Source organism: Hylobates moloch, unplaced genomic scaffold (assembly GCF_009828535.3).
Source record: "Hylobates moloch isolate HMO894 unplaced genomic scaffold, HMol_V3 SCAFFOLD_4, whole genome shotgun sequence".
NCBI classification, from domain to species: domain Eukaryota; kingdom Metazoa; phylum Chordata; class Mammalia; order Primates; family Hylobatidae; genus Hylobates; species Hylobates moloch.
The window spans coordinates 53,544,856-53,689,034 of record NW_026652279.1 but is presented as its reverse complement, the minus strand read 5'-3'; the positions used below and the strand labels follow the sequence as shown (position 1 = coordinate 53,689,034).

At 38.3% G+C, this 144,179-nt stretch overlaps 1 protein-coding gene and 1 long non-coding RNA gene across 2 annotated transcripts; one reads left to right on the top strand and one right to left on the bottom strand.

Annotated features, from left to right (window-relative positions):
- Positions 1 to 23,265: 23,265 nt before the first annotated feature.
- LOC116466331 (uncharacterized) lies at positions 23,266 to 38,070 on the top strand. The gene is made up of 2 exons (XR_004247501.1): positions 23,266 to 23,344; positions 35,795 to 38,070. It is a non-coding gene; the product is annotated as an uncharacterized LOC116466331 (long non-coding RNA).
- A 25,122-nt stretch (positions 38,071 to 63,192) lies between these two features.
- IFT57 (intraflagellar transport 57) lies at positions 63,193 to 123,958 on the bottom strand. The gene is made up of 11 exons (XM_032150236.2): positions 123,642 to 123,958; positions 120,949 to 121,111; positions 120,067 to 120,185; positions 115,449 to 115,539; positions 108,160 to 108,228; positions 93,022 to 93,144; positions 68,973 to 69,044; positions 68,029 to 68,160; positions 66,622 to 66,684; positions 64,577 to 64,643; positions 63,193 to 63,569 (listed from the first exon to the last, which is right to left on the bottom strand). Exons 1-11 carry the CDS (start codon positions 123,851 to 123,853, stop codon positions 63,391 to 63,393), a joined length of 1,290 nt encoding a protein of 429 aa, XP_032006127.1. The 5' UTR covers positions 123,854 to 123,958; the 3' UTR covers positions 63,193 to 63,390.
- Positions 123,959 to 144,179: the final 20,221 nt, after the last annotated feature.

Genomic DNA, 144,179 nt, shown 5'->3' with positions numbered 1-144,179 from the left:
CATATCACAAGTGACAGCTTTTTTTCCATGGAAGTTAAGATGGTCTCAGTGTCCCTAATTGGCACCTGCATATCTGTGTGCATGCACACTCTGAGGGTGTCATACATGGCTGAACCCACCCTGCAGAGACAGAGTGGACAGCTGTCCATGGGCTGTGACTGGATTTTGCTTCAGGGACCTCTTGACAACTACCCCAGCTGGTCCAGGACAACTGCCTGCTGGAAATTCTCACAATCACTTATCTCTTTGGACTTAGGCATTGAAAGTTGTTTAAATGCAAATTATTTTCCACGAGGTACAGACATTATTATTCATTAATATCTGGGCTTTAATGAGTCTATCAACTTAGAAGAGAATGTGCCAGGATCCTCTTTTGGTAATGGAAGCCAAAAAGCCAAAAAGATGTGTTTTAATAATGACAGGTTGAAGAGGAAAGAGTAAGTTCTGAAATGTTATAGAAACTAAAGCCACAGACTTAAGGAATAGCCTGATGACACCGGTGATGTGGTAAGACATGAAATGAAAAAAGGGAAATGGGAAAGTGGAGGATAAAATGCCTTCATAAGTCCACATGTCATTTCTGCCTATGGCTCCTAGTGACTGTCCTAAGCACAACTGTTTGTGGAGACCCTTGCTGAGACACTGATACATTTTACCTCTGCTGTAGCATTATCGCTTCAAAGGATGTATTCATTTCTTAAACACCTGGAGCATGCCTATACACTGTGGGCATATCAGGAAAACAAAACAGGCAAAACCCTCTGCCCTCATGGAGCTTGCATTTTAGTGGTGAGATGGGGAGAGACAACAGACACAATAAATAAGGAAAATGTGGTATTAAATGGTGTTAGATGCTATGGAGAAAAGTAAAGCAGTGAGGGGGTGCTGTTTTAAATAAGGTGGTCAGAGAAAGCTCACTAGAAGATAGCATTTGAGTATAAAGTGAGTAAAGGGTAAGCAAGCCAGGCAGATGTCAATGTAGAGATCATTTCAGGCAGAGGGGAAGGCCCACTCAAGGCCCTGCAACAGGAGCATACCTGGCTTATACAGGAAGATCAGGGGATCGGGGAGTAGTCAGTGTGGCCAGCCCAAAGTGAGAAAGAGGAGAACAGCAGCAGATGAGATCAGAGAGATCGTGGGGCAGGGACGGGAACGGAGGTGGGGATGGGGAAGTTCAGTTCACACAGGGCCTTAGAAGACTTTAACGCTGAGTGAGTTTTGAGCAGGACAATAATATTATTCAACTTTCAATTTAAATAGGCTATCACAGGGGTTAGCAAACTTTTTCTGTAAAAGGGAAGAGATGGTAAATATTTTTTCAGGCCATGAGGTCTCTTGCAACTCTCTGACTCTGCCATTATAGCATGAAAGAGCCACAGACAAGATAAACTAATGAGCAGGGCTGTGTTCCAGTACAACTTTATTTACCAAAGCAGTTCATAGGACAGATTTTGCCCATGTTGACCCTTAGGCTATTGCAGTAATCTGGAGGAAAGATGGTGTTTTGGATCAGAATTGTAATAGTAGCGGAAGTAAGAAGGGGTCAGATACTGGCTATATTTTGAAGGTAGAGCCAGTAGGATTTGCTGTCAGACCAAATATTCCAAGATTTTTGGTCTGAGCAACTAGAGTCACACTATTGAAATGGGGAAAACCAAAAGGGGAGGTAGGTAGGAGGAGAGGTATAAGGAATCCATTTGGGACATGAAAATTTGAGATTCCTTTAGGATAAAGGAATTGGATTCAATGTTCCCTAACTCCCCTTCTAGCTCTAATATTCTATGACTCTGCAACTTTGAGAGAATGACGTCTACCCCAGTGGCTTCTGCTGTGATCGTGTTCTTCAGGGAGACCTTCCACACTGCATTACTCCATCCTTCCCAAATGCAATTGGTGATTATGTTGGCTAGAGATAAGTTGCTGGAAGGAAGAAATGCTGAAAGGGAGGCAACTGCCAGCTGAAACTAGCAGGGGGACTTGGAAGAGTGTCATAAACAGTATATGTGCCGGAGGAGGCTTTGAGGGCTGGAGGCAAGTTCCTGTGTATATTAGTTTCTGGGAGGTTACTAGTAATGGAGTGTTGTCAGTGGAGCAGGCTAATTTTTAACGTGTTTTCAGAGAAGAGCAATGCAACTTCTTAACCTTCACATTTACTCCATGGTCAAAATGGCCACACTTCCATTGTGCTCACCCTCTGTAGAGATGCCCTGGAGCCCCTCGTGGATTCCAATGGCCTCTATATGCCTGCGGGACACAGCTGTGGTCTTTGTCACTAGCTTCCACAGGCAATTTCCTCTGTCTTCTCTCTCATTTCTCATCACTGGGAGATATGTCTTCTGTCTGCCCAAATTCTTTCTACCCAAAATGTGGCTGTGTGCCAGTGGGATTGTTTGCTCTATGGAGAGCCGGCAAACCACTTTGGGAGTGAGCTGATAGCAATATATTTAAAATATGAGCATTTATCAGAAGCAGCAGATGGAGGCAGCAGAGTGGAGCTCCCAGAACTGAGGGCAGGGAGTGTTTCATTCAAGTGTAAAGGCGCACCATCTAGACTCAGCTGGCACCAGCTCATGAAACCAGTGAAGAGAAGGAGGGAAAAAAAAGGCCACCTTTGTGCTAGGTTCGGAAGGTCACAGCGTTCCCTGACCTTGAGTCCTCAGTGCCTCAAAGACAGCATTCACTCTATGACTGGAAAAAACAAAAACCTTCCCGGTTGCTCTCTTTGATATTTTTTACTTCCTTAAAACCTAGTAAATAGAATAAAAATTCTGAAGCTCAGAACAAATGGAAATATAGCCCATTTCATTTATGTATGCATGCATTAATTCCTTCGACAAATGTTTGTTACATGGCTCAGACATGGCAGAATGTATGGAATACTTTGGGGCAGAGAACAACGAGGCAGAGAGATAATGTTGTAATTATTAAAGATTAAACATGTTGAAAGTATTTTAATTTTAATTTTTTATCACTATCTCCTAACCCACCCCTAAAAATAAAAAATATATTCACAGCCTCTTTTACTATTTGAACTAAAAGAAGTATATGTTTTAGTGGTAAATTTCCTCAGGGTACAAGTAACAAACCCGTTGCATTAGTGGGAAAACGACAACAATATTAATTTCAAATCACCAGTTTGAGAAGAGTACCATGATGGTAGCATCCATTTGGAAAGGTCAGTTTTAACAGCTGATGGGTGTCCAGTATGACGGGTGTCCTTATAAGAAGAGGACAGACAGAGATGAGGAAAAAATGTCATGTGAAGACAGAGGAATAGAGTGATGCATCTACAAGCCAAGGAATACCTGAGATCACCAAAAGCTGAGAGAGGCATAGAACCACAGCTTCTTCCCTAGAGCCTTCAGAGGGAACGTGGCCCTGCCAGTACCTTGATTTCAGACTTCTGGCCTCCACAACTGCGAGACAACAAATTTCTCTCTTTTCAAGCCAGAGAGAGGGAGACTCTTGCTCTGCTAACAGCTGAGTACACTAAAAAGGACTGGGTTAGAACTACATTTAGGGGAGCTGAGAGAGCACCACAGAAGGAAAGAACCAGGAAATCACCAGGGATGGAGAGGGAAACGGTGTCACTCTCAGTTGACTTCTTTTCTTCCACCGAGGCTTGAAGGAAGCTTTAGAGTGTATCAGGCTGTCTTAGTTCATTTGTGTTGCTATAAAGGAATACCCAAGGCTGGGTAAATTTTAAAGAAAGGAATTTTATTTGGTTCATCGTTCTGCAGGCTGTATAAGAAGCATGGTGCCAGCATCTGCTTCTGGTGAAGGCTTCAAGCCACTTGCACTCATGGCGGAAGGTAAAGGGGAGCTGATGTGTGCAGAGATCACATGGCAAAAGGGAGGAAGCAAGAGGGAGGATGCAAGAGAGAGGGGAGGGAGATACCAGGCTCTTTTTAACAACCAGCTCTCTCAGGAACTAATAGCAAGAGCTCATTTACCCCTCCTCTCCTCGGAAGGCCATTCATCTATTCATCAGGAATGAGCCCCCATGACCCAAGTAATTACCAGTAGGCCCCACGTCCAACATTGGGGATCAGATTTCAACATGAGGTTTAGAGGGTCGAATATCCAAACTATAGTACAGGCAGACCAATATTCTCAGTAGGAAAGGCATTGGCCTCTCGAGGAGTTTGGAAATTTTAGCGGTCATTACTGGTGATGCCATCACTGATGGCAGGACAACTCTGGCATTTGGTGGATGAAGGCCAGATATGCTAGATGTCCTGCTGTGCTATGGTTTAATCTTATACAACAAAGAATCATCCTGCACCCAGCATGATGTTTGAATGTCTCGCAAGATATCCATGTAGGTGAAAATGTGGTTATAATTACCTGAACCTAAAACCTAACTCATGTCACATATACACACAAAGCATACTTTACACAATTTTAATGAAAGCTGCATTTTCCAGAAATATGAATGCCTTATGAATCAAAGGAATATTTTGTTTGGCTATCTTTGGAACTTTGCCAAAAGAGGTTCACCATCTCAGAAAATCACATCACTGACTATCTCATTGCTCATGTATTTGTGTGCCCAATGTAATACACCTGAATCAGTCTTGTATCTGTCAATCCCCAGTGATCCTAAGCAAACATCTCATTACTTTGTTATGTCTTTGAGTATAGTTGTACCAACACATTTAAATAGAGAAGTAGGGAGGGAGAGCAGTAGGACAAATACCTAATGCATGCGGGGCTTAAAACCTAGATGAGGGGTTGATGGGTGCAGCAAACAACCATGGCACATATATAGCTATGTAACAAACCTGCACGTTCTGCACATGTATCCCAGAACTTAAAGTATAGTTAAAACTAAATAGAGAAATAGATATTTTATTTCATATTACTTGTCTTTTTAAATATTATAGTGAAAGCATGATATTGAATTTTTTAAATTATGAGTATAGATAGTACATGTTATCCATAACATTTTTTCCAAGATTGTAAAGGGCAGGTTAATGTTATTTAATATATGCCAAGGGGAACAATGGGTCTATAAGGATGAGAACCAGTGAGATGGGCAAAGTAGGAAGGAAGAACATTTTAGGCGGCACTTTAAAACCTTAACATGTACATGAATCACGAGGGGATCTTGTTCAAATGTGGCTACTGCTTCAGTGGTTCTGGGGTGAGGCCTGAGAGTCTGCATTTTCAACAAGCCCCCAGGTGACGTTGATGCTGCTGGCCCATGGGTCACATTTTCAGCAGCAAAGTTCTAGACAGAGGGGATTGAAGGTGTAAAGGTTTGAAGGTTTGGAAGAGTTTTTCTGGGAAACGGTCAGTGACTTGGTATAATCAGAGCACAAAATGCAAAGCATTACATGGTGGTTGATGAGACAGTCAAGGGAGGCAGGGTCAGAGCACGCAGGACCTGATTCCTGTGTTTGGGCTTCATTTTGTAGACAATGGAGGATCCTGAAATGATTATAAGCAGAGTTCTATAATTTAGATCTCTCTGCCACCATGTGGGATGGCTCTGCTGGACACAGGGAGTCCAGTGAAGATGCTTTTCCCATTATGTTGCCAAGAAGTAATAAGGACCTGAACTGAGGAAGCCACAGTAAGAAAGGAAGGAAGAAGACAAGCTTGTTTTTCTAGAGTCAGATTTCCTGAGCCTTGGTGATTGATTGAGTGTGAACTGTGAAGAGGAGGGAGGTCAAGGATGACTTGTAAGATCGTGACTTGTGCTCTGGGTGTATAATGATGCCATTGGCCAGCACAGGGAGCACAGAAGGAGATGCAAGCTGGGGAGACAAAGTTCGGGGAGACTGGCTTTCAGACACATGACTTTGAGATCCTGTCTTATCAAAAACCAGAAAGATATCTGTTTGAACTTTGATGTTAAGACTTTTATTAAAAGTGTATTGATTTCATTATAACAGGCATCACTCATATAGGTGTGTTCATTTGCCAGGCTTCTGTGGATTTCTGAGAGAGTGGAGGAGGAGCATGTACAATCACCACAAGCTCCATGGCTGACCAGCACAGGCATTAGGGTGAGAAGAAAAGGGGCAGTACTAACTTTTACGTACGTTAAGTATTTACTTGGGGAAGCCGAGGCGGGCGGATCACCTGAGGTCAGGAATTCCAAACTAGCTTGGCCAACATGGTGAAACCGTGTGTCTACTAAAAATACAAAAATTAGCTGAGTGTGGTGGCTCATGCCTGTAATCCCAGCTACTTGGACGGCTGAGGCAGGAGAATTGCTTGAACCTGGAAGGTGGAGTTTGCAGTGAGCTGAGATTGCGCCACTGCACTCCAGCCTGGGTGACAGAGCAAGACTCCGTCTCAAAAAAAAGAAAGAAAGAAAAATACATTAAGTACATAATCACATAATCAGCTGGTGTCAGAAAGTAGGAGACACAGTTGGAATAAATTTCCTGCTTCCCAGGGTTGGTCTGTCTTTCTATCTCTGTTTTTTTGTCTGTCTTACTCACACAACACACACCCCACCTACACTGCTATCTTTACTATACCACTGATTCACAGATGTTTGCAGGGCGGTGAGTTTGAGGTGGTCTTATGAGACGATAGGCCTGGTGTCCCCATTTCGTGTACTTAACCATGTCAAACTCCACCAACACCATGCTGCTAGTCTTCAGTGAGTGCTAGGGGCCAGGTCTTTGTCCATAATCATGAACAACATAGCTCTAGGAAGACATTTTATAAATAAGGAAATGGAAGCTTATAGAGACCAGATAATTTGCCTCAGGTCACAGAGAGAGAAGAAAAGGTGAATCTAGCCTGATCCCATTTCTTTTCTCACTGAGGCTACAATTCATTTCCTCTAACCTCTCCCAGTCCTACCGAAGTAAAGCTGTCTCTCAAACACAGCATGCCGGTTCACATCTCTGCACCTCAGAGTACTTCTGCTTGGAATCCTCCTCTCTGATATTTAACTGTCAAAGCCCTACCTACTAATCTGTCAAAATCCTACCCAGTGATCACCACATCTGTGAAGACTCTTCTAAGCCTCCTGACTTGATGCCCAGTACATATATCCCATCTTGCACGTATCATGCTGCATTGTAACTGTGTGTTTACAAGTCCCTTTCTCTCTCGAGGCTGTGGGCTCCATCGTTGTGTCTGGTCCAATAAAGACTTTTGAAGTGAACTGGTGTGCATAGTCATTAGCGGGTTCTCTGTAAATTTCATAGATTGTAATAATGCCTGGAAAGTATAAGCCAGTTTCTAAAGAAAGTAGATGTTAGCAATGGACAAAAAAAGTGGCTTGGAAAATCATAATCTTTTAACACATTATTTTTACATACACAACTTTTTATTAAAAATGGGTTTCACAATGGATTCTCTTCTTCCTCCCTCCTGTCATCCCTCACCAGTAACATTAGGCTTAATTATTTAAAATAATTTATTGGGAGTCAATATTTAATTTAAAGTCTAATTCTTATTGGGATTTTAATAAATAACATTTAATAACTACCAATGACACTTCAGCATATAAGAACGCTTAATTCTTAACATTATTAATTTTTAAATAGAATCTAATGGAAACAATTACTCCACATGGAAGTGTACACCTTGACCAAGTTTGAATTCTAGGTCTTAGCCTTGGTTCTCTTTGTATTGCTCATGCCTGCTGCTTTCTCTCTCTCGTTTCCTATTCTTGAGTGGGTTCTATGTGAAAGAAGATGGACTTCCTTCAGGCCTACAATAAAGTGAAGTGACACTGACTTAAGAAAAACAAAATATCATTTATTCTTATACACAAGAAGATATAAAATTTCTACAAATGAGCAGATTTGGGTTTGAACATTAAACTCCATCATTCACATGCTGCATTGTTCTGTAGCGTATGTTTAATTTTATCATAAATTATCAAGTACTTTAAAAAACATGTAAAATCCTGTTTTCTGACTTTTATAATTCAGATAACATTCTGGAATGGGACACACACACACACACCCACTTATATCTCCCTAAAACCACTGCATTAGTTAAGATCTTCAGGGAACAGTCACCCAGATAACCTAAAGTAATATAAGTTTATTGTAAGATCATATGTCTCAAACCGAGGTAGCCATATCTCAAGGGATTACATGGCATTAGTCAAAAATTATGGGAAGTAAATGAAACAAAAAATATGCCATATCTCTCTAAATTATCCATTTAAAATGATTACAACATTTTTAATAAAAAATAATACCAATCTCTCAAGGAGGAAAATGTAGATGGAATTTTGAAGATGAAAACAACATAAGACGGCGAAGAAATGCTAAGCTCGTGATAAGCCTCTCGGGCTATGCCCCAGACTGCTAGTAGTACTAGCACCTTCTTTTCTTTCGTTTAGCAGAAAAGTCAGAAAAGTGTTGTATAAGATTCACATAGAAATAAGGACAATAACAAGAACTACACAAGAGTTGATATTGGAGACTGGAATGCTACTCAAAGAACAGAATTCCCCCAAACATCCAAGATGACCCCTAGCAACTAAATTATCTTGACATCACCTCAGCAGTAGAGTGCCGTTAGGTAACTCCGGCAAGGGTATACATATAGTCTGCTTCAACAGTCCTTATTCGCACCAACCAACTATTCCTGCCCTTTATTTATCTTTTGGTTACAGCTTCCTTACAGCTTTTGCCCACTTCTAATTTCAATATACCCAGTGGCTTTTCACAACATCTACAGTTGACTTTCTCTCTGGGTATCTTCTGCTCCTGCTCCATCTTCCAAATGCTCAAACTAATTTGTGCATTAAATGTAAAAAAAAAAAATCACCCAAAGAGGGCATATCATTCCTTCAATTAATCACCATCATCCCCATTTTGACACAGATTTTATGCCATCCTGTCCATATCGCACTGGCCAGTCTACATGTTGTTTGCCTTTGAGTTCACTTCCCACTTTTGGTAAGGCTGGCTGTTGTTCTGTAGCAGGGTAATACAGGCTAAGAATTGAGATATATCAACTTAAGGATTCACTGTGGTCAGGTTTCCTCTGCAGAAGACCATGGAAGTGTGTCATGGGCATTCTGACTCTAACCTTCTTCAAAATAGCCCCACTAACAGATGTCAGCAACTGATTCCTTTGGAAGGATAAACAAATGGTATAACCAGATAAGGCTTTGAAGGCTTTGCAATGAACCCCAAATTATAACTAGTTACACAGAAATTTAAAGAATGGAATCTCTGTTTGGATAGATGTCCTATATAATGCAGGTATCCTTTCTTATTTATTTTCCTTTCCTTTTTTTTAAGTTTTGTATTTCAGCTACAATGGTTTCAGCTAAACATGCTTCTTAGTTCCCATTCCACCATTACTACTGGTTCATCACCTCCTTAGTCCTTTAGTGCTACTGTAACAAAATATCAGTGGCTAGGTAATTTATAAAGAACAGAATTTTATTTCTCTCAGATCTGGAGGCTGGGAGTCCAGGATACAGATGCCAGCAGGTTTGGTATCTGGTAAGAACCTTTACTCTGTTTCCAAGACGGTGCCTGTTGCTTTATCCTCTGGAGGGGGGTAATACAGTGTCCTCACATGGTGGAAGGGATGGGAGGGCAAAAGGGTGCTTCCTCCAACCTTGAGGTCTAAAGGGCCTAATGCTAATACCATTTTTTAAGATGAAGCCCTCCTGACTTAACTACCTCTTAAAGGCTACACTTCTTAATACTGTTGCATTGGTGGGGGGAGGGGGCGAAAACATTTAAGCCCTAGCACCTCTGTTGATTGGTTGATTGATTGGAATCCTTTTCACAGTCTCTGATACAGATTTTAACCTACTGCTGGAACTTACTAACTCATAAGGGTGACAGCCTATTTCGTATATTGAACTTGCTAATTCTTAGGTAATTTTTTCATACATTAAACCAAAAATAACTTTCCCTTAACTTTGCCCTAATGTCCTCAGTTCTTTCTTACAGAACCATATAGAAAATGTCTATTTCTTCCCCCAACACAATAGCCTTTCAACCCTATAAGGTTGGCTATTAATATAGCTGAGTTTTCACTTTTCTATGTGAAACAGTCTGTTCTTTCATTAATTCTTCATATGATGTGGGTTTAAGGCACTTTACTACCTAGTCACTTTCCTTTGGACACACTCTAGTTTGATAATGTGTTTTTAAAATATATATATATATTTAAATATTTAAAAATAGATATGCTCTGCCATTGCAGAACATGATGGGTACAACCTTGCCCCTCCTTTCTCTAGTTTTGGTTTTTATTAATGCATCCTAAAATTTGTATCAGTCTTTTTTGGAAATAATATCACATTTTTGACTCTCATTGAACTTTAAATCTTTTTCAAGTGAACTGCTGTCAAGTCAAAGCTTTCCTACCTTGTATTTAAGTAGTTGATTCTTTGAACTTAGATGCAGAACTTAACATTTAACCCTATTAAATTGTATGTTGTTAATTTCATTCCATCCTTCTCCTTTTCCAAGGTCTTTTTCAAATTTGATTCTTTAATATTGTCTATCAGCTTTACCTCCAACTTTCAGTCATCTACAAACTTGATAGGCAAAGTTTTTATTGAAATTCACCCAATTCACTGATTAAAATGTTTACAGTTTCAGAATAGAAGACAAAGAATCACTTTTATTAGTGGTTCTAAAATTTTAGTGTGCAAAATAATAACCTAGGATATTTGCTAAACATGCAGATCCCCAAGTTCCATTTCCAGAAATTTTGATTTAATAAGTCTGGGATGTGATTCCAGGAATGTGCATTTTTAACTAGCACCACATTTGATTCTGATGCTTTTTGTCCTAGGCCATGCCTTTAGACATATCTTCAAAATTTTCCTTTTGGTCTAAATTGACATTAACATGTTCATTAATTTTAATAGGGTGCTGTTTTTTAGTACAGTGTTGGACACATGATTAATACTGAATGAATCACTGAACAAAATAAAGAATGAAGGGTGGAAGCAGTGCTCAGCTAATAATTCAGCTATATTTCTTCATTTTAGTCACAAAGCCAATGTGATCAGCTTTTTCAAATGCTTTGTTGTAATTGAATTATATTATGTCTTTGATGTTCCCCACCGAGGGGAAAAAGAAAGATGTATTTTGCATGACCTTTTCTTAATGAACATATGTTGTCTCTTAGTGATCATTGCTTTCCTTTCTAAGTGCTCACAAATCATGTATTTAACTCTTCTGTCTAGAATTTCATTGAAAATTAAAAGGTGTGTTATATTTAAACCTGGAAATCTCCCGTTACCAGGTCTTGCTTTACTTTTAAGAAATTAGGGCATAGGTGTAATGTTTTACTTATTTGCTATGCTTTAGGCCATGTTAGTTGTCTTTTATGTCTTAATATGTTTGCAGATAAATAAGAACTCAAGTTCTGGACACTTTGACAAAAAGAAATGTCTTACTTTTTCCTAGAATTCATATTTACAAAAACTTTCAAAATCTACAGGAAGACTCAAATAATATTACAATGTTCTTAATCTAGAGCAACAATTGTTAGCATTTTGCTATTTTTTTTTTTTATATCTAGCAAGATATATAGCTAGCTAGATTTTCCCTTCCCCACCTCCTGAACCAATTGGCTCTCATGTTATTTAGTTTCCTTCAGTCTAGAACAATTTCTCTGCACTGCTTTCTGCCTTTCAGAATGGATGCCTGAATTATCTGATTATACTTCTTGGTTTTCTCTGTTTATTTAGTTGAGTTTTGGCTTTTGAGCCATGTAAAGTTTTATATGTTCAAAAAATAAAATTAGAGAGGATTAAAAATAGCAAATTTTAAAATTGTTCCTAAAGGGGAACTAGAGTGGCACATCACAGTGTTCATCATCAATTTTAGGGAAGCCAGAGAAGGCCGATCCCAAGTACAGAAGAGAGGGAAGGAAGGCTGGGCGGAAGAATACTAGACCGCTGTGAAGGTTCAGGAACATTCAGCAAGGTCATCGGGGATTTCTCCAGATAAAAAGCAGCGATCAGATCAGTGCCCTGCTCCCAGCAAGGGGCCTGCCTCAGTATCCCCGCTGGCTCTGTTATCAGCTGGGAGCATCCAGGGCAAGGTGCGGCCTACGCGGTGCAATGCGCATGGATTTCAGATCTCAGCCCCGGGGCTGTGGGAGTTAACTTGAGGTGACTCTCAGGGTTGCCAAGTCAAAGCCCAGCCCCTTTCGCGGGGTGGCTGGGTGATTGACTGCAGGGGTATCAAGGACCCATCTCTAGCCCCAAGTCAGGAAAGATGTGGTGGTCCCCACTGAGGTTCTGTCAAGATTTCACCGCAGCTCGACCTTTTGCTCTGCTCTGCTCAATCCTGCTTCCTTCCCTTTGCTGCCCCTGGGGCTGATTTTAAGTGCACCCCCTTATAAGCCGCCTGCGTGCCCATCGGCAAGCACTGCTCCCAGCTCTTATTACCCTGTTAGCACATATGCAATCCTCACAACGCTGAGGTGGGTGCTGTTAGAATCTTCATTTTATGCATGACGAAACTAAGGAACAGAGACTGGCTAAGTGGCTGCCCAAAGGAATTCATGCGCCTGGGAGGTAGCGAAGGCTTGCCTCAAACATAGACATGCTGACTCCCTGCCGCCCCCTTATCTGCCACTCACTGCTCTTCTCTGTGACATAGAGATTCCTGTTAGCATACCCAGTATCGTAGTCCTATTATATTTCCCAGATGCTTTCCTAAGCAGAAATGTAGAAAAACTTCCTGGAGATTTAGCGTAGGAGGAGATTTGACCTGATTGTGTGAAGGCAGTTCCAACCTGAATCTATTCATCCACAGGGCTTTAGCTCCAACCTGGAGAACTAGCTTCACCCGGTAAGCTGCATTCCCTAGCACTCAGTTTTCCTCTGGCAACGTGATGCATGTGCCACTCCCATTCTGCAAAAGGAAAGACTATGTACAGCACAAATACCGAAATGGGAGATAAATACTCTCCTCTTCCCTAAGATAAGAGATAGTTCTTGTTTCCTGACCTATTTGACTGCACGTTCAGAGCTTGCATAACGCAGCTAAACTAGCCTATTTAGCATTTATGCAATCTGCTCTGTTTTCTATAAGCTCTTTAAGATATGACTTTAAAAAATCTTCATGACTGCAAGGTCACGATAGCCATTTCTATAGGGAGACTGAGGAATGATCAAGACTATGGTTGCAGTTTAGGGTGGGGAAATGTTTCCACTCCGATGAGCTTCTCAGGCGTTGGAAGGATGATCAATTGTCCCAGTTTTCCTTGGGGCTGATAGGTTTCCCAGGACATGGGACTCTTCCTGCCTGAAACCGGGAGAGTCACAGGTAAACTGCGACAATTAGTCATCCTACAATGGACACTTTATGGCCTAGCATTGGTATGTTACAGAAATATCTGCCCCTCTACTGTAACTAGTTTGCATTATTTCAAAAAAATACCGATTTTTTAAATTAATCTAGGAAATTCCCTATAGAAACTATGGAGATAAAGAAGAAACTGAAAACCATAAACCATTCAGTAGCTCATTATGCAGAGGTCACTGTTTAAATCTTTCAACATCTTCTGTGTTTTTCTTTACGTGTGTGTGTGTGTGTACATATATATTTTATACATCTAAAATTGTGCAGTAAGAACAATTCTGTATGCTGATTTTCACTTAGTATAAACATTTTCCCATGTCAATAACTATTTTTTGAAAACACCATTACTATTGATTGCATAATTTCCATCGAGGATGTACTACACTTTATTTAACTATTCTCTTATTGTTCAGCATTTAAACTAATTTTTGCTGTTAACGATAATTTTACTGTGAACATCTTTGGGTTTCTAATGATTTCTTTTGGAGTGGCTTCTAGGACCTTACTGGATGAAAAGTTATGGGCTTAGTTAAAGCTGCTGAATCCTATTTCTAAAATGCTTCTGGAAAAGGTGGTAAGTCAGCAGTGTTAATGCCCCCTCCACTGAACTGCCAACACTGAGAATTTTTTCAATCTTCACTAATCTTATAGATTTTCTTAAAAAAAGTTATACTAGACAATCTTCATTTCTTTGTTTACTAATGAAGTCCAAACCTCTTTCATATCGTTCTCATTTGAATCTTCCTGGGAAATTGTTTGTGCGTATATTTTTCCAGATTATTTATTGAGCTTTAATATCTTCCTTCTCAATTTATATTAACTCTTTACAAACTAACTACAATGAATCTTTTTAGGTCATAATTGTTTCAAATACTTTTTTGACTCACTGTTTGACAGATGTCTTAAAATACCCTAAAAACATTTAGATGTTTATGATCTTTAAGCAGTATTTTAAGCCCTGCCCTCATATACACACGCACTTGGTGAAGGTTTATGCTTTCCTTTAAAAGTCTCTTTTTTATTTCATTTTTAGCCCATCTGTGGTGACTTAAAATTATTTGGTAATATTTGAAAAGAATTGTGTAACGCATATGTAATCATAAAGAGGAAAGGTGAAACAAAATTACATGAATCCACTACCCAACTTAAGGACTAGAACATACCTAGTTCATACACTAGAACATATACCCTGTGATCCTCCCCAATCTCAGATCCCTAACTTTCCCAGTATGGAATTATCATCCTGCTTTTGCCTTTGTTATTTGATTGCTTTTAAAAAACTAGTTTTATTATATGTATGTTTGTGCCCCTAAGCGTATGTTTAGTTTTAATATTTTTGAGCTTTACAAAACTAGATTCTTCTTTTATCTCTTCATCTCAGTCTTGCTTTTTTACAGTAAGTACTATGTATGTTTATCCATATTTTATAAGAAGATGTAGTTCATTCATTTTCAGCACTGGATAATATTTTATTTCTTTTTTTTTTTTTTTTTTTTTTTTTTTGAGACGGAGTCTCACTGTCTTCCAGGCTGGAGTGCAGTGGCGCGATCTCTGCTCACTGCAAGCTCCACCTCCCGGGTTCACGCCATTCTCCTGCCTCAGCCTCCCGAGTAGCTGGGACTACAGGCGCCCGCCAACACGCCCAGCTAATTTTTTGTATTTTTAGTAGAGACAGGGTTTCACCGTGTTAGCCAGGATGGTCTCGATCTCCTGACCTCGTGATCCACCTGCCTCGGCCTCCCAAAGTGCTGGGATTACAGGCGTGAGCCACCGCGCCCGGCCTGATAATATTTTATTTCATTTCTCATCTATATGTAGGTATGTATTCATGGTGCATATATACAAGTATTTCTTCTAGAGAAATAATATATTATATTATATTCTTATTACATATATTATGTGGGAGTGGGATTGCTGGGTTGAAGTGGATGTACATGTTCAATTTTACAAGCCATTGCTAAACTGTTTTCCTGAATGGCTGTACTAATTACATTCCCAACTGTAGAATATAAGATTCCTGTTGCTTGACTTGCTTGCCAATACTTTGATATTTTCAAGTATTGAAATCTGGTAGCCATTTTTCACCCAGTAGAGTTGCACTCACTTTTAAGGCTTATTGGTGCAAGTTCTTAAAGACTGAAAAGGAGTTCTCAGAAACAAATCAAACCCATTTTTATTTGGGCTTCTGGTTTCTCCTCGGGGTCAGACACTTAACAAGCTGTTCATAATATGTCATGCTGGGCCTAATGTTCAGCCCTTAGAAGAAAAGGCCATATCAGCTGGGACAAGTGAACAGCAGACAGAGTTAGGAATTAGGAAGCTTGGGCTCTAACCTGTTTCTGTCACTGAAGCTTTGCAGGGCCCACGTATGAGTCGTGTCCCTGCTCCGCATCCTATCTGCTCACTAGCCATAACAGAACTGACCTTCCTCCCAGCCCCGTTGTGAGGGTGAAATCCTGTGTGGAGCACTTTGAAATCTTTGGATGAAAAGCACGACAGAAGTGCCAAGTATGATTGTTACCCGTGCCAGCCACACTAGAAGACAGCATAAAAATAGGAAGCAAAGAAAATTTCATTTTACAAAAGCTTCAGTGAGAAAATTGGCTGGTCAGAATGTCATTCCCTGGTTTTGGTTCACATACACGTTGTCTTTTATAAAATTAAAAGAAAAAATAATTGTACACATTTTTGTCTTTGCCAGGAAGATGCCCTTTGATCATCACCATCCCTGCGACGCCAGGTGAGTCCCTGATGCAGAAGGAAGATCGATACATGAGGAGACCGTGTGGAATCAGTTATTTGTAGTTGCTCCCCGATTTCTGTTTTTCATTGCAAGGAATCGAAGCTATAAAGTTTGAGGGGATGTTACAGGTTGAGGATTAGGGAGTGTCTAAACCTTGACATCGTCACAACATAGGATCCGAGACACCTCCAGCTAAAACAGAGACTGTGCTTTCAGAACTGGCCCCGCACCCAGCCTCTACTCCAGTGCTCTCAGGTCCTGTCCTTAACAGGAGAACATGAGAGCTGCAGATTAAAAAACCCAAGAGGGAACCTTCGCAACAACCTTTGTCATATTAGGAATCCCAAAATAAGGTGAGTCATGCCCGTTAGTGTGCACCTTCATCCTAAAAATGACTTAGCTGTAGTTTTAATAGCTTATGTCCATCTTGGTATAATGCTGTAAGTGAGTTGTGATGAGCTGTAATCACCTTTGCTTATAAATTTGATAGACTGTGGAAACAGTTCCAAACTACAGAAGAGACATTTCAAACTCTGAGCTTGCTGCCTGGTATGACATGCAGAGAATTTAGAATAGGAGTTTTGGATGCTGTTGCCACGTCTTTACAGCCTGTCTTTTATATTGGAGTTTTAAAAAGTCAAAACCCGACAGGGTGGTTTGGTTGCTGCACCCCACTGAGAAGTTGAGAAAGTAAAAGGTAAGGGGGTGTAGCCAAGGGCTTGTCAGGGGGACGTGAGTGACACGAGTCCACCCACAGCAACTGTTCCATGAAGTTATGAATCATATTGTACTCGACTTGTAATTTCCACCCAGGAAGGGAAAGCTACTGAGCACTATTGAAATGTTTTGTTCAGAAGTTTCTCAGAGGGAGGGTCTTCATAGTGTTTTATGGAATAATTTGCATTCTAATCGGCATAATTGAAATATTGCCATAGAATTTGCATGGTATGGCTCCAGTAGAAATACTTTCCATTAAGAAATAAATACTCCTTAGAGGGGAAAAATGTCCATCCACTGTAGTATCCAGTCACATGACAATCTCTATTTATTCCTCTTCGTAACCCCATGAGAAGGGTCATCCTCACTGGATTTTCAATTTCTTAACCGAAGAAGTTAGTTGAAAAGTGGAAATCAAACCTGCTGATAGTTTCTTTATCTGTCCACACCTAACAATGCGTTTGACTGATTCTGCTATTTAAATTGACAGATTATTTACACCTCTGTGAATTATGATGTTGCTGTGGTCTTTCTTTCCTTTACGTGTGTGTGTGTGTGTGTGTGTGTGTGGTTAGAACGTCTATAGTCAGGCTAAAATTCAGATCCCATCTTTATAATTCTTGTTTGTGTAATATGAATTTATCACAATGGCAGGATAGTGGATTATCATACAGCCTTCAAATATCACACTGATTAAGGCAGTGGAGAGCCATAGGGAGATGATGGCATGTTAAGTGAAAAAGAATAGGAAATTATATCTTTGCCATGTTTTCAAGTACTTAAATTGTGCATGTAGAAGCATGGGCTGAAAAAGAAATATGGAAAAAAGAAACAGATGGTTGGTTGAAATTATGGGATTATGAGAGTTCCCTCTCCACTTTTTATTCTTTTGTTTTCCATTAACACTCTTACAACATTGCTTGTGTAATAAACGTGATTGTAAAATTATTCAGCTGGGTGACTAACAATAGCCAAGATATGCAATCTGCTTAAGTGTCCATCAACAGATGAATGGATAAAGAACATGTGGTATATATACACAATGGAATATTATTCAGCCATAAAAAGAATTAAACCTGTCATTTCCAGTAACATGAATGAGCCTGGGGGGGCATTATGTTAAGTGAAATAAGCCAGGCACAGAAAGACAAATACCACATTATCTCACTCATATGTGGAATCCAGAAAGTAAAAGGTAAGGGGATGTAGCCATGGGCTTGTCAGGGGGACGTGAGTGACACGAGTCCACCCACAGCAACTGGAAGTTGCTGGAAATAGAGTAGACTAGTGGTTACCAGAGGCTGGGAAGGGTGGGGTGGGGAACAGGGAGAAGTTGGTGAAAGGGTACGAAGTTACACTTAGGCAGGAGGAAGTTAGATAGGAGCAAGATAGCAGTTGTGGTCTGGGCGTAGTGGCTCACACCTATAATCCTAGAACTTCAGGTGGCTGAGGTGGGCAGATGGCGTGAGCCCGGGAGTTTGAGACCAGCCTGGGCAACATAGCAAAACCCCATGTGTACAAAAATTTAAAAAATTAGCCAAGAATGGTGGCAAGTGCCTGTAGTCCCAACTACTCAGGTGGCTGAGGTGAGAGGATCACCCGAGCCTGGGAGGGTCCAGGCTGCAGTCAGCTGTGATCACACACTGTACTCCAGCCTGGGTGACAGGCTTAAACATTATTGAAACCCCATGTCAAAAAAATAAAAATGAAAAATAAGAATAGTTACAGTTAGATAAGTTCTAGTGTTCCATTGCACAGTAGGATGACTATCATTAATAAAAATTTATTGTGTTTTTCAAAGCAGCTAGAACAGAGGAATTTGAATGTTCTCAACACAAATGATAAATGTTTGAGATGATGGATATGCTAAATACACTTATTTGATCATTAAACATCGTATACAGGTATGGAAATCTCACATGCACCCCATATATATGTACAATTATTATGTATCAATTAAAAATAAAAGAATAAAATTATATTTCAAAAAAGTACTTGGTTACAAGAGAAGATCTATCATAAAACGAATAAAGTTTAATAAATAAAGGACCTGAGTTACAGGTCCTTTCCCTTGCAGGGCCCCTGTGAGAGCCTGGGTTGCTAAGAGTGATAGAGTTCCAGGTGGAGAGAGGAAGCCGGGTTACAATCAGGAAACATTTCTGTCAGCGTTTCGGGTAAATTGCTTAAAGGGATCTCAGAAGAAAAGGAACTAATTCTCCAGCACTCCTGTAATTTGTCATGATATAATTTCTCATTCTAAGTAAATATTCGCTTTCATGCCTAATTTTATATTTGCAATTTTGCATTCTTCTTCTTAAAGAGGGCTCCCATAATTGTATAAGCCTCATGCCTCACAAAACCTGAAGGTGCCTTTGGTGAGGAGGATCATCAGAACACCAGCAGAGTACCTTGAAGTGTGAAATCTAGCACTGGATTCCATCCCTGACTTTTCCTAAGAATCACTGTGAATGCTCTGGACAAATTGCTGCTGCGCTGGGTGCTCCCTGTGTCATCACACTTCCTAATTGTACTTCCGGGTCCTCTGAAGCTGTTCCCAGTGCTTAATCATAAGAAAAGCAGCTCCAAATACTAGTTCAGAAACTCAGGTAGAAAGAGACCTTAAAGGTCATGTCCAGCCACTCTTCTGATGCTTGAGTCTTCTCTTCAGGAGGCATCTGGGCCTGGGCTTGGACCCCTTGCCTCAGTCAACCCATTAGAAGGGTCTTTCCTTGTCTTGAGTCAAAACCAGTCCACTGCTACTGGCATTGCTCTATACTTCCAGGCTGTACAGAAGATGTCTAACCTCTCAGATGAGAATGGCAGAGGAAAGCAAGAAGAAACTTTAGTTGTTCCTCAACTTCCCAATTAGGCACACCATTAGGGGTTTTTAATATGGTGCTTGATTTAATCTTCTCATTAACTTTCTGATGTAAGTATTATTATTTTATTCTAGGGTTCCCAGATGTAGCAAATAAAAATAGAGGATATCCAGTTATATCTGAATTTCAGATCAAAACAAATGATTTTTAAATAAAACATACACTCCCAAAAGTGTGAAATTAATTTGTCCTTGGACAAGAGATACGGAAATGTCATGTATTGTACCTGGAAATCCTGTTATTATGCCCATTTTTGGAGCTGAGGAAACTAAAGGTAGGAGCCTAGGTAAGTAGTGGAGCTGGAATCTAAGCCCAGGTCCTTGATTTCAAAGCACCACCCCATGCCCCACAATATCATACACTGATTTAGTATCTGCCTCCTACCTACCCCCAAGAAAAATGTGAAATTAATTTGTCTTTAGAAAAGAGCTACCGAAGCTATAAAACAAAAGAAAACAAATGTATTCGCAGTGAAGAGAAGACAATCTCCAGGAAACTACTGCTTCGTTTATTTGACACTGGGCAGAACTTCTGGTGAGAAATCAGCAAGATCATAGCCTGGAGTGAACACTGGAGGCATGAGATGTCCTTGAGAAAGAGGCTAGAACAGAGGGCGGAACGCCTCTTCTATTAAAGCAGTTGTTTTCCAGGGTCTCTGGAAAGCTCCTTGCTTTGTCGTGGCAGTGGTGGGGAAGGGGAGGCTGGGACCCTAATGCATGACTTTCCACCTGGGTGTTACTGGCACCTGATGTCCTAATCATATTTCCCTGTCACCTCTCAGTGCTGATTTACTTTCTCCTCCCATTCTACATGCTGCAGAACTAATTGCCTGCCTAATTGCCAAAACTAATTGCTGTGACACTCATTGTTCATCTGCTCCTTTCTCTGGCTTGAGCTCAGGCAGGTGGCTCCCATGAAGGCAAGGGTGGAATTATTCCTGCTTTGGGGCCAGGATGCTTCTGAGTGATGGCCCAACAATTATCTTCCTCATGGAGGTGGACCAAGGAATCACCTTCCTCACTGAGCAGGGGACAATAATTCTTGGCAGGGGTTCCCCTTCTTCTGCTGTGAGATTTGGTAGCTTTGACAGGTTGTGAGTCAGTAAAATTGTACTTTTCAGGGAGTTCCTCTCTCCCATTTGGAGATTAGGATTTGATTTGTTGGTTAAGAAATTGACCCAGAGAGGTGAGACAGCTCCTTGCTGGCCACATAGCTCATTCATGATGAAGTTGAATCTGGGGCTCAGATATCCCAATTCACAGCCCAGAATGATTTCTACTGCACCACACCACAACTGTTACAGTTGCACTAATTACAGTTTTATATTTCCTTATAAACTTTTATCAAACCACTATCGAATGGTACGTCCTCATTGGTAGCAAGAATAATAAATATTTATTCAGTTGTTATGAATATTAAGCCACTTTTTTTCATGTAATCGTGAAAAAAGGCAACATGACAGAGATGCTCTCGGTATCCTTATTTTGTATCAGGGAAAATGGAGGCAGAGGGAGGTTAATAACTTGCCCAGGTCTGACGCCAGATCCCATCCTCTTACCCCCACAAGGCCATGTGCAGATTCCTCCTGACAGCTTCTGGATTCTGATACACGAAAGAACTTATGAAGATGACTTGAAGGTTGGAGCTGGAGCAACATGAAACTAATCAACCAGATTATGCAAATTATTATGTAAACTCCTATTATTGAGCCAGGATTCATGACAGCCCCTTTCTTCCAATGCTGCTGAGATAAAAGCAAATGGATTGCAACAGTAGCTTGGGATGAATTCAGGGAGCTTGGAAAGAATTCCTGGGATTTTCTGGGCAGTGGAAAAGACAGTGGGTTGGGAGTCAGGGACCTGAAGTTTAGTTCTGGATCTGGCACTAGGTAGCTGCATGGCCCCGGGAGGACCTATGTGCCTCAGTTTCTTCAACTGTGAAATGAGATAAGACTCCATGCTCTGGAAGACCCCTGCCATTGTAGGCATCTCGGATGGCATGTCCAAGATGGAAGCATACAATGGCAGAGGCTTGTAGTGACCTTCAGGACAGCTTTCCAGTAGCTGTAAATAAAAGTCTTATTGTTTGATTCTTGGTCTTTCCCCCCTCTCAGTGACAGGAAGAATAATAAAAGCAATGGCACTATTGTGTGAAATAAGTGTTTTCTCATCCAAAAGAAAACATGACATGTACAATAGAAAACCATTTGCAAGCTGAAAAAGTAATTAATTGTATAATTCACTGAACATGATAGGAAAAGTGAATTATGATAAAGGAGAAGGACTGAGAGTTAACAAATGAAAATTTTATTTGAAAGTTTAAAAATTTTTTTTTTTTTAAAAAGGAGAGCATTGAAAGGTGATTAATCTACAGAAAGAAAGAGCTGTTTCAAACACATTTAAAAAGGCACAATTAGAAGAATACCGGAAAAATACAAAGAAAAATTCAGTTTGATCTGAGAGGGGAAGAAAAAAGCTGTTTTCATGAAAAACAGATTTTGAAGTACTTTTGTCATCAGCTTCCTTTCAATTCTTCTGGTTAATTTCATGAAGGCTGTGAGACCTTTCAACTTCCAAATGTTTGCAGGAGGGAAGGGTGGTAAGGTGTGAGTCGAAAAACAATTAATTTTCAAGGTATGGGATTTTATAGTAGAGACTTCCTTAGCAGGATGGACCGTGACAGGGTATTAGTGATGGAGACCTTGGGAGGAGAGGGCAGAAGATACGGGTTTGAGGCCCTGATGTACTCCGCCTGCTGTGTGATCTTGGACAAGTTCTGACCCCTCTCAGGGGTTCAACATCTTCCTACCTACATGAAGTGATGGGATCAAACACCTCTGTGGCCCTCTCTAGTCTATATGTTTGCATTTCTAACTGTAGAGCATGATAAAAAAATAAATCAAAAGTCAGTGGTCTTTAGGTTACTAGTCAGGATGAAACTCAAAAAATCTATTTTTAAAATTATGAGTATTGGGTGTGGTGAAAATATTCATATTTGGGGTCAGAGAGTTTTTCTAATAGAATCAATTCTAGAGCATTCAGACTTGCTCTCACCCCAAAGAGGAAGTGAATGAAAGCTCTTCTTTCTCCTCTGCTGCTTTATTTGTTCATGGGAGTATGCAAATTTTTCTGGCAACACAGAAGACTGAACACAGGAAGCCTGAACCCCATGAAGCCATAAGGCTTAGCATGGGCGTGGCGGGTGATCAGCCCTTCATCTGTCATTCAGAACTCCATGCTGCAACACAGAAGGGGAAAAAAACCTTCTGCCCCCTGTTTCAACCTCAAGGGCAGAGAACATAGGCCGAGTTGCTGTTCTTGTCTCACAATCTGGAGGCCAGAAGTCTGAAATCAAGGTGTCGGCAGGGTTGGCTCCTTCTGGGAGCTGTGAGGGAAGTATCTGTTCCAGGCCTCTCTCCTTGGCTTACAGATGGCTGTTGATATGGTTTGGCTGTGTCCTCACCCAAATCCCATCTTGAATTGTAGTTCCCATAATCCCCACGTGTCATGGAAGGGACCCAGGGGGAGGTAATTGAATCATGGGGGCAGTTACCTTCACACTGTTCTCGTGAAAGTGAATGAGTTCTCAGGAGATCTGATGAGGGGACTTGCCCCATTTTACTCACTCAGTTCTCTTCCTGCCACCCCTTGAAGAAGGACGTGTTTTCTTCGCCTTCTGCCATGATTGTAAGTTTCCTGAGGCCTCCCCAGCCATGCTGAACTGTGAGTTAATTAAACCTCTTGCCTTTATAAATTACCCAGTCTTGGGTATGTCCTTATAGCAGCATGAGAATGGAAATACAGCCGTCTTCTCCATGTGTCTCTTTACATTGTCTTCCCTCTATAAGTGTCTGTTTCTGTTATAAGACACTAGTCTTATTGGATTAGGGACTCTAATGACCTCATTTAAATTTGATTACCTCGGTAAACACACTATCTCTAAATAAGGTCACATTCTGAAATATTCGGGGTTGGGACTCCAGTAATATCTTTCTGTGGGGAGACACACTTCAATCCACAACATACTACAAGAGAAGGGAGCTGCTTACCACTGTCCATTACCTGGAATCAGTTCAGACAACCATCATCTTCCTACATGCAAAGGAGAAAACAGTTCACCTGGGCATTTTTGCTATGGCAGGAGGAAACGTCAATATCAAACCATTGGAGAAGGTAGCTGAGTCATTCAGTTGTGGCAGCAACCGCCTTTCCTCCCCGCACCCCCTGGCTAGGCTGCTCCATGTTGGGAGGCAGTGTGTTCAGTACAGCCACAGTGAGCTAAGTGAGGGCTTCAGCTGCAGGCTGGAGTGACCCAGGGAGGAACTGCCGCCTATCAAACGGAAACACCTGCCACAGAAGGTTCACTGAAGCCTGAGAAAATAAAAGTCGAGGGCTCTGGGCTGTGCCACCACCAGTCTCCACCACTATTCTGGGGCAGAATGCACCTATTGGCTCACAATGCTGTGAAAGAAAACAAGAAAGTCGTGATGGTGAGCACTGCCCTGCAGAGAAAATGAGCCACTGGAGTAGTTCTGAGGCAGGAGCCAGAGGATCTGTGACTCAGAGGCAGTCAGGGAGTGGGACTGGGAGGGGCTGGACCCAGTGGTCTAGTGCCTCATCTCATTCCAGATACGTGACCTAAGATCTGTATGTGTGTGCCTATGCATGTGTGTGCCTATGTGTACATGTATATGTACATGTGGCAACATATATGTGCATGCATGTAAGTCAGTACGCATGCATGTGCACGTGGGGGGGGTGTGGGTGACTGGATAGAGGAAGCATGGGGAAAGGGAGGGAAAAGAGGGTTAAAACTGTGACAGGATAATAAGCATCTGAAATACTTAACTACAACAAAATGTTCTGAGGCTTTGTACAGCCGTATTTTCCAAACTGCAGGTTGTGGCTCAGCAGTCAGCTGGGAAATCAATTTACCCATGCAGAGATTCTTAACGTGGGGTCTGTGGACACTGCCCTCTCCCTACAAGAGGCCCAAGGATAGAATTGTATTTCAATATCATTGATTTCCTTTGTAAGCCTAACAGTTTCGCTTTGTGCATTTAAAAACACTCCAAGAAAGAATCCATAGGCTTCATCACATGGGGTAGAAATGGCACGTGCACACACACACGCATACACACACACACATACACACAGATACACACACACACACATACACACAAACACATACACACACACACACAAGGTTAAAAATCTCTAGGTCAAAACCAGCATTTTAAAAAGTTATTAGGATAACTAGATAATAAAGAAATTAAAAAATTTGAGCTATGCATGTAATGAGGGTACTGTTTTGTGAAACTTTTGTTTTAGATATACAAATACTTGTGTATATAAAATATACATATGTATATGTGTGTACATATTTATGCACACACATATTTATTTATTTATTTATTTTGTGATGGAGTCTCGTTCTGTCACCCAGGCTGGAGTGCAGTGGCATGATCTCAGCTCACTGCAACCTCTGTCTCCCGGGTTCAAGAGATTCTCCTGCCTCAGCCTCCTGAGTAGCTGGAACTACAGATGCGCCACCATGCCCAGCTAATTTTTGTATTTTTAGTAGAGACGGGGTTTCACCATGTTGGCCAGGATGGTCTCGATCTCCTGACCTCGTGATCTGCCCACCTCAGCCTCCCAAAGTGCTGGGATTACAGGCATGAGCCACCCTGCCTGGCCATTTATTTCTAACTGTAGAGCATAGGGCAAAAAATTGATAGCCAGTGTTCAATAGCCTACTGGACATTAGGGTAAAAGATTTTTTAAAAAACATTTAAAAAGTTATGAGTGAGGAATGCAGTGGGTCATTTGTGTTTTGGACTGGAGGGCTCTGCTATTAGGCAGACATTTGACTTTTCACTCGGTATAGCCACATTCCAGCCAGTCTCCCAGTGAATGGTGATAAGCTGGCCCTGACCATGCCTGTATGGCTACATCCCTCTCTGCCTTGTTGAGGCCTGAGTTAATTTGAAGTGTTGCAGAGACATGTGTTGATTCCTGTGGCTACAAGCCTCCTGGAAGTGTCAGAGGCAGAGGTATTATTTCCTGGGAGGGGTGTCTTCCTGTGTACCGCTGGTGAACCACTGGTATATGCCTGCCCAGAAGTTTGTTCTTTCACACCCAGAGGGCAACCTGAAGAAACAGAGATAGGGTCTCCCACAGAATGGGGCAGCAAAAGAAGTAAAGCAAAAGTGAAGAAAAGAGAAATAGGAGGCAGAGAGGGTCGAGATGTAGCAAGTGTTCAGGAAAAGGAGGGTCAGAGAGGAGAGAGAAGCAAACAGAAAAATCAAAGTGTATAAAGCAAGTGGCGGGACTCGCTGAGCTGTAGGTGTAGTAAGAAGCTATCACACCAGCCTGTTAGCTCCCTGCAGGATTCACAGCATCAAGGATGGTGAAACCGAAAGAAAGAAAGAAAAGGTAGTTCAGCAGGAAAGATCAACAAAGACAAATCCTGGGACGAATCCAAACTGCTATTAGAATCGAACCAAGCAAAGATATGACCACCTATGTTAGCAACCTGTTGCTTAGTTTATTTTAAATGAAACTCATCTTTACTTGATTTAGAAAATCTGAGATTCACTAGAGCAGGAACTTTGCCTTCCTCAGTTCCTAGATCAGTACCAGTTACATGATGAAGGCTTAATAAATATTTATAAAGGAATGTTAATTAATCAGCTGGTAATTGATATGTAAAATTGCTTGAAAGTATAAAATAATAGTGATAACTAAAAGTAATACAGTGCATAATAGTTTAGAAATCAACTTCATGGTTATCTCATTTAATCCTCACACAGTCCCATCAGGTATCACCATGATCATCCTCACCTTAAGAATAAGACACTAGTTTGAAGCCACTCTATGATTTGTACCTGGGATTTTAATCAATATTCTCTGATGCAAAAGCCAACCTAGCACTTTGCCTCTTTGGGTATGTTGTATATGCCCACTCATGATAAATGCTTTGTGTATTTAAGTAGGCATATCCATAGTAGGTATGGGTATCAGTTTGGATTCTCCAGGAAGCAGACACCATGATGGAATTAGGAGTGTATGAGGAGGAGGGGGTCACACCTGGGAAAGATAAGGGGAGACTGATCAAGGTGGGGCAATGTATTAGTCCATTTTCACACTGCTATAAAAAAATACCTGAGCCTGGGCAATTTATAAAGGAAAGAGTTTTAATTGATTCACATTTCCACATTGCTGGGGGAGCCTCATACTTAGCCTCATACTCATCATGGCAGCAGACAAAGAGAAACCAAGGACCTTCTTCATATAGTGGCAGGAGAGAGAAGAGCCAGTGAGTGAGGAAGTGCCACTCTTTTAAAATTATCAGATCTCATGAGAACTTCCTAACTACCATGAGAACAACTTGAGGGAAACCTTCCCCATTATCCAATCACTTCCCACTAGGTTCCTACCTTAACACCTGGGGATTGCAACTCAAGACGAGATTTGGGTAGGGGCACAAAGCTCAACCATACCAGACAGGGATGCTGATGTGCCACTTATGAAAGGAGAGGCAGAAGGAAGCAGGATGGAGCTGGGAGTGTCTCAGTCCATGATGTAGATCTGATAAAGTCTTAGCCAATACAATGGAAGTCCCATAGCAAAGACTGCCTGCAAAAGAGCCCCACACTGGATAGAAATGGCCTGGCCTGGCCATGAACCTCCATGCTCAGGCAATGTCTGGGTCTGCCTAGGATGTGCATGGCCTTGGCTTGGAAGTTAAGGTGGATTCTACAGGCAGTGTAGCTGGATGCTGTCAGCTAACTGCACATCTTGCAACCGGACAGCAAGTTATTCCTTGAAGGGAGAAGCAAGTGGTGCACCTCATGACTATATATGTTTACATTTTTAAAGACATGACATTTTAACACAATTCCCACTTAAATACTTTAGCTGGCTATTGTTTTCTTTACTATACCCTAACTTTCTAGTTAGTGAACTATAGCCAACATAGAGACCAAATGTCCCAGTTTGAAAATACTAAATTCCTACCTACAGGGTTGAGAGAAGAGGAGGGATTATGCTAGATTGAGGAATTAAAATTTGATACAGTGGATCAGGTCAACTGTTGCAAAAACACAGGTGCTGCCAGTCCATTTTTCACATCCCTGGCAGACCTGGCCGATTGATCACAGCACTCTTCCTTATGAGTTGTGTTGTCTGCCTCAAAATTGTCAACATTGTGATCCAGACAGCCATTCCCAATCTATCACCATTGGCGCCTAAGATGAAACCAATTTATCATCCCATCACTAGGTAATAGGGGAAAACACAGGTCTTGGAGCAGGTGTGTGTGCCCAAATGCTTGTGAGGGTGCTAATGAGAGTGTGAGATTGAGGGAGATGTGATGAAAATACACACTTGAAATTATTTATCAATTAGAAAGTTAGGTTTTAATTTTTTTATTAATAAATCTGTTTGAACCCAGAATACCTGTTTCCCAGAGGCAATATTACAAATAAGGATTATATACAAAAGTCAGCATCTAAATCCCTACCTATCTATATATAAGTATTAATGCATTTGCTTTTGGATCCTAACAATAAACTCAATGTTCATTGACCTTAACAAATAGGGTTTTATTCTTTCTCCCATAAAAAGAAATCTGTAGGTAGGCAACTGTCAGCATAGGTTCAGGGTTTTAGCAACAGATCTTTGTGATTCTCTTGCTACTTTCCTCGTAGTTACAGAATGGCTGTTGTTCCAGGCCTTGTCTTCAATATTATTTGGAGGTAGGGTGCCCCTATTCATCAGGAAATTTAAAACTCTCTAAGTAGTCTCCCCCAGAAGAATTCCATGTACATTTCATGGGCCAGACAGGATGACATGACTGTCCCTAGCTTCAAGAAAGATGGGCAAACCACAAATTTTATTTTCCAGCCCCTGTGCTTGGAGGCAGCAAGGGAGAAGGGGTTAGACATAGCTTTTAGGTAGCTTGCCAATAGTGAATGGTAGTTAGACCGAAAAGATAGCAGTACTAGTTTTCTAGAGGTTAAAATAATACTCGATGTTTTCAAGCATGAGCAGAAATATCCTGCATTCACTCCTCTACTACTCACTTCTGCTTTCTAATAAGAAGAATTTGATAAATATAATGAGCATCTCTGTATATTTGCCGGGTGAGTGTGGATTCTACATGTTTGTGCTTTAGCAAAATAAATTACTACTTTGAGTTTTAATAGACTTATGTCTTAAAATCCAGTCATTGGATAGATTTAAGGTGAAATGCTGTTGATACATTACTATTCACTGTAGGATTAACCAACCAATCCACCACAATTTAAATGAGAATTTAAAAATCAAATTAACAGTGAGTTATAATGAAAGGTAAGAATGGCAGAAACGGAAATCTCCAGCCCACTCATGATAACAACACTCAAAATGTATAGCCCATTTACTAAAAATTACAGAAGTTCCAAACTATCTCCATGTCTCTAAGTGAGTCACATGCCAGAATTAACAGTCCTTTGGTGCTATGTAATCTTCTTAGTATAGTACAGAATTAAGTCATTGGTAAACTGTAATAATGTGTTAATTTTAGATCATTATGCCATAATGTAGTAATCCTTAGTAAATACTTAGTAAGTTACTAGAAAGTAGCTCTTCATCATATGCAAAAAATAAAATTGAAGACATTGCATGTCATTGGCTTCCAAGAATTGGAGAAAGGAAATTTTAGAGTCAGTTTTTGGTTCATCTATAGGACAGTATGTTGGATCATATTGTAAAGAATTGTGATGCCTAGATGAGAGCACTAGTTTGAAATCAACAGCTGGATTTGAGTTTCCATTCCACCTCTGACTACTTAGGACAAGTCTCTTAAGCCCTGCATAGCCCAGTTTCCTCATTATTAGACTGGAAACTACTAACGCAGAAACGATTCTACTTACAATATGGTTGTAATTGAATCTGTTTGTTGGAAATTCCAAAGTGACTAAGCTTGCTGTCACAAATGCACTTCCAGGAATAGGAGCATGAATCAGTTTCTCAAAGCTTTAATAAAAGCTGGTCTTCTTGTTTATGCATGTTCAATGCCATGTCTGCCTAGGTGATAAAATAATGTTTGGTGCATAGAAGGCACTAAAAATATAGCTTTTGAATGATTGAAGGACATTTTCCCCCAAATTATTGTCATTTGTCATTTGTCTCTGCTGGAAGTCTGTGGGGGCAGATAACTGTTCTCCTTGGGGATCTCCCAAGTGTCCCGAGGAGGCTCTTAGGAGCCACAGCCTGCTCCTCGTCGCCTCACCCCTCATGTGGATGTGAACCAGACTGGAAGAGGCATCCCTTTGCCTTGAGGCAACAGTTTCAAGATCAGAGTCTCTTTGGCCAGCTCTTAAACTTCTCCCATGCTAGCCCTCCCTGGAATGAACAGGAGGCTCCTCTGCCCATCTAGTGTCAAGGTGCCGACTCAAGGAAAGGCATCCTTTGTCTTCCTCTTCCATTCTCTTGCTGATATTGTCCACCGGCAAAGGCACAGCACTTTTGTATGTTGCACGACTTGCTCTTTGCCCTTTATAGTCATTTCTACTGTTGAATAATTCATCCTATATTTGTGTGAAGAGTTCCTCTTTTTCTCATCACTTCTAGTTTTTAAAAATCTCTTCTGTTTCCATGGTAATTGTATATATCAACAAGGACTTTGAACACTCTCCATTTTCTTGGATTTATTGAACCTGATGTGGTTAATAATGCTCGGGAAAACTTCTCAAAAAAAGACTCTCACAAACACAGCAAAATGCATTGATGGTGAACAGCACAGTTTTTGAGTTCAAAAAGCAGCAGTATACATTCCATATCATCTACTGGTACCATGTAGTATGTTCTCACAGGAGAGCTTGAGATTTTATCTGTGAATATCCATAGGTTGAAAGTTGGTAAGCGAAAGAACATCTGTAACTAACCTACTTTTTTCTACAGGTTTGTTGTTGGGATAAAAGTTAAAGTGCTCTAGTGTACTGTAGCCTATAAAATGTTATCCTTTCTGTGACGCATACCCCATTTCCACAGTGCCATGTGGGGACACAAGGAACAGATCTTTGTCCACAGGAGAAGTGGAAAGAGTTGAATTTCCTCTTCACTCCAAACATGACTATGCATGCACATGCACACACACACACACACACACACACACACACACACACACACACACACAAACTCCTAAGAGCTGGAGGCAGGGATCCTGGCTCAGAGTTAGAGCTCTCACAACAGGAAGGATAGAGACAAAATTCCTAGTTGCTGATCACTTGCTAACTCTCTTCATTTTCAGAAGAAAACACCTCCTGGCATTTGCTTAATGGAAGGCACCTTTCTAGTCAGTCACTTGACAAGTGTTCTGAATTGAATTTTAAAAGGACAGAGGTTGAGATTAGGGTTAGGGATTTTTATTACATCTCAAAGTGCCTGTATAAATTACACAGTGGGGATTTTCAGTTGAAAGCTTTTCCAGTTAATAAACAGGAAACTCATGTATTGGCATTTTTGTAATGCTGTAAGAATGGGGAAGTGTAGGTTCTGGCACGTATTCATGTAAACAAAAAGTGAGTGACGAATTTTTACCTTGAGTTTTAGAATCACACTCTTATAAATAATTTACATACAAGGAGAGATCATAGAGATAACCTGTAGAAAAACAGAAAGATGAATTTTTTCCAGCTAAACTTGTCTTGGTGCAGAACTATCTTGGGCATATCAGATTTTATAAAGATACTTTTCCTCTTACATTTCACACTTCACTTTCACTATCCAGAAGCCAAGTGGAGGCATTTTCCCTGATGAGTGGGAGTTGTAAGGACTAGCTCAAGAGTAGAATAGGCTTAGGCAAAACTATAATGTAGGGGAAATCATTCATGTAACCTGAATCCTATTTTAGTGTCTTGAGCCTAAGCCCTATCTTAATCCCCAGAACCCCAAAGTTCTGCAGACAAAAAGTTCCCCAAAGAAGTGGCCTCCTGATCTTTAAACAGAGTCCTGGGATTAATCTTCCTTTTGCTGCCATCTAAAATTTAATAATTCTAATATTCGTTTCCTCGGGGCCTCAGCTTGTGGTAAAGCTAATGTATGCCAACATACCCAGAGTTCTTATGATCTAAAAGTGTTATTCTCCTGGGTAAGTGGTAAGTAGTTTGCATTTCAACAAGGATAAATAAATGCCTTGGTTCAAAAGAATGACAGGATATGATTGTTAAAAATATTGCTTCCTCCAGGAAGCTTCTGCCTCCCTCTATCCTCATGGATTAGAAGTTCCCAGGAAGGCTCCTAAGTAAAGTGTGCTTCTCCTGTCATGGTACTTGGCACCCGTCATTGACGACACTTGTTTAATAAGCTCTGTGGGTACAGCCCCATGTATATTCATATACATATACTGTTATATTAATTCCTACCACCCGGCTCCCTGATGAAACACTTGAAGGACATTAATAAATACTGTCTATTGAAGAATGAACAATGCTAACGGTTTCAGGAACTCTAGAAAGATAATAGAGTGAGGGAGAGAAAAGCAGTATTTGAAGGCCAGATGGCTTTCACTGATGCTTCCTACTTGGTTATTTTATAACTGACAAACCTCTGAAAGTGCCATTTAAAAGTAATAGTTTTCACAGGAAGGGGAACATCACACTCCGGGGACTGTTGTGGGGTGGGGGGAGGGGGGAGGGACAGCATTAGGAGATATACCTAATGCTAAATGACGAGCTAATGGGTGCAGGAAATCAACATGGCACATGGATACATATGTAACAAACCTGCACATTGTGCACATGTACCCTAAAATCTAAAGTATAAAAAAAAAAAAAGTAATAGTTTTCAGTATCGCTTTAAGTGCTTTAGAATCACACTCAGCATTGGATGTAAGTGGTTAAGGAAGGTAGCCTTGATCTGCTACTGCCATAGATACCTTTAATATACAGAAATTACACAGAAAGTGTCATGGCATTCTTGTTTTACCCAGTGAGGAAATCCACTGTTCAAATTGAAACCAATATGGAAATTACTCCTTCCATCAAAAGGAGCAGAGAACAAAAACAAAAACAAAATCTCCTCAGCTCCACAGTGATGACATAGAATGTTCAGATAAGAAAGAGAAAGAAGGCTTTGGGAAAACAAAAATAAGAAAGTATTTCAATGGCGTTCCAAGTGGCTAGAGTTTTGGCTCAATGTACTGGCAACACAGTGATAATGGCTCTTCTCAAAGTAAAGTGAACTTGGAGCAAGTGAATGAGGAAACACTGAAAATGGATGGGCTGAGAAAAATGCACCCTCTCAGAGCATGCAGTGAAGGCTCAGCTGAATTAATACAAGGAAAGGAAATTTTACCCCAGACTATAGATCACTCGTTTAACCTTTCTCATGGGAGTCTTCTTCAGTTGTTAGTGAGGGGGAATTGTAGATTTATATTAGACCTGCACTGTAATATAACACAGAGTTTAGCAATGCACTGTGGCTAAGACAACTATATAACCAATTGGATGAGTTCTTAATGATACCACACTCAGTTATTTTCAATTCTGCTTTTCTTTCGTTTTCCTGTTTTCCTTTTTTCCTTCTCATTTTCTCTCTCTCTTTCTATCATACTTCAAGTTAAAGAATCTCTTTATATGCTGCCATAGACAAATATATATGAACCAGGTAGACCAAGAAACTAGGTAGTACACAAAGTGGCCAAACCCAGTAAAAGCCTATAACTTCTACTTGTTTTACACATACACACACACCACACTCATTTAATTCCCTCAACACCTCTACTCTTTTTATAAAAATTTTGGCCGGGCGCAGTGGCTCATGCTTGTAATCCCAGCACTTTGGGAGGCCGAGGCGGGCGGATCACGAGGTCGACAGATCGAGACCACGGTGAAACCCCGTCTCTACTAAAAATACAAAAAAATTAGCTGGGCGTGGTGGTAAGCGCCTGTAGTCCCAGCTACTCGGAGAAGCTGAGGCAGGAGAATGGCGTGAAACCAGGAGGCGGAGCTTGCAGTGAGCCGAGATTGCACCACTGCACTCCAGCCTGGGGGACAGAGCGAGACTCCGTCTCAAAAAAAAAAAAAAAAAAAAAAAAAATTTATGCCTCCCCTTTTTTTGGATTAGTAAACAAATTCAGGTAGGCTCAGTCATTTGACCAATGACAAACAACTAGAATATGGAGCATGAATTTGAAGCATCAGAGTCTGTACCCTTTTCCCTGAATATCTTGGGAGATAATTGGTACAAAGTACATACAAATCAATATTGTCATTATTGTCTACTTAGATAACAATGCAGTGTCTTCATTCATAATGGATTGCGGTTCCCCACTCAGGAAGAGGACATTTTTTAAAAAACTACATGATACGGTGTAAGGAAGGGATCCAGTTTCAGCTTTCTACATATGGCTAGCCAGTTTTCCCAGCACCATTTATTAAATAGGGAATCCTTTTCCCATTGCTTGTTTTTGTCAGGTTTGTCAAAGATCAGATAGTTGTAGATATGCGGCATCATTTCTGAGGGCTACCATTTGACCCAGCCATCCCATTACTGGGTATATACCCAAAGGACTATAAATCATGCTGCTATAAAGACACATGCACACGTATGTTTATTGCGGCACTATTCACAATAGCAAAGACTTGGAACCAACCCAAATGTCCAACAATGATAGACTGGATTAAGAAAATGTGGCACATATACACCATGGAATACTATGCAGCCATAAAAAAACGATGAGTTCATGTCCTTTGTAGGGACATGGATGAAACTGGAAACCATCATTCTCAGTAAACTATCGCAAGGACAAAATACCAAACACCGCATGTTCTCACTCATAGGTAGGAATTGAACAATGAGAACTCATGGTCACAGGAAGGGGAACATCACACTCTGGTGACTGTTGTGGGGTGGGGGGAGGGGGGAGGGACAGCATTAGGAGATATACCTAATGCTAAATGACGAGTTAATGGGTGCAGCACACCAACATGGCACATGGATGCATATGTAACAAACCTGCACATTGTGCACATGTACCCTAAAACTTAAAGTATAATAATAAAAAAGAAAGAAAGAAAGAAAAAAAACTACATGATACAACTGAGCTTGGAAGCTATCCATGCATAAGTTTTAAAACCCAGCAGCTTCATGGTTTCCTCCTTCTGTTGGCCTGGCCAGTGGACACAGTGGTCACATTCCTGGCATGGAGATGTCATTCATGATAGGTGTTCTTGAATTGAAGCCTAAGACTCCAGGACTTTTGTGGGTTCCTCCAGAATCCTACACTCCTTATACACTCCCACAGGGTGCCTGCCCAGGTGAGTGGCATGCTTCATGGTATCCTTTCAGATTCTATCACTCCTACTTCTCCAACCCTGACTTTACAATATGACCTGGGGCAGGACTAGAATGTTGGTATATTTTAATTTGCTCCTATGCCAAATCACAGTGCTTGTATTTGCAACTCTGAGAATTGATGGGGACAATAAATAGATTTAGAATTCACATGTATGAGCACCATGAAGTACTTTGAACTTCACTAAATGGGGAAAATACAAGACACTACATTTAGAAATTGTTTAGGAGCAGCAAATGGAGAGAAGCAACATTTTTGCTTTAAAAAAAAACACATCACAACCCCTTGATTATGTGCAGCACACAATTTAACAGGTGTGTGATTTGTTCATTTATTCATAGACTCATGGACCAACCATTCCATCACAGCACTATTGTCAGTGAAGCAAAACACATTTACAACAAACTATATCATCTCCTCAGAGAGACTGAATTAGCCCATCTAAAAATCCTTTGCTTCCGATTGAAAAAGAGGGTTAATAATCATCAAAATGATGAACATAAATAAATTTTACCTCAGTAAAGTTCTTTCCATCTTTGGATTTCTGGGTCATCTCTAACCAGTGCTTGATATGAAAGGGGGAAAAATAAAACTTGTGTATTATTTTTAGTGGATAAATGGAATATAATTGTTTCTCCATGTGTATCTAGAATTATGGCCTTCTTGGGAAAAGTACTACAGCCCCTCTCTTCCCTGCTCACTCATCTTTTTTCTTGGGAGAAAGATGGTTTTTCTGATTGGTGAGACTGGGGAAAACTTGATACCCACTCTGCCAGATTTCTTTACCTGACAAAGTTAAGTGTTCATGAGTCATTTCTCTTTTTCCCTAGGTCTCTCAGACCCAAGTGTTACCAGTGAAGGGTTTCCAGGTTCTTGGTGCTTTGAACAAAGAATTGGACAAAACTCACAAAGCAAGAAAAGAATGAAGCAACAAAAGCAGAGATGTATTGGAAATGAAAACACACTCCACAGGGTGGGAGCGGGCCGAGCAAGCAGCTCAAGGGCCCAGTTACAGAACTTTCTGGGGTTTAAATACCCTTTAGAAGTTTCCATTGGTTACTTGGTGTACACCTTGTGTATATGAAGTAGTGGCCTGTGATCAGTCTGATTGGTTGGAAGGGACCAATCAGAATGCAAACGTCTGATTAGTTGTGGAAAGTGACCAGTTAGAGGCTGAAGTGAAGTTACAAAGGAATACTCCCATGCAAATGAAGACTTGGCCCACAACCAACCTGATTGGTTGTGAGAGGGGACCAATCAGAGGTACTTTCAGTTTTTCACCTGCAATGCAGAAAAAGGGTGGCAGGGGAGGGGTGCTGCGAAGGGAGTAGCCTCTGGTCCTTTTGTTACTTGGGCACTTGGGCGTGGAAAGTGGGAGTTTTCCTTTTGATTTAGTTCTAGGAAGTCAGCGTGAATTGGCCTTAGATTCCTTGCCTCCAGACCTTATTCTCCTGCCTCACAAGTGCTCCTAGGAGCTGTACATGCCTGTCTTTGTCCCCATGTGGTCAGCTCGTTACAGGTGGGTCCTGCCAGGTCTCTTGTTCTTGCCTCTCTACTTCAAGATGGCTAATAAGTCCTGGTCCAGTGAGTCCCCAGTGCAGACATAGAGCAGAAGGGAAGTAGGTCCAGTTGCATTTCCTGCAGTTTAATAAAGAACCCTGGCTCTCTGGCCCATTGTCTAAAGCTGATTTTGTGCTTGGAACGTGCAGTGTTATCCAATCCAGCTTTACCACTGCTAAAGCTGATACCACGCTTTGATCCTCTGCTTGCTCATTTTGCCAAGTTCTTAACTGCATGGAATTGGAAGGTGAGGGCTGGATGATTGATTTTTCACCCTGCCCCCAAACTCCAACAACAGAAACCAAGGGTTCCTGAAGAGAGAGGGGCAGGGCAGCAAGAGAGAGACTGAAAGGCGGGGGAGGCGGGGGCAGGACAGAATGTCTTTGAAGTGTGTGTTTGCCTAAGGTGTGTGTAGAAACATAGCTACTTTTCAGTTTCTGCCTGCCTTTAATCCATTACAATGTCCTAATTAAAAACATTTAAAAAGCTACATTGGAAAATGATTCCTGAGGCTAGAATGCTGTTGGCACAGTGAAAAAGATGCAATCAATAAGTACACAGACAATGTCAGCCCAGAGACCTTTCAGAACAACATGTCTACTCAGGGGAAAAAAAATTACAAGTCGCTTTAGCCTAGTTAAATGTTTTCCAACATCTTTGTTAAATTTCAGGTAATAATATTTCTTCCTTTGAACAAGCATTGTATGTTTGCCTTTGACTGAGAATGGCCTAGGCTAGAGACCATTTGGTATTCAACTTGTGACTATTTTAGTATGGGGCTGGACCCCAAAAATTCATGCTCAATGAAATGATTTTCACTTACTGAGATGAATTTACTTTTTGCTTCCTTCAGCAATTCATCAATCTAATGGGAGAAAGAGTAGCTATCATAATAATGAGAATAGACTTCTAGGAGCATGAGCCAATGTCAATACTTTATTTAATAATGCAAATTCTATTACTATATATTTGGTCTCAATCCAAATTTGCTTTAAATTGAGTTTTCTTGCCATTGCACACTCCTATCTCTCTGAACACACACACACCACACACACACACCACACACTTGTTTTATTGCATTTCATTTTATTGCACTTCTCAGAGAATGTGTTTTTTACAAATTGAAGATTTGTGGCAACTTTGCATCAAGCGAGACTATTGGCATCATTTTTCCAAGAGCATATGCTCACTTCCTGCCTCTGTGACAGCATTTTTTAGCAATAACATATTTTTAATGAAGGTGTGTACATTGTTTTTTAGACATAATGCTATTGCACACTTGACTAAAATACAGCCTAAGTATAATTTTTTATGCCATGGGAAACTAAAAAAGTGACTTACTTTATTGTAATATTTGCTTTATTACTTTGGTCTGGAACTGAACTCACAATATCTCTGAAGTATGCCTGTATAGCTTTTCATAACACAGATATCACATTTGACCAGATCCTATTGTTACTGAACAATGTTGATGATAACATTGATGATATCAATCACTATTACTGGTATCATTATCAACATATCAATAAACATTTTTAGAACATTTTGAAATTGTCAGCTGGGTTTTGGTTAAATACTTCTTGTCTGATATATTATAGCCCAAAACAATAACAGTAGCTGAAAATACCAGAGAAGATATACCTTTTAAAGTAACATATTGTCATAATGTATAAGTATCAAAATTTCATACTGTGGCATGACTGACATAAAGAACACTTTGTTGTTGTTGTTGTTTTGTTGTTTGTTTGTTTTGAGACGGAGTCTCGCTCTGTCACCAAGGCTAGAGTGCAGTGGCACAATCTTGGCTCACTGCAACCTTCACCTCCCTGGTTCAAGCAATTCCCCTGCCTCAGCCTCCCAAGTAGCTGGGATTACAGGCGCATGCCACCATGCCTGGCCAACTTTTTTGTATTTTTAGTAGCGATGGGGTTTCACCATGTTGGCCAGACTGGGCTCGAACTCCTGACCTCAGGCAATCCGCCCATTTTGGCCTCCCAAAGTGCTAGGATTACAGGTGTGAGGCACCATACCCAGTCACAGAACACTTTTAAACCATTGAACTGATAAAGGGGCTATAAAACTCTCATATTTCATTCTTTTTTTTTTTTTTTTTTTTGAGACAGGGTCTTGCTCTGTCACCCAGGCTGGAGTGCAGTGTCGCAATCTCAGCTCACTGCAACCTCCGTATTCCAGGTTCAAGCAATACTTGTGCCTCAGCCTCCTGAGTAGCTGGGATTACAGGTGTATGCCACCAAGCCCAGCTAATTTTTGTACTTTTAGTAGAGACAGGGTTTTGCCATGTTGGCCAGGCTGGTCTCGAACTCCCGACCTCAGGAATCTGCCCCCCTTGGCCTCCTAAAGTGCTGGGATTTCAGGCATGAGTGACTGCACCTGGCCTATTTCATTCTTTATATGCAGAAAACTCTAAATACTTCTAGGGTAGGTGGTTCTGAGAAGTAGGAATCTATGTATTTGAGAATATTATGGAATCTTCTGGTTTCTCCAATCCTGTCCACCTATCTTCATTAGGATGTCCTGGGCATCTCATGTGTCGGCAGTGCCGTTGACCCTTGAACAACATGGGTTTCAACTGCCCTGGTCCACTTATACATGGATTTTCTTTTGCCTCTGCTATTCCTGCAAAACTAACCCCCTCCTCTTCCGCCTACTCAACATGAAGATGATGAGAATGAAGACCTTGATGACTGATCCACTTCCATTTAATGAATAATAACTATACTTGTTATAATTTTCTTAATAACATTTTCTTTTTCCTAGCTTACTTCATTGTAAGAACACAGTATATAATACATATGATATACAGAATATGTGTTAACTGACTGTTAATGTTATTGGCAAGGCTTTGGGCCATCAGTGGGGTATTAGTAGTTAAGTTCTTGAGGATCAAAAGTTATACTTGGATTTTCAACTGCATGAGGGGTTGGTGCCCCTAACCTCCACATTGTTCAAGGGTCAACTGTAATTTCCCAGCTCCCGTTTCTCTGGTTTCTGACCTGCTACTGACCTGTTTCCAGCTTGGCTTTATAGTCTCCTACTTCATATCCCCTTTTATTCCTTGAACCAGGCCTTTGACTTTGGGCTGCCTTCAAGAATGCTTGGCTCCTTCCCTCCTGGCTACACATACACATTGTTAGGAGGGATAAGCACCCTAGCAGGCTCTAGATGCAGCTGCTGTCCTAGTTTCTCTTGTGGCTGGATTTGGGACAGCAGGGATTCAGACCATAATGTGGTTGTTCCTCATCCTTCTTTACCTAACTATTAAGCATTGGATTTCTTCAAGGCTTAGTCCTAGGGAAGCCTACTTACTAACCCCGTATGCTCTCTGAAAGAAGAAAAATCCACATTTATTGAGTAGCTAAATGAGTGGTTACTAAATACTGAGAACTATGCTAAAAGTTTTAAATGCAACAAGCCATTTTAATACTCCCAACAGCATTATAAGCTAGGGAATACTATATTCTTTGTTTTTAAATATATGGGAAATTCAGAGAATTTGAGTAATTTCTTTATGGTTGCACAGCTAGGAAGTAGCAGAGCTGGGCTGCAAACTGAGGTGGCTTCATTCCAGGACTCCTGCTCTGAACCACTACCCTATATTGGCGTTGGTTTCTGTGGAAATCTTTAAGTTATCTCATCCACACTTTTGAGCTCAATCGCCATCAAAGCACTGATGACTCCCAAACTTCAGTTGCCTGCTCAACATCTCCATTTGAATGTCTCAAAAACACTTCAAAGTAACCACATTGAAAAGTGAACTCAGGTACCCCAACCTCTTCAAACCCAATCTTCTTACATGTTTTCTTCATCAGTGAAGGAAATCATCTTCCATTAGTGGTGTGAGCCAGATACCTCGGTGTCATCATTGGCTCATCACTCTCCTTCAATTCTGTACCCAACCCATTATTAAGTCCAGTGATTAACACCTCTGAAATATGTTTCAAAGCAGTCCTCTTCTCTCTGTCTTCACAGCAACCACCTTTGTCCAAGACACATTATCTTTCATCCAACCTAGTGGATAACACTGTGCTAGTTAGGGTTCTTCAGAAAAACAGGAACAATAGGCTATACAGACAGTCCTTGACTTTGGGTGGTTCAACTTAAGATTTTTTCACCTCACAGTGGCGTGAAACTGTCTCAGTTTTGACATCATATAGTACAGTATTCAATAAATGACATGAGATGTACAACACCTTATTATAAAACAGGCTTTTTGTGGCTGGGCGTGGTGGCTTATGCCTGTAATCCCAGCACTTTGGGAGGCCGAGGCGGGCAGATCACAAGGTCAGGAGATTGAGACCATCCTGGCTAACACGGTGAAACCCGTCTCTACTAAAAATACCAAAAATTAGCCAGGCGTGGTGGCGGGCACCTGTAGTCCCAGCTACTCAGGAGGCTGAAGCAGGAGAATGGCGTGAACCCAGGAGGCAGAGGATGCAGTGAGCCGAGACCATGCCATTGCACTCCAGCCTGGGCAACAGTGCGAGACTCCGTCTCAAAAAAAAAAGCAAAAAAACACAGGCTTTCTGTCTGATGTAGCCTACAGCCTCAACTGTAGGCTAATGTAAATGTTCTGAGCATGTTTAAGGTAGCCTGGGCTAAGCTATGATGTTTGAGAGGCTATGTGTATCAAATGCATTTTCAACTTCTAATATTTTCAATTTACAAAGGTTTATGGGAACATGACCTCATCATAACCTGAGGATCCTCTCTATATATAGATGTATAAAAAGATTTATGAGGGATTGGCTCATGTGATTGTGGAGGCTAAGTCCCACAGTCTGAAATCTGCAAGCTGGAGGCCCAAGTCAGCTGGTGGCCAAAAGGCCAACGGTTTAAGTCCCAGTCTGAATCTGAAGGCCCAATAACTGGGAGCACCAATTTATAAGGACAGGAAAAGATGGATATTACAACTCAAGCAGAGAGAGTGAATTTGTTTTTTCTCTGCCTTTTTGTTCTAATGGGGATCTCAAAAAATTAGATGATGCCCACCTGTGTTGGTGAGCTGATCTTCTTTATTCAATCTACCCACTTAAATGATCTTTTCTTTTGTAAATACCCTCAAAGATACATCAAGAAATAATGTTTTCCCAGCTATCTGGACAGCTTTTAGCTGAGACAAAGTGACACATAAAATTAACCATCACAATCTCTGGCTGGTCTCCTCCTATACAGCCTTGTTCCTCTTCATCTGCTCTTTACACATAGTCTAAGTGATCTTTTCAAGATGCAAATCTGACTATATCAACTCCTGCTTCAACCCTTTAATGATTCTCATTGTTCTTAGAGCACAACCTGCTTAGCATGAGACCTTGCAAAGTCTGGCCTCTGCCTGGAGCTCCAAACCCATCCAAATCTGTTCTCCCTTGCTCTGCGCTCAGGCACAGTTGCCTTCTGTCATTTGGACCTGTTCAAACCACTGCGGAACCTTTGCATATGCTATTGCCCCCACTGTTTGAAAGGCTCTCTACCCGTAAGTCAGGTTAACTTTCACTCATTCTTCAGTTTTTAGATCATATATCAATTCTTTATGGACATCTTTCCTGGCCGCCTCCCACAACAGGTTAGGTTTTCCTGTCATATACCCTCACAACACCATGAACCTCACTGTCATAAAACTTAGTACAGTTTATAATTATGCTTTTATTTATGTGATTATGCAATGGCTATCTTCTCCAATGGAATATAAACCCCATATGGGCAGGGACCAGGTCAATGTCAGCTGAGCAGTATATACCCTGTAGGCATTGGATAAATATTCATTGACTGAATTACTTTAAAAACACAACAAAGTTAATTTAATTTTTTTGAGACAGGGTCTCACTCTGTCACCCACACTCAAGTGCAGTGACATGATCATAGCTCACTGCAACCTTGAACTCCTGGGCTCAAGCAATCCTTCCACCTCCACCTCCCGAATAGCTGGGACTACAGGCATGCCCTACCATGCCAGGCTAATTTTTTTTTAAATTTATTTTTTGTAGATAACAGCGTCTCACTATGTTGCGCAGGCTGGACTCAAACTCCTGGCCTCAACTGATCTTCCTGCCTCAGCCTCCCAAAGTGCTGGGATTACAGGAGTGAGTCACTGTGCCTGGCAGTTAATTTTTAATATAACAGATTAAAGGGTAAAAACTAAATCTATGGTGAATGATAGATCGTATACTAAATTTTAAGTCAATTAAAGTGTTTCTCCATTCTTCTATTGTGAACTTCTTAACATACTCTGAATATCTCATTGTATAATCCTTTTAATTTTGTCAGTGGCATGTGACAGGACATGATCTGGTCTTTCCCGTCCCTGGGTCCTGAGACTTGTCCCTACTCTGATGTGTGGAGGGAGAGCAGGCTGCCCCGGGACACTGGCTGGCTGCCCGCTTTACATCACACTCAGGACACTTCTCTGCATCTCCACCTTCTGGGGTTCCCAGCTTCCTGCCTTGATGTCAGAACCTACTTGATTGGGGCAACTCCTCAAACTCTCTCTTTTTTTTTTTTTTAATTTTGTGTTCCTATAGGTTCAGCAGAAGTTGGGAGTTGGGGATTGGTGGGGGCAAAGGGATGGTGGTGCTAATACCGATGGCTGGGCTAATTCTTGGGTCCTGGCAGTAGGAGAATTTGTGAAGCTCTGACCTGAAATCCAAACTGTCTGGAAGAAAGGACAGGAAATGATGGGATTTGCATAGAAGAATGAGATGCTGGTAGGAATCACTATTTTCAGTGTGTTTCGGGGGAAATGATTAAGTGCCAGGCCTACGAACTCTCATACTCTGAGACTAGCCCAGAAATCTGCATCTTAATATGCAGCCCAAGTAATTCTGAGGCATTTGGTCCCTGTATTGCAGTTTGAAAAAATACTGGCATTCAGAAACCTTTTGCTGGGCGTGGTGGCTCACACTGGTAATCCCAGCATTCTGGGAGGCTGAGGCAGGTGGATAGCTTGAGCCCAGGAGTTTGAGACCAGCCTGGGCAACATGGTGAAACCCTGTCTCTATGAGAAATACAAAAAATTTAGCCAGGTGTGGTGGTGTGCACCTGCAATCTCAGCAACTCGCCACAGCACTCCAGCCTGGATGAAGAGCGAGACCTTGTCTCAAAAAAAGAAAAAAAAAAGAGAGCTACCTTTTATTCAAAACAACATTAACCCTTATTCTTAAAACAATAAAGCCCTACTATATTCTCATTTCTAATGACTTGCTTGGAACAACATACACAGATGCCATCACAGGGGCTGATCCACAGGTCCCTTCCATTACAGTATCATTACAGTACAGTAATGGGTAGCAATGTATTTTTGTGCTAAGAAGCATACAGGAGCAATTACCTGTTTTTCTTTGTGTGAGTCTCAAGAACACCTGTAGACTAACACCTGGTGTTCTCTGTAACAGGTGTATGCTAGAGATAGCAATGGTAAAAGAATCATAGGATGTTAGCCTACATTATAATTTGCAGCCTGTCTCTTCTGCCAAGTGGGTCAGTTGAGATGGAGATCACAATTTGAGCAGACGTGTATTAATGATTAAGGGAAGCATAACAATTTAAGAGTATAAGAATATGGAAGTAACGGGAAAGGCAATTTTCAACAGTCCAGGAAATTCGTTTTCTTCCTTTCCCTCTGTAAGTCTTCATCCCCTGCTCTACTTATCCACAAGGCTTTAGCTCCTCCCAAAGACTTTCTGAAGGAGATGAAAATAAGAAAGTTGTTTGAACAAAGGAAAGCAGTTGCATAAATGATGGAGACACATCAGAGTTGGAAGGACCTCAGATAATCTGGTTCAAACTCTGCATTATATGATGAGGAAATGAAGGCCCAGGGATATTATGTGACTGAGCCAGAAGATAGGCAGCATTATCTTTTATTCTGTTTGGAGTCCAGGTGTCAGATGTACTTCATTATTCTTTCCACAGTACCACAACACATTAACTTAAAGAGCTCTAGGTAAGGGAAATGGTCAATGATATTCTCTGTACTACGATGGAAGTTGTATAACAACAGACACCTTGCCTATCTGGCTCGCCACTGTCACCTTAGCATTTAAAATAGTGCTATGCACACTTTTAGTGCTTAATAAGTCTTAAGAAGGCCTGTGCAGCTTCCACGTTTGTGCTTCTGAGAAACTTGAACTGCTTGTAAGTTCTCTGATGGAGAGTCCATGTAGAGACCACATGGAGAGGTGCACTGAGCTGAATAGTGTCCCTCCAAAATTCATGCTCACCCAGAACCTATGAATGTGACCTTATTTGAAAACAGGGTCTTTACTTATATAATCAAGTTAAAATGAAAGCATACTGGTTTAGATAAAACCTAAATCCAGTGGCTGGTGTCCTTATGAGCAGGCTATCTGAAGACACAGACACACAGAGAGAAGGCCATGTGATGACAGCAACAGAGATTGGAGTAATATAGCTGCGAGCCAGGAACATCAAGGATTGTCAACAACCACCTAAAAAGAGCCAAGTGGGGATTCCTCTCTAGAATCTTCAGAAGTAGCATGGCCCTTCTGATACCTTGACTTTAGACTCCTAGCCCCCAGAACTGTGAGAGAACAAATATCTGTTGTTTTAAGTCACCCATTTTGCGGCATTTTGCTATGGCAACCCTAGGAAACTAATCCAAGGGAAGAAGGGATGAAGACTAGCTATCCCAGCATTCTGGTTAACCTTTCAGTTGACTCTAGCACCAGCTGCTGTCTGACTACGACCATATGTGCTTGATAAGTCTTGATATGTGAGACCTCATAGAGGCAAACTGAACTCTCAAGGACTGAGGGAATTCCAGTATGCAGAACTTTCAAGGGGGCCTCAGATACATGAGTGTGCTGGCATGAGACATCTTAGACATTCCAGCCTGGAGAGCCCCCAGATGACTGCAGTCACAGCTATCATCATGTGAAACAGAAGAACCACTCCGCTGAGCCAAGCCGACCCACCAATTGTGATGTCAATTATTGTGAGAAATAATTAAAAAGTTGTTTTGATCACTATACTTCACAGTTGTTTATCACACAGCAATAGATTACCAAGCCATCTGGTCTCTCCAGAAGCAGGCTCTGAGATAAGGAAGGGATTTGTTAGGACCTGTCCTCAAGGAAAACCAGAAGCATCATGGAGTACTGGGACAATAAAGTGAAGCAAACCAAGCAAGTGTGTTATCAAGCAAAGTTCTGGGGAGGGTAAGTTTGATTTAATCCTGCAGGGAGTTTTGTAGACAGTGTAAGTCATAACTCAGCATTACCCAATCAGGTCAAAGGCACTAGAGTACCTAAACTCCTTTAACTGCCAGTCATTGGTTAAGGGCTGTGTCAGGGATACAAAAACTCACAGTCACTTCAGAGAAGTGTATCCCTGGGGAAGAGTCCCCATGACCCACTCACTGGGGGAGTAGACACAGGGGCATTTGGCAGCCTAAGGGAAGTCCTCTGACAAGGAGATGCAGATGCCAGTCTTTGGGAGTGAAGGCACAACCAGAGGCAGTCTGTGTGACAACAGTAAGCTTGGGTGACCAATTTGTTCTGGTGTCCCTAGGACTGTCCGTGTTTAAAATGGAAAGTTCTGCATCCTGGAACTTCCCTCAGTCCTGAGCAAACTGAACAGTTAGCCACTCTAGAAATGGATCCCAGGGGTCACGGGCAGAGCCTGATAGTATCTTCTACAGCGAATGCATGAATATCTCCAAACTAGAGTAAGTGGGGACCACAGGATCCTCCAGAGGCGGGCCTGTAAGAGGCCAAGGATGTGGGAGTTTAACAAGCAGGCAATAACTCTTTTAATGATAAGAGCCTGTGATCTGTGACAGGGATAAGCAGTTTCACACTGTGTCAAATACTGCAGCAGAGCTAAGGATGATGTGAGTGGGGAAATGTCTTTTTAGTTTGGCAATTAGAGGCATGGGTGAGAAAAGAGGCATGTTGGTGCTACTAGGAGCTGGGCTGGAATAGGAAGCTCAACAATGGACACATGGACACAGCATCATCCTCAGACAAGCATATAAAGGGAGCCAGAGCTGGGCTGAAAACTGGGGCTAGAGGAAGGATGGGGGACAGGAAGAGGTGAATTTATTGTTAGGATTTTGAAACAATTTTCTGTGCTTCAAAAGTATCATTTTTGGATGTTTTCTGAGAGAAAGGAGTTCATGGATAAAAATGTAAGTAAAAGGTAGTCCTGGGGTAGTGAGGCTGGCGGCTTTTGCAGAAGGAAGAAATAGAGTCCTAGTCACCCGAATTACAAACAAAGATGGTTTCATCTACATTAAAGTTTATGTAACTAACAGGATGGAAATTATGAATTTGTTAGCAGGAATCAGAACTCTTCTGTGAGAGAAGACAAAGGTAACAGGGAGATGTCATTAAGGTTTATAGGTGTATTAGTCAGGGTTCTCTTAAAGGGACAGAACTAAATAGGATATATATATTTATTTCATATCCCTGGCACAGCCCTTTATATATCTATATGTAAAGGGGAGTTTATTAAGTATTAACTGACATGATCACAAGGTCCTACAATAGACTGTCTGCAAGCTGAGAAGCAAGGAGAACCAGTCTGAGTCCCAAAACTGAAGAACTTGGAGTCCAATGTTCGAGGGCAGGAAGCATCCAGCACAGGAGAAAGATGTAGGCTGGGAGGCTAGCCCAGTCTCACCTCTTCACGTTTTTCTGCCTGCTTTATATTCTCTGGTGACTGATTAGATGGTGCCCACCCAGTTAAGGGTGTATCTGCCTTCCCCAGCCTACTGACTCAAATGTTAATCTCTTTTGGTCAACACCCTCACAGACACACCCAGGATTAATAATACTTTGTATCCCTCAATCCAATCAAACTGACACTCAGTATTAACCATCACAATAGGTTAATGGATGGTTCAAGGACAACAAACACGAATTTGTTCATTTAACCTCAGAATATTAGATGAAAGGGGTGTTTTGAAATTAAGAAAAAAATTTCTATAAGATAAACAAAAAGAATACCATTTTATTTAAATTCCACAAGTAAATATATGGAAAAGGCTATGCTAACAAGGCATAACACTTAAGGTAAACGATAAAGAGGTTCAAGACAGGTTTGGATAAATTAGTGAGTGCAGATCAGTACCAGATTAACAAAGAAAGGTGCTTAATCTTTACCTGTTAATGAGAACAGATGGACACAGGGAGGGGAACATCACATACTGGGGCCTGTTGGAGGGTGGTGGGCTAGGAGAGGGATAGCATTAGGAGAAATACCTAATGTAAATGATGGGTTGATGGGTGCAGCAAACCACCATAACACTTGTATACCTATATAACAAACCTGCATGTTCTGCACATGTATCTCTGAACTTAAAGTATACTTAAAAAATTTTTTAAAAATTACCTGTTAATTTTTTCATTTGTATTTTATTTAGTTTAAATATTTAAGAAACATAAAAGTCTACACAGTGGCAACCTGCTGTCTCATATTTGTCCCACATCTGCACAGTCCCTGCCTCCCCAAATAGAAATGACTGATATGGGTTTCTTGTGTATTGTTTCAAAGATTTTTAAACATGCATATAAAACCAAATAGAATAACCTTTTTGAAGACAGGACGTTAGAACAGTTTTCTCCACTGCCATATCCCTGGTAGTTAGAATGGTCCCTGAGACACAGAAGGTATTCAGTAAATATATGTCAAATGGTTAAAAATATTTAACCCCACAATTTTAAACAATTAGTATCATCTGACATAGTTTGGATGTGTGTCCCTGCCTGAATCTCATATTCAAATGTAACCTCCAATGTTGGAAGTGGATAAGGTGGGAGGTGATTGGATCATGGGGGTGGATCTGTAATGAATGGTTTAGCACCATCCTCCTTGGTACTGTCCTCCTGAGAGTGAGTGAGATCTAGTAATTTAAAACTGTGTAGCACCCCTCTGTCCCTCTGCCCCCTTGCTCCTGCTTTTGCTGTGTGATGCACCTGCTCTCATTTTGCCTTCTACCATAATTGGAAGCTTTCTTAGGCCTCCTCAGAAGCAGATGCCGCTATGCTTCCTCTACAGCCTGCAGAACCATGAGCCTCTTTTCTTTATAAATTACCCAGTTTCAGGTATTTCTTTGTAGCAATGTTAGAACAGACTAATACAGCATCCTATACACACTTGAGTGTGTGCATCTTGCTTTATTTACTTACCATTATATCCTTGAGATTGTTCTTTATTGATACACAATTTTATTTATTCTTTTTTTTTAGAGCTGAGTTATATTCCATTGTATATGTACCACAGCTTATTCCACCAGTTCCTTATTCAGGGCTGCTTAGTCCATTGCCAGGTTTTTTTTGCTATTACAAACATCACTGCAATGAATTTTCTTGTGTGATTTTTGTATCTGTAGGATACATTTTCAGAAGTGCAACACTAGTTTTTAGAAGTCATGCTATCCCACAAATGTCTCAGATAATGGTGACAGAATTCTTGATCAAATGGACCACTGATCTACCCAGTATGACACTGCCTATGTCCTGTCAGTGGTTATTGGGATTGCTAATGCCAGGTGTCTTTGGCCTGCTTTTTTAAAAATGCAGAGAAATTTTGCAGAATGAGAAATAGTGAGAAGCGATGGAAGCAGTGAAATTGACACACGGATACTCACGGTGATGCTGAATGATCAGAGCAGAATCAAAACTAAAATCCCAGCTCTTGTGTGGCCATGGCTTGGATCTCTAAGCTGGCTGTTTTAACTGTGAGGTTTAGGTTTTAATTGCCATAGTATAATGATACATATCTGTGTTTTAGATATTTTTCTAAGAACATTTGAGTACCTAGGCCTATGCATAATGGCCTCTTTGCCAATCTCCCTTTATCACGGCCTTTCATTTTCATCTAGCCTTAGGGCTTTGATCTTATTACTTTTGGTCAGACTCTGATACTGGGGACATCAGGCTGAAATGACAGCACCCCACGTGGTTTATCTCAGCGTTTTTCCTTACAGGGGAGGGCAAAGCCGAATCAGACATGGGCGACGGTGCTAAAAGCAAACAGTCTCCGATTCCTGAACCCAGACACACAGGGCTCTGCTTCTTCTCACTGCCTATTTCCATCTGAAACGTGAAGCTAATGATACATGCCCCACACCCTTTGAGATTGTGGTGGTGAATATTAATTAGATGAGCTTCAAAATGCAGTTTGAGCCTTCAGGCCTGAGGTCCTTGATAAAAATTGGGTTATAGAATTAGTGAGATAAAGGAGCACATTCAAACCATGACCATTTTTCATTAAAGACTACCTTGACAACTGCTTTAAGCCTCTAACTCCAATACAATAGCTAGGAACTTTCACTACAGTGCAAATGTATTTGTAATAATCTGCTTTATCTTCTTATGTTATTAAGCTTATCTAATTAATAATCCAGGGTCTGGATTATTCAGAACTGCTACTGATGGTCTCATTTCAGGAAGACAGTAGGGAGTGGTGAGGACTGAGGTACAATGGAGAGTAGTGTTCTGCTTGATCTGATTGTCACAGGTGGAAATGCAGGCTTTGCATTGTAGCATCTTTTGTTTTTTAGGATATCTTCAATCTGGATTTTTATGTGAAAGTCTTTTTTGAATGTTGGTGTGTGTATACACATACTCATACCTTTACAACCACAGATCATGACATGGGGCAAACTGGAGTGGTCTCCTTGGGGACCCTTGGGTCCTCTGGTTGTTGGTGGGGAGAGGGTGGTACCCGGCCAGGAGTGGGAGATGTGATTTTAGCTGAACACTGCAGCAACATGATCCTGAGTTCCTACTTCCCCTGCTGTCCTGGAGCTCAGCCCGACTTCCAGGGTGGAAGCAGAGAGGCTTCTGGGCCAAGATGTAAAAATGTGTCACCTTCCTAGGGACTGGCAGCTGAGGAACACTGCTTTAGAACTGTTTTAGATTTCGCATTTGGTGTGTCCGATATCACAGGTCCTCTTGGCCATAGGGAGCTAACATGTGGATAATGGAATTATGCTTTGGAAGCCACGTGAGTGTCTAAGATAAACTATATGAGCTGTATTACAGGAAAGGTGCGTCCATGCAGCAGAACTAATGGTGACTCCAGTAATCATAAACACCAGCTACTTCTGATAAGGGGGAGGGTAACAGGCCAATGAATACCACCTTTGCACTTGTAAAATGCAGTGCTGGGGTGTAATAGATAAGCAACAGACATCTTACCACATGATTCTGGGGAACTGGCTTGCTCCAGGATTGGAAGGATAAGCAGTATTAAATGATTCATTATCTTGCTTATTTCCACTTCCTGGAATGTCCCAAATGGTAGGCAATGGGCAGGAAAGTGTTGGCCAGGGCACAGACTACAACTATGAATTTGGAGAAGGTACTTCTGCTCAGCTGATTATTTCAATTTTCTCACCCATAAAAGGGTACAGCCAAGGAGCACCTTCTCAATACACTGTGAAAGCTGATTTGAAAACCAAAGGCTTGATTCTTTTTTTTCTCTCACTGTTAAGCCTGTATGTAGAAATGAGTCACACCCAGTTTAATCAGACTTGTTTCTGTTTTGATGATAAGATCAAAGGACTAATAGACGAAGGCACGTTAACCCCCGGGAAGGGGAGAGTGGGCAGTGATGCTGGGGTGGTGAGAATTAATACACATTTGAGCACCAAATAGGTGCAGTTACCTACATTATCCCATTGAATTCTCACAACTTCCCCACGAGGGAGGCATCATTACCTTCATTTTCCAGAGAGGGCAGTTTTCTTTTTGCAGGTTTGTTCCAATTACAAATCAAAACTAAAAATAAATGGGATACACAGGAAATGAGGGAAGAAGAGAGAGGAAACGTTGGAAGCTACATTCTTCTCTGTTGCCTTTAACTTCTCTGATGAATCTTCCTTAGTTTCCTTCCTCTGATCAGTCCTTAAGGGGAAGCATTTCCAAGCCTTGGTCCTTTTCTCAGCTCTATTGCTGACTGATCTTATCCACTCTGGGATTGAAGCACAGCTTCCAGGTAGATGATTTCCATTTCTAGCTCTGATTCTACCCCAAGTGCCAGAACCGTGCCAGCCTGGCCCCCTCCCGGAAGGCTACCTGAACACATAAATGAACGGGCTTAATTGTTCATGGCCAACCGGTGTTGTCAGGCAAGTCCCTCTGGCCTCTCCAGAATCCCAGTAAGTTTAAGACTAAATAGCATCCGCTGAAACTAAAATGTCATGAATATGACTGAAGGGGGCGCCTCTGGATCAGCACGCCTTTTGTAAAGCTTGTGGGCTGCTGAATGGTTTCTGAGAGCCACACAGAGTTTTCTGATGTCTCGGACTTCTTGGATCCCTTCCAAAAGTAGGGGTAATCTCACTCAGTATCCTTACCCGCTTGCTATTTCCGTACCAGCCTCAGGCGCTAGGAAGACCATATCTTCCTCTCATTCTCTACGACCTGGCATTACTCAAAGTTTAGTATTTGGTATCATACTAGCTCTTCTGCCCTGATCCCTGGCTTGCTTACCCCAGATTGAAACTCTAGGACTGCCACTTCCTCATTCCTAACTGGATGAAATCATGGCATCCCTGGACAGTCTTGGTCTTTGCCCTGCTGGCCTCCTCCAAAGAATGGAAGCTTGGCCCATTGCTTCACATTTCGTTATAGTTTCTGGTCCGGTTGCCCCACCATTGCTTATTATAAGATATTCCCCTACCAAATATTGTCTGATGCTATTTGCAGCTGACTCATTGAACATATCCATCTGGATGTTTCCAATATGCTTCAAATTCAACAAAATTCAAATCTAGTAGGGTCTCCTTCTTGACCCTGAATCAGGATCTTTTTCTGTTTGCATTATGTAAGAAGGGTCAATGGCAGCAGGCATAGAATAGTGTAGTAGTCATCCATAGCTTCCGAAACTTCTTTGCTGTTTTTCCTCTGATACCGCTCTGAAAAGTCATGACTGGAGTCCTCTCTCCCTCCCCTCACCAGATCCCTCTGCCCTTTTCATGTGGGAGAAATTTCTAGCTTTGCTACTGACTAGGTGACTTTGGTCAATTTTTTTCTTCAAGCTATTGATTTAATACACATATAAAGTTCCCTGCAAAATAGTAGCTGCTCAATAAAGGGTATTTACAATTTAAAAAATTTTACATGATAACCAGCTTGACTTACTATTGTCCTCATGTATCATGTATCTTACATTTCTCAGATTGAAGGTTTTATGGCATAATGGGTTCATATAAAGTCCACTATTATGTGGCCTTGGGCATGTTACTTATCCTCTCTGGATCTCAGTTTTACATCAGTAGAATGGAAATAACACCTCCCTCAACTGCAAAATAAAAGGTGATCATATAGGTAGGATGCTCAGCACAGAGCCTGACACACATAGTGATAATAATGATCACTGATACTATCCCAGTGCCTTTGCTCATGTTAATTCCTCTTTCTGCTGCTTCTCCTCTTTTCCATTTTGAAAAATTCTAAAAGACCTGGCTCAATGTATTTTCTCAACTGTGCTCCACTGTGCATAGTTTTGTTATCATATTTTATTGTTTTATGCCTATTTGCTTTGCCCACTTTTCCTGCTTGACTCCTTAGCCTAGCATTCAAAACCCTCCGCTTTATCCTTCTTTTTCCCCCAATGGTCTTCTAATTCTTCCCCTCCACCACCTGATCCCTTGATGCCCTTCCAGACCTCAGGACTTTGTGTCTTTTTCTCTGCCCAGAATGGCCCTTCCCATTTTTCTTTGCTACCAGGATCTTACTCATCCTTCAAGGACCAACTGTATTAATTCTTTCTTTACTCCATGTTAGAATTCCTTCCTCACCCCAATTTCAATAATAGTGTGTTTACATCTCTATTATTAAACTCACCATTATAACATTTTAATTATGTACACAAATATTTCCCATTAGACTGTGTGTGGAGGGAGGGATTGTGCCTTGTTCATTTTTGTTTCCCTCAGTACCCATTACTGTGTACAAAATATAGTGGGTAGCCATCAAATGTTTGTTGTATTTGCACGACATAGATATACTATGTCACATCTGCCTAAACCAAGAGGCCAGAAATGTGATTAAAAGTGACGCTTCTGGGTCCACAGCCCCCTCTGTAATGCTTGTAGGCCACTGAATGTTTTCCAAGTTCCAAATGAAAAGATGGTGTAAAATTTATCATAATCTCTATTTGAAATAAAATATCTAGTCACAGCCAGGCGCGGTGGCCCATGCCTATAATCCCAGTACTTTGGGAGGCTGAGGCAGGCTGATCACCTGAGGTCAGGAGTTCGAGATGAGCGTGGCCAACGTGGTGAAACCCCGTCTCTACAAAAAATACAAAAAATTAGCCGGGTGTGGTGGCATGAGCCTGTAATCCCAGCTACTAGGGAGGCTGAGGCAGGAGAATTGCTTGAACCCAGGAGGCGGAAGTTGCAGTGAGCCGAGATCGTGCCACTGCACTCCAGCCTGGGCAACAAGAGCAAAACTCCATCTTAAATAAATAAATAGTCACGAACGTAAGTATAGGCTAACACTTAATGACTAATGAAATCCAGGAAGCATAAGAGAAATTGGGTCACATACAAGGTAAATAGGTCAGTAAAACAAAGAAAAAACTAATCAACTCTGGCTATGATATCTAGTCCCTGGGTATTATGTAGAATCCTTATTGAAATTTATGGTTGTGGAAAACTGGCCAGTTTCATTTTCAGCATGGTCGGGTCAGGGACATTTCCTCTTATCAATAGGAAGCTGCTATACAATTAAATGGATCAATGATGCAGTGAGCTGAATTAGTTTTTTTATGGTCATATAATGGGACTAGTTGTGCCTTCTACATTATTTCAGTTGTACAAACATGATATTTGAATCTGTCTTATAGGAAGATGCTTGGGCTGCTTTAGCCTATTGATTTGAGGAACAGTAAAAGGAACTGGTGATAGGAAGGCAGTAAAGTAATATCAATCAAATTGTGCAGGGGATTCACATTTGACACACTGAACAGCTTTATGTAGACTTAATGATTTTTGAGAACAATTTACAAATCTGCCCTAATTCAATTAGTACTATAATAATCTACCTTAAAATATGGTAGATTTACTGTTATGTATTTACTGCATTTGGTTCTGGTCTGTGGAACATTATAACACTTGTTATCAGTGGTATGCTGGTAAACTGGCTCTATGTTTTGTTTTGCTTTTTAAAGCCCTGATTTCTAGTGTTTTCCTATTTCCATGATATATATACAGTACTCTTATAAGGGGCTGGTTTTAAGATACCAACAGTTTAACACCCAGCTTTTGAAGTTTCTGAATATGTGACAGTTTGCTTTTTGGAGATGATTAAGAGTGGCCTCCAGCACACCACTGAAAGCTATTGTAAATAATAAAGATAGTCTGCTAACAATTTAAAATCCTGAAAGTTTAGGACTGAAAGCATTCAGAATATTCTAGTTCTACCCCTAACTTTGTAGGAAAAAAAGATTAAACCGAAGAATAGTGATGTCCTAAAAGTCATGCAGAAAGTTACTAGCTATGATACTGTGATGTAAGAAATATTTGGTCTTTGTTCCAGGTTGCTGGTACAAAACTCCTAAAACCCTTGTAATTTCCTGAGTGATAGGGATTAAAGGAGCATCAGCTGTTATTTATAATAAGCCCCTTTCAAGCATACTTGAGTTTCGGATGATGAGGTAGCTCTTGGAGGATAGCGGGTTGAAGAACCATGTGATTAGACAGCAGGAACTTCTACCCTACCCTCTGACCTCTGGGCAGAACTGAGGGCCTGGAGATTGAGTTCAATCATCAAAGGCCAATAATTTAATCAATCATCCCTATGTCATGGATCCTCCACAAAAGCTAAAGGGGTTCAGAATGCTTTCAGGATGGTGAACACATGGAAGTGCTGGGACAGTGGCATGGAAACTCCATATCCCTTCTAATACCTTCCCCCATGTCCCTCTCATCTGGCTCTTCATTTGTATCATATAAACTGTCAAACATAGGTAAAGTGTTTTCCTGAGTTCTATGAGATGTTATAGCAAATGCTCAAACCTGAGGAGGTGGTCATGGGAATCTCCAGCTTACAGCCAGTTGTTCAGAAGTGTAGGAGGCCTTGACTTGTGATTGGCATCTTAAGTGTGAGCAGTTTTGCAGGATTGAGCTCTTAATCAGTCGGTCTGTGCTAACACTGGATGTTTAGTACCAGAAATGAATTGAATTGTTGGACACTCAGCTGGCAAAGAGCTGGAGAATTAGTTGTTGGTGTGAAAAATCTCACACATTTGGTGTCAGAAGTGCTGTGAGTACAAAAAATGTGTTTTTTTCTCCTTTTACTGGCAAATTTGGGATTGGAATCAAGGTGTCTGGATTCCCAGTGTATTCTATACACAAATCTTCACATAGGGAGGATAAAAGTCACTGGGCATGAATGAAAACATGACTGTATAATCTTGACTTGAAATATGGGACAAAGTAGGTGATAGGAACTGTGGTCATGAAGTTCTCACAGGGCTGCTCCAAACTACACTGAAAACCATTTAGGAAACCATGCAATTGGTTACCCTGCTCTTTGGTTTTCTGATTTTTTTAATTGATAGTTTTTAATATCAATATGTCTTAAAGTCCAGTGTGTATTAAGTCATCTAGGGTATTTATTAAAAATCTCCAAGGCAGGGCTAATATTAAGGCAATCCACAGGCTACACTGAGAATCACTAGTTTAGATCCTATTTAAAGACCCCTTCTGAGCTAAGATGATTTGTTTACACACAGCCAGGGAAAAATTCTAGATTGGTGGCTCCCTAAAGTGGTTCTTAAGGAAGCTGCATCAAAGGCACACGAGCAGCTTTTTAAAATTTCTGACCCCACCCCACTCATTCCTACCCAAGCCGATGAAATAAAAATTGAGGGGAAGGGAGCTGAGAAATTGTATATGAGGGACTTGAGCATACATGCATTTCAGTATCCTCCGGGGGTCCTGGAACCAATCTCCCAAGGACACTGAGAGGCGACTGTATATATTTGTAAAAAATAATGGGACATTTGCTGATTGCAGATTCACAGTGTAGACAGGAAATTGTGAAGAAAATGAAACAATTCTCAAATTTCCCTGATTATACAAACTTTTGTTTTTGCGTAAAACTCATGGGAAGTGCTGACCTAGATAAATTAGAGGGCAGTAGAAAAATACTTCCTTAGAATTGTCAAAAAATTGTTCTACTTGGCCAGCAAACCAATGACTATAAAATTATTAAAGTTGTGTTCAATGGACCACAGAATTTTATTGAGAGTGAAATGCTATTTCAACAAGTTGATTAGCTATTTGATTCAGGGAGAGACTGACTTCCATATACAGCACATAATCTTTAAGAACTATCATTTTTTAAACTATTATTTTGAAATAATTTCAGATTTATAGAAAAGTTTTAAAAAGTACAATTGAGTTCAGTATTTCCTGCTCCCACATTCCCAAAATGTTAGCAATTTCCTACATTTTTTCACTATCCTTCTCTCTGTATATGTATGAATATACAAACACACATACCTTTTTTTTCCCCTGAACCATTTGAGAGTAAGTTGGTGACAGGGTGCCTCTTTAGAATCAAATACACGTGTGTATTGTTAAAAATATATTCTCTTATGTATAGCATAAATATCAAGACATTAACATTAATACTATTATCCAATCCACAGGCCTTCTTCAAAATTTTCCTGTTGCACCAATAATGTCCTTTATAACAGGGGTCCCCAACTCCTGAGGCCATGGACCAGTCCCAGTCCCAGTCCCAGTCCCTGGCCTGTTAGGAATTGGACCGCACAACAGGAGGTGAGCAGCAGGCCAGCGAGCAATACCGCCTGAGCTCTTCCTCCTGTCAGATCAGCAGCATTAGATGATTAGATTCTCATAGGACCGGGAACCTTACTGTGAACTGCACATGCGAGGAATCCAGCTTGCGTGCTCCTTATGAGAATCTGACTAATGCCTGATGATCTAAGGTGGAACACTTTCATCCTGGAATCATCCCCGCCCCCTTGCCCCTGGTCAGTGGGAAAATGGTCTTGCACAAAAGGGGTCCCTGGTGCCAAAAAAGTTGAGGATGACTGCTTTTATATATAATATATATATATGTGTGTGCACATATATATGCTATATATTATATATATATACACATATGCAGACACATTAAAAATATTCATAGTTTTTCCTTTCCTGGCCCAGGGTCCAATCTGGAATCTCCTGTTGCATCTAGCTGTCTTATCTCTTTAGTCTCCTTTGCTCTGGAACTGTTCCTTAGTATTTTTCATGACATTATTTTTGAGGAATATAGGCTATTTTATACAAATCCCTCAGTTTGGATTAATCTGATGTTTCATGAGTAGATTCGGGTTATGCATTTTCAGCAGGAACCATGTAAGTGTGTGCTCTTCTCAGCAGGCCTATGGTCTCTATTTGTCCCATTACTAGTGGTGTTAACTATTATCACCTAAAGTGGTATCTACCAGGTTTCTATACTGTAAACAACTTTTTCCTTGTAAAATGTCTTACATAATTGAAGACTATGTAAATATCCTGTTTCTATCAAACTTTCACCTACCAATTTTAGCATCCATTGATGAGTCTTGCCCCAAACAATTACTACCGTGGTAGATGCCATATGGTGATTTTCTAAATCCAGCATTCCTTTTACATTAGCAGGAAGACCTTTCTCACCTCTCCATTTATTCTTTCATTCATTTATATCTGTGTGGACTTGTGGCTTCTTATTCCATGTGTTATTTATTACTATGACGATTGACTTTGATGCTCAAATTGTTCCAGATTGGCCGATAGTAAACCCTCAATCTGCTGTGTCCTTTAGATACTTCCCATCACTATTTGAGTACTTCCTTTCTGGCAAAGCAAGTATTTTAGACTCACCTTGTGCTTTTCCTGTTGCAGCCCAGGAATCAGAAATCTGAGACTTCCTTTTTTATTTTTAAGAATAGAATTTAGACATCAAGATCTGAGTGCTCACAGTTGTAATTGGGCTGTCACTGCTACTAGGCTCTATTAGAGGACAGAACTAGGAAATATGTGTGCGTGTGTATTTCTACATGTTAAATATTTCTATTAATCTATACATACTTTAAAAAACCCATGAGTGTTCATACTGATGCTTCTAATTCTAATCCAATACCATAGGAAAAGAACCCATTGTTTTCAATCGCTCTCTTGAAACTATACCAAGCACACAGGCTTAATGTAATTAAACTCTTCATGCTGTAGAACGGGAGCTAGAAGGTATCCTGGATCCACATAGTACCAGTCATCTACTCATGCATTCACTAACTCAATACATTTACTAGACACTTTCTATGTGCTGGGCACCTGGCAAGGAATATGGAAATAAAAGACTTTGTCCTATCCTAAAGTAGCTCAATTCATTAGGTAGGACGGAAGAAAATAACAATACAGTATAATAAGCTCTTTATTCGAGGTATGCACAGTGTTTTATAGGAAGAGAGGAGGAGCACAGAGCCCAACCTGAGTTAACTGGAATATTTCAGAGAAGGAAGTAAAAATAGGTGGCTTATACTACTCATTGGAAGAATTTTTAGATTTTTTACATGTCTGCATAAATAAAGGGTGTACTTTGCTTCTGATTGAAATGCATTTTAAGGAGAGTTCTGATTTATCTAAAAGTGTTCTCCGCATTGATTGAGTTCATCCAAAAACTACTCAGCCATGACAACAGCCATGAAAATAAATTCCCAGGACCAAAGGTTGTGTTTCAATTTTTGTACTAGACTCCTCCCAAAGACCATACAGGAAAAGAGCAACTTCAGATTTTTAAAAATGCTTATTTTCCCATGGTGGGTTTTCTGCCTTTTTTTTTTTAAACAAATTAAATAAACTGGCTTATTTGTCATTGTATTGTCATCCTCTCAGGTAGTTTATATACACTTTCTCCTATCTAAACTTATCTTAAACTAAAGAGAGGTGTAGTAAGGAAAGGGAAAGATCTGTGTATGTGAGCATGTTGGGGGATACATCTAGAAAGAAAAAGCTAAGAAAAAAAAATATTCAGTGGAGAAAAGTATTAGGGTAAAAAATAACTTTTTAAAATTATTTTTGTTGTCCTAAACATAAAGCATTCTTATCAAATTTTATACCACTGCTTTTCAAAATTATTTTTAAAAAATTGAGATAATCATGTGGTTTTTGTCTTTGGTTCTGTTTATATGCTGGATTACATTTATTGATTTGCATATGTTGAACCAGCCTTGCATCCCAGGGATGAAGCCCACTTGATCATGGTGTATAAGCTTTTTGATGTGCTGCTGGATTCGGTTTGCCAGTATTTTATTGAGGATTTTTGCATCAATGTTCATCAAGGATATTGGTCTGAAATTCTCTTTTTCGGTTGTGTCTCTTCCAGGCTTTGGTATCAGGACGATGCTGGCCTCATAAAATGTGTTAGGGAGGACTCCCTCTTTTTCTATCGATTGGAATAGTTTCAGAAGGAATAGTACCAGTTCCTCCTTGTACCTCTGGTAGAATTCGGCTGTGAATCCATCAGGTCCTGAACTCTTTTTGGTTGGTAAGCTATTGATTATTGCCACAAATTCAGAGCCTGTTATTGGTCTATTCAGAGATTCAACTTCTTCCTGGTTTAGTCTTGGGAGGGTGTATTTGTCGAGGAATTTATCCATTTCTTCTAGATTTTCTAGTTTATCTGCGTAGAGGTGTTTGTAGTATTCTCTGATTTTGACGAAATTCAACAACCCTTCATGCTAAAAACTCTCAATAAATTAGGTATTGATGGGACGTATCTCAAAATAATAAGAGCTATCTATGACAAACCCACAGCCAATATCATACTGAATGGGCAAAAACTGGAAGCATTCCCTTTGAAAACTGGCACAAGACAGGGATGCCCTCTCTCACCACTCCTATTCAACATAGTGCTGGAAGTTCTGGCCAGGGCAATCAGGCAGGAGAAGGAAATAAAGAGTATTCAATTAGGAAAAGAGAAAGTCAAATTGTCCCTGTTTGCAGATGACACGATTGTATATCTAGAAAACCCCATGTCTCAGCCCAAAATCTCCTTAAGCTGATTAGCAACTTCAGCAAAGTCTCAGGATACAAAATCAAGGTACAAAAATCACAAGCGTTCTTCTACACCAATCACAGACAGAGAGCCAAATCATGAGTGAACTCCCATTCACAATTACTTCAAAGAGAATAAAATACCTAGGAATCCAACTTACAAGGGATGTGAAGGACCTCTTCAAGGAGAACTACAAACCACTGCTCAATGAAATAAAAGAGGATACAAACAAATGGAAGAACATTCCATGCTCATGGATTGGAAGAATCAATATCGTGAAAATGGCCATACTGCCCAGGGTACTTTATAGATTCAATGCCATCCCCATCAAGTTACCAATGACTTTCTTCACAGAATTGGACAAAACTACTGTCAAGTTCATATGGAACCAAAAAAGAGCCCTCATCGCCAAGTCAATCCTAAGCCAAAAGAACAAAGCTGGAGGTATCATGCTACCTGACTTCAAACTGTACTACAAGGCTACAGTAACCAAAACAGCATGGTACTGGTACCACAACAGAGACATAGATCAACGGAACAAAACAGAGCCCTCAGAAATAATGCTGCATATCTACAACTATCTGATCTTTGACAAACCTGACAAAAACAAGCAATGGGAAAAGGATTCCCTATTTAATAAATGGTGCTGGGAAAACTGGCTAGCCACATGTAGAAAGCTGAAACTGGATCCCTTCCTTACACCTTATACAAAAATTAATTCAAGATGGATTAAAGACTTACATGTTAGACCTAAAACCATAAAAACCCTAGAAGAAAACCTAGGCAACACCATTCAGGACATAGGCATGGGCAAGGACTTCATGTCTAAAACACCAAAAGCAATGGCAACGAAAGGCAAAATTGACAAATGGGATCTAATTAAACTAAAGAGCTTCTGCACAGCAAAAGAAACTACCATTAGCATGAACAGGCAACCTACAAAATGGGAGAAAATTTTCACAACCTACTCCTCTGACAAAGGGCTAATATCCAGAATCTACAATGAACTCAAACAAATTTACAAGAAAAAAACAACCCCATCAAAAAGTGGGCAAAGGACATGAACAGACACTTCTCAAAAGAAGACATTTATGCAGCCAAAAAACACATGAAAAAATGCTCATCATCACTGGCCATCAGAGAAATGCAAATCAAAACCACAATGAGATACCATCTCACACCAGTTAGAATGGCCATCATTAAAGTCAGGAAACAACAGGTGCTGGAGAGGATGTGGAGAAACAGGAACACTTTTACACTGTTGGTGGGACTGTAAACTAGTTCAACCATTGTGAAGTCAGTGTGGCGATTCCTCAGGGATCTAGAACTAGAAATACCATTTGACCCAGCCATCCCATTACTGGGTATATACCCAAAGGACTATAAATCATGCTGCTATAAAGACACATGCACACGTATGTTTATTGCGGCACTATTCACAATAGCAAAGACTTGGAACCAACCCAAATGTCCAACAACGATAGACTGGATTAAGAAAATGTGGCACATATACACCATGGAATACTATGCAGCCATAAAAAATGATGAGTTCATGTCCTTTGTAGGGGCATGGATGAAACTGGAAACCATCATTCTCAGTAAACTATCGCAAGGAAAAAAAACCAAACACCGCATGTTCTCACTCATAGGTGGGAATTGAACAATGAGAACTCATGGTCACAGGAAGGGGAACATCACACTCCGGGAACTGGTGTGGGGTGGGGGGAGGGGGGAGGGACAGCATTAGGAGATATACCTAATGCTAAATGACGAGTTAATGGGTGCAGCAAACCAACATGGCACATGGATACATATGTAACAAACCTGCACATTGTGCACATGTACCCTAAAACCTAAAGTATAATAAAAAAAAAAATTATTTAAAAAAAAATTAACACAGGCTGTCTCCTGCTTTGTGTTCCCCTGGCCAGTTTTCTCCAGTGCTAATTCCGGCACTCTAATGCTGCTTTTTTCACCAATTTAGAAATCCTAGCCTAGAAAGTTGCTCAGGAAGATGCATAAGTAAAGATCATCAGTACTAGAGGCTGATCTTCATGCGACCTGTTATCATTCCTTCTTCTACAAAATGGTTCCCTAGTATAGCTGATACCACAGAAAAAGGTAGAAATTGAGACATGCATATGCACTTTCTCTTCATTCTAAGCCCAGAGTCAAACATCAGTGACTGACTTATCATCATTCATTTATCCTTTTATTTAGTGGCCTTAGATCCTAGAAGATAGATTCCCTATAAAATCATTTTAGCCATGAAATATTCATAAGAAATCAACTTCAAATGTTAATGAGGATACTGAAGTTTTTTTTAACCTAAAAATGCGGCAATTTTAGGTAACCATAAAGCTGAGGCAAAGGTAGTTTGGGGTCTTGGAAAGAATCCTGCCTACCATCTTTAGTGGCCTCTGGGCACAAAGCACTTATGATCACTGCAGAGGTGGAGCAATGCAAAGGACTGTGTCAGCAGTTCATGTTGTGACAGCAGCAGCATGTACAGAAAACGTAGATCATATACCTTGGCTTACACAAGGAATGCTAAGAAAAATGAGCCACCAGGTGGGAGCTTTAACATAGGTAATGATTAGTGAAAGCTTCTTAGAAAGTGAGAATTTGTAATTACTTTATTAAACATTACATTCAGTGTTAAGGCTTTAACCATCATAATCACCATGATATAATATGTGAGTATGTATATGTAAAAAAATACCCATTGAACATAAAATTATGTTTTGAAATCTATGTAACATGAAATATAGTTTGATATAAAAAACCCAACTAATCAGAAACATGAAAACCAGTATGTTTTAATAAAAGCCTGTTGCTGGTTCTGGAATAACTGTGGCATGCATGTTCCTAGTCATGTTGGACTTCTCCTTCAGCTTTGATTGGAGTAGCGTGTGTTCCACAATGCCAATTCTAATGTCCATCTCTACAGTTTCTTGCTTCAGTTTTGTTAAGCTCTGTTTAATCTTCACCAGAGGAGCTGCAGAATGAAAATAACATGAAATAAAAATGTTCATTTAGAGTATCAGTGTATTACAGAATTGTATGACATTTTCCTCACTTTGTCTTAAGCCCAAAATAGGGTTAAAAATATAGCCAAAAACTTACTGACATTCACACAGTTTTGCTGTGGCATTTTAAGCACCTGAGATTTTTTAGGATGAAAAATGATGTAGTATTTGATGTACTGGGACTAAACTTTCTTCCTTTTCTAGGGGAAGAGCTGCTAAACAGGTGTTTAAGGATGTGTTCAAGATGATTTTATGAGCTAGTATATTTGTCTGTAGGAAAAGTAAATACAAAAGGGGAAAAGGGGAAGAGAGAATTATCTTTGAGATGTAGATAATGGGCCCATTTAAAACATATTGCAAAAAAAAAAATCCTCAACATTCCCTTTTGCAAGATCATTTGGTATATATCAATAGAACTCTAGAAAATTTTTCTAGGGCATAGAAAAGCCTTCAGCAATCACTACTGGCCCATATCAAAGTAACCCGCTCACAATGGAGGATGATTACCAGAGGATGATTAATTCTTCTCTATTTGACCCCTGCTCAGTCAGTTCTACTGGGGAGGAGGGAAAATAAACTAAGGGTTATCACATCACTGCCTTAGTGTCATTTGGGCATACACTTAGTGCCCTTTTGTACATAAAATAGAAAAAGTGAAGCTCATTTGATGAAAACAGAACACAATATTATTTTTTAAACTGGCATAACAAAGTACAGATTTAAATATTTCCCACTCTTTTAATCAATAGTTTGAATTTTAAAAATCTCTAAATTATAGTAAAAAAGCCTACCCTTCTCAGCTGATTTATAAGAAAAACAGTACACTGATTATCAGACATTTTTGCACAATGAATCTTTATTCAAACAAGCAACAAATAATTTGTTTTATATATTAATACTATTTTGTTGAGTAGGTTTCTTGAAGAGCTATTTTTCTCTTGCTCAGTTTTTTCCCCTAAAATGAGCATGTACTTACCACCATCAGTCATGCTGCTGCCCTTTTCTTCCATTTCTTGTTTTACCTTTTCTAATTCTTCCATAACCTTTCATGAAAACAAGTTTTCATGAGCATTACATTTTAATAAACTTTCACAATTTTTGAATTATGTATTAAGAAAATGTAATTTAGATATTAGCCACACACATAGAAAAATAAAGATATTAGGAATATTTTGGACATAATTCAAATAAGATAAAGTATGCAGATATACAAAGCTTTTCAGTTTTTCAGAATGCTCCTAATGTTAAACTTCACCAAACGGCTGTCATATCCGTTTTCTCATGTTGCAATATACTAAACACAACCAAAGTTGTTTTAGTCACTAGACACTCAAACCTCGCAATTATCTCATCGCATATACTTTGAAATTCTCTAACAATTGGTTATTAATTAAAATAGTACAAACATCCTAAAGAGATTTTAGATTTCTAAAGGTTTTCTGGGTATCTTTCTTAATATTATAGTTCTATAAGACATTATGTCACTTTTTCCTCTATAGGACACTAAAAATTGTTTATATCATATGGCTATATATAAGAATATTCCTATTGCTTTATCCAAATCATGAACTCTGAACTCCAAGGAGGCATACTTTGCCGTCACACTTGTTCCTATCTGCACTCTATCTGGCGATTATACTACTACAACCTCTATTATTAGCAAAATTCCAAACCAGCATTAATATAAGTAGAAGATACCATCTTTAAGAAATTGAAAAATTTTTACATGATCTACAACTAAGCTATAATTATTGTGACTTAGTAGGATTTATTTTTATCATACTAGTGAGTAAAACCTTCCCTGGGAATAAAGTGCAGGTAAAGCAAATTAATTTTTTCAGGCACCTGAAACGTTACAACTGGGGATAACCATCTACTCCAAAGAAGTAAATGGTTCCCTGGACTCCCTTCAAGTGTTAATTTACCTAACATAAGTGAACACTTTACTTCTACATACCGTTTTATTTGCTTAGAAGCACCACAGGATTAGAGTCTAAATATTTCTAATGTTATATTTTTAGTGTTTTAAAATAACTTTATTCCTCAAATAATCTCTATAATTTAATTATTCTTTCCTGTCAAAACAGTAAATTTATTCCAATTATACTGGATTGTAACCAAAGATCTTCTTGGATTTTAGTCCCAAATAAACTACTGACCTTTTTTCAAGGTTTTTTTCCTCCTTCGGCTCTTCAGTGAAAAATGGGAATATATATCAGGTCCTGCCTCTCTTGCAAGATCATAAAAATAAATGCGGCCGAGCGCGGTGGCTCACGCTTGTAATCCCAGCACTTTGGGAGGCCGAGGCGGGCGGATCACGAGGTCAGGAGATCGAGACCACGGTGAAACCCTGTCTCTACTAAAAATACAAAAAATTAGCTGGGCGTGGTGGGCGCCTGTAGTCCCAGCTACTCGGAGAGGCTGAGGCAGGAGAATGGCGTGAACCCGGGAGGCGGAGCTGGCAGTGAGCCGAGATTGTGCCACTGCACTCCAGCCTGGGCGACAGAGCAAGACTCCGTCTCAAAAAAAAAAAAAAAAAATGCAACTATTTATTTTTATGCAAATATTCTAAAGGAGGAGGTTATAAGCCACTCCCAATTGTGGACAGAGAAATACACCCAGGATCACACACAAGTTATCAATAACAGTCACTAAAAATAAACCTTTTATCTGCAGACTAACATTAAAATTTGCTATAGATTCCTTTAGTCAGTGCTTTACCTATTCATCTCCATGTTAATAATAATAATTATGTAAAAAATTTGAGGAACATTAGAAGTGTGCTAATATTATGAGCAGGTTTTATGTTGAATTTAATACAGAAACTTCAGGCATCCTGTGGAAACAAGAAATGTATCAATTATTGATTCAGTGATAAGAAAATCAGGGATTATCTCCTAAAGAAAATGATTTAAAGGCACAGGAAGCAACTGAAATTGGCAGTGTTAAACCATCTGTAGGTTCTCAATGGCTGGGGCCCAGCTGACAGGTGAGAAGCAGGGCAAGAGCATCGCTGTGTACCTCAGAGAGGAGTCTGGTTCTCTCCGTTACTCCTCCATTTCCCTGCTGGTATCGCTCCTTTGCCTGAGAGGAAAAACATTTTGTTTAATGGCAAATTCAAAGCAGCAGCAGATTAAATACGACTGACCTCTTTGTGTTTGCAATTTCTGCAGGTTATTTTATGACAACCCCCCCCTTGTTTGTGAATACATTTGTGAAAGTGACATTTAACTGTAGCTGTTTTATATCCCTAATAGGCAGCATGTATTTAACTAAGTACTACAAAATGATGAACTACCTTAACCTTCACAAACTGACTGTGTACCTCGCATGGGCACGGTTCACAACAAAAACTGTCCTTGGTCATTCCTAAACAGTTTAGGAGAGGGGCTCTTGGTGAATCTAATTTGCATGCTCTGCAGAGAAAGTCAGTTCTAAAACCAAAAATCAATCAAAGTAGAGCATGAAGCTCAGCAATGAATAAGGACAGTACAATCAACTGGAGTATGTCAGAAACTAACAATCAATTATATAATATTAATATTAGACAAATACATGGTGGCTTCGATCAGAGAGTTTTACATCATTTTGATAGTTAAAATATTCATAAGTAATTATGTATATGAGCGAATAATACATTTAACAAATAAGATAATCGAAAAGTGTAGATTTCTATTTAGTCTTTGAGGACTTCTGAAAGTATAGAAGTATCTCAAATTTACTTCTACTTTTTTCTCTTTCTCAACTTTGTCTGCTGAAGACAAAAAATATGCCTTCAACTGATGTTTGCAACTGTCCTTACTAGTCTTCTTTAACATCAGAAAATAGGGGGCATAAATCCCAAAGGAAAGCTTTTAGATCCCTACTGCTGGGACAAACAACTGGTGCTTTCAAAGTCTAGTGATTTTATTTTTTGGTTAAAATTCTAAAACTTTGAAAGAATGAAAAATTTGTCTCATTTTATTAATTAAACTGCTTGTCTCTGAATGTGTCTTGCTTTCACATTCCTTATTATGTAGTTGTAAGCCAGAATGGCAAGGACTCTCTTTTTCCTTTGACACATGTAAATGCATACTGTTCTTCTTCTTCCTACACCAATGGTAAATTAACAACAGACTTAGAAACAAAACCAGGTGTCCTGATACTCTGTTCCTGTTCTAAGCTATGTTCTCCCAACAGCATATGCTTTCATTTACTTAAATCAAATGAAGACGTGCATTTAAAGACTTCTAGGAGAAAACAACTTCTATTACATGTAAAATAGACATAAGTTCACTTGGCTCTCTTGGCTTCCTAAAGTGGGCAGAAAATTGATGTTTTGCTGTTCATGAAAAGCATTTCATGATTCTCAAATGAACAGTATTGTGTCAAGTTTAGGGTTTAGTGTTGTTAACTTGAATAAATCCTTGGAAATCATTCTTAAATTACCTCACTCAGCTGGGCTTGAGCTGCACGATATTCTTGAACCAAATTCTCAAGCTGATTGTTGATGTACTTTTCTCGGCTGCCGATCTTTTCCAAAGTCCTAGTAATTTCATTATGGAGTTTGTCCAAAAATCCCTAGAAATTCCATGGAATTTGCATATAGAAGAACTCACAAACATATTTTTTCAAAAATAGTTAAAAATGTGTTACATCTCAATCCATTCTACAAATAATCAACTACATGTGCAAAAGAAGACAGCTTGAAATTTTCAATAGCACAAAATGTCTGTGATGAGAAATATTTTAATCACATTTAGAAGAATTTTAGAATAAAAATGCACCTGGCAGTGTTAGTCAATTCATTTGTCATTATACATACCATAAAATTTATGTGACTATAATTAGCATTATATAACGTTCACAAGCAAAGTAGGTAAGGGAATAACATGAGTTTCCTATAGCACGATTCAAAGGTGACTGAAATATTCCAGTTGGAAATAGATCCCTAAGCCTATAGCTCTAGCCTGGGACACATAACTTCTCAGTCTAGCTTTGTTTCTTTGTGACATTCTCCAAAGTCCTTGTTTCTGGCAGGACAGCAAGCCTGCAGAGGCTGTAAGTTCTAGACATTGCTGGCCTGGTGTTCTTTCCTCTTTTAAGATAGAGAGAGGAAAGAATGATGAAATGTTTCTCTCTAATATATGCATTATCTGTATATTATACATATATATCATATATATATACACATATATAGCTTTTATTAATATGTAAGTTAGCTTTCTTTAGTTGGTTTAAATGTAAGGTCAGTTGAAATGTAATATGGTACATTCAATTAGTAAGTTCCTTAAACGCAAAAATTGTGTCTTTTTATTCTTTCATGTTCTCTTATAAGAGGTGTTCCACAGATAAGTAAATGTACATTGATTCACGTAAAGTAATTCATATACCTTGGTCTCCTTTAGAGCAGATTCAATTCCACTTTTGTGCTGGTGCATTTGGTCAACATGGATTCTCCAATCCTACAGGCATACAGCACATAGAAATAATGTAAAAAATACTACATTTCCATCTTTCCCTACTTCTTGTGAAGTTGTAACCTTTGATTACTTTGGTTCCTGCCCTATTTCAGGTGGGAGAGTCCTATTTATAGCTTGCAATCAGATGATAAAGAAATATGTGTAGAGCACTTTAGGATAAAAGATTCTAAATAAATGTAAATTATTTTACGTGTTCACAGAGTGATGTCTGACAATTTAAATTATTCCTGCACTGCTGGTGGTTAATATTTATGACTACCCATTAAAATGAAAGAAAAATTCTAATTACTAGAAAAGAACTACTTTTTTAAGCAGTAACAATTATGTTTGCCAAAAGCAATTCTGAACTCAAATATCATATATCAAAGATTAGTTTGTCCGTTGGAAATGAAAATGAGACCCTCATCTTCATGAAGCCTTTTGAGTCTCTTTCTTAATAAAGGAAGTTTATAATGATTACTGGAGTTCATGTATTTTAAAATATCATCTATTACTACTGGACTGATCTGAATTAGTGTGCAAATTTGAAATCTATGTCAACATTTTAATTTCCTACAAAATACATTAAAAATATTTCAGTTTACTATAAAGTAATAATTTTTTATTTTATTTTATTTTACTTTAAGTTCTGGGATACATGTGCTGAATGTGCAGGTTTGTTACATAGGTATACATGTGCCATGGTGCTTTACTGCACCCATCAACCTGTCATCTAGGTTTTAAGCCCTGCATGCATTATGTATTTGTCCTACTGCTCTCCCTCCCCATCCCCCATCCCCCAACAGGCCTCAGTGTGTGATGTTCCCCTCCCTGTGTCCGTGTGTTCTCATTGTTCAACTCCCACTTATGAGAACATGCGGTGTTTGGTTTTCTGTTCCCGTGTTAGTCTGCTGAGAATGATGTCTCCCAGCTTCATCCATGTCCCTGCAAAGGACATGAATTCACTCTTTTTTTATGGCTGCATGGTATTCCACAGTGTATATGTGCCATACTTTCTTTATCCAGTCTATCATTGATGGGGATTTGGGTTGGTTCCAAGTCCTTGCTATTGTAAATAGTGCTGCAGTAAACATGTGTGCATGTGTCTTTATAGTAAAATGACTTAAAAACCTTTGGGTATATACCCAGTAATGGGATTGCTGGGTCAAATGGTATTTCTGGTTCTAGATCCTTGAGGAATTGCCACATTGTCTTCCACAATGGTTGAACTAATTTACACTACCACCAACAGTGTAAAAGCGTTCCTATTCTCCACATCCTCACTAGCATCTGTTGTTTCCAGACTTTTTTGATCACCATTCTAACTGGCATGAGATGGTATCTCATTGTGGTTTTGATTTGCATTGCTCTAATGAACACTGGTGATGAGCTTTTTTTCCATATGTTTTTTTGGCCACATAAATGTCTTCTTTTGAGAAGTGTCTGTTCATATCCTTTGCCCACTTTTTGATGGGTTTTTTTTTCTTGTAATTTGTCTAAGTTCCTTTAGATTCTGGATACTAGACTTTTGTCAGATGGATAGATTACAAAAATTTTCTCCCATTCTCTAGGCTGCCTGTTCACTTGGATGATAGTTTCTTTTGCCGTGCAGAAGCTCTTTAGTTTAATTAGAGGCCATTTGTCAATTTTGGCTTTGTTGCCATTGCTTTTGGTGTTTTAGTCATGAAGTCTTTGCCCACGCCTATGTCCTGAATGGTATTGCCTAGGTTTTCTTCTCAGGTTTTTATGGTTTTAGGTTTTACATTTAAGTCTTTAGTCCATCTTGAGCTAATTTTTGTATAAGGTGTAAGGAAGGGGTACAGTTTCTGTTTTCTGTATATGGCAAGCCAGTTTTATCCCTGATGAACATCAATGTGAAAATCCTCAATAAAATACTGGCAAACCAAATCCAGCAGCACATCAAAAAGCTTATCCACCATGATCATGTCAGTTTCAGCCCCAGGGTGCAAGGCTGGTTCAACATACACAAATCAATAAATGTAATCCATCACATAAACAGAACCAATGACAAAAACCACATGATTATCTCAATAGATGCAGAAAAGGCCTTTGATAAAGTTCAACACCCCTTCATGCTAAAAACTCTCAATAAACTCGGTATTGATGGAACATATCTCAAAATAATAAGAGCTATTTATGACAAACCCATAGCCAATATCATACTGAATGGGCAAAAGCTGGAAGCATTCCCTTTCAAAACCGGCAAAAGACAAGGATGCCCTCTCTCCCCACTCCTATTCAACATAGTATTGGAAGTTCTAGCCTGGGCAATCAGGCAATAGAAAGAAATAAAGGGTATTCAAATAGGAACTGAGGAAGTCAAATTGTCTCTGTTTGCAGATAACATGATTACATATTTAGAAAACCCCTATGTCTCGGCCTCTAAACTCCTTAAGCTAATAAGCAACTTCAGCAAAGTCTCAGGATACAAAATCAATGTGCAAAAATCACAAGCAGGCCGGGCGCGGTGGCTCACGCTTGTAATCCCAGCACTTTGGGAGGCCGAGGCGGGCGGATCACGAGGTCAGGAGATCGAGACCACGGTGAAACCCCGTCTCTACTAAAAAATACAAAAAATTAGCCGGGCATGGTGGCGGGCGCCTATAGTCCCAGCTACTCGGAGAGGCTGAGGCAGGAGAATGGCGTGAACCCAGGAGGCGGAGCTTGCAGTGAGCCGAGATTGCGCCACTGCACTCCAGCCTGGGCAATAGAGCGAGACTCCGTCTCAAAAAAAAAAAAAAAAAAAAAAAATCACAAGCATTCCTATATGCCAGTAATAGACAAGCAGAGAGCCAAATCGTGAGTGAACTTCTATCCACAATTGCTACAAATAAAATAAAATATCTAGGGATACAACTTACAAGGGATGTGAAGGACCTCTGCAAGGAGAACTAAAAACCACTGCTCAAGGAAATAAGAAAGGCCACAAACAAATGGAAAAACATTCCATGCTCTTGGATAGGAAGAATCAATATCATGAAAATGGCCATACTGCCCAAAGTAATTTATAGATTCAATGCTCTTCCCATCAAGCTACCATTGACTTTCTACCCAGATTAGAAAAAACTACTTTAAATTTCATGTGGAACCAAAAAAAAAAAAACCCCATACAACCAAAAAAATCCTAAGCAAAAACAACGAAGCTGGAGGCATCATGCGACTTGACTTCAACCTACGCTACAAGGCTACAGTAACCAAAACAGCATGATACTGGTACCAAAACAGATATACAGACCAATGGAACAGAATAGAGACCTCAGAAATAACACCACACATCTACAACCATCTGATCTTCGACAAACCTGACAAAAACAAACAATAGGGAAAGGATTCCCTATTTAATACAAAGTAATAATTTTAAAAGAGTAATTGAGAAATACCTATTGTAAAAGAAAAATACAGTAAGTTAAAGTAAGTGATGCAACTAGGCTATTTCTTCATTGCACATATCTGTTTGCATACCCTGATGCTCCACTTTGCTATCTACACTATTTTGTGAATAAAAGGATATTTTGTGAATAGTCCCATTCTGCCTATTACTTAACTTTGAAATGGCCTAGTGACTGCAGGATAAAAAACTGCTTGGGTACTTCAAATGTACCAATTATAAAATTATAATATATTAAAACTGCAAAGAACCTCAAAAAGCATCCAGTCTCACCCTTGTCATTTCACAGATAAGCAAACAGAGGCCTGGTGACAGCAAGGGGCACACCCAAGGCTACATAGCTATTGGTGCACCTGGATAGAAGCCAAATGTAGTAATTTCCACACAACACATACTGGCAGTTTGACGTAAAGAAAAGGGGCAACTGGTTACCTGATAGTGAGGGTGCTAGCGTAGAAAACAAATCAGCACTTTCCTTTATCCTTAAGCATTTTTCTGTTTCATGAGCAAAAAGTATCGCAGAATTGGAGAGCTGAAAAGAACCTTAGAGATCATCTATTCATCTACTTAACAATCATCTAGTGTAACGTTTTTATTTTATAGTTGAGGGGACTATTCACCACCCGTGACTATGACTACACAGAGTTGGCAACGGAACAAGGCCCCTCCAAGTCAGCTAATCAACATTGGAATAGAGAGGAGGGACAATTGGCTGGCCTCCTGCACCTGGACCAAATATGGTTGAGCCTCAAAATGGAAACCTATTGAAGCCCAAGTTAGCATCTTTATGAAAGAAAATGAACCTAACACGCATCATTATATTATCATTAATTTTTTTTGAAAAAGTACTCATCTTGCCTGGTTCCAAAAAGAATTTCAGAGGCCTTAATAAACACCAAGCTCAAGTATTTACATTGCTTCCCTCTTCCTAACAGTCTCTGTTTCACTTTGCCTGTTTCTCTCCATATATATGTATGTAGAAAAATGCATTCATACATACATATACAAATATATATTTTTATATATAGTTTTTATTATAATGGATATGTTAAAATAGTTTGTGTTCTGCTATTTCTACCCAGCATTATTTATAAATATATTTTTGCCATGTATTGACATTTAAAACATTTTGAGAGAAGCAACCATGCCTGACTCATCTAGGTATAACTACGATAGTGTACACTGATGTAAAACTCCATGGAGGGGCTGGTATTTCTGTGGAACCTTGAAGCATGAGTAGCATTTCAACAGGCTGTAAAGATGTGGGGAGGAAGCATATTCTTGGCTGAGGGAGTAACATGAACAAGGAAAATACATGGAGACCAAGCAGCCAAAGGCTGTCTAGCACGGAAAACACAAAGTTCTTGAGGGTGGGCTCGGGAGGATGGATCACAAGAAAATAAAGCTGGAGAGGGAGGTTCAATTAGATCGAGGGCTTTGCTTATAACAACTAAAGAGTATAGATTTTATTATGTACATAATGGGGAGCTATCAGATATTTTTGGTTTCAGTTTTAAAGATAAGTGTGTTTTGAGAAAGTAATAGAGTAAAGGACTGATTAGAAAGGCAAGAGACTGAAGGCAGGTAGGGACCCAGTTAGGAGGCTAATAGTTCACATGATATAGATTAGCCACGTCTGAATTAGAGCAGTGCTTGTGAGAATAGAAAGGAAGGGATGCATCAAGGGACACTGTAGAGGCAGAACTAGCAAAACTTGAAGACTGACTAAAGTGAAGTATGCGCATGGGGTGACTGAAGTGAAGGTGGGGTAGTAGAGACAATGTGTCCTTAAGGTTTCCAGCCTGAGGAACTGAGAAGATATTAATACTACAGTGTGACAAGAACAGCATAGATTTTAGGGAAGTCAAAAATACTAGGAATTTGTGTTTGCACCTAAGTTTGATAAGCTACTGGGACTTTCATGTATTTATAAAGCCCATTAAAGTGTTGAGCCAGTGACGATTTGTAATTACCTGCGAGGCAAATCTGAATATTTGTTTTATTCAAATCTTCTAGATGGACACATTCCTGTTATAAAGTTAAAGTCAAAAAATATTCTTACCCAAACTTCTAGAAATTATTCTCACAGAAATAATTGGGAATACACGAAGATTAATGTACAAGTTCTTGATAAAAGTAAAACAGCAGAAAACTAAACATCTAACAGCAAAGGACAGTTTAATTTTGTAATATTCATTCCACTGCTAAAAATAATGTGGTATGATACTGTTTTTATAAATCTGGAAACCAAGTAAAACTCAGTGATACACTGTTTGGAGATACAAACATATGCAAACACACACACACAAAAGACACTGTATACAAACTTGAGGATAGTGATTACTGTGGGTGGGAAGGGGCAGCAGCAGAGGAGCACACAGCTAACTTCAGGTGGTAATGGTCTAGTTCTCAAGTTGGGGGTGGGTTTATTATTGGGCTTCATAATTAAAATTGCTTCTCAACTTAAGATGGGGTACAACCTGATACACCCATCATAAGCTAAAAATATCCAGTCAAAACTGCATGTAATACACCTAACTTTCCGAACATCATAGCTTAGCCTAGCTTACCTTCAATGTGCTTGAAAGGCTTACATTAGCCTCAGTTGGGCAAAACCATCTAACACAAACTCTACTTTATAATAAAATAGTGAATATCTCATGTAATTTATTGAATGTTGTACAGAAATTGAAAACCAGAATGGAGGTCTGGGTGCTCAAAGTACAGTTTCTACTGAATGAATATCACTTTTGCACCACTATAAAGTCGAAAAATTGTTAAGTTGAACCATGGTAAGTCAGGGACTCTGTGTGTGTGTGTGTGTGTGTGTGTGTGTATATATATATATATATACACACACATATATATACACATATATATATACATACATATATATGTATATAGAGAGACTATATTATATACAGTAATATTAAACATTAAAATGTTAAATTCATGTTCTCAAAAAATATTTAATGAACAGCAAACATGCATGCTAACAACATATATTAAAGTGGAAAATACAGTCTCAAAAAGAGTATTTTCATTAGGTGTCCAATTTAGTAAAAATTAATATTTGCATATATTTGAACGTGTGTGTGTGTGTATGTGTGTGTGTGTGTTTAAGACAGGGATTTGAATATGGGTACCTTTAAATTTCTTCTTTACCATTCCAGAATTTTCTAAATTTCCTACAGGGAAATTTTATTACTTTAATTATCAGGAAAAAAAAAGACAAAAACCTTCTAGATGCCCAAGAAGTTCTTGAAAGGTGTTTAATAGAGTTATAGTGGAAAAAAATATAAATGATTATAACTGTGGCATTTTAAAAACATGAATATAAAAAGGCAAAATATATATCTTTTGAAAAACTATTAACACAACTGAGATAGTTAAAATCTTTACAAAGGTTTGTGTCAAAATGAAGAAGAAGAAATGGGTTTTAATGATATGTAAGGACTTGAAATCTATCTGGATCCCTGAAATAAATAACATTAAAAGGAACTGTTCAACAATAAGAGTAATTCTTACATTAGTAGAGAATCCATTAGATTACAATGCACTTTTATATGAATTCCTTTGAGACTCCCAAAGGTTTGGAGAGATAAGTAGATATTGTCATCTCTTCTTACACTTCTACCTTCTATTTAAGAAGGTTATGAGATTTGCTGGCTGGTGGTGGGATGAGTACACTTTCCTGCTTCATTGATGCTGGCCTTGACTATGTGGTTCTCTTTAGCCAGTGGAATGATGGTGGACATGGTCTATGCCAGGATTGTGCAGAAGCTGTCAGAAACATCCATTCACCTGCTCTCTTGCTCTTTCTTTCAGCCATGATAATAGGGACAATCCTTTCAGCCTGGGTCTGAGAGTAAGAAACATAGGATCTAGCTGGAGCAGAGGTGCAGCTGAAGCAGATATCAGCAGATAGATATTGTATGTGAAAAAAAATACGTTATTGCAAGCCACTGTGATTTGGGAGTTGTTATGCAGAAAAATTAACTACATATATGTATTTTATAGTGAGAAAAACTAAGAATCAGATAGGCTAATTGACTTTGGCAAAGTTTTATGTCTGAAAAATGGAAAGCAATCTCAAAACACTGTATTTTCCACATATTACATAATGCTTTTTTGGGGGATAAAATAAACTACCAAAGAATTTATAAGGTAAACCAAGAATTCTTTTTGCTATTTATCAAGTTCTTGCTGGGGTCTACTGGTCATCTATTCTAAAGTGCTCTAACGTGTTCATTAGGCATCATTTCTCCTCTCTATTGAAGATGAATATTTCACTCAATTTTGCATATTTTCTCTCTCAATGGAATTGAGAACACTAATACTACAGTATATCATTTCTTTAGAATTTCTATGTTACAAAATCCTCTCATATGAAATCACATGTATAATGCTATCATTTATTAGGTAAATAGCAAAGGTATCATTGTAACCATAGATCCCCTCCCCACTCCAAATTCTTTAGCACTAAATTATAATATTATCTATCTCCCTTCTTTAGAAACTGAAAAACTGTGATGAAGTATCTGGAGATGGTGATTCACAGTACACCATAAAATCAAAAAGTATGAGATGTAGCTGCAGCTGTTAAGGTGACTCGCAAGACTATAAGGATCTCTGGGTTTTACTTCAACACAATGACACCTGAAAGATTTCCTTTGCGTATGCAGAGGCATTTTCTTTGTCTAGATCTCCAACTCAATGCTTAAAGCTTCTCTCTGAAACTGCAGGAAAAAGAGAAACTAAATCATGAGCTAGAGCTAGAGATGGTAAATGGAACTTACATCTGTGTATCGGTTTCATTAGTTTACAACTTATAAAATACCAAACCCTCTTTAAAAAAAAAAAAAGTTAGACTTTGTGAGTGGAGAGGCATAATGCTAAAGAATTATTGATAGAAAAAAGGCATGGACGTCACCTTCCCGTGTGCTGGGATGCTTTTTTCTATGCTCAGAAAAAACCCTCACCAGACCACAACTGACTGTAGCAGTTCATGGAGGTCTATTCGCACTTTTTGCTTCTCCCTGCAGAAAAGCAAGAGCAGAGCTCCAAGGCTCTGATGTGCGTTGAATCACTTTCCATCAAAAAACGTTACTTCTATCTGACATTGACTCTACCCTTCTCTATTCTCACTGCCCACAATTATAATGGTAATTACAATTCCATTATAATTACTGGTGAAACCTTAATTCAGTGTTCTGTTTTGCAGTTTTATTTTAGTGAATATAAAACTATTTACAATGGCACTTACAGGCTCCATTTAAGACATCTGCATTTTTCTCAGGACATTGTTTCAACACAGAATTCACTTTCTCTAGAGATTTTCAAGATCACTCTAATGTATGAGAAAGAAATCCTATACCTCCATTTCACAGATCGGGTAACAAATTGAGGTTGTGTGATTTTTTAACACCATCAATCACAAAATGAATAGGAAACCAAGTATCCTTTCTCTCTCTTACAGGTTTTCTATTACATCAAGCAGCCTCCTTCATTTCCTTTCTTTGTCACCCAATTTCAGTAAGAAGCACAAAAAATTCTCCTAACTCTCAATTCAAAGTTTGAACATTAAATGAATGTTTATTATCCTGCTTGTTTTGCTAAAGCATGAACACTAGAGAAGGTTGCTGCTTCTAATCTTCTTCAGACAATCCAGATAAAATAACCTTGCTAGAACCATCACTAAAACAAGGATAAATAAGTCCTAAAGAAGGATTTATAGGACTCTTCTTCAAACAAAATGCATAAAGCTTCAGTACAGTTTCTTTTGTGGTATCTACTTTAGTTACTTAGAAATTTTTCTCTCTCCTTCCTTGGGTATGGAGTAGTACCTCAACAATCACATCCCTCCAGGGATCTTTTTAAATCTAATAATGACAATTATAATGTTAACATTCATGGAATGCTTAGTATGTGTCAGGCACTATGCTAAGCACTACTGGTACATCAACACATATAATTCCCTTAAAAAGTCTACTAAGATGAGGAAATTGACACTTAGCTATTTTTAAGTAGACTGTAAACTCACACAGGTCAATCTATGGTAGAGCCCAAAGTTGCAATGACCACTATATCATAACATCATTTTCCTTGATAAAATGCAGTAAAGTATACCTAAAAATTTTAAGTGGATAATGGTTAGGGGAGACTTTAGTTCACTTGTAGTATTTGAGTTCTTACAAGAAGATTATTCATATATTAATAGTGCAATAAAAATGAACTGAAAACATTCTTAGGAGAAACATATGTAATTATTAGTGTTATCAGAAAAAATATCCAGACCCCAGATGGCTTCATTATCTTCCCAAACATTTAACAAATAATTAACAACCTTACACAAACTCTACCATACAATAGAAAAAAATGGAGAGCAACTGCCAACTTGTTTTATGAGACCTGCATAACATTATACCCAAACCTGACAAAGATCCCTAAAAACAAACAAAAATTACAGATCAATACCTTTTGTAATTACAGACATAAAAGTCTTAAAATATTAGCAAATCAAACCCAGTGATATGTAAGGAGGATAATATATCATAATCAAGTTGCATTTATTCCAAAATGCAAGGTTAGTTTAACACCAAAATAATCAATCAATATAATTCAACACAAGGCGGGGGTGGGAGGACAGGAGATAAATTGTATAACCATTTCAATAGATGAAGAAAAAAATTATTTGAAAAAAAATTTAATGTCCTTTCATGACAAAACCTCTTGGCAAACAAGGAAGACAAGGGAACTTCCCTAATTTACTACAGGATATTTCTAAAAGACATAAAGATAATATCATACTTAATGGTGAAACTGAAATACTGGAAGCACTCTCCCTGATAACATCACTTACACCCAAAATAAGACTACAGTTCTTAACCAGTATAGCAGGCAAGAGAAAGCAAAAAGACAAAAGGCTCACAGAAAGACGATTGATGTTATTTGTGAATGACATAATTATAAATCAGAAAAGGCAAAATAACTTACAGGCCTACTGTTTAAAGTGAATTTAGCAAGTCACACACACAAAAACACACACACACACACAGCTAGATACAGATATACATAAAAAATTGTATTTCTAGATACCAGCAACAAATAAACAAAATATATTTAAAAGAAACCATTTTCAATAGTATCAAATAACAACAAATAGCCTAAAGTGATAAAATAGAGTCCAGATACAGACCCACACATACATGCTCACTTGATTTATGACAAAGCAGTGTACTGGTGAAAGAATAACCTTTTCAGTAAACTATCTGGGTCAGTTGCGTAAACATACGAAAACCAAGTAAGTCTTGAGTTCTATCTCACAACCATACATAAGAATCAAACTTAGATGGACTGCAAGTCTTCTGAAGGGCAAAACAATAAAGCTTAAAAAAGAAAACAGTCTGAGAATATCTTCATAATATTGGGGTAAGCAAAGATTTCTTAAAACATAAGTATTAGCCATACTTGTTCCCTCCCAAAAAAATCATTTTGAGTATATTAAAATTAAGTCACTGTTTATCACAATACAAAAAGGAAATGGAGAGCGAGAGTAGATGTTTGCAGTACACGTATCTGACAAGGGATTCATATGCTGAATATATAAAGAACTTCTATAAATCAAAAGGAAAAGCAGATGGCCTGATGGCTAAACACAAAAGAAGATATTCAAAAGCTAAATAAGCTTATGAAAAAGTGGCTCAACCTCGTAAGTCAACCGGGAAATGCAAATTAAAATGACAATGAGATATCATAACATACCTACCACGATGATTAAAATAAAAAAGATTAAAACACTACTGAATGTTGACAAAGATGTGAAGCAATTGGAACTTCATACAGTGCTGGCAGGAATATAATTTTTTTTAACCACTTTCAAAATGTATTTGGCAGGGTCTAGTACAGCTGATCACATACATACATCATGACCTAGCAATTCCACTCCTAGCAGAAATTCCAGTAGAAATGTGCACATTCCAGTAGAAATGCGTACATAATGCTGCTATGAAAATTCTTCTATATGCTAAAACACATATAGAAGAATTTTCATAGCAGCATTATGTATAATAGTCCCAAACTGGAAATAACCCATATATACTCAGATGCAGGAAGGATGAGACCTTGAGTTAGGCAAATCTGCCACTGAAAGAGTGGAGAGCTAGAGGCTGTCTGCTGACCACACTTTCTGTGGCTGGGCAGCAAGGCCTTGGGGGATCTGGATAACAAATCTCTATTTCAACCACAGGGAGAGACTCAGTTATTAGATTTTTAATTTTAGTTGCAGTGGTAGAAAGGTAGGGCCAAGTGAGAGCTATATTCCAAAAGTGACAAGTCTGGAGATTTCCTGTGACATGTCTAAAAACTCATCTAGGGTCAACAATTCTTTGCAAACCTGAATGGCAGAAAATCAGATTAAGTAAAAGGGGCAAGGAAAATACCGTGATGGAAGGAGGTGCACATATCTAAATTTACTCTAGGAAATACTTCTCAGACAAAAATCTATAAATTATCATGCTTTCTGCAAGGATATGAGCAGCATATTTCTTTCCTCCACAGAAAATCCTCCCTTCCCTAATAAAATAATATTATCTGTATTCTCTTTTTGCCACTTGGCACAAGCAGATTTGCAATCTCTTCTTGTTCTCATTCTCAGAGTTTCTTGTTTCATTACTGCTCCCGTTTGTGTATTTATTTGTGTATGTGAGTGTATATGTGTGAGAGAAAGAGCAAAAAAGACAGTGAGACTGTCTACTCAAATAACTTTTTAGAAATGAGACTGAATAACTTTTCTAATGAAAAATGCCCATTAGGTTGCAGGATAATTATAGAATGTGGCTTTCCTAAATTTTTAAATCTGACATTTTTTTCTTCCATTGCCAGCAGCTTAAAGTCTTCTATGGTACACTCTTGTGGTGTAAAAGCATAATTTTTATTTTTTATGTGTTAAAGAACTACACACATTACTTTAAAAGAGTTAAGTATCTATGTGTGGTATATATTGCGGTGTATTTGCTGCAGGCAATGTGGGAATAATCATGATCACTGGAAATATGTGTTTCCTCAGGGATGTTCCTGCTTTCTAGAAATTTATCTCATTGTAGAGAAAAATAAAACATCGTACATCATCAGTAAGGAAGGCTATGATAATCACTGGTATTCTCACACCTACCTATCACAGAATTGAAACTGGAGATCTATAATCTCTAAATATAATACCTTTTAGTGAAATAATTACATTTCTAACATGCTCAAAGACTATCTTTACAGACTACCATCTGTTACTAAAGAGTTTTCATATGTTGACTCAGACCTATTATTTATGCTTACTCCATTAACACTCCTTTCATATGGCCACATCAATCTTCTGAGTGAGAGTTTCCAGGCTTTAGAAGGAGTTACAAGCAAAGAGAAGAGATTTGGCAAGTCAGACAGGGAGTGAATCAGGCCTCTGTGAGAATGTGGGAACACCCAGAGGCCAAATCAGAATTTAATTATTTTATAAGATGCTAAGTAACCGCAGTGGAACACCAGAACAGGTGACCCCAATAGTACTCCCAACTTCAGGAATGTATGAACCAAAACTTGGATCTCATACTGATAAAACTCCCCACTTCCTCCCAGCTGAAAAAAACTCTAAAAAACAATAGAGTTAACTCCTGCATATTTGAAAAACCAAGAAACATAAATCGTTACTTGGTAGAAGGAAACAAAATCAAATAAACGGGATAAAAACCATAGGGGTAAAATTTGTTAGAATATTAAGAAATTTTTAATAAAACTCCGTGATAAAACTAATATAATTGATTAGAAAAATGAGTCCTGCCAATAAAAAGTACATTTTATAGGAAGGTCCATATGACAAAGGCTTTATGCTTCAATTCATAGTTCATATTAAGTAATTTTAAAAAACAAATCATTCTTTGCAATAATAAAATATTTAGGTAGTCTAGAAATTTTAATTATAATCAATGTGGTGTATTAATTCACTGCTTTTAATCACAAATGTCTAGTTGAGGTATACCAGCAGTGAGGCGTTAGCAACTTCCCTCTGCAGTATTTATATAACATGAAGTCTATTGGTTATTTTCTTAAAATCTGCTACCACTGTTGATGCTCTTTAGTTACAACTGATGGTAATCTCTAAAGCAAAAACAGTCATTCTCTTACTTCAACTTGTGATAAACGGAACCTTTCTCTGATCCAGTTGAAACATTTATCACACTCAGGGTAAACAGGAAGGAAGGCATCATCAACTATCTTTAAACACAGAATATCCTGAATGTTCAACAAGACTATGACAGAAGCAACTAAAAATCTTTTTTAGTTGCCTAAGAATAGCTGGATTTTTCTCCACCCCTTTACTGTATTTTTACATGTATAATTTTAAGCACAATATTCCCATAACTCTGATATCTGTCCAGGATCCACATGAAACAAACAGCTGACCTTGCAATACAACTTTAAGTCCACAAAATAACACTTGTTTAAAAATACAACAGCCCAAAACAACATTCTGTTTTATGTAGTCTCTCTTAAAGAAAGCTTGTCTGTAAAAGTCCATCAGTGAATAGTTCCCCTCATTCTCTGAGACGTCATGGCAGTTGAGTAATCATACAAGCTGCTCTAAAAATGTATGTGTGTCTAGTTAATTTAGGCAGTTTATTTTAATAGCATTCACCTCTTTTTGATTATAGCAGGTGTTTCAAGGATAAATTTGCTGAAAATTGTATTTTGTTTAAACAACAGCAGCATGTACATTTATGGCCTTACTATATTAAAAAGCATTTATTGTCTGGCAGCAATAGATACAATTACAAACATTTGTGACAGTAATTGGAGCTATTATTCCTGCATCGAGCCACATGGAGACCGACTTATTGCCACCTGTATTTACATTTGTTACTGGTAATTGTAAAAGCTAATTTTTTTTATTTGGCACCTTGTTTTTCTTTAAATTACGTGAATATTTCTCAACAGAAGGTCTACCAGAAAATCTGTAAGAATTATAACTGTAGTTTCTCCATTATTCAAATAACAGGCCGAGTCCCATTTTAATAACGATTATATACATAAAACGTATTCCCATATTCTAGGCCACAGATTATATGTTTTTGCTCATGGATGCAAGAATCCTATCAATATATCCTAACTAACAACCAGAGTATAAGTCTTAACAAAGACTCTTTATTCCTAAATTATAACAATTTATAAATCCCTGCAGGTCAAAAATATTTAGAGAAGCTAAATTTTATTAATACCCACTTATACTGCATCCATGGCAGAAGGTCAAATCAAGTTACTCTCTCCACTGCTTTGGAATGAGGGGGAAAAAAATCCTCTATTGTTTCTAGAGGATACAGATTTGTCTATAATATGAGAAAGCCTACCACTGTAAATTTCTGCAGGATTTGGCTTCCAATTCTAAGAGACTTAGATCTAATATAGCAATTCTGTGGTCCCTCCAGGTTCATTCAAATGGAATTCTACCTGCTGATTAAAGGAGGCCTCTCTTCTCCCTCTCAGGTTTTGGCTCTCACTGTGACTAGAGAGGCCCAGGGGGCTCAAGACTATTGCAATGATACCATCCTTTGCACAATGACTCTTCCAGAAATGTTTCCTGCTGTGAATCACTCAAGGCAACGCTTACACAGTTTATTTATGTTAAAACAAAATCCAATGGCTTGGAGTTGAAATTTAAAGTTTAAGGTTCTTTTTACAACTGCACTCTAAGTCAGACACTAAATGAGTAGGTAAGTATTAAAAAAAGCAGTTCAGTAAATCAAAGGTTTGAGATAATTAGAAACACATGCTGTAATACTTCCAAGGCCTTTTAAAAATAATCTCTTCATCTAAATTTCTTGTAATGAATCTGAAGATTTACATAATTATTAATACTAGAGACATTTTGGTGGAATGAAGGGGATACCTACCCAACTATCTTTTAAAACAACAAAGTAAGAAATATTTAATTATAATTTGGAAAAAATCTACTTAAGTCATTAATCAAAATTCTAATTACAATATCCACAGGGCATTAAAGCATGTTAGAACATTTTTTCATTGCATTAAATACCTAATATTAAATCACTATAATGCACAATCGTTTAGTAATAAGTACTGCATAATTGAAGAAAAGGGCCTAAGTAGGGTTTAGTTGAAAACTGATTTCACACTTTCTGCTCTTCCTTATTTCTAGAGAACAAGAATAAATATTATTAATGATTATTTGGTTTCCACTGTGATTAAAAAAACTTGCCTTGAAAAAAAATCATGCTCTTGATGAAGACTAATAGATGATTTTAGAAGCCACTTTCCTTTGGGTTAATACATGAAGTTGAGACACTAATTGTACAAATAAACAACAGACAACAGCCAGCTCATATACAAATATATAACTCTGACCCACAATCTGTAGCAGCCAGACCAGGAAGCAAAACCACAGCCTCTGTAGCAATCAGCCCCGAACAGGGTTTAATCAACGACTGCTGGCTTCCCCACTTTTGCGTGCCACCCACTTCCAATGTAGGACCAACCAGACAAAGCCAAATATCCTCCCCTCCCTTAACCAGCCAGTCACATATTATACCCTGCTTCTAGTTTAGCCCACCTGAAGATTACCAGCCATATCTGAACATATAGTAAATCTTCCCTTTTTTCCACTAAAAATCATTTAAATTTCCCTACCTGCTTTTGAGTCTTTGCCAAACACACATGATGGTGGCTGACTCCCTTGCTATACAGTAAGCTCTGAATAAATAGCCTTTGCTTGGTCTCACTTGGGTGGTCTCCATTTATTGTAACAAAGTCCAAGGTTTGCTTTTTGTAGTAAAAACTCAAAAAGATAGAATATTATTCCTCAAGAAACAGCATTAAATATTTCTTTAGCAATTTAAAATTAATCAAAATTATAGAAAGTAAAAATTTATATGAATATGCATTCACCTTTTCTATTTCTCCAGAAATACGGAACATGGAGAATTCTTTGGCAGCTCAGCTTCAACTATTGTTATGTTCAACTCAGCAACTTTCAACTGATTCATTTAAAAATTTAAAAAGTTTATATGTTACTATAAGGAATTTAAAATTTTTTAATTATGTAGGAAAATATTATCCTTCAATAATTGTCCTAAAGTACTACTCTAGTTTAGGCATCCTCAGACAGTCAGTTTCTAAGAAATGGACTCCTGAGCCATACTCATTAGGTCATAACTGAGGCATTACTAAAGTGGCGTGAACTAGGATTTGGCTGATTTTTACTCTCTTAGCAGAACTTCTGGCTGCATCTTTAGACACATTATTCCAACTTGAGGCAGATCTGAATTGTTCTCTGGATACATAACCACCCTAGAAGTGCAGCTGTCCCTTGAACAACACTGGTTTGAACTCCATGGGTCCACTTATATGCAGATTTTTTTCAATAAATATACACAAAAATTTTCTAGAGATTTGCAACAATTTGAAAAAACTTGCAGATGAACCACATAGGCTAAGATATTGAAAAAATTAAGAAAAAGGTATCTTATAAACACATAAAATATATATAGATAGTAGTCTATGTTATTTACTACCATAAATATACAAAAAAAACTATTATAAAAAGTGAAAGTTTACCAAAATTTATGCACACAAACACAGACTGTACATGGCACTATTTGCAGTTGACAGAAATGTAAACAAAGGTAGATATGCAGTATTAAATCATAAGTGTATAAAATTAACTGTAGTACAATCTGTACTACTATAATAATTTTGTAGCTACCTCTTACTATTGTGATGAGCTCAAGTGTTGCAAATATTGCTTAAAATGTGTGAGGTTAATCACGTCCAAGTGAGCAGTTAGTCTCTATAGTAAATTGTGTATCACAGTAAAAAGTTATTTCTTGAGGTTTTCATGTACTTTTCATGTTTAGTGCAATATCTTCAAGTATTTTTTACGTTTAGCATAAACCCTGAATAACACCATGGGACCCATACAAATGTCACTTGCAATGCTGGAAGTGCTCCCAAGAAGTAGAGAAAAGTCCTGACATTACAATAAAGAGATGAATTGCTTGATATGTACTGCAGATTGAGGTCTGCAGCTGAGGATGCCTGTCATTTCAAGACAAATGAATCCAGCATAAGAACCATTGTAAAAAAAGAAAATTCAGGAAGCCATCACTGCAGCTATGACAGCAGGCACAAAAACCTTTCACTTTTTGCAAAATACTTTTTCTCTTATACTGAAAATGCAGCTTTTATGTGGGTGTAGGATTTCTGTAAGAAAAACATACTTACAGCCTCCATTATGATTCAAGAAAAAATGAAGTCATTATATGACAATTTAAAGCAAAAGGAGGGTGAACGATCTAAAGCTGGAGAATCTGATGCCAGCAAAGGATGGTTTGATAATTTTTGAAAGAGGTTTGGCTTTAAGAAGTGTCAAGATAACAGGAGACTCAGCTTCTGATGACTAAATGGCAGAAGATGAGTTCCTAGATGCCATTAAGAATATCACTGTGGAGAAAAGATATCTGCCTAAACAGGTTTTTAATGCAGACTAAAGTGCCCTGTTATGAAAAAGAAAAAGTGCCACAAAGACATTTATTAGTAAGAGATGTGAGCACTAGGATTTTTTTTTTTTTTTTTTTTGAGGTGGAGTTTCGCTTGTTGCCCAGGCTGGAGTGCAATGGCACAATCTCAGCTCATCGCAACCTCCCCCTCCTGGGTTCAAGCGATTCCCCTGCCAGCACTAGGATTTAAAGCAGGAAGGGATAAGCTAATTCTACTATTTTATGCAAATATAGTTGGGTTTATCATTAGGACTGCCCTTATTTATAAACTGCTAACCCCTGAGCCTTGACAGGAAGAGATAATCACCAGCTGCCAGTCTTTTAGTTGTGCAAGAAAAGGGCCTAGACATTGAGAACCCCTTTTCTGGACTGGTTCCATCGATGATTTATCCCTGAAGTCTGGAAGTACCTTGTTAGTAAGGGACTGCCCTTTAAAGTTTTTTGATATTGGACCATGCCCCTGGTTACCCAGAACCCCATGAGTTCAACATCGAAGGCACTGAAGTGGTCTAGTTGCCCCCAAACACAACATCTCCAATTCAGCTAGTAGATCGGGGGTCATAAGGACCTTTAAGTCTTATTACAACATAGTACTCTATGGAAAGAATTGTCAACACTGTGGATCCCCAAAAGAGAGAACATCATAAAAGTCTGGAAGGATTGTATCAATGAAGATATAGAAAAAGCTGTAAAAGCCATCAAGTCTAAAACAAATTCCTGCTGAAGAAAACTGTGCCAGATGTTGTGCAGGACTTCATGGGATTTATGACAGAGACAATCAAGGAAATCATGAAAGAGACTGTGGCTATGCCAAAAAAAAAAAAAAAATGTTGGTGGGGATAACGGGTTTCAGATGGATTTTGGAGAAATTCAAGAGTTAATAAACATACCAGAGGAATTAATAGGAGATGACTTGATGGAGATAAGTGCTTCCAAACCATGCCAAACAATGAGGAGGAAGACGAAGAAGAAGTAGTACCAGAAAACAAATTTGATACTGGACAATCTGGCAGAAGGGCTCTGATTATTCAAGACTACTTTGGACTTATTTTGTAACGTGGACCCTTCAATGAAAAATTAAACCAAATTGTGGAAGAATTGGTAACATACAGAAACGTTTTTAAAGAAATGAAAAAGCAAAAAAAGCCAGAAATTAGAATGCATTTCCATAAAGTTATATCAGTGTGCTTGCCTCTCCTGCCTCCCCTTCCTCTTCCTCCACTTCTTCTGCCTCTGCCACCCCTGAGACAGCAAGACCAACTCCTCCTCTAGTCCCTCCTCTTTCCTCAGCCTTCTCAATGCGAAGACAATGGAGATGAAGACCTTTATGACGATCCACTTCCACTTAATGAATAGTAAATATATTTTCTCCTCCTTATGTTTTTTTAACATTTTCTTTTCTCTAGCTTATTTTATTGTAAGAATACAGAATATAATACATATAACATACAAAATATCTGTTAATTGTGTATGTTATTAATAAGGTGTCCAGCCAACAGTAAGCTTTTAGTAGGTAAGTTCTGAAGAGTCAAAAGTTAAAATGCACAGGGGTTGGCATCCCTAACCTTCATGTTGTTCAAGGGTCAACTGTAATTACCAGGAACATTATAATCAATGCCAAAAAAAATGAACTACTAATATGGTCCATTCAAATCAGCATATAACAAAAATTCTTTATCTTCAGCTGTGAAGCATATTATTTGTATTCTTGGCAAAATTTACTTTCCTAATTGTATTCTGTTTAAGCTAATATTAAAATTAGTTTGCATTCTTTGAGAACTGGCAATAGTAGCAAGTGGTGCCAGACAATAGGGATAAGCTAGTTTAGCAATAAAAACCTTGTTGCAATATTATGGCGAATATACAAAATAAAATATTGGTATATGATAAGAGCTCATCAAAGCACATACATTGAAATACATAAAAAGAATAGAGAAGGAGATTTACTTTCCTGTAATTTCCTGCTAGGACGCATAAAAAGAATAAATGTGTGAGAGAAGACTGCTCTGCCTAAGGGGTAGCCATGATTTTGTTTCTTTACTTCTCTAATTAATTAAACTTGTTTTCATGTAAGTTAAAAAAAAAAAAAAAAAGGGAGTGTCTGAGCCTACCATGGCTCAGAAAGCTGCCTGATTAAAAAAAAAAAAGTGTGAGAGAAAAAAGCAAAACACATATTTGATCCAGAGCCAAATAAATATGGGACTTATTTACTACCAAATTTAAATAACAGAGGTCCTTTACTACTTGTCTCTCTCATCTCTAAACCACTTCAAAATTAATCCAACACTGACGAGTAAAACACACTGACCCCAAAATAATACATTTCTTTTCTTTAAAACACACAGGTGAAATCTCTAGATGTCCTAGATAGCCTATGTTGAGTGAAAGGTTATTATTTTGGCCAAAGGGAAAAGAAAGTTTTTTTTTTGTTTTTTTTTTTTATACTTTAAGTTTCAGGGTACATGTGCACAACGTGCAGGTTTGTTACTATGTATACATGTGCCATGTTGGTTTGCTGCACCCATTAACTCATCGTTTACATTAGGTATATCTCCTAATGCTGTCCCTCCCCACTCCTCCGACCCCACAACAGGCCCCAGTGTGTGATATTCCCCTTCCTGTGTCTAAGTGTTCTATTTGATTTTGACAGAGTGAGGAGTGGAGAAGGAGCTGGAGTCCACCTCTTCTGGAGGAGAATGAGTCTGTGAGAAGAGAATTCATATGTAACCAGATGGTTTATTTTTATTTCTGAGACATAAGAAACTTTGCATTAGCTCCTTATTTTCTCAAGCCAGTATATACATTTATTTTGAAATAAACTAAATAAGGAATTCACCTGACCCTACAGGTGTATTTCCCAATTGCCATATCTGAAAGACTTAAAAGAAAGAAAAGTTTGTAAAATACTAGACACAAAGATCAAACCATCTAAAGAAGAATTCTAAAAAAGCAATCAAATATGACTTTGGTCAGTAGTTTTTACCACAAAAATCTCAATTCAAAATGATATCTACATATTCTAAAAAATAATGAAAAAAACCTTTATCTGATATTTTGGAATGCTGGCCATAAAACTTAATTTTATAATTAATTTGACAGAGTATATCCTCATAAGATTAAGGCCTACAGAATGGCATGAGAATAAGGGTCCAACTTTCAACTCGTTAATTCTTCCCCAAATCAGGAGGACACTGATTATTTAAAAACTCAGGATTTTGATGATGGCAATACTGGTCTGTTATAGAATTTGACCTGCACATAGTTTTGTAGAACAGTGTGTGTTAGCAGTTACATTTATATTCTTAAGTTACTACTATTAATGCAAAAATCAATAACCGCAATCTAAAAAATCCCTATTAGACTTTAAATGGGATGTCTGACTTCCAGAGTTTACTTAGCTTGAAAGTAAACAAATTAAACCTGCTTCCTTGTGGGATTAAGCTGTACTTCAGAGTTTCCAACTATAAAATTATTTTAACACATCATTCTAACCAGAATCACAATAATAGTGACTTTTAATTTTATGAAAAGAATTTGTTCTGACAAAACCAAAAAATCAGAAATCACATTTTTGCAAATGAAGACTTCCAGAAGATTTCGCTTAATCAGTGAAGAAGAAATTCTTATTAATATATTTTTAGATATGAGAGCTATACAAAGAATTCACCTGCAATGCAATCAATTAATAGTTGTCCTCTATAACAAGTAGGTAAATGGACTACAGGATTTGTCCACTTACCTTGAATAGAGTTTGTTCTACAGCTGTTCACAGTGTAGTAAGACCTCTGTTGCTCTCGCCCTATACTGGGACTGCTCTAGGAGTCTAGCTTACTTCCTACCTGCTCTGAGACACAGTTGTACAAGCTCAAATTCAGACATTCTAAGAATAAATTAGCTTCTAAGGCATTCTGAAAACAATGTTTCTAAGATTTTTTTTTTTTTTTTGGGGGGGGAAGCAGACACAGGATCACATTTTCAGAGTGATAAGCTTATCTAGAACCTCGTTCCATAATGCTGGGGGCTTATGTCCAACCTCCTCCAAGGATGAAAATCCTCCTTCAGTTTTTTATCTAGATGTCTCTTTAGCCAGTTTTGTAGAGATATTTACACTACTACTAGAATAGTATTGCCTAGTTACCTATTAACTTATTCTGAAGTCATTACAGTTGACCCTTGAACAACGCAGAGGTTGGCCGTTAGTGGCACCGATCACTTTGTGCAGTAGAAAATCCATGTATAAGTTTTGACTCCTCAAAAATTTAACTACTAACAGCTTACTTTTGACTAGAAATGATACCGATAATATAAATAACACGTATTCCTTATCTTATATGTATTATATACTGCATTCTTACAACAAAGTAAACTAAAGAAAATGTTATTAGGAAAACCATAAGAAAGAAAATATATATTTACTATTCATTAAGTGGAAGTGGATCACTAAAAAGATCTTTATCCTCATTCTCTTCATGTGGAGTAAGAGGAGTGATTGGTCTTGCTGTCTCAGAGGTGGCAGAGGCAGGCAGAAGAGGAAGAGGAGGTGGAAGAGGACGAAGAACAGCAGGCATACTGGTTGTAACGTTCATTGGGAAGTCTGCCTGTAAGTGGACCTGTGCAGTTCAAAGCCTGATTTTACAGGCTACTAGGCGGAAGGGACTTGCCTTGTCTCAGATTAACCTTGTCTTTGGACTTGGACTTTTGGGGTTAATGCTGGAATGAGTTAAGACTTTGGGGGACTGTCGGGAAGGCATGATTGTGTTTTGAAATGTAAGGACATGAAATTTGGGAGAGGTCGGGGCAGAATTATATGGTTTAGCTTTGTGTCCCCACCCAAATCTCATCTTGAATTGTAATCCCCAAGTGTTAAGGGAGGAACCTGGTGGGAAGTGATTGGATTATGGGTATGGTTTCCCCATTGGGTTCTTGTGAAAGTGAGTGAGTTCTCACGAGATCTGATGGTTTTATAATTGTCTGGCATTTCCCCTACTCACTTCTTCTCCTTCCTGCGGCCTTGTAAAGAAGATGCCTTGCTTCCCCTTGGCCTTCTGCCATGATTGTAAGTTTCCTAAGGACTCTCTCCCCAACCATGCTGAACTATGAGTCAATTATACCTCTCCTTTAAAAATTACCCAGTCTTGGGCAGTTCTTTATAGCAGTACGAAAATGAACTAATACAACAGTATTTATCAAATTGTAACTAGAAAGGAAGTAGAAACTTGATACAATGGGTGAGTTAATCTGGTCTGATCCCTAAATCTTATTAAATATGACTTCTTGATTATTTTCTTAACATTTTATTTATTTATTTAGAGATGGAGTCTCGCTCCGTCATCCAGGCTGGAGTGCAGTGGTGCAATCTTGGCTCACTGCAACCTCTGCCTCCCGGGTTCAAGCGATTCTCCTGCCTCAGCCTCCTGAGTAGCTGGGATTACAGGCACGTGCCACCATGCCCAGCTAATTTTTGTATTTTTAGTAGAGACAGGGTTTCACTGCGTTGGCCAGGCTGGTCTCGAATTCCTGACCTAATGATTTGCCCACCTCGGCCTCCCAAAGCGTTGGGATTACAAACGTGAGCCATGGCACGTGGCCAGCATTTTATTTTTAATCACATGTATTGAATAGATTATCTAAGACCACTTCCAGGCTGCTTTCTGTTTTGCCATGCAGCAGAGCTCTAAACCATCTTATAACTCTAATCAGTTGGTATGGTCATGGAATTCCTAGTCATTTAAACATAATATGATTTCCCAGAAAATCTTCTGAGAAAATACCCCTCAACACTAGGCAAATATGATGTCTTCCAAATCACTGTTTTAAAGATCTTTGCTTTGCTTTTTGGACCACATTACATTATTTAGTTATTTAACAACAATTTGTTAAATCCTTATTAAGACAAAATGCTGAAAACTGAATCCTACTGCCCTTCTTTAATAATTTTTATAATTGGGAGTACCCCAACCCTGAAGTTTCCTTATAATATTTTTTTTTTTAAGAAAATGTGTTCCTTCTTTGATACCTTATTGTCAGTCCTAATCGTGACTTTCAGTTGCGGTAGTACACGTTCCACTTCTAGGCTCCATTCTGCAGCATCTGTTGTGGATTCCAAAATATCTTCTTGTTTGGCAGTCTCGTTCATATCCTAAGAAAGGAAAGATATCACAAGATTGAGAGTTTATAAAAAGAAATGGTAAAAATTTGAGGCATTTTAGCAGTACTGCACAATTTAAATCAAGAATTGGTATTGTTAAAATTATAGTGGAAGAAGAAATTCTTTTCTGTCTTCCTGCAATGTTGAAAGAAAATAATGCACCAACCTGGTGGAATAGCAAAATACGTATTAAAAAAGAAGCAAATATATGATTCAACTATTTTTACAAGGAAAAATGTTTCTGACACATCAGATTGAACTCAATAGGAATACCATCAAATGGACCAACAAGCCATTTAGGTATGTTAATTGGTAACAGTAGAGAAGATGTTTGGTAAGAAAACTCACTCATGTTTGGTAAGAAAACAATTAAATCGGGCATAGTGGTGGGCGCCTGTAGTCCCAGCTACTCGGAAGGCTGAGGCAGGAGAATGGTGTAAACCTGGGAGGCGGAGCTTGCAGTGAGACAAGACCACGCTACTGCACTACTCTAGCCTGGGTGACAGAGCGAGACTCTGTCTCAAAAAAAAAAAAAAAAAAAAAGAAAGAAAAGAAAACACTTAAATTTACTACACTGAAATACAAACCCCAAATCTGAAAGGCAAAATATAAAAAAATTCCAGAAGAAGTGAAGAATCACTATTTACAAAATTTGTAATCATAATTGAAGTGATAATTAGGTCAAATTATAATATAGCTTAAAGTGTAATTTAATATAGACATACTTGAACTCAAATAGGGAGGGGGCCAAATTTCTGCATTTGGTTTCTGCATTGGAATAATAAAAATCAATCATGATTCTTTTTGAATTACAACAAAAAAGGCCCAATCTTTTCTTTTTTCCCAGCCCTTAACATTTCAGCGTTAAGTATGTATGGATCTGAAAATATAAATAATGTAGATTAATGATTTAAAGATAAAATCTAAGGCAGTAATTTTTGTACCAATTCTTCCCTTTAACTCCCTTAATAAATTATAAGTAAATCTAAAGAAAAATTAAAATATCAATATTTATATAGAGAAAAAGAGACCAAAGAGATATAAACAAGACATAAAATGTATGAACCTTATATGAATTCTAATTTGAATAATCTACAAAAAGACATTTTTGGGACAATCAGTGAAATTTTAATATGGGAGAATACTGGATATTAAGAAATTACTAATTTTATAGGTACGACATGGCATGGTTTTGTTTAAAAGGGCGTTACAAGTTAGAAATAAATGCTAAAATATTTACACATGAATTGACAAGATGTCTGAATTTTACTTTAAAATACTATGAGGCAAAGAAAAAAAGGGAGGCAGCTTTAAATAAAACACAATTGATAAAATGTTAACAACTGTTGAAACTGGATAACGTGGCATGTTCATTATCTTATTCTAATTTTGTATATGTTCGAAACATTCCATAATGCAAAATTTAAAAACAAAAACTAGGTGAACAACCTCATGATGAAATTACATCCCCAATATATATTTATGTCACTAAAATCACATTTCTTAAATGAAAGCTCATTGGATTAGTCTTTCCAATCAGATGTAACACTAATCAGAAGATTAATCTTACATTAGGGTTTGTATTTTTGTGGGAGACTGAGGTCATTAGAGGCTTTGAACTCACTCCCAACTAAGACTCTGGAACAGTGCTAACATAAGAAAGCCTCTCCTACCTCCTAGCTCATAACAGCAAGTCCTGTTTAGACTCAGAGCCTTAAAGCCTATACTGCTTTTTGTTCAGATTCAAGGGACTATATATTTCTAACTTCACCATTTGAGAATGGATAACTAATACATGTTTTTACGCTGTATAATATGTGGTCTGAATGTACTGTTACATTCCATTTAGAAAACCAGAAGTATAAAAAAAAATTAAGTAAAATGTGAAAAAAAAGCTCAAGATTCTACTTTAAACATTTAAATATGGAAACACTGTATTATTTTGAGTACTTAATGCTGTATACTTCTATATAAATTGGATCTAGGGTAGCATAAGAGTATCATAGCTGGGAAAGGAGGTGCTGCATTCACAAAATAGATACGTGTGAAGTTACGTGAGAATGTGTACGATGGCAGGAAAAGAGGTAATGGGTCTCTGTGTCAAAACCTAAAGCAATAGGGAAGGTTCTCTGCCATGTAAATCCACACTGGCATCAGTAAGATGCATATGTTTGGAAGGACTAGGCATATGCACATTCACCGGCACATCTGAGTACCTGTCTTAGACTCTATGAGACTCAATTTCTCATTTTCTATACCACACAGGATAGACTAATGGGGGCTGGGGTAGGGAGGACATATGCCTTGCTAGTGGTCTGTGAGCCCTGACCTCAGGGCATGTGTGTGGGTATACACGCAGGGTTACTCCTGACAGGGTTATGGGCCCCCACATCCCAACCCTGCAAAACCAGGCTGAAACAAGACAGCATGCCCTCTCAGCAGCAGTTTTGAGTGATTCTTAATAGAATGTAGGTATTGCATCAAATGATAAATTCAGTAACATTATAGGGAACAAAATCAATATATAAAAATCAGTATCATTTCTATATGCCAACAGTGAACAATTTGAAGTAGAAACCAAGAAAGTAATCCCATTCATGACAGCTAAAATAAAATACCTAGGTATAAACTTAATCAAAGGAGTGAAAAAATCTTTAGAATGAAACTACAAAAACACTCGTGAAAGAACTGAAGAGGACACAGAAAAGGGAAAGATATTCCAAGTTCATGGACTGCAAAAATAAATATTATTAAACTGCCCAAATTACCCAAAGCAATCTACAGATGCAATCTCTATAAAAATACTAATGACATTCTTCACAGAAATTTAAAAAAAATCTAAAATTTATAAGGAACTACAAAAGACCCAGAATAGTCAAAGCAATCCTGAGCAAAAAGAACAAAGCTGGAACCATTGCATTACCTGACTTTAAATTATACTACAAAGCTACCATAACTAAGACAGCATGGTTCTGGCATAAAAACAGATGCAAAGACCAATGGAAAAGAATAGAGAATCCAGATTTAAATCCATGCATTTACAGCCAACTCATTTCTGATAAAAACACCAAGAACATACATTGTGTAAAGGACAGTCTCTTCAATACGTGGTGCTGGAAAAACTGGATATTCATACATAGAAGAATGAAACTAGATGCCTATCTCTTACCATACACAAAAATCAAATCAATATGGATTAAACACTTAAATCTATGACATGAAACTATAAAACTACTAAAAGAAAACATTGGGGAAACACTCCATAACATTGGTCTGGGCAAAGATTTCTTAAGTAAGACCTCAAAAGCACAGATAAACAAAGCAAAAATGGACAAATGGGATCATGTCAAGCTAAAAAGCTTCTGCACAGAAAAGGAAGCAATCAACAAAACGAAGAGACAACCCACAGAATGGGAGAAAATATTTGCAAACTACCCATCTGAAAGGGGATTAACAATCAGAATATATAAGGAGTTCAAACAACTCAGTAGGAAAAACACCCAAATGATCTAATTAAAAAATAGGCAAAAGATCAAAAGATACATTTCTCAAAACAAGTCATACAATGGCCAGCAATTATATGAACAAATGATCACTAATCATTACTAATCACCAGAGAAATGTGAACCAAAACCACAAGATACCATTTTACCTAAGTTAAAATGGTTTTATCAAAAAGGCAATAACAAATGCTGGCAAGGATATGGAGAAAGGGGAACGCTTGTATACTGTTGGTGGGAAAGTAACTTAATACAGCCACTATGGAGAACAGTTTGGAGGTTCCTCAAAAAGTTAAAAATCTATCATATAATCTAGCAATGCTGCTGTGGAGCATATACCCAAAAGGAAGGAAATCAGTACATTAAAGAGAAATCTGCATTCCCATGTTTACTGCAGCACTATTCACAATAGCCGAGAGAGGGAATCAACCTAAGTGTTGATCAAGGGATGAATGGATAAAGAAAACACGGTATATATACACAATGGGATATTATTTAGCCATAAAAAGAATGAAATCTTGTCATTTGTAGCAACATGGATGGAATTGAAGGTCATTATGTTAAATGAAATATGCCAGGAACAGTAAGACAAATATCACCTGTTCTTACTCATATGTGGGAGGTAAAAATAAGTAGATTTCATGGAGGTAGAGAGTAGAATGATGGTTACCAGAGATTGAGAATGGTAGGGGGAAGGAGGGATAAAAAATGAATGGTTAGTGGGTATGAAAATATAGTTATTTAAAACTATATTAGTTATATAGAAAAAATAAGACCTAGTGTTCGGTAGCACAAGAGGGCAACTACAATTAACAATAATGTATTATATATTTCAAAATACCTAAAAATGTGGAATGGGAATGCTCTTAACATAAAGAAATGATAAATGCTTGAGGTGATTGACAGCCCAACTACCCTGATCTGATCATTACGCATTGTATGCCTTGTATCAAAATATCACATACACCCCATAAATATGCACATGTTCATGATAACTAAAGATAAAAAAAAAAATAAGTTTGATTTATGGAGTACCATTTGGGTGAACTGAAGCTAGATGCTGTTGATTAAATCCCAAAGCCAGTGCTCTCCAACCCTCATTTCCACCTTCATTTCCAACCCTCATTTCCACCCCCTCTTTCTTTCCCTCCTTACAAGATTGAAGTTCAGAATCACCAAACAAGACAAGGGGGCACACCCATCCATACTCCCACTTTCTTCAGGCCTGGATGTAGGATTGTTCAAGTTGTGAATAACATACTCAAAATGTTTTACTGAAGGAAGGGCATTTTTCATAAAGGCAGATGGGTTTGCAGTGGCCGTTTGAACTAGACCTAGAATCTGAGGCAGCTGGGTACATAAAGATCAAACACTGCATTAAGATACGCCACTGCATAAGCTATTTGTTTTTATGTTGGGCCCTTTAGTAAGCTGCATTTACCCTTACCAGCTTATTATTTGGTTCTCTTAAGCAACGATTTGCTAACTCCCACTCCCAATGTCCTAAAATGATTTAACGTAGGAGCTCAAAAATTTTCACTCACTAGTAGGCCATAATTAATATACTAGGGGAAATGGCCCAGTTACTAAATGAATAAAGGGCAAAAAGAGAACATTAGGTTTCACAGAGCAGCATTAACTTATTCAAACTATACAGTTTCTTTCTACATTCATGTTTGCACATCTATTTCATAACCTCATTCCTCACTCAACATTTCTTAATGCCTAATAACTGAATACATTAACTGAGCAAGCCCTGTATATAAAGTATAAATCATTTTAAAACTACACTGTGCCTTGGTTATAATACTTTGAGAAAACTTTTCTTCCCAATTGTTTTTCCATTTCATAAATGGTACTTTATGTGGGTCACTTGTACAAGAGAAATAAACTGCTGTTTCATTTAATCAAAATTTTATATCATCATGACAAAGTCCCTCTCTAACACATTAACTAAGATAAAGCACTGCTTTTGGGAAATTCCATTTTCCAGTTACTGCTGCAGAAGAAACAATTAGAAGCTCATAAGACACAACTTATCTAGAAGTCTCACTTATAATTAATTAAACTAATAAGCCATTTGTTAAACTCCTACAACATTCAAGGTAAGAATTCAGGCACTGTGCTTGGTGTGGAAAGCTAAAAGGATTTAATTGCCGCCTGCAGAGTTTGCAGACTACTAGGAAGAGTCTGAGGCCAGTTAATGGGAGTAATAACTGGTCCTAGGTAAAAGGAGAAACTGTTGAGATGGGAACTGATCCTGACTGCCAAAGGAAGAATTGAAAATAACAGTCTACACTATCCCATAAAGTAACCTTGGGCTCAAACAGTGGGGCACACCATCGAAGTCAGTTGAAGAATCAAACATATAGTGTTAAAAGCCTACTCAGAATCCTGTTCCAATAATCTTTGGTCAAGCATCAAAGAAAGGCTATGTTCTGTAAAAATATACATGAGATGGCAACCTCATGGATATACTAGTGTCCAGATTCATTTGAAGAGCTTATATCATATACCTACTGAGAGGGTGTTAAAAATCCAATTAACTCTCAAGATTAAATACTCCCAAGATTCAAGGAAAAGGGAACTAAGTTGTCTTGAGTCACAACAGCATGGTGTAAATGTTAAGAGGATGGGTCTGGAATCACATCTTTGCTCAAATCCCACCTCCATGACTTACTAGCTGTTGGTCAAGTTACGTAACCTCTCTAAATCTCAGAGTACCCATCTGTAAAATGAGAATAACAGCACCTTCCTCATTGGAAGGGTTGCTGTGAGCGTTAAATGAGACAATGTATTTAAAAGGCTTGCACAGTGTATAATACATATTAACCCCTGGTATATTTTAGCAGTTATTATCATTACTATTACATGCCAAACATGGTACTGGATGCTTTTACATATGGGTTAAATGTCCAATAATAACACCATGAAACAGGGAGTCTTATCACCATCTTTCAAAGTGAGGAAACTGAGGCACAGAATAGTTAGGTGACTTTTTCAATGTCACATCCGGTGATTGGTAGGTCAGGCAGTGTTACTCTAGAGCACAAGCTCTAAAACACCTTACCACATGTCTATCAACCCTTTGCACATAGGCTATAATTATTTTTCTCCAGTTCATCACTTGTATTTTAACTTAATGGTGTTCCCTACTCTGCTTTCTCTTAATATAAAGTTTTCATTTTTATGCATTCAGATTTGTATTTTATGTTTTTGATTTTCTTGTCATGCTTAATTATGCTTACTTCAAACTATGAGTATAACACTTGTCACTCCTCATGTTTGGTGTGTGCGTGTGTGTTTTGTTTTGGTTTTGAGACACGGTCTCGCTCTGTCACCCAGGTTGGAGTGCAGTGGCATGATCTTGGCTCACTGCAGCCTCTGCCTCCAGGGTTTAAGCGATTCTCCTGCCTCAACCTCCCAAGTAGCTAGGACTACAGGCATGCACCACCGTGCCTGGCTGATTTTTGTATTTTTAGTAGAGATGGGGTTTCACCATGTTGGCCAAGCTAGTCTTGAAATTCTGGCCTCAAGTGATCCACCTACCATGGCCCTCAAAGTGCTGGGACTAGAGGCGTGAGTCATTGCACTCGGCCTCATGTTTTTATTTTATTTTTGTGCCTTATTACTTGTTATTGTGATCTGTGTGGAGTTAGTTTGGGTGTAATGTACGAGGGAGGAATCCAGCCTTTTCTACAAATGGATTAGCCTATTATCTCTTCACCATTTAATCGAATAGTTCAGTTTTCCTCACTGATTTGCATTGCTTCATATACTAACATGACCACATATTTGTATTATTTTATAGATTCTATACTACTTTGTTAATTTCTGTGTATATTTTCAGGCTTATAAAAAATTGCATCAATATCACACAAAAAATTTCCATATACCCTTCATTCAGACACCACTTCCAAATGTTCTCATCTTACATAACTTTGGGCTAATTATGAATAAAGGGGTACAATGTTTCTATCTGAATGCTGAGATTTGGGAAACTTTTCACATTTTTCTTTATACTCTTTTGTTCATTTTTAAAAAAAACCCAAGGAACATATTTTACTTTAAAAAGAATAAAGTTTTTTCAATAAGCAGGTAAAAATAAAATTTGATTAACTTCCAAAAACTAGCTGGTACAGGTGGTATGCTGTAGGAATCTGAATGAGAAAGACAAGTATGTTTTAATGCAATAATGAGTTTTAAGTTTAGCCTAACAAGAATGTATGGGATATAGACAGGCAGAAAAGAGACAAGCCAAGTGTTTACAGTGAGGAAAACGGCATAAGCCAAAAAACTGAAATAGGAATGAATATAACTTGTGAAGATCAAAATGAGAAGAGTCTAGGGGCTTAAAAAGGTGAATACTGGGGAGGAAAAAAGAGTTAAGTACATTGTGAAAGAACTTAAAATCTAAGGTAAGGAATATGAATTTTGTCCTCCAGCCAGAAAAGAAGCCAAGAAGTTATAGGCAAGGTACAATTACTGTATTTATTAATATTTATCCAACAACTATTTATTTAGTGCCCACTATGTTCCACATACTGTTACAGTCCAGGAATAGTGACTAAAACAATAATCCTCACGAATAAAACATGCTAGTTGTGTTTTATAAAGATTTATGGGTTTTTGTAGATTTTTGGTTTGGCTGTGGGACGAAATGGGGCAAGGTGATAAGGGAAGTGTCACTTAGGAGATAGAAGAGATAGAATTTGAGCTGAACCTTGAACATTTGAGTCAGGTAGAGAGACAGTGGGAAGGTATTTTAGAAAAGAGACAATAGGAAAGAGAAGCATTGGATGTGAGCAGATATGCTCACAAGGTGTTTGAAAGCCTATGAGGGCACCCATTTAACTGGAATAAAGGGTTTATAGAAGAAAATGAGGTTAGCTGTGTAGACAACAGTCAAATTGCTAAGGGCCTCGAAAGCCAGATCAAAATTTTATTGCTCTATACTCTATATAAACGGACCTGTAGGCAATGAAAGCCATCAAATGTTATTGAATTCAGAATGACCTGTAATAGCCATGTTTCAGTAAGTCAGACAGAGAAGCAGGGTGAAAAATATCGTGACAAATGTTGGGGGTGGGATTGAAAGAGGAAGACCAAAGACTATTTAGAGCATTACTGTTATATAATCCAGACAGGCGATGAAAAGAACATGGCCTTGCAAGACAGGTGAAGGGATGGATATGGGAGATGTTTCAAAGGCAGCATCCACGGGTCTTAATGACTACTGAGATGGCCTGGGTGAAGATGAATCAGACATATATTCAAAGCACTAACATTGCCAGGGGTAAGTCACAAGTGGTGATGAAGGTTTGAGAGATGGGTGGGTTTAAAAAAAAAACAAAGTTACAGAAGACTGAAAAAATGTATATAGTCTGGTACCCATTTGATATATTGAGTTATATAATAAATATCTGCTACTAGTATTGATGGAAGGAACTATAACCTACCTATTTATAGAATGACAACTCTCAATATCTAAAAAAATCATTATATTACTTTTCATCAGATCTCCTTGAGTCATTTCTGTAGGGGAGATCTTGTGTGACAGCAAATTTAGTCTAGTGGGCCTTCAATAATAATCCATGTGACAGATTATGAAAATAAAGCCATGACATCACCAGGGCTTCCCAATTTACATAGAAATGCAAGCTTCTTGATAACTTATATCCTATGTAAGTATCTTACTCAAAAATACTCATGACAATCTAGGGACTTATTTGTATTCAGGGACTGGGGCTTTTCCTAGTCTTCTATGACACATAAGAATGTTGAGAACTAATTCCAGTTTCTAGGAAAGGTAAAAACTCATACAAAATAAGAAATGCATGAAGCGCATACTCTATGCCAGCACAATGTCAGGTATTGTCCACAGGTTAGGTTACAATAATCTTAAAACAAGACTGGGTAGAATTACTTGTGCCCCATTCCCAGATAAGAAAGCAGAGTCATAGAAGTTAATTAACTTGCTATGGTCATGTGGCGAGTGACACACAGTCAGGAATTCATCTCGGGCTATTTCTGCCATTGAATCTACCTTGAAGGTATGGACTCAGATCTGGAAGCGACCTTGAAAAGTCCTTGCTTCCTACTTTTTGCTAGGCCCACAATGAAACCAAGAAAATAAAGATCTCTCTTAAGTGGGTTGAAAAGCTACACTGAAGATCAAGCAAAACTGTCTTTTACACCCAGCAAGAAGTGCCATTTGAGCCTCCTCTGAGCAGTGAGCAGCAGAGCTTTTTTCTCTAGCCCACATTTCCTATTCACCTCCAGATGTAAAACTGATGGGGGTGGTAAGAGTTAGTTACCAGAGAAATAAAAGCATTTACTCAGTCATAATGTGTCCCATCACACTTAAACATGTGGCATTTTAATTTCTCCTGTGAAATACCAACCATAGACTTCTCTCATAACACAGATAGGAACACTCAACTGTTTTAGGAAAGCAGAGGAAAAAACATTCTCCTTCAGCAGGAACCAAAAATTAATGGCAACTGATAGGGCAAGCTGTACATAGAACAGTTTTTTCTCCTAGATTACTCAGTAAGAATATTTTGTCTAAAAGAAAAATATAAAACATACGTAAAATTTAAAAAATTAAAGTATTTAAGACATTAACCAAAAAAGATCCATCTTCTTCCTCTCTTTGATTACAATACTGCAGTTTTGCCTAGATGAAACTCTAAACTAAACCTGAAATGACATTTTTACTCTAAGCCCATATTTTTACTTCCTTTCAGCGTTTGCCTTTTAAGCTGAAAAGTCTCTCATTCTTACTTGGTACAATGAATTTCTTGCTAAGTAATTAAAAACCAATTGTGTTTAAACCTTTTGAGATACTTGGTTTTATACTGTGTAACTCAGGATTTGGTTTCCAAAACCTCAAACTTAGCATCTCAAGAAAGAATAGTATCTATGGCATGTTTGAAAAAATGTTTTGAAATGAAGTGATGGGCATTTAAAAATAGAATTCAGAGAGTGCACAGCTCCCTCTCCTCTTTTTTTCACTGGAGGAGGAGAATGACACATCTGCATTATGCTGCCAGAAGGCTGTTGCCATGATTCTGTTGAGTTTCACAAGGGTGAAGGGAGATACAAAGACTACTCATAATTACAGCATAGCCACTGTGAACATGCAAGCAGTGCCCAATTGACATAATGCAAATCAGAAATGGAAATGACTAGCACACCTTGCTACCACCTCATCACTAGAGTCTTCCTTTCCTGCTCCCACTTCCTACAGTGCTGAATATTCTACTACACTTCTAAACATCACAGGCCCAACCCAACTGTCAGAATTTTAATTCAGCACCAGTGTGCTTTCTCATGGCCACTCTTAGGGTAGCTTTGGCTAAATTTCAGATTTCAAGAACACTCAGGAATCAGAAGGACATAAAGAATGTGGAATTCTGTGGACTAGCCTTGAAGCCTAATATCCGTTCATAATGCTTTCCTTCTAAGAAAAGCTATCTCAAAATTCAAGTAATTAAATTACAAATGAAATTGTGGAAGATGAAGCAATGCCTCACTAATTGCAGTTGTTGGCAAAATCATAATTGGGGTAAGGGAATTAGAGGGGAAAATCACACAGAATGACTTTAAATATATTTTTTAAACCTCAAATAAATGTTCTGAAAAGCAACTCATTCCAAAACAAACCAATGTCATTGTTACAAGCATTCATCATCAGTAGGAGGAACATATCTTTTTCAGTGTTCATGAAACTACTGCTGTGTCATGATACGCTTGGGCAGACATTTAAAATTTAGTCAATGGGCAGATGGTATCTCTTTACAAATTCTTCAAGTTAGCAGTTACAGGCTTCAACTACGCTGTGGTAGTTAGGAAGATGGGTTACCAGGACCTCTTTCAAGGAAGATCTTGCTGCTGAGCTTCAGAGAATGTGGCCAGCAGTCTCCTGCTGTCAGCTTCCGCAGAAAGCCATTTCACCTGGGAGTATGTCCTTCCCAGGGCAACTGGCCTCCAGGGGGTGAGCTAAGCAGGCAACACTTGGCTCTACCAGGTTGGCCAATCTTTGTCAGGCCCGTATCGCAGCATGACTTCTCCCTCTGCCCAATCCTGCTTTCCTCTCCCTTCCTTTCACACGTGTCTATTTCTAATAAACATCTTGCACTCCAAACTGTCTCAGTGTTTGCATCCAGAGAACACAACCAGCTTATGACATGTCTTTTTCATTTGCATTCTCACTTCATTTTACTGCAAATCTCAGGAATATGCTTGTGTAGGTCCAACTCTTGGAATTATCATGATACTTAAAGAGCATGCTTCTCAGGGTCTAGACTTCACTTTATTTAATGAAAGGAAGGACTATAGGTAGATTTCTCCCTGCATTATCCCACATGGTACACAAAAGAGGATATGATTATTGTCAGTAAGTTCTTTTCTCTATGAAAATTGCCTATGAAACCATAAATACAAAAATAGCACACATTCAGGCATGTATTCATACAATATTATTGATTATTGAGCAACTCCTACATACAAGGTACAGGTGAAAAAAGCAGTGAAAAAGCTCCTGCTCCAGAGGAGTTTGCATTCTAGTGGTTGCGACAGAAAAAATAAATCAGTAATTAATAAATATAATGCAATACCAGGGTCTGTGAGGAAAAATAAAGTAGGGTGGGTGAGAGGACAGAGAATGGTTGGAGAAGCATCTTATTGTTTTAAAACCATAGACAGGGAGAGAATGCTGCAATCCACACACGGCTGGGCTTGCACCGTCACATATACATTTAGAAAGTCACTTTCCTTGACAGTATGTATCGTTTTTGTTCTAGTGAAGAATTCATCATGCTTAATTTTCCTAAAATAATATTTCCTCTGCATTGTGAGTCCACCTGCTGCATGAGACATAAAATCTTAAATCTATGATACTAACCTATATAGCAATTTCGTCTTGGGTAAAGAGCAGCCTGAACCATCATAAGCTGTAGTCAGACACAGCTGTCTCAGGCAGATGGCTTTAGTGGGCAATATCATGAGCTTGCCAGGTTTTTTAAAATATGAAAGGGTTTTCTGCCTCATTAGTACTCCATGGTTGACCATCCACAAACACCTGGTGTTCACGCTTCTTCCTCTTGTGGAAATACAACTATACATAGTCTTAGCTCTAAAGGAGTTATGTTATATAATTTTTGTCCAAAGAATCTAATACTTCGATAATTTACAAGAACACCATTTGGAAAAACCCTTTCTCATGTAGTTTGAGATGAAAAATTGAAATCAGGACCAATAAGGAATTGGTGTAGTGGCAGAAGCAAATTAAATTACTTTGCTCCTTCTCAGTACTCAAACTACTTTGTCCAGAAGGAATCCCAGGTGGCCTTCACAGTTCTCTGTTTACACCATCAATATAAGAATGAATAACACAAACAACAGTGTCTTTCCAAGAATAACTGTGTGCATCTCTACTTTTACTTTTCTTCTCACACTTGAGGAGCACTTTGTCATCATCATCTTCAACACACACATTAAGTAAACACCAACATTACCAATTACAACTTGCTAAAGGCAGGAATCAAAACATATCTACACCTTGTTCAACTCTTGTTATGAGGTAAAGCGGAAAAAGCAATAGACTTGGAGTTTGGAGAAGCAGTTTAAATTCAGGTACTGTGATTTATTAGCTTCTTAAAAGATTAAACTGTCCCAAGGTTATAAATTTCAGTGTTTGTATCTGTAAAATGGAGATAACAACTACCCAAATACTTTACAAGGTCAGTAAAGAAATGTGTTTTAAAGTACTTGAAAACTATAAAACGATCTGCAAATTAAGGTATTGATATAACTGGAGTTTAGATTTCAATTTTAACATATTATTCTGATATATTTTCAATTGATCAATAAAAAATACCTTCATTCATTTAAGAGGTCTTTATTCAGTATCTTCTGTGCTACACTATGGGGAATATTAAAAAGGATAGCTATCTCTGTTATCAAGGAGCATACAAATCAGATTTCAGACGGGGAAATATGGAGGAAAGATGTGGTTTTGGTTTTTGCCAATGCTGAGTACTTTCTATGTGACAGATATTATTATCGTGTTTTACATGTAGTAACTCTTTTAATTTTCAAAAACCCTATGACAAAGGTAAAGGTAATATTTTTATCTCATTTACAGCTTAAGAAGATGAGGCACAAGAAGTTTGGAAACTTGCCCAAATCTGGAATCCTAGTCAAGTATTAGAGTCAAGTCACACACTGAGGCAAGTTGACCAAAATGTTATATTACGTCTCAATTTGGGCAGAAAACACAGACACATATATGCATCATTAATAATAACTAATGAGGATTAATAATACTAAGGCATCAATGAGGACTAATAATACTAAGGCAGTGTTGATGCCTTAGTATTATTAATCCTCATTATTATGATAAATACAAAGATCATCCTGGGGAGGGGTAGTCAAGGAAATCTTCATGATATGAAACCAAAACTAGATCCAAACTTGTCTTGAGAATTCAGATAAGAAAAATTAAATAAAGGACTAATAGAGTATTACTTTCCATATGTACTTTTTGAGGGTACAATAGGTATATATCCTTGAATTATAAATATTATATAATATACAAAATATAACATATATTATTTATATATTATTTAATTTAACACATATTTCTATATAACATATATTATTAATATAATTATATATCAATATATATTATTATAAATATATAATATTAATTTATAATATATATAAATATTATTATATATTTTTATATATTACATATTATTTTATAATATATAATAAATATAAATATATAGTAATTTATATATAATTTTTATATATAAAAAATATATTAATTTAATAATTTTTATATATATTATTATATATTTATATATTTATATATTATTTATATATAAATATATAAATATATTATAATATATTTATATATTATATATTACATATATTATAAATATTATATATTATAAATATATAGATATATAATATATATGGCAAATTAAAAATACCATATATATCTGAAATATCTCATTGTATATGTACTTTTATAGACTAGATTTATTTCATAATTAAAACAGACTTAAAGCAATGTCTGATTACTTATTCATATACCTACCAGTCTTAATCCATTTTATTTAAAGAGCTACAATTTAAATATTTTCCTATAATCAAGATCATTAAATCTTGGCCTATTAAAATGGAAAATAACTTGAAATAGAATACTTGATGTCTTTTCATAATAAAAAATGCCACCAGGCAAATTCTTTTCAGTCTGCATGAGTAGCACTATGTCAATTTTCCATGATACAGACAGGAGGCTGCCTCACTCACTCCTCTGGATTTTTATATTTGCTATAATTATAACATTTTATATATAGGAAAGCAATTTTGAGAGCTACTTTTCAAACAGCATACAAAACAATGGCTAACAACGGTTTCTACTCATTTAAATTTCCAGCAGAACATGTACATTGATTGCTTGTTGGTCCTGCATGTATCTGATGAAACTTACCAAGTGATATGTCTGGGCCTTTAAAACGTTGAGATCAATAAAGTTTTCTTCATTATCTGTCTCTTCTTCCTTAGAAAATAAATTTTAAAAAAATCATTAAAAATTATAATTAAAAAATATATTTCCAGTTTTCACCTATATGGTATACTAAGCTATATTAAGCTTGATATAAAGACTAGTAGTGTAGGAAAGGGTATTTAAAAGCCTAGTGAACGTGTGCATAAAGTAGGGCACAATATCATTAACAGTTCATCTGTTTTTTGAGGTTTTGATGGTACTTCTACTTAAATAGAACTATTTTTGTAGTCAATAAAGAAAGGAAAAAAACTGGGGGTGGGAAAGGAAGGGAGCCATTGCTATAGAACTACAGATAAATATAAAAACAGGGCAAGAAACAAGCCCAAGTGGCTGGCATATTTGGTATAAATAGAAAGAATTAATGGATATTTTTGAGCAATATAATTGAAATGGACAAAAATGAGAGGCTGACAGAGAATATTCTCATTTGCTCTGACCAATCACATTGACACATATTTTTGACATCTCATCTCTGGTATGTTCAAGCTTGATAAAATAATGCTTACCAGTACTGGTTGGTCCATGGTATTTAAATCTATTAAAAAGGATAGTACAGGTGGATGCCAAGCTAATCCTAATCTGCAGACCAATTGGATGCAGAGGGCAGGGGTAGAAAGTGACCCTTTGAGAACCAACTCCTTCCCCAATATGCAGTAAATATGGAGTCTGAGCAGGTTCTATGAGCATGTAGGACAAAACATGAGCTCCCCTTTTCTTCGTATGTCTTTGCGGTGACAAGTGACATAGTAAGTAACAAAAATTTAACAAGGATATTTCAACCTTAAGGACACGATAATAAAGCCAGTGGAACTGGGTCCTCAAGTCATGATTTTATAACGAAAAAAGAGAATGTCAGTTGGTGAACATTTCCATATATAGAACTGTACAAAGCTGTAGTAGATTTCAAAGATAATCCTTAACTTCAACAATTTACAAATATGTAAGATACTGGTTCTCCAAGTATGGTTCTGAGAGCAGCAGTATCAGCATCACCTAGGTACTCCTTAGAATGCAAATTCTAAGGCTCTATCCCGTATCTCCTCAGAAACTATGGGGGTTGGCTGGGCGTGATGGCTCACGCCTGTAATCCCAGCACTTTGGGAGGCCGAGGTGGGCGGATCACGAGGTCAGGAGATCGAGACCATCCTGGCTAACACAGTGAAACCCCGTCTCTACTAAAAATACAAAAAATTAGCCGGGCGTGGTGGCAGGCGCCTGTAGTCCCAGCTACTCAGGAGGCTGAGACAGGAGAATGGCATGAACCCAGGAGGCGGAGCTTGCAGTGAGCCGAGATCGCACCACTGCACTCCAGCCTGGGCGACAGAGCGAGACTCTGACTCAAAAAAAAAAAAAAAAAAAGAAACTACGGGGTGGAGCAACTAAGGTAAGGTATGAGAACTATGCTAAACCTTGGATAACCAGAAAGATTTTAGTAAAATAGGAAACAACATAAATGTAGATTCTATACACTCAAGCGGAATTTACTTTTTTTTAGAGTGGGGTAGTAGGACAGAAGTGCAGACAAAAGTGATCACTTTATATCTTAAAACTGAAGCCGAGGTATACACTTTTGACAAATGGCTTAGTCTAGTCTGTGTTTGCACTAGTAAGAGTCTACTTAACAACCAGAGTAAATGATTGAAATGTCAATGACTCAATGCTCATGGGAGAAGAGACAAGTTTATAATGCTTTTACAATAACCTGATCAGTACTGTTTACATAAGCAATCAATAGATACTTGTTAAACTATACTGGACTGAACACTAATAGGTAAAAAGTTTTAATAGTAGTTACTAGAATGAATCAGCAACCAATATATGGTGCTGTTTCTCCTACAGCCAGGATTTACAGGTCCGAGAATCAAGGGGTGGAAATGGAGTGGAACCACTTGCTATTACCCCTAGTAGCCCACTAGCAAAATTCTTGCTTCCTGTTCCCATGACCTTATGCTTTGCTGGCCTAGAGGTCTTAGTTCCAAAAGGAAGAATTCTTCAACCAGAAGATACAACAATGATTTGATTGAACAGAAATTAAGACTGCTACCTGGCCACTAAGGGCTCCTCATACCTCTGAATCAACATGGCAAAGAAGGCAATTACTGTACTGGCTGGCATGACTGATCCTATTAACAGGACACTGGACTACTCCAAAATGGAAGGAAGAGTATTCTAAAATACAGGAGATCCTTTAAGGCATGTTATTACCATGTCCTGTGACTAAAAATCAACAGAAAACTACAACAACCAAATCCAGGCAGGTCTACTTAATGGCCCAGACACTTCAGGAATAAAGGTCTGAGTCACCCCACCAGGTAAAGAACTGTAACCAGCTGAGGTGCTTACTGAAGGCAAGGGGAATACAGAATAGGTAGTGAAAGATGGTAGTTATAAACACAAACTACAAGCATGTGATCAGTTACAGAAATGAGAATTGTGATTGTTATGAATATTTCCTGTTATGAATATATTTGTATTTTTGTTTTCTTTACTCTTATTCCCTTATCATGTAACACAGATGTACTGACTTTATATCACAACATTTAAGTATTATTACTTTTAATATTATAATATTTAAGTGATATCCGGGAGAAGAGTAAATACCACTTATGGACTTTATCTCCTCTTGTGGAGAAGGAATTAGAGCAACATCTGTTGTATGCAGAGCAGTTACATTCTATTAGATGAAATTATAACCATGCTATGTATGGTCTTTATTTGAAGATTACGGTTTAAGAAGATGTAAATGGGTGGTAAGTTGACAAGGGGTCGACTTTTGATGGTAAATTCTATGTGTCAATTTCACTGAGCCACAAGGTGCCTTGGTGTTGGTTAAACATTATTCAAAGTGTGTCTGTGAGGGTGTTTCTGGATGCGAAAAATAATTGAATCAGTAGACTGAGTAAAGCAGATTGCTATCACCAATGCGGATGGGCTTTATTCAATCCACTGAAGGGCTGAATAGAACAAAAAAGCTGAGAAAGAGAATTTATTATCTTTGCCTCATTGTCACTAAAGACATTAGTCTTCTCTTGCCTTCTGACTCAGACTGAAACAAACTATCAGCTCAGCTCTCCTGGTCCTCAGGCCTTCAGACTCAAACTGGGACTACCATCAGCTCTTCTGGGTCTCTGGCTTGATAGCTGTGGATCTTGGGACTTCTCAGCCTCCATAACCATGTGAGCCAATTCCTCAGTCTTTTTCTATATGTGTGTGTGTGTGTGTGTGTACCTACTATTGGTTCTATTCCTCTGAAGAACCCAAACTAATTCATAGAAAAAGGATTAAGTTACTAAGTATTAAGAGAGCATTCAAGAGGAATTCAAATGTAAACAGGCTTAGAAAATTGCTTTGTAAACTATTAGAATACAATAGGATTCTAATCTCAGTAATTCAGAAGGCACTCAAAAATTTCCTACTATTTGTCTAATATGCCTTCTTAATTCTGACTGCCAATTACTATGGATATGATTACATACAATAGGTGGGAATATTTTGTGTTATAACCCCAACATATTTATAAAAATAATTATTAATGTGTCCTAGCTTGATATGGGCAGTCCAAAATTAAAGGTTTCTAGTTTCTAGATGATTATAGCAGAACTTTGACTGTCAGAAATAATCTTTTTTTTTTTTTTTTTGAGACAGAGTCTCACTCTGTTGCCCAGGCCAGACTGCAGTGGTGCAATCTTGGCTCACTACAACCTCCGCCTCCCGGGTTCAAGCAATTCTCTTGCCTCAGTCTCCCGAGTAGCTGGGACTACAGGCACACACCATCACGCCTGTCTAATTTTTGTATTTTTGTAGAGATGGGGTTTCACCATGTTAGCCAGGCTAATCTCAAACTCCTACCCTCAAGTGATCTGCCCGCCCCAGCCTCCCAAAGTGCTGGAATTACAGGTGTAAGCCACTGCATCTGGCCAAGCTTTACCATCCTTGAGCAATGCCACAAACTCAGAAACAGAATCATGTTATCCCACCATCAAAAGTCTTCTTGGTGGTGACCCAGTCCTCCTTAAAGAGAGGAGTAGAAGTAAAAGAGGGCTCCTTAGAATAATATGATGACAATAAAGAAGAAAAGAAATTCAAGAGACATGATGCAAGGGAATGAATAGCCTCAGGGTCAACCCCTTTGAGGAAGGCCTTCAGTTTGCTCTTATGATAGTAGAAGGTCTTTACCTCATGGCTGGGAAGAAATGTGTGAAGAGGCTGCTTTCCAGTATATTTCTCTAAATTCACACCCCCAATAATGGTGCCTTGAACTTTAAAGGGTTCCTAGCTTTAAAATGAGCTATAGTTTCTAAATGTTATATGACGATGTGCTGACAGTTTGATTTTATGGTCAAATATTTAATGAGTATGTACTATGCACCAGGCCCTGCACAATAAGCTGGAGACACAACAATAAGAAAAATTACACATGGTTTCTGCCCTTGCAGATATTTTTCTCCTGACTAGTGGGTTTGTTTTTTATTCCCCAGACTAGCAGTTCTTAGTTATATGCCTTTGAAGTTAAATGTTAATGTACTAGAATCAGGTATCTATTCATAAACTATTCATAACTATTAAATAGTTATTAAGACGACAAAATGAGGGAATAAATAAGGTGAACAACTGGGAATATGAGTACTTAATTTCTGAGCTTGAATGGAAAGATCTGTTACACAAAGAATAAAGCCTAAACTACTTTTCATGCCCAAAACAATCTGAACTTGGTCTGTCTTCCCAGTTAATCTTACGCCACCCTCCCTCTCACTTAGGAGCTCTGGCCCCAGTAGTTTTCTCTTAGTTCCTTGATCATGCTAAGCTTCTTCCTGCCTTCAAAGCTCTGGCACATGCTACACAGTCAGGGCCTTGCCCACTGCCTGCTATATAACAAGTGCTCAATAAGTATATGCAGAATGAATGAATATATCTTTGTCTTGACTTTTAAAATCCATCGCATTAAAAAATATCTTTTAAACTGGTAAGTTTTACAATGGTCTTTTTCCTTCTGTAAATGACAGTCATCTTTTTTTACATATATTGTTTAAATGTTTATTTACATTGCTGTTAAAAATACATGTTAAAAACCTTAAAAATACAAAGCATAGAAAATCATCCATAATTCTCCTACTCATAATTAATGCTAATATATTTATTTTTAACATATTTTACATAGTTAATGTTATAACAACATAAAATTTGGAATCATCTCAGTTAATTTTATAGCATATAGTATAAGTTACATTCCCATGTCAGTAACTTTGTATTTTTCTTTGTAAACTTTGTAAACTTTTTTTTGTAGAGACAGGGTCTTGCTCTGTCACCCAGGCTGTAGTGGAGTGGCATGATCACAGCTTACTGCACTTTCAAACTCTTGGGCTCAAACGATCTTCCCACCTCAGCTTCCTGAGTAGTTAGGACTACAGGCATGCACCACTATGCCTGGTATTTTTTTCTTTTTGGTAGAGATGAGGACTCACTATATTGCCCAGGTTGGTCTCAAATTCCTGGCCTGAAGCAATCACAATGCCTGGCATTTTTTTCCTTTTTCTTTTTGGTAGAGATGAGGACTCACTATATTGCCCAGGTTAGTCTCAAACTCCTGGCCTGAAGCAATCCTCCCACCACCTCCCAAAGTGCTGGGATTACAGGTATGAGCCAGCATGCCCACCCAACAATTTTTAATGGTGATATAGTTTGGATATATGTCCCCTCCTCTGTCTCTGGTCCTTCTCCCCTCCTCTGCTCCTTCTCTGGCCATGTGAGGTGCCTGCTCCCACTTTGTCTTACCATGATTGTAAGCTTCCTGGTGCCCTCACCAGAAGCAGATGCTGGTGCTACACTTCTTGTATGGTCTGCAAAACTGTGAGCCAAAATAAACTTCTTTTCTTTATAACTTACCCAGCGCCTCAAGTATTCCTTTACAACAACACAAAATGGACTACTACAAATGGCTATATAATATTCTATTCAGATAGCATCTAATCTATTTAATAATTATTTTCAACATTTGCTATTAAAATTATGCAGTGATTAAAACCTCCATAGCATATACTAACTTAAATACTGTACTAACCTCAATGCCAAACTTCAATTACTTACTTATTTTAAACTAATTATCTATTGATTTTTAAAATCACCTAAAAAATTTAATTGGTTTATGACAGCAAAATATAGTTGACCCTTGAACAACATGGGTTTGAACTGCATGGGTCCACTTAAACACAAATTTTCTTTCATTTCTGCCACCCCTGAGACAGCAAGACCAACACTTCCTCTTGCTCTTCTTCCTTAGGCTACTCAATATGAAGACAGGGAAGACACTTTAATGATTATCCACTTCCACTTAATAGTATATATGTTTTCTCTCCCTTATGGCTTACTTAGTAACATTTTCTTTTCTCTAGCTTACTTTTAGTGTAAGAATACAGTATATAATACATATACAAAATATGTGTTAACTGTTTATGTCATTGGTAAGGCTTCAAGTCAACAGTAGGCTATTAGTAAAGTTTTTGGGAGTCCAGAGTTATATGTGGATTTTCAACTGTGTGGGGGCCATGCCCATAACCCCCACATTGCTCAAGGGTCAGCTGTATACTATAAAGTTGTTTTTTTTTCCCCCCACCATTTCTGCTTCAAATCACATGCATACTTCCTAAAATATCAGGGTCAATCTAATTCTAGTTCTGAGAATTATCTTGAGAAAAAGTTCTTTTGTCTCTGTCATCTTTAGCTGCACACTATGGATGGCATGTAAAACATGTAAAATGGTGCAGATTCTGCCAATCAAATAATGTTGATCATTTAAAAGCATTAAAAAATTCCTACTTATCCTAATTGTAGATGAATAAAGGAATTCCTTAGAAATGAATGGTATGCGTATAAAGCAGAATTTATTAATCCTAAATTCTTTTGGTGTGTTTTAAATTCTTCATTAGTCACAGTCGATTTAACATCATGAATGGTTGTTAATAAAGTATTTACTCATATAACTAGTGGTATATATTTCCCTGAACAGTTTAAGAACCTCTGCTAAAATTCAGACCTCAATCATTAGAGAATACAAACATTAACTTAAATGATGATACTCAGCACTGTATTTAAAAGCTTTTCTTCTTTAGAAACAATGAAATAAAATATATTCCAGATAATGGAAGTCCGGGGGAAAAGAGAATGGAAAGTGGCTGAAAGGTGAAAATGAACAGAAAGTTCAGCCACACACATACCACAAATTCTTCATCCACTTTATTTAATGTTAATTCTGCATCATCTTCTGCAACACTTTCTTCTTCTAATTCTTCTACTGGGTATATTGGCCTAAAATAATAAGGTTAAACATGAGATGATAATTTTAATATTTAGTAAGACAAAAAAATTATAATGCAAATATTATCTCCTCTATGCCAGGTTTTGTCCTTTTTCACTCCACTTCCATAATCGCTGTTAAATGTTTCATGTATTTTTCCTAAAACTTTCTATGTAAAAAGCAAGTGTTTATCTCCAAATTTATAAAAAAATGAGATGATACTATGTGTGTGTTATCCAACTTACTGCTTCTCACTAATACACCATATTTAAATACATATGTATTTCTCATTATTTTTTACATACAAGCACTGTATTTCATTGAACAATACCATAATTAATGTAATTGGCAGCCTATGACTGAACATGGAGGTTTCTAATTATTTTGCTAGACAATATTGCAAAGATCATCTTTGTACATTTATCATTACATATACCATTTAGAATAAATTTGTTCAAGTGAAATGGCAGGGTAAACAACTTTGTACATGTATTGTTTTGCTATATACTGCCAAAATTGGCTTCCAAAATGTCACCATAATTTAGACTCCAAACAATACTAGGGAGTGACTCCATTTCCATATATTCACCAATATGATATATAATACAAACTTTAATTTTAGCCAATCAACCAAGTGAAAAAAAATCTCATTCTTGTTTTAACTGCATTTCTTTAGCATGAAAGTGACAGAATATCTTGTCATATTTTAATTGCTTATTTGCACTTCTTTTTCGGTGAAATGTCTATTTATACCCTTTACTTTTTGGCTTTTTGTATATTAAGAAAATTAATGTTTTGCCTAACCTCTCAAAAATTGTTCCCCTAGTGTATTACTTGTAATCTTGGCTATTCAAGATTGTTACAGTTCTTCTTAGATAGAGTTGGTAACTTTTCTTGCACAGACCCTAGCTTTAACATCATATATTTGAGGCTTTCTGTCATACCACAACCTCTATACTCCTCTGGTCTTTTAATACTTCTATAGTTTTACTTTTCACATTTACATCTTTGATCAATCTGAAGTTTATTTTAACATAGGTAATAAGAAGGATTCCAGCTTTCTTCTTATTTCCAAAATCTAATTAGTGATCCTAACATTAAACTTTGAAAAAATCATTTATTCATCAAGATTAATGACACATTTCCTATATTAAAAGTACTCAAATGTATTTGGGCTTATTTATGAAAAGTTTTTTTTTTTTCCTTTTTTTATCCAGTAACAAAGCTAGAGAGAAAACTTGTATTAAAAACTTGTAACCTGGCTGAGTGTGATGGGTCACACCTATAATCCCAGCACTTTGGGAGGCCAAGGCAGGTGGACTGCCTGAGACCAGGAGTTTGAGACCAGCCTGGGCAACATGGTGAAACCCTGTCTTGACAAAAAAAATAAAAAATTAGCTGGGAGTGGTGGTGTGCACCTGTAGTCCCAGCTATGCGGGACGCTGAGGTGGGAGGATCACTTGAGCCTGGCAGGCAGAGGTTCACTCCAGCCTGGGCGACAGAGTGAGACCCTGTCTTAAAAACGAAAACCCATGCCTCAATCAGGTTAAAAATATACAAAAGTCAACATTTATTAATATGCAAAATACTGTGAACTAAATCAATCATCTTAAATAATAAATTTCCTAATTTTTCATTAATTAGAATTCGAAAATATCTCAGAGGCAATGTTCTTCTAGAATTCATTTTGACATTTAGATATATAAAAAATTCATCTATATGTAACGTCTATCTCATTTACATATTACATAGCTGACATATTCTCTGATGTTGACTACTTTTCAGCTCCCTCCTTTTATTCCTCATTTAAACATAGCCCTTATAAGTTATCCAAGTCACAGTCTCTTCAATAAATGGTGCCAAAAAACAAAAAAAGAAAAATAAATAGTACTGGGAAAACTGGATATCCACATGCAAAAGAATGAAACTAGACCCCTACCTCTAACCACTTATAAAAACCAACTAAAAATGGATTAAAGACTTAAATATACAATCTGAAACTGAAACTACTAGAGGAAACGTGGGGAAAACACTTCAGGACATTGGTCTGGGTAAGAATTTTTTGGATAAGACCTCAAAAGCATAGGCAACAAAAGCAAAAATCGACAAACGCGATTATATCAAACTTAAGGAAACAATCAAAAGAGTGAAGAGACAACCCACAGAATGGGAGAAAATATTTGCAAACTACCCATCTGACAAGAAGTTAACATCCAGTATGTATAAGAAACACAAGCAACTCAATAGCAAAACAACAAAAAAACTAGTCTAATTTTTAAAATGTGCAAAAGATCTTAATAGACATTTCTCAAAAAATACATAGAAACAGCCAACAGATATATGCAAAAATGCTTGACGTCACTAATCATCAGGGAAATGCAAATCAAAACCACGATGAGGTATCATCTCACCCCAGTTAGAATGGCTATTACCCAACCCCTCGCCCCCCAAAAATAACAAAGGCTGCTGAGGATATGGAAAAGGGGTAACCCTTGAACACTATTGGCAGGTGTGTAAATTATCAGTACAGACACTATGGCGAACACTATGGAGGTGCCTCAAAAAACTAAAAACAGCACTACTCTATTATCCAACAATCCCACTACTGATTATATATCCAAAAGAAATATAATCAGTGTGTTATTGATATCTGCACTCCCATGTTTATTGCAGCACTATTCACAATACTCTAGATACGGAATCTACCTAAGTATCCATCAAAGGTTCAATAGAAAATGTGGTATATTTTCACAGTGGAATACTATTCAACCATAAAAGAGAATGAAATTCTGTCATTTGTAGCAACCTGTATAAGCATGGAGGACACTACAGACACTACGTCAAGTGAAATAAGCCAGGCACAGAAAGACAAATATCATAGAAGTAGAGAGTATAATAGTGGTTACCATAGGATGGGAAGGGTAGGGGGAAGGGAGAATAGGGAGAAGTTGGTCAACGTCGGTGAGTACAAAGTTACAGTTAGGAGGAATAAGTTCTAGTGTTCCAATGCACAGCAGGGTGACTACAGTTAACAATATTATATATTAATTAACAATAATATATATTTGAAAATAGCTCAAAGAGATTTGGAATTTTCTCGCCACAACAAAATGATAAACGTTTGAAATGATGAATATGTTAATTTCACTAACTTGATCATTGTATATTGTACACATCTATCAAAACATCACATTGTACTCCAAAATTTGCAGTTATGTGTCAATTAAAAACAAAACTAAAAAATAAATTATCCAAATTATAATACATAGGCCAGGAATAAGATATGCTGAGAAACAAAGGAAGTGCAAAATAGAATAGTGGTTGAGATATTACACCATAGCTTCTGGTGAATTTAGAATATATTAGGCTATGAATTTAGTAGTTTTTTAAAATGCTAAATACAGCAGCACATCTCATAACTTATCTTCTCTTGAAATTTAATAAAGTATTATGGACCATGTAATCATTCTTTATATTGTACTAAATAATAATGTTTGGATTGAAGCATATGAAATTGCCATTTTTTAGTTTAAAAATAGATGAATATGAGTAATTTCATATGGCTCATCCCAATGATAACCTAATTCAAGGTTAAACTTAATAGGTAGATTATATCTAAAAGAATAATAATTGAATATACATTAAATGTTATTAACAGGGAATAATATATGTGTGTGTGTGTGTATATATATACATATATCTTTCTACAGAAGTTAGCTCTAATTAAAAAAAAACACTGCTTACTAGCATTTTACCTGAATAGTGCCTTCTACATTCTAACCTATTAATAATCCCAAACTGCAAACATAAAATTTATGTTTTCTAATTATAATATCTATAAATTGTTTCCAAATGTTCTATTTCATCTATATGCTCAATATCTATTAAACATCTAAGATACACCAAGCATTATGCTAACAGAGTACTTGTAAAGATTTCATGATTTCTAGCAAGAATGTCAGAATAGTAAAGAACAATTTTATACCATAGGATAAATATAATATAATACAATAATAGAAATAAACAAAGCACTGTCAGGTTGGACACAAAAGCAATGAACAATGTCTAGGAGAGTGTCAGGTAGTTTCTTCAGTGTTATTCTTGCCCAGTAACTACAAAGAGCAAAGGAGAAAATCCCACTTAAAAGTACTACATTAATTTCCATTTTTCCTTAAATCTGTAGCTATCAGTTCCCTCTGTGTATATACTATGTTTGTGTGTGTAAACATATGTACAAGAGACTTTAAAAAAATGTCCAGAATTTACGAAGATATATAGTCACAGTTAAACCTTTAATAATTACATATTTGAACAGGGAAGGGGCACAATAATATGTAACACATTACTTCAGAATTAGTTTTGAAGACATGAGACATTCTAATTTTGTCTATACTGGCTTTTCTTAATTATCTGTGGCATTTTCAATTTAGAATAGTCAAAAGGAAATAATTCTTTCATGTTCAATTAAACAGCTCTGTACCCTCAGAGGCAAATGCTATGCACATAAAATTACTATTATCAGGTTGGGTAATTTTTACCTTTTCCAGGTGAAACCAATATATTTCAATGCTTCTTCAGCTAAGCAATCAAGAACATAGCATACATGTTCTCCATAACCTGACTTTAATTTTGAAGGAGGAAAATCTGCAGTTCTCCCCTGAAAAACAAAAGAAAAAACAGGGTATTATTTGTTAGTTATACTCCAAATGTCAAATATTTTAAGCAAAGAACTGCTGAATGGATGTATCACTTTTCTTTCATATGATTTACAATAACTGTAATTACATTGCTTCATAGAAATCCATTTCAAGTCTTTGCAACCCATTGATACATAAAAATACTCAAAATAAAGACTTTCATTGTTAAAAGTATCAAATTAAAAGTCAATAACATCATAGCAGCAGAACAAATTATTGATCTTATTAGAGTGAAAAGAAACCAGTAAAACTATTTAAACAACTATGTTTAAGGACAGAGTGATTCACTTGTCAAAAATTAATAACATTTGTGCCAAAAATATCTTACTGCCTGCCCAGGAAAAGTCAGAAATGAAAAAGTACAACTGCTATCATGGTCTTAAGTACAAGTTCCCTTTGAGAACATAAAGTGTTTTGACTTTGTAGGATTTTTTTTTATTATCATTTTTTAGCAAGAATTAACCACCCCAAAATTTACCTCTCAGATATATCAAGATTTTTTAAAAAAATATTACTTTGGGCTAATAAAGAGTATATACTGAACATTTTCAGAAGTGACATTAAGATTATAATATAAACTATTTTAAGGAGGTTTTACCTGAAAATAAATTCATAATTATATTTACAAAGGAGTCATCTAAATGGCTAGCATTTGTTATTAAATTACCAGTATTAAAATTCATAACTTGAGAACATGGAAAAAGAAGGGTCGTTTACACTTACAAATGACCGAAGCTTGGATAGTATGTTATATATTGTTGCATTAGGGTCATCATGTTCTTGAGGCTGCTCAAAGGGACGTCCTGCTTTATTAATCAACCAAGCAGCAAGAGTACAAAACATGTAGAACTGTTCGCCAGGGTTGGTAGGCAGTGCAAAATAGTGTCTGTTTCAAAACAAGGAGGAATGGGGGTGGATGTGAAATAATGCAAATAAGTCTATAATAACTAATAGGGCCGAATTCACAATTGTCCAACAACCTTTCTTCCCCCCAAATGGCCATCAAATCAAAAGACCTCGATAATTCACCCTTTGAAGTTTCCAGTAATCCACAGCACTCACATTGAAGTTTTTAAATCAGTAGGATTAGGGCAATTACTACTGTACCCAAAATACTAGATCAAAGAACTTACACCCAGGAAATGTTGTGCATGTTAGAGCACAGAGCATGTAGAATTTTTGCCAAAATGATTTAAGTGTCAGTAATAATATGTGAGTACCTTATTAATGAAAATGGTAATCTGGAAGAACCTCAGAGTTTAAAAAAGATCTCAAAGATTACTCATTATGTATTTTTACTGTTTCTAACCTATCACTTATGGTAAACATTTGTTTTTATGTTGGCTGCATATTCAATCACCTGAGGAGCTAATAAAAATACTGGTACTTGGCCAAACATTGCTTCTTCCCTCATGAATGAATTAAATCAGAACTTCAGTGAAAATAGGCCCAGTATGGGGTATATTTCAAAAGATTTCTACATGTTTATAAGGTGTAGTCAGGATTAAGAACCTGTGAATGTCACATCACCAGTCAAACATCTGTGGGCTCTTGCTTAATCCCCTAGTCTACTAAACACAGTTCTACGAGGAGCGGTATGATTTATACCTAAACATTATAGGAATAAAACTCACTAGCAACAACATTCAAGTCAGTTTAATCAAAGATCTTATTTGTCTTGTTCATGTGTAGCTATCATTATTATGTTTACAATGTATTTACAACTATTATAACCATTGTCATAAAAATCAGTTGTATACTCCATGTTTCCCAAACTTTTTCCTGCAGGATAAGTGTAAATGTTCTGGAAGATAACAGAAAGCTGGGAAGAAAAAAGGCCATGAAGTCCTTCCAGGTATATGCTCACTATCCTTTCAAAGTACCCACCCACCAAAAAGTCATCTTTTCCTTATCGGCAGATAACTCTTCTAGGGCAGAGGAATGAACACCAATAGATACTGCAAACCTAGGACAGTGGTTCTCAAACATTAGTGTCCATCAGAATCACCTGGAAGGCTTACTGAACCAGACTGCTAGGCCCCATCCCTATAATTACTGAAAAGGTAGACCTGGGAAAGGGCCTGAGGAATTTCATGTCTAGTAAGTTCTCAGGTGATGCTGATGCTGTTGGTCTGGTGATCACACTTTGAGAACCATTGGACTAGGATATCCCCACACAAATCCATGATTCAAAGTATCCTGCTGAACCCCTGAGGACACAGTGCAAGAGATGACATCAACAGAACCTTAAGGCCATTTTCTTTTCATTTGAAAAATATACTTGGAAAAAAATGCATTTTTATTAACATAGGAAATGTTGGTTGTCTATATTATCCTGATCAATTCACTTTAAGTAATAATCCCAGGACTACCTTTTCTAACATGGATCAAGCAACACTACTTTTTCCTTTATCTTTTCTCTGACCATGGACTAATTTAATATGAACAGTTTACATCAAGCCTACATATCTTTCAATTCAAGTTATTGGAAGAGAGCAGTGGAATGAGATTAAAACTATCAAGGGAAATTATTTGAGCCTGGCTGTAGACATTAAGTACTATAGATTCTTCATACTGATTGCCTTTTATGGAATAAAATAAACAAATGTAAGTATTAAAGTGAAAGAAAAGCTATAAAACTGATTTATCTGGCTACTGCTAAACTACAGTGATTTGAGGAGAAGGTCCTAGCTGACCACTACCCTCAGCAAGTAATGGCATTGCTTTCAGGATATGTTGGACTTTTCCCCCACCGGAACAAGGGTAGAACTTTAGGTTCTATGATAGGGGGACAATTCAATAGTTGTCATTCGTCTTTTCCACTTTTCAGTTTCTGAGAGTATGGTTATTGCAAAGGCAGAAGTCTTTTAAACCATAGCAAGTAGTTAACAAGTTTACTAACCGCATTTAAAGTGCTCCTTAACAGGGTCCTAAGTACCCACGGTCCCTAGTTGTATGAACAGGGTCTTAAACGACAAAAAACCCCAAACTAGAAAAAAGCCTTAAGTGATAATGGCATTCCTCTCTGGAGACGAGATTTTGGGCTGTTTTATAATTTTTCTAGACATTTTCTTGTGTTTTTCTGAGTTTTCTACAATGAGTATTTGTTCCATCTTTACAACCAGAAAATATAGTTTGTGTTTTGTGGTAATGCGTGTGTGTTGGAAACAGGCAAGCTGTCTTCCGATCCTTTCTGCCGTTCCAAAACTTATTCTCTCTACAAAAATACCAAGTCAGGGCTGCGTGAGCTCCACGGACCTCCCGGGAGTTTGGGGTGAAGTGCCCTTCCCTGGCTAGGAAGACGGAGGCAAGGAATTGCTAACCCGCTCTCACGAAATTGGTTCCCAGCAGGACCAAGGAGGGCATCTCCCTGGGGGCTAGCAGGCACCCAGGCGCCCGGGGACGCCGGAACCCACCTGGACTGGGCCTTCAGGTTGCTCTTCCGGAGGAACTCCTCTTCGTAGCGGAGCAGCTTCAGCTTCTCCACCAAGTCCTCCATCACCACGAACATGTGGTAGGCCGCGCCAGGCCCCCGCTCCAAGACCACTTCCCCGGTCCCTTCGCCACGGGACCTAGGCACCCCATCTTCCAAACCAGACGTCGTGACGACGGCCAGGGCAGCAGTCATCGCAGGACGGACAGAGTCCAGCGTGGGCTCAGGCCCACAGACCTCTGCGGCCTAAGCCGCCAGCCCTGCCGCCGCCAGTACAGCCACGACCGGTTACCAGGCGACCACCGGACAACCTGTCACCAGGGAAACTAGACTCCGCCTCCTTCCCTCCAATCAGGGCGGCTTTCCTGAATGACGTCACCGGTGGCCCGCCTCTTGCCCTGCCTCTGCAGAAATGGTGGTCGGGAAGCAGTCCCGCCCCTCATGGAGGCGTGGCGTTCGCGCCCCGCTCCCGGCTCCTTCTCCTCCCACGGCCGCTGGAAGACTGAGGAGAGGCGGCTTGCGTTTCTGCTCTGCTTGACTAGTGACTCTGAGCTGGCTTGAGGTGTGTTGGACCTGGTGGTTGTTAAAGGCAACTAAGCGGGCATCTGGGTCAGCTAGTGGCTGTTAAAAAGATTAAAGGGAGGTGAGGACGTGCAGTATTGAAGGCTGCACTGGCCCACTGATACCTTTATTTTCTCAGAATTGAAAAGTTTTTCATAGTTGTAAAGATAGTCAATACCATAGGTTTCACTTTTACTGCAGGAACTTTCCAACAAGAGGTTTCTCTCGTTCTTTCTTTAATTTTCTCTCACTAGGCAATGCTGCACTTAACAGTATATTGTAAAGCTTGAAGTACTGTATTACATTGCCTGGCTGTTACTCCAGTGCTAGGAAAGTGGTTGGAAGGATGAGGAAGAAGACAACGAACAAAAGGAGGCATTTGGAAGGATTTGTTTTACTTCAAAAACAAGAATACTAAGCTTCCATCCTGTTGCTTAATCTGTTTCAAACCCATTACATGTAGTATAAAGTTTTTGGGTACTTCGTTAAATCCAACAGAATAGAGATGGTCTTAAAAGGAATTTCCCTGCCCTAAAGCTCTAAGTGTGGCTAAAGATAGGGTGTTACTACTGTATTCTGCAGTTATTGACCTAGAAAATTCAAGAAAAGATACATAACTGACCACAGAAATGGCCCAGCTTTGCAGTTTTCAAAAGGCTTGTGTATCAGGCAATTTTCTTAACAGTTGCAAAAAAATGAGGTAAGTGGTGGATGCCTGGCAGTTTTTTGGAAGAAAATACAAGAGATTGAACATATGTTCGTGTTTATAACGTGACTTTTAAGGGCTCTCTGATCTCTTGTATCTGCCACTACAAAATATAGAAGGGCTACATTTTTGGACAACTGAAATTTGAAATGTATCTACAATATCCTGTTTTATTAGAAAAAATGAGAACACTTTTCATTTTAATCCGTCTACAGCTAACTTGTTTCTGATGCTAAAAAGGTTATCAAAGTGAAAAGTCAGAAGGGCAAATACCATTTTTTTCATTAAAGAAAGGAAGTACATAAAATTACAGACTTATGTAGAGAATAACCTGAAGGGGAGCCCACTGAGAATTGCTTTTTAAATAAATAACATTGTTTGCCTACCACAAGTCATGAGCCAGCTGCTTTTAATAAAGTTGAGTGAGAAAATTGGATTTAATGTTACTCCACTACCAAATTGATCTTTCCTGGTCTTTGCCTTTTTGGAACAGTGATTCTCCCCGATAAGTCCATACCCCAACCACCACCACATGTGCAGCTTGGGGGTGTTATACGTATGTATAACAGTCACAGTAGTGTAAGATAGATATATGGCTTTATAAGACTGAAAAATGGAAGCTTAGATATGTTTGGGGTCCTAAGTTAACTAACAAGCAAACTGGGGCTTTTTACATGACTCTGAAAAAGCTCTCAGACTTTGGAATTAAATTTATTACACTCAGGGAGGGAGATGTTCTTGCCAGGCATGCTGCCTACTTAAGATGTTCTGACATTTTCAGGAAGTTACGTAACAGTATGAAATAGTCAAACGTTGCTTTTTAGCTGATTAAATCCTCCAACAACCTGTGTATTTTAACTTGGGAGAAACAAAACGACTCCCAGAGTCTTAGCCATTTCCTTCCCAGGTAAAATACTGACGCAGCCTGGCTTGAAAGCAGTATAATTTCCCCTCTTAATTGTGAAGAAGAAAATAACCCAAAAATATGAAGTATTTCCAGTAATTGCGGCACAAAGAGAACAAAAAAGCTAACTGTTCAATACTGCATGTTTCCCCAATAAAAAATTTTTGAAAGAACAATGAAATTTCATTGTTTTGTAAGGCCCAGGGATTATTTTTTCTGATTCCTTGTTTACCTGTAATAGTTTGTAACACATCAAAAGATCTTTTCCTTGATAGTTTTCTTCGTGTATGTGAAAATGCACTCAAATCCTCTTCTAGCTGTTTCAGCCACTTGGAAGCTTTGGGGAATACATTTGTATTAGGTTTTTTTTGTTGTTTTGTTTTTGCAGGACTAGCTTATTTGTTGACTAAGGAGTTAGAGCTTGAAGAGAATGAGCCATGTTCATTCTTCCTGTAAAATCTCAATTTCCTCCCTGGTTTTATTGTATTGACCACTGTTAATAGCTGGCCTTCTGAGTTTGACTTTTATTTCTTACAAACTATCTGTGAGGTAATTGAAGGTAACTTTTTTTTTTTTTTTTTTTTTTGAGACAGAGTCTTGCCTTGTCACCAGGCTGGAGTGCAATGGCGCGATCTTGGCTCACTGCAGCCTCCGCCTCCCCGGTTCAAGCGATTCCCCTGCCTCAGCTTTTTAAAACTCTTGGATCTTTCTGTGAAACTCTGAAAACTAAATAGCATTCCAGGCCGGGCACGGTGGCTTATGCCTCTAATCCTAGCACTTTGGAAGGCTGAGGCAGACGGATCATTTGAGGTCAGGAGTTCGAAACCACCCTGGCCAACATGGCGAAACCCCCGTCTCTACTAAAAATACAAAAATTGGCCAGGCATGGTGGTGGGCGCCTGTAATCCCAGCTACTCAGGAGACTGAGGCAAGAGAATTGCTTGAACCCAGGAGGCAGAAGTTGCAGTGAGCAGAGATGGTGCCACTGCACTCCAGCCTGGGCGACAGAATGAGACTCTGTCTCAAAAAAAAAAAAAAAAAAGCATCCCAGTCAAAGCCAATTTAAGCTCAATGGATTTCCCTGAAAGGTGCTTAGCAAGGCTGGGGGTGAAAAGGAGGCAGAATTCTAGAATGGAGGAAGGCTTTCCAGCTGCATCATCAAATAGAAGAGCAAGTCCTTCAGGCAAACTGGGTAGGCTTAAAGAACAAAGCTGTGCTGTGTTATAAATGGCTTAGTACCACCCATTTGGGTTGTTAAAAACTTAGAAAATTGCTAGCTGAATAAATCTTCCTTGAAACTATAGAGAAGGAAAAACTTTTTCTGCCCTCTTTAGTTCAGTAGCTGGGCCTGTGAATTAAATGAACGTAAGACAGGTAAACAGGAAAAAAGCACACATTTTATTTAATATTTTTACATGCACATGGGAGCATTGAAAAGAAAAATGAAGCAGATAGGACCAACAGCTTATATACCTTTTTTTTTTTTTTTTTTAAAGAAAACAAAGAATGATACATTTGTAGGGAAGTGACAAGACAAAGGAAAAGGGATTTAAGGTTGACAAACTATGGACAAGTGACTAGGAAAAATATGAGTAAAATTAGTGGAAGATAAAGATTATTTTAATAGGTTTGTTTCTGCAGACCCATTTTAGCATTAATTTCCAGTCTCCCATCATAAAAATGTTATTCTTTTCCTGGTACAGGCATGGCTTCTTTCTCATGGGAAATTTTGTGACTTGCTTTTAAGTAGAAAGGGGAACGTCAGAGAGCCCTTCATATATCTGCTGTATGGCAGGTGCCTTCAGATCACCATAATCAGTATGGAACAGCAGCATATTTTGGGGTGGCATGTTCTAAGCCCCATTCAACCTCATCAAAAGTGTCTGCCAGAAATCTAAAAGGAAAAAATCATATTTATATGTAAATCTTTAAAAGTGATGCCTTGTAAAACAATGTGAAGACATTACCTCTTCAAAACTGCCCTATAGATCAGAACCAGTGCACTCAGACAAAAAAATAGGAGTAACTATTGCAGTTGCTGTGATTAATTAAAATATCCAAGAGAATCTACAGACAAGCTATTAAGACAGCTCAGCAAGTTTGCCATATATAAGATCCAAACCGAAAAGAGTTATTGGATGCACAGTAATTCTTTGACTATTTTGAATTAAAAGCACTTAAAACCCCAAAAGTTACTGGAGATGATAGTTAGAAAAACAAACAAACCTCATAATAAGCAACACACAGCACCCAGGAACAAACCTAACATTATAGAGAAATTGTTAAACTTTACTGAAAGTTTTGGAAAAATTCAAATAGGAATACAACGTTTATAATAAGAAAAATCAGAATATTTGTCCAATCTATAAATTTAGTATAATTTCAACTATAATTCCAGGAGGGCTATTCTGAAATTCATATGTAAGCATAAATTTTAAAGAAGTCTGAGGTAGGAATTACAATATATCAGATAGCAAGATTCCTAATAAAAGTATAAATTAATGATATTATCAGAATATATACAAAATAGCCTGAAAGCAGATGAGCATTCATATGGAAACTTAGTATGCAGCAGAATCAGTGTTACCTCCTAGTGGAGAAAAATGAGCTATTCACAAAATGCTATTAAAACTGTGGACTATCCATATGGAAATAAAATTACGTCTATGACTTCCATCACATGAATTTCAGATGGATTGAAGACAAATGTAAAATATTTGTAATGTGTGGAAGAAAGCAGTATCTTTAACCTCGATGTAGGGAAGGAGTTCGTAAAAGAAATAAAAGATTTAAAAAGAGAAACTTATAAAAATTTAAGAACCCAGATACAAAATAGGGCTCTGTAAACAGTGAATGAAGAAGATACTTGTGAGTCCTATAATATCAATGGATTAATCTCCAGGATACACAAATAGATCACTGCAAAGGCTCTGCCATTCTAGAAGATTGTAGGTGTGTTCGTTTAGCTTGGGGTTTCTTGTTCTAAGCACTATTGCCATTTCAGGCTGGATCATTGTTGGAGGACTGTGTGTGCATTGCAGGATGTTTAGCAACATCCTCTACCCACTAGTTGCCAGTAGCACCACCCCTAATGGTAACAACGAAAAATGTCTCTGGACATTGCCAAATGGCCCCTGGTCGGGGGTGGGGGTGGGTGGCGGGGGGGCGGGGGTGGGCGGCGGGGGGCGGGGGTGGAAGGGCAAATCACCCTGATTGAGAACCACTGCTCTAAATTCATGAATGGAAATTGCAAATGCCTTTATAAGGACCAGGCACGTAAAGGTAAATGAGTGACGTGTGTGAGAGACTTATGGGGACCCTGAAAATTCATGCACCATCTCGAGGAGGGGGTGTTTTTGTCAGGCAAGAATGCAGCCCAACTTTGCAATGTGTTCTGATTTTGCAAGGATCTGAAGCTAGATTTGTATGTCTTTGTGAGATCCTAATGCTCTTGAGGGTGACCTTTTTGCACAGAAAATATTTCATGGGCCACTTTAGTTGTTAAAGATATTTATTAATACATTAAAGTTCAAAATTTAGAAGCCTTGTTTTTAGTTTGATATTCAAATCTTGTTCAATTTATAAATGTAGCAAATTTGTTACAGCTATTTAAGGGGGTGGGGGGTGGTTTACAATTTAAATTCCTGTAGAGGTTTTACCTGTTTATAAACTCATTATATTCTCTTTAATGGCTGACAAACCATTCCAGATACTGATAAATTCCCTAAATCTAAAAGTAAAAGAAAAAGAGGTGGTGTGTGTGTGTGTGTGTGTGTGTTGGGGGGGGTGGTGGGGGTGGTGGAGTGGGTAATGCAGTGGATAACCTCTATTAAGTATTCCAATACTGTTTGTAAACATAGCTTTCAATGTAAAACCAAAAGTCAAAGTTATTCAATTACATGTTATAAACTGGAGTCACAAGTCAGCCTGTTTCTTTAATAGGCCAAAATTTCAACCTTTAGATACTTAAATATGCACAAATCATTCTTCAACAGAATTATCACTGCTATGGGCTTACTTTCATCATTACTGTACTTCATGTCAAAACATTCCAGGATTAAAATATATTCAGCCTGGGAAAGAATTATCCCAACCTAAGACTAAGAAGTTTCCCCATCCAATGGATTAATACTGCGAGATTCCTGAGCCAAGCGTAGAAGGAATTCTTGTCTAAACTGCAATTACTTTTGCACTGACCTAATAGTTAACTGCTTCAGCTGACTTTTGCTCTCAAGGTAGAGAAATGCCATCCAATTATATTGTACATATTACAAGGCTTTGTTTGGCTCCATGGTGTCATTTTCTTCAGGGAGAAACAAAATGTATGTGTGAAGTGACTTCAGTTTACTATCCCTGGGTAAGTGATGTGGATGACTATTTAAGGGTTTCAGGTAGGTGTGTGTGCTGGTGGGGGCTGGGGTAGATGACATTCGAATTTGCATTTTAGAGTTCTGGCAATAATGTAGAGAAGGGACTTAGAAAGGTGAAAATTGATTCAGAAGGTGATTTGAATAGTTCAATGAGAGATTGTCCTAAACTAGGATGAGTGGCAATTAGAATAGTGAAAATATGATAGTTAACAGACTTTAGGAAGCAGATTCAACAGAACTTAGTAACCGACACCATGAGCTATTCTCTAAGGCATGAAAGGCACTATGAAGTTGGCCCACTTTGGGGCAAGAAAGGTAGTCTTTATACTCCTGTATCACTGGAAACTCTGAGCTTCCCCAGACGTCTGTGGTTGGGGTGGCTCTTATTGGCCAAAGGTAATTTTCTGGGAAAAAGATGCAGCTGTGAACACTGAGCAGCCAATACTCATAGCAGCTGGAGAGTGAGTACAGCAGCCTGATGAAAGAGGAATCTGGGCAGGCACCAGCAGCTTTTGCTACAGTAGTTGACATTAAAATACAGTTCTTCTGAATTTCTTTATGTGGAATATGTACTGAAGTAGTGAAACTTAGATAAAAAAAAAAATAAGGTTGCTAAAGGTACAAACCATACAAACTGTCAGTTAGGAAAAATAGCATATAAGTAATTGCAAATATTGGAACATTCAGCCTAGTTTCCTGATAAGAGTTCTATTGCATCATGTATATTAGTAACACTTCGATTTGATACATTTTGGGTACTAACAAGAAGGATTGATCTGATCTGTCAGAGTTTTGAAGGTTAAATAGAAATTGGTTTATTCTTCAAGGGATAGATTTAAAAGATTCAATTTATTTTACAGTCTGGGACAACATTCTTCCCCTAAGGAAAAATTAGATGTAAGACAGAGAGTAGTGTTAAAAATAAATGTCATAGGAGAAAGCTCTCTTAATAGGGCTCCCTAGAGCCTAACAAAAGCAGAATCTGCTAGATGCTACCTCCTGTGGAATTATACTTTCATGGTACAACTCTGAATCTCAATGCGCAGTATGCCAGACTTTCTGATGGCCTGTTTCACAGATAGTTATTGGCGCCTTATCTTGAGGTTTTGGAAACGGTTGCCCAAACCATTACATGGTAATAAAATGTTAAGTCCAAATGCCTTATTTTTATTCATAGCTTCTTCCTATTTGTGGAGATGAATTCCTACTCCACACCTGTACGTTTTGCCTCTGAAGAGAAAAAGTAATCCATTTTGCATTTGCATCTAGTAAGATTTTAATGAGAGATTCTTTTCTTTCTGAAGGTGAGAGTGTGAAAAACCAAACTAATAGATCCAGGGATCAGATTTTGGCTTTTTGGCAACCACAGAGAGAGGGAGAAAGTATTTTCTAAGATTTATGTATTTATATATTTATTTTGGTACAACAAACAATTTAGCACATATAATATGTTAGGCACTGGGTTTTGGATGGTAATGCAAAGACTCATGGGCCTGGTGTCTATGCCCAAATAGCTCATGCTTTAATGCAGAGACACATGTACTTGGCAACTGAAATGTAGTATGATAGAGAAGTAGAGAGTATTTGGGATGAAAGCTTTCCAGACATTTATTTAACCCCTCCAAAAAACAGAATTGATTTCTTCCCCTCTGTACCCCCATAGCCTATGGTACTTCCTCTCTCTGGAGTCTCATTTTTATCCTGTGCATGGAAGGATCAGGAAGAATTAGGCAAGGGAAATTAGTATAAGAAGCAATATATTTGAAGTAGGTATCCTGCCTTGAGAGGCAAACTTCAGAGCAAAGGTGATGGTTCCTTTCTTTTGTGTCTAATATGGAGGCTGGTGCTGTTTACCATTTTGCCTAGGTGTACAGGGGTATAAGTTGACTCTCTTTGGCTAAGAACTTCAGTAAGGGGTCTGCCAGATATAGTCATATATTTCCAGGATCTAGAAGCAACATGTCTATCCACTAAGAATTCTAATTGGAACATGTTTAATTTCATTCCAAAGAACTCACCCCAAAAAAGTCCTAAATCAAAGGCATAAACTAAAATATTTTTAGTGACTTTCTAACAACTTATAATTTTTACTAGATCTTTGCTTGATCTACATGCCCAGTGTATACTTTTTCTTTTAATTGTTACTACAGACTTCAGAGGAATACTATAAGCTCTGTAAAAGACTTTTCTTCCTTCTACCCAGTACCACAAGGCAGAGCATGGATTTATAATAGCAACTTTCTGAGGAAGAGTAAACAATTGAATGTAGACTTTATGGTTAAGCCCCAAGAAAGAAGGGGAGATTCTCCCCATAGTTTAACCATAAAGTAGAAGTCAATAATGATTTTCCTTTTACCTCATAGAGTTGTGCAAAAATGGCTGACCATCTACCAATCTACCAGCTCATTCTTTCTCTATTAATGTGAAATGTTTACGCTTATGCTATGGTGTTAATATGTGACCCCACCAAAAGTCATTTTGAAATTTAATTGCCATTGTAATAGTATTAAGAGGTAAGACCTTTAAGAGGTGATTAGGCTGAGAGGCTTCATCTTCATGGGTGGGATTGGTGTTGCTATAAAAGGATGAATTCAGCCCCCTCTTGCTCTATCTCTCCATCTCATTTTTTGCCATGTGAGGACACAGCAAGAAGGTCCTTGCCAGATGCCAGCACCTTGATATTAGATTTCCTAGCTTCCAGAACTCTGAGCTAATAAATTTCTGTTTATTATAAATTACTCAGTCTCAGTTATTCTTTTAGAGCAGCACAAAATGAACTAAGAGAGCTCATGTGGTCCATTTCTAGACTTCAAACTGACTTCAGTAGATATTTTTGCTTATTTTTATGCCTTCTAAAACTGTTTTTGTGGCTTTAGAGTAAGATTTGCTCTTTGGTAGAGCAATCCACCTTTTCCTTTCTCTCAGTCTTCTTGATTACTGTACATTTATTTTTTTAAGATGAACTATGAATGTATTTAATGTTGAAATATATACTCTAAATATACTTTTAAAATATAATATTGAGCATATCATCCAGCGATACAGTGTGTACTATTTGAGTCTCTTATTGGGCTAAAAATGTCACAGAAGAACTCATTTTTTTATTATTACACTGACATTTTATTTTAAAACAAATACTTGCTATTTTCCTTATGCTAGTGAGTTAGCACTCTAGAGTATGAAAATTTCATATTTTACTTTCTGAAGGCAAGAACAGACCATTACACTGTGAAAGATTTTAATCTCTTCAGCTTCTTGGAGGAAGAATAATACTTCTGAAATGGGAAGAGAGAGCTTTTATAAGTAAAATTAGAAATGCCTCAGAGGATCTTGCTCTTTCAAAGGAAACACCAACTCTTTTTATAAAATAAAAAGCAAAAGATCTTTATTCTTGCTTGGAATACAATGACAGCTTCCTTATAGTTTTCCCTCCAGATCTACCCCTCTTTCAGTCTTTTGTCTACATTGTTCCCAAAGTAATCTTCCTAAAATGCAAATATGGATATGCCTCTGTACTACCCGACATTCTTACATGGTTCCCCTATTCAGGACAATATTCAGTTTTCTTAGCTTGCTGTGTAAACACCAGGGACAGATTCAGGCTTTGTGGGGCTTAAAGCTTCTTTTTAATTAAAAGAAATACCAAATTTTGAATTTGAAATCAGCTACAGTACTTTGGAAGGGAGCATGCAAGTAAAGCTCCCTGGAACATAAACTGCACTACTCTCTTGGTACATCTGCCTCTACTGGGGAATTGTTTTATCATCTGAAATGAGGTGAGGTTACCAGATCAATAAATAATGACCAAGATAGGCTGGGCATAGTACCTCATGCCTATAATCCCAGTATTTTGGGAGGCTGAGGCAGGAGGATTTCTTGAGCTAAGGAGTTCAAGACCAGCCTGGGCAACAACCAGTTAAAACCAACCAACTCTATCTTAAATAAATAAATATCAACCAAGATAAAGTAACTATCCAACAAGCTGACATTGCTTATAGCCCAGAGATCTCTGACTAGAATTCAAGAGTTAAGGTGGCTGCATATATCCAGGATGGTGCTTCCTATCAAGAAACAGGCTTGCTTGGTCAGTTTAATGATGACCCTTTATTATCGTCATCATTAAAAGGAGAATATTATGCTCATAGTTTTAAGACTAAATTGTTTTCATATAGGTTCAAGTTTGGCCCTTAAATCACCTAATTAAATAAAAGTAGCTAAATTGCTTTCCTGTGATTTGAGATTGTAACCCTCTACCCAGGCAGCAACTAACTTCCTGTGTTAATCCTTTATTATCTGGTTGAAACATTTATTTAACAATCTTCCTGTCTGGCTGAGTCACAATTCTTAATGATATTTTAATGGTGGCTGATTGGATTCTGTATCTTTTACATCTTTGTCTGGCTCTGCAGTCAATACCACTAAAGTCATGCTAATGGCACTATGATTAACTCCTCATGCCAGACAAGGGGTCTTCCCCAGTTGGAACTGGAGAAAATTTAATGATAGGAATGCTACACATATTCTGTTGTCATTTTGTCCTACCCTATATAATCATCCTCTCTTCATACTGCAAATTTTAGTCCTCCCTTTTGTTTCCTCTATAGCCTCTTGAAAAAAAAAGCAGTGATTCCTTATTCTTTTATCTTTTGTGACCTTTGTCAAAGTATTTATGTTAGGTTGGATCCTCCAAGAAGCAGAGGCCAAAATGGGATTAGATATGTAAAAATTTTATTAGGCTATTTGCCTGGAATAGAACATGGGAAGGGACCACAGTCAGATCTTGATGCAAGGCTGTACACAAGTGAAGAGTAAAGGGAAGCAAGGTTGGGTGGAAGTGCTTGCTTTATGCTGCCATGCAGTCTAAGGGCCCCACTTAAAGCTGGCAGCCTTCTGCATCATCCTATATATGGGCCAGATCAATATTCTTAGGTTTGGAATCTGTTACCTCCAGAAACCAGAAAGGCTTTCAAAATGCTGTGCTTCCTTCCTTGTGTAGGAGATGCAAGATACAATAGTCTGTCTTTTATTTTGGAGAGGTTGTCTCAGCAGGCCCCCAATCACTGGATCCCCAAAACTTAACTGAAGTGACTGCACCTGACTCTTTGTTAGGTTATAATTTCTCATGCTCTAGAGTGCACGTGTCTTACCGAGGCCTCTAGCATACTAATCACCTCTTGGTCCCACTCAATCAGCATCATGTCACAGATATAATGGGCCAGTGTCATGTTCTATGGAACGTCCTGGAGGTCCAAATCTCTTCAGACTCTGTTATGACAGAGGACAGGACAGTTAACATAGCTCTGAGGAAAACTTTAAATAGATATTGTCTATTCCTGTGAATGCAAACTGTTTCTGATCCTCTTTCCTGATTGGGCTTAAATAGAATGCATTCACTAGATCAATGCCTGCATAATGTGTATCTGAGGACATATTTGTTCTATCAAGGATACCACACTGGGCACAATAGCTACAAACTAGGATACTTCTTGGTTGATTCTGTGATAGTCTACAGTCATTCTCCAGGAGCCATCTGGTTTTTGAAGGAGCCAAAGTAGCAAATTGAATAGAGATAGAATAGGAACCACGATTCCTGCATCCTTCAGATCTTTAATGCTGTCACACATATTTGCCTTGCCTCTCCAGGTGATACTATATTGTTATTTACTGCTTTGGGATGACAGTTCCAGAGGTTTCCATTTGGCTGTTCCCGCTGTAATAGCTCTTACTCCACAGGCTAGAAACCTAGTGTGGGGATTACTTTACTTGCCAAATGTATCAGTTTTATTCATACATTTAAGGCTCTGTTGTCATGAAACATAGTTGCTGTGGTGAGGCAGAGTTCTCCTAAAGCCCTAGCCCCTTCTTTAGCCTATGGGTTATGGTTGTGAACATTTATTGTGGTCTGGGAACTGACCAAGCAAGCAATTGTGACATTGTTCGGCAGCCACCCAGCATCCTACTCCTCCATTCTTGTCTTTATTTCATTGTAGTGTTAAGCAGCATCCTTGTTAACTGCCCATCTGTTTTGCCCCTAGAACTATGATGCTCTGTTAACCATCTCCACAATTCCCTGTGGGTCAAGCAGCCTTGGCTGCCCCCTGGCCTTGCCAGTCATTATGGTAATTACAGCCTCCTGCCTCCTGATAATAAGTGCTGCCATCTGGCCTCTATTACATCAAGGCCCCATCATCTTAATGATATTAATCAGGCCAGCTATGTGACTGCCTCTAGTATCAGCATCCCTTGCCTACAGAGGGAATCATCACAGAGTTCCTTAGTGGTGCTAGTGCTCCTATCACCAATATATTCCTGATGGCCTTGGGGAATGGTGTGTTCTCTAGGCTCTTCTGAGGAACATAACTTCTGGTGGGTTTTCTGGCCTTATGGCGTATATCCATTCCACATGTCTGCTTTCCTTAGCCTCAACTCCATCATCTGCCTACTTCTAGGGCACCTTGAACATTCCCACTTTATTGAGAATTGGCTAGGTTTCTAGGAGCTACACCAGCTGTGAGTTTACCCATCCCCTGGAGTCCTTGCTAGGGTGTTAAATCCTGGGTCTTAAGAAAGTGCTCCCAAGTCAATGAATTCTTTTTATGCAGTTGTACTTTCTGGCCTCTTTGATCAAGCACTTCTAAAATCCACTTTCGGGAGGAATTCACTGACTCCTGCTCATATGTGCCAGCTTATTCACATAATTCTTTAGGTATAAAGTCTCTTTCCTTCTTTATAAGGCCCAGCATATCCCCAGGTGGGTTACACTGGAATTTAACCCTAGTTATTGGCCTGGGAGCTAAGGAGAGGTAGTAGAGGTAGCCTTCCAGGGCATCATCTGTTGCCTTATATGGGCAAGACTCCTGCTGTGCTGGGAGATGCTCCAGAAGTACTAGTTCTTACTAAGGAAAGGTGGGCTACCTCTGCAACCTTACAGGATCTGGAAGGTTGCAGAGTCAACCTCCTCAGAACATTCAGTCTCTATCTTTTTTCAGAGTTCCAGGTTTTCTCCATCAGGGAACTGATATTTACAAAATTGATTTGCCTTAGCTTAGCATTAAAATATCTCTGCCTACTTCAGGGTAGTGAGACTTCTTAGGGCTTCAAGTTTAAGCATTCCAGTGAGAAAGGAACATCATTTATGATAGCATCTACTGTGTTGTATTGGTCATAAGCCTCTCAGTCTCAGGAGGAGGGAACGAAAATACCTTTTTAAAAAAACTTTTATTTTAGGCCTGGAGGTACATGTGAAGGTTTGTTACATAGGTAAACACACGTCATGGGAGTTTGTTGTACATACTATTTCATCACCCAAGTATTATTGTGATAACAAAATAGTTATCATTTATGCTTCTCTCCCTCCTCCCACCTTCAGTAGACCCCTGTGCCTGTTGTTTCCTTGTGTTCATAAGTTCTTATAATTTAGCTCCCACTTATAAGTGAGAGCATGCAGTATTTGGTTTTCTGTTCCTGTGTTAGTTTGCTAAAGATGATGGCCTCCAGCTCCATCCATATTCCCACAAAAGACATGATCTTGTTCTTTTTTATGGCTGCATAGTTTTTCATGGTGTATATGTACCACATTTTCTCATCTAATTTGTCCTTGAAGGGCATTTAGGTTGATCCCATGTCTTCGCTATTGTGAATAGTGCTGTAATGAATATTTGTGTGCATGTGTTTTTATGGTAGACATCTTCCCTTTGCTCCACTAACTCACCAGCATCTGTTACTTTTTGACTTTTTAATAATAGCCATTCTGACTGGTGTGAGATGATATCTCATTGTGGTTTTGATTCACATTTCTGCTTCAGCCCCCAGTCACCTTAGACACTTCGAAGCCTGAAGGCTGGAATGGCTAAGTTGTCCAAACAGCAAAGATAGTGGCCTGCTCCTCCCTCTGGGAGCTGCATCCCAGGGAGGTTACAAATCTCTTTCAGCTGGAGAACACCAATAGGGGTGGCTGGAGGCCCTGGTTGGGAGGTGCCACACAGTGAGGAGGAATGGGATTGGGGACTCGCTTAAAGAAGCAGTGTGGCCATGTTTTTCTACAGCAGCTGTGCTGTGCTGGGGGATCCCTTCCACCCCTGGTCTGCTCAGACACTGAAATGCCCAAAAGCTGAAACAGCTAAGTCTCCCAAACAGCAAAGATAGCAGCCCACCCTTCCATTTGGGAGCACTGTCCCAAGGAGAATTCAACATTCTGTTGGCTGGAGAACACCAGTGGGGTTGGCAGGAGGCCCCAGTTGGGAGGTCCCACCCTGTGAGGAGGAATAGGATCAGAAACCTACTTAAAGCAGCCATCTGGTCACATTTTGGTAGAGGAGCTGTGCTTTGCAGGGGGATCCCTTCTACCCCCAGTCGGCTAAGACTCTTCAAAGCCTGAAGGCTGGAATGGCTAAGGCACCCTAACAGCAATGATGGAGGCCCACCTCTCCCCACAGGAGCTCCTTCTCAGGGAGGTGCAATACTGCTACTGGTGGGTGGCTAAAATTCCAAGACAGTGGGTCTGATTTTCTGAGGCACAATGGAAGTACAGCCTGCAGGCTGTTGCTACTCAGCCCTCTGGATTCAACCTTTTCCCCTGTATGTACGGGGGTCTACCCTCCCACTTTGCCACAGCTGCAACTACTTTTGCCGGAAAGTCTGAGTATTTAAGGCTCCAGGGTCTCCACACATGCTTGAGCGGCTGCTCCACCAAGACTCCACATAGCTTTGTGTGTCAGACTGAAGGCCCTGGTGGAGTGGGCTCAAAAAGAGATCTCCTAATCCAAGGGTTGCAAGGATCCGTGGGAGAACTGTGGTTTCCTGGGGTTGCACATTTACTCAACGCCTCCCTGGGCAAAGGCGGTTCCCCGGGCTCCATGTTGTTCCCAGGTCCTGTCTTGCTTTTCTTCATTTTCCATAGGTCAAATTGTTTTCTTGATTAGTCCCAGTGCAAGTACCTGAATGTTTCAATTGAACATGTTGTATTTTCTCACCCCTTCCATTTCTTTCCATGAGAGGCACACACATTATCTGCTTCTAGTTGACCGTCTTGGCCACTCTCTACTCACCTTTTGATGGAAGGAGTACCAAATAATTTCGTGGCAGTTTTTTTTTTAAGCCAGCACAACCAGCCAACAGTCTTCCTGTAAGGAAGGTTTAGAAAACCTGCAGCTTGATTTGTTGCTTCTCAGCTCTCCTGCCATTGCTAGCTTCCTTGATTTATACTCATCATAACCATCTTCAACTTGTATTGAAGATACAATACTATTGTATTGTATCGTATTGTATTGCCTGTTTACTTCTGTTTCAGTCTTCCTTCTTTCCCTGCACCTGGTACACAGGCGCTTAATAGGCACTCAATTGATTAAGAACAGTCTCTTAAATCTACTTTGGACACAAAATTAACATATATAATAGTGTATAAGGTAGAAAAATAAAATCTAAGGTTCATGTGGCCCAAATCATACCATAAGAGCTAGGATTTCTTTGATCTCTCATCTATTATAAATTAAATCCAGGTTAATGAAATCCAGGAATTATCCAAATAACAAATTATAGGGAGCTCAGAATTCTTTCTTTTTCCGAGGTGGTTGATAAACATTTCAACAACAATCTGACATATAATTCCAAAATAACGAAACCTAAACTTGCCTCCAGAAATGGCCTTTCTGAACTGGGAATTAGGGAACTGAATTCTTACCCAAAAGCAATTAAATGGCCTTGAATAGGTAAGTTATGACTTCGTAAGGGTGTTCTCAGTGCAATCAAGGCCATGCGTTTACCACGGTAAGAGAACTGTAGGAGAGTTAGGAAGAATGACATCACTTTGTCCTGAAGGATGTTCAGAAAAATTATTTCGCCTTTTACTAGTCATATCTCTCTCTAAAAATCTTACCAAAATGTAAATAAATATTGAATTACAGATCAAAGTATTTAATTTCTATCTGCACAATGGATAAAATGCAAAGTAACAAAAGAAACAAAGGGAAATGAATGAAATTAAAGCAAAATACATCTTATGGCTGTGCATCAAATTACCCTTGAGTTTGTTTAATCTCCATATGATTTATACACGAAGAGCTAGCTAATTTGTGATATTGTCTGGAGAACTTAGAGGTATCAGAATGAAACCAGTTTTTCCAAACTAAAATGAGTTGGGAAGATAAGAAAATCCACCATTTAAAATAAATTGGCTCAGGGACTAGCTAAAACTCAGGACAAAGCTATATCACAATGAAATCCTTATTGGCAACTTAGCTTTGACCTATCAGTAAATACAAAATTCTCATTTTAGTCCTTTGCAGCAATAGATATCATTTATTTATCAAGTTGATTTTGCTGTGACAATTTGCATAATTCAGTAATTTAAGAAATTTACACAATTTTAAAGACAAAACAAGGATGTATTACAATTAGAAAAACAGATTTTCTACCAATCTATGCTTTTTGTAATTGATTTAATAAAGCAATAGATTGGCCTTCAATTGTGCAGAATCTCATTATTGGATTTAGTCCTGTAATTCTTGAAGATTGGCAGGATTACACCTTTACCTTTCTTGTGTTCCCCTTGTTTTTGTAGTCAGACTGGAATAGAGCCAAGTGGCTTGCTATCTCCGTGATCTTCCTATCTCACTTCTGGCAGGCCTGATCAAAGAGAGAATATATATGTGGAGATGGGAGATAATAGCTCTTTTACGTTGCTTTAGCATAAATTCTACTGGGATGAAAGCTTAAAATAATATTGAAAAGTATTATGACTCCAGAAAGCATCTGGTTGGGTAGCTATATCCCAACCAGGGGCCAATTCTAAGAATTATGGAGAGAGGGGAAGCAGGGCAGCTATGTGTGACATCAATTAAGACTGCAAAAATAAAGATTTTTTTTTAGTTTGAGAAACTTACTGAATTTACCCAAGTCTTAAGAGAATACAAACATTCAATGTATATTCAGAAATACATGTATTTTGTGATACCTATTTATCCTTGGTAGTTTCTAGCTATGAAGCCCATGTCATTAATTGAGAATTAATTAATCCTTTTAGGGACCAAATTTAACATTTGATGAGAGTCTTCTCAAACACGTGGTATAAGTGATCCTGGTCCATTGAAAACCGGTTCATCAAACAGCAGTTGTGCTGCTATGCAGATGCCCATCCTCCACCAAGGGCCTTCTGACTTAGGTGTTTGGATGGAGGCTGTACGTCTGTATGTTTTAAATTTCCGCCATTGACTCTGAAATGCAGCTAGGAGTTATCCTCCAAGGAAAGTCACTGCTCCTAGCTTGCATCTTGTTGCTATGGATAAGAATTCAGAGCCACCTTATTTCTATTTAACAAGCTACTGCTTGTCAGATTAACTACACTTCCCTGTGACATTTTGCAATGTGAATTTTGCTCCCATAGTTTTCACTTCATTCCATTCACCCTGGGCTTTGACTTCCTAGTCATACCATTCTACCTTACAGTAAAGATTTTTCTCCTTTATGGAGAGAAAATAAAATCAAAATTAAACAATTCTACCTTCTTTCACTTGATGACTTTTTAAAAATATTTTTCAAGCAGTAAAATCTATTCTGTCTTTATTGCTGTCTTTTTCTGCAAGCCTAGTTTCAACTTCCTAATGCAAATCTTTATTGTTTTTTGTTATATCCTGTTCCCTGAAACTATAATCTGAGTTGTTGAATTTGTTTACATGTTTCCCTTTTTTCTTTCCTCTTTTACCTGCTAAGTGATTCAGGTGCCAGAGTTTAGTTTGAGCCTCCCATCAGGACGGAACTGTCTTTCACAATAATAGATTATCTGGCATTTCAATGTTCTGAATGTTTTGCAATAAACCTTTCTTATATCTGGCACATTTTTCACAATGTGCTTGACATTCTTTTATTTAGTTATGATAGATTGTGAGGTGTTTTCACTTTCTCCGAAAGTTTCTATTACTTCTACTTCAAAAAACATTAATTTATGTTGGTCAGAGTGAAATTAATTCAAGAGGAACAAATGCTTTCTCCCAAAAAAGCAACTTCTTAAAAACCTTGCTTCATCCTTTTCTAAAGGATTTGCTAGGCAAATCAAGAATTTTAGAGTATATTCTCTTTTTTGATACTCCCTCTATACAAACATTTCTATATCAATAGTCAACTCAGACAAGGTTTTATGTAAATAGAATTTTTAATTAGTTTCTATAATAGAATAAAAATTGGAATCATCTAATGTGTCCAGTAGTCCATAGTTAATACTTAACAGTATATATGGGTGCTGATTTAGGCAACATTGAAAAAGGTGTTTTAAGATATGACATGGAAAAATATTTATGTAATACAAAAGTAGATCTGAAAATTGTGTAAACAATGTGTTCTAAAAATATTTGCATACAAAAATCAGATTTTTAAAAAGTTATTTTATTATGATTATTGCATTATGTTTTTCTTTTTTAATTTTCCAAAGTCTCTATCATCATATACTATTGTAAAAATAAGGAAAATTTATTGGATCATTTTTATCATATACACATTCTGTCAATGAATATCTGCCTGTAGTTGCACCAGACCAATCTGCTTCAACTTTCATGTAACAAAGTTGTAAATTGTTTTTCAGTTGCCATGAACTCTTCGGTCACATAACCTTAGGTCATATGCCCAGATGAACCAAGTGTACAACCACAGGGGAAGCCTAAGTGCGTAAAGAGTGGGAACTGAATTCAGAAGCTGACATTGCATGACAAGATCTAGGATCCAATCAGATAGAGCTCTGGCATCATTCCATGGCAGGATCCAGTCAGGTCATGCATCCTGGCACCACCTCACTGCAAGATCCCATCAGGTCACAGCTCATTATTCTATGCTTATAAAACCTGACCCAGCCCCCAGTTTGGGGGAACATTGCTTTGAGAATTATCACCAGTGTTCTCCTTACTTATTACAAGTCATAAAATCCCCTTGCTAAATCTTCCTTCATTGTGGTCATTGGGTTGATACCTGCTAAGTGTCCAAACTCACCCACTATGTAGGTAACAAAATTCTGGTGACCCAGGTGGACTGGGACTCAGGTCCTGATCCCAAATTCCTCAAAGGCTCCTTACGAATGAAACAGTAGGCAGAGGCAGCTTGCCTAGACTAACTGACTTATGTTGCCTGAGAGGGGTTGGGTGCCATTCCCATGGACCTCAAGTTTGGTGTCCTGCCTACTAGATGGTTGCTTGGACCTACCCCAATGGATCGCTGGGACCTTTTGTTTGGCATTCCTTTGGGGGAGTAAGTGAACTTTGCCCTGTGGGCTGACTAGAAGGGTAATTCTCTGGACCAAGCATAGCACACCTCTGATTGTGTTTCTGTCCCTGGCTGCTTTGTGATCTGGGGGATTCAGAGACATCCCTGTCCTGATAAGGGCAATCTGGAGCTAGATAGCTAGCTGACTGTGGGACTAGTTTTAGTAATTAGTTTTGTCGAGAGACAGGCTTTCATAGGAGGCTGAAGGGCTTGGTCTCCCTGAGCCCCCTGTTTGCCATAACCTGGATCACCTACCGGAAGCTGGAGCTCTGGCATTTGATGAAAAAAAAAAAAAAAAAAAAAAAAAAAAAAAAAAAAAAAAAGCCAGGTGTGGTGGCTTATGCCTGTAATCCTAGCACTTTGGGAGGCCGAGTTGGATGGATCACCTGAGGTCAGGAGTTCAAGACCAGCCTGGCCAACAGGGCGAAACCCCGTCTCTACTAAAAATACAAAAATTAGCTGGATGTGGTGGTGGGTGCCTGTAATCTCAGCTACTAGGGAGGCTGAGGCAGAAGAATTGCTTAAACCCAGGAGGTGGAGGTTACAGTGAGCCAAGATGATGCCATTGCACTCCAGCCTAGGCGACAGAGCGAGACTCTGTTTCAAAAAAAAAAAAAATAGTTGAACCCAGAGTGGGCCAAGAGTTGTGGGATCTGTGTCACCACCAATCCTGCTTCTAAGCCTCTGGTGGCTTGCACTAGACCCTGAATAGGGATCCTAGGAAATGAGGAACATTGC

What these genes read in the sequence shown, in the direction of transcription:
- IFT57 (XM_032150236.2), bottom strand. Translation starts at nt 123,853, where the DNA reads ATGACTGCTGCCCTGGCCGTCGTCACGACGTCTGGTTTGGAAGATGGG. An exon ending in AGGCCCAGACATATCACTTG is followed by an intron (nt 93,145 to 108,159) that starts GTAAGTTTCATC and finishes TTCCTTTCTTAG; the next exon opens with GATATGAACGAGACTGCCAA. An exon ending in CTCAAGCCCAGCTGAGTGAG is followed by an intron (nt 66,685 to 68,028) that starts GTAATTTAAGAA and finishes TTTTCCTCTCAG; the next exon opens with GCAAAGGAGCGATACCAGCA.